The sequence below is a fragment of the Podarcis raffonei genome, chromosome 3 (assembly GCF_027172205.1).
Source record: "Podarcis raffonei isolate rPodRaf1 chromosome 3, rPodRaf1.pri, whole genome shotgun sequence".
Taxonomy (NCBI): Eukaryota; Metazoa; Chordata; class Lepidosauria; order Squamata; family Lacertidae; genus Podarcis; species Podarcis raffonei.
The window spans coordinates 100,393,534-100,516,026 of NC_070604.1; the positions used below are offsets into that span (position 1 = coordinate 100,393,534).

General features: G+C 42.3%; 4 protein-coding genes across 5 annotated transcripts; 2 read left to right on the forward strand and 2 right to left on the reverse strand.

Annotated features, from left to right (window-relative positions):
- Window positions 1–33,091: 33,091 nt before the first annotated feature.
- Window positions 33,092–34,757, forward strand: LOC128411184 (uncharacterized protein K02A2.6-like; the record flags this gene model as incomplete). Its single annotated transcript, XM_053383291.1, has 1 exon — window positions 33,092–34,757. A coding segment is annotated over exon 1 (1,614 nt), but the record flags the coding sequence as incomplete, so codon positions are not given.
- A 1,980-nt stretch (window positions 34,758–36,737) lies between these two features.
- On the forward strand, window positions 36,738–92,759 carry UBR2 (ubiquitin protein ligase E3 component n-recognin 2). Of its 2 annotated transcripts, none has more exons than XM_053383293.1 (47): window positions 36,738–37,022; window positions 42,097–42,356; window positions 43,732–43,810; window positions 46,324–46,437; window positions 46,998–47,128; window positions 48,026–48,164; window positions 50,207–50,269; window positions 51,461–51,581; window positions 52,182–52,289; window positions 53,465–53,553; window positions 54,961–55,059; window positions 56,597–56,760; window positions 56,848–56,947; window positions 57,217–57,345; window positions 58,871–59,054; window positions 60,368–60,429; window positions 61,524–61,634; window positions 62,542–62,607; window positions 63,378–63,500; window positions 64,006–64,069; window positions 64,997–65,121; window positions 65,793–65,845; window positions 66,866–66,968; window positions 68,229–68,277; window positions 68,956–69,110; window positions 69,225–69,327; window positions 71,030–71,139; window positions 71,233–71,313; window positions 71,919–72,100; window positions 72,591–72,790; window positions 73,297–73,390; window positions 74,477–74,638; window positions 78,024–78,121; window positions 78,357–78,435; window positions 79,386–79,534; window positions 79,637–79,692; window positions 79,983–80,079; window positions 81,180–81,247; window positions 81,620–81,755; window positions 82,044–82,131; window positions 83,146–83,276; window positions 84,297–84,405; window positions 85,020–85,076; window positions 85,986–86,063; window positions 86,780–86,950; window positions 88,387–88,488; window positions 90,462–92,759. In XM_053383293.1, exons 1-47 carry the CDS (start codon window positions 36,885–36,887, stop codon window positions 90,601–90,603), a joined length of 5,322 nt encoding a protein of 1,773 aa, XP_053239268.1. In that variant the 5' UTR covers window positions 36,738–36,884; the 3' UTR covers window positions 90,604–92,759. The 2 variants fall into 2 exon arrangements, with proteins under 2 accessions (XP_053239268.1, XP_053239267.1); XM_053383292.1 differs by lacking the exon at window positions 54,961–55,059 and adding an exon at window positions 55,129–55,227 and having other exon boundaries at window positions 36,739–37,022.
- Window positions 92,760–98,348: 5,589 nt separating this feature from the next.
- PRPH2 (peripherin 2) lies at window positions 98,349–116,257 on the reverse strand. Its single transcript, XM_053383294.1, has 3 exons — window positions 113,879–116,257; window positions 105,882–106,128; window positions 98,349–100,176 (listed from the first exon to the last, which is right to left on the reverse strand). The coding sequence occupies exons 1-3, from the start codon at window positions 114,457–114,459 to the stop codon at window positions 99,943–99,945; spliced, it is 1,062 nt and encodes a 353-aa protein (XP_053239269.1). The 5' UTR covers window positions 114,460–116,257; the 3' UTR covers window positions 98,349–99,942.
- Window positions 116,258–118,181: 1,924 nt separating this feature from the next.
- TBCC (tubulin folding cofactor C) lies at window positions 118,182–120,809 on the reverse strand. The gene has a single exon (XM_053383297.1). It carries the CDS (start codon window positions 120,588–120,590, stop codon window positions 119,583–119,585), a length of 1,008 nt encoding a protein of 335 aa, XP_053239272.1. The 5' UTR covers window positions 120,591–120,809; the 3' UTR covers window positions 118,182–119,582.
- Window positions 120,810–122,493: the final 1,684 nt, after the last annotated feature.

Genomic DNA, 122,493 nt, shown 5'->3' on the forward strand with positions numbered 1-122,493 from the left:
TTAAAAAAAATTACAATTTTATTACTTTGCTATAACTGGAAATCTTAGATCCCTTTCTGGAGGGATTTTGCATATTAGTTAAGTTTGAAGCAAAACCAAGCCAATCCTTTTTTTAAAACCTTCATCACTCAAAAACAACTTTTTTGAGATAGCGCTGCTTTTGTACTTTTCTCGTATATTTTTGGTATTCAGCCAAAACATGGGATGTCAAGACTTCAGAGGTGACAAAATAGAACAGTGCTTTCTTTTCTATGTCATTAGCAGCTATGTACCACAATATTTATTTTGCTTCCCTATCTTTTCTGCAGTTTGAAGTAAACTTTTAGACCCACCTCCAGAAGGGAGAGCTGGGTGGTATGAACTTGGGACTCCAACTCCCATCAGCCCCAGTTAAAATTACCAAAAAATCATATTAAGAGAAACTACATACAGAAATGCATATAATAATTTGCATGTGGATTTTTTAAAAGAAAATGCACAAAATGCATTTTGTGCGGGGGGGGGATTAATATTGGCAGAATGACAGATCCTTCCATCCCTACTCAGTATAAAGGCAGCTTAAGTTCACCACATTTCATTTTTACCTACAACACTCAAACTATGCCTCACATCTCTTAATACAGCATTTCACACCTACTCTAGTGAGCTGTCCTACTTTAGTTCTGTGTTGCCAAGTACAGATGCCCTTACTTTACCAAAATAAAACCCTGGTGCAAGTAAAAGCCTATGAGTTCATTTCTCCTTTCCCGATAACAACCTTTGGAATTCCTTCCCCTCCAAGCTATAATACTGATTATTTTTTATGAGTTGATTTGAATCTAAATAGCAAATCATTAATCAGCTTGGGGAGTCTTAGTCAATAGTAGCTTACGATGCCACAACTGCAAAGGGTAACTTCCTAACTTTCATTTTAGTTATTAGCCATTGGACTTACAAACTGAACACTTTGGCTAAACAACAAACCACCAAATTTATTTTATATGCCCACCCACCCGTTCCAAAAAGGGTGTTCAATCTTGCCAGTAATTATTGCAAGGGAAATGTACACTCTATATAGAAAAACATCAGATCAATCAGAAGTAAACCAAAGTGGAATATATGCAGCAAAAGTCAGAGAGTCTAATTGCGTAACTGGCTTTCCTTTTACAGTCAACAGTCAGTATACATGTGGAGACTGGCAAAATCCCAGCCACTGTTCAACTAGAATGGAGCACTCTGCTGTTGTCCACGCACATTTTAAGTTTTTGTGTTCCACCACAAAACTCTGCCTCTCATCATACATAACTTTAAACAGAAACTTCCCTTCGTTAAAACACCGCATAATGAAAATTCCCAACAGCACCAGGGTGGAAAACAAGATTGTAGCAGCAGAACTGCACATCATCTGCAGCATAATCTTAAACATTCGAATAGACACTTCAAATGCTCACCAGAACACTGAAGTCTTCACCTCGCTCCTGATATCCAGAGCAGGGCCTGACAAACTTCCCTCAGGAGGTAGTTTCACAACTTCTCTCAAGATTTGCATTCACTTATGCCAAACAGCCTGACAACAAACAGCCCTAGTAATACAAGTTAGTGATGCCTTCAATTCTTAAGTAGAGGCTGCACCTGCAACTTTAAAACCTTTTTGTGTGAATGTTGGCTGAGGTGTTTCAAGGTCCCACATCAGACAAAGCAATAAGGAAGCCGGCAAGAATTTTGAAAATAACTACCCTAAGGGGACCATCAATCGCATATGTTATCTCAGTTTGGAGCCTTCTGACAACCTCTTGTGTATCGCTGTGTTTAATACCCTTTGCCTCACTATCCACCACCAACAATGTGTGGTGGAATTTTCCCCCAGTGATTTATTTTCCCCCATAGAAAATCTTCTGTTTCCTAAGTTCATGACTATGAACGGGTGCCAACTGCAAATACAACGCTAGACAAGCTTAGCAGTTTCAAAGTTTTTAGCTTTGATTACTAAATGCAAGTAAAATCATAGCTGTCAACTCTTCCCTTTTCTTGCGAGGAATCCTATTCGCAATAAGGGAATTTCCCTTTAAAAAAGGGAAACATTGACAGCTATGAGTAAAATAGAAATGCTAACTTTTTTGTTACTTGTTGAAGACAAACCAAACCATCAGTGAACACTCAACATAAACATACCTATAACCATCTGTATTACAGAGCAAGTACATCATAAAGATGCTAAATGAAATCCCTCTCTAAGACATCACAAAATTTTCTGATGCAAAATGATTTTTTTCCAAGGCAGCTTACCCTAACGTACAGAGGGAAATTTTCCAATTCAAAATTTTCCAGAAAAACCCACAATACTTCAACTCGCCAAGAGTTGCTGCCAAGCTCTTGGAGTTTTAGTATCAGTACAAGCTAATTTTGTTCATTTAATTTATAAATTCCTAGAAAACATCCCAAAGTGATTCAAAAATGTGTCTGTTTGTAAAACACACTGTTTCTAATCCAATGCAGATGAAAGAGGACAAAAATCTTCACTTTAAAGGTTTTTTGGAAAAGGACAATCTTCAATATACACCAAAAGACAACAGAGATGGCACTTGTTTGATACACAATTGAAGGGAATTCCAAGAGGTAGATGCCACAACACTAAAGGTCCAATTTCTGCATCAAATGGAATGGACCTCCTGATGAAATGGTATCTGCAGGGCATAGTGACTGGGTATAGAAGGGGAGAGATGATTGTTTAGGTATCCTGCATTGGGTGTTGTACACCAAAATCAGCACCTCCAACTTAGTCCAGTAGAGGACTGACAGCCAGTACAAGACTCTCAGCACTATGTAACATGGAGGTGATATTTGGCCCTTGCACTGAGCAGTTGAGCCACTCAATTTTGCACTTGGTGCATCTTCCAGACCAACCTCAGGGGTATCCCTACACAAAGCGCATTTCAGTAGACCAAGATGGAAGTTACCAGGGCATGGAATAACAATGCACACATTCAGCTATGAGTCAATGTCATAAACCAAGTAACATATGCGCACCTTTCCAATGTGGCCACACGCAGCATAGAAACAGGGGTGGAAAACGCAAACAGCAGGTAAGAACATATGAACTGCCCATGGTACCTTAGACCAGGCATAGGCAAACTCGGCCCTCCAGATGTTTTGGGACTACAACTCCCATCATCCCTAGCTAACAGGACCAGTGGTCAAGGATGATGGGAATTGAAGTCTCAAAACATCTGGAGGGCCGAGTTTGCCTATGCCTGCCTTAGACTAAGGGTCTATGCAGAGAAGGGTTGGCAAACCAAATGTGGCCCTCTGGACTTCTCTATCTGGCCCTTGACACTTTCTCCAAGCCACACCTCCTCTCCCCAGGCCACACCCCTCTCTGGCCTTGATTGTTTTTCCCTGCCTAGATTGTGTCCTTCAACCCTTGGTGTTTGCCTCTTGCTTGCCTGAATGGAGAATTGGAGATAGGAGTGCCCTCTACATGAAAGCAAAATTTAGAGTCACTGCTCTGCCTGCTTTTGCCTCTGGCTCCACCTACAATTGGCATGTTGCCCTGAGAAGGTTGCTCAGAATAGAATGTCAAAAAAAAAAAAAAGGTTTCCCAATCCTGACGCAGAGCACTGATCCAGCATGAACGATCCATATATTCGTGCCTGCCCACATTCTTCTACATTCCACATTGCAGACTTCCTCAAACGCACACACGTAGTCGCATTCTCAAGTGCTTAGCATGCTACAACGAAGCAGCAAACTATGTTTAACTTGTGACGCTACATGACATGCCCCTAGCATTCATGTTCCTGACTTCCAGTTTTGTGGCAAATTATAGGTTGCCATTACATCTGAACTAAGCAAAAACTATGGGGTGTTTTTTTAAAAAAATCAAAAACAATCATCATCACTATCACATTTAGATTCCACCTTTCCTCCACAAAGTTCAAGGTGAAGCACATGATTCTTCCTCTCCCCATCCAAGCTGGTGGACAGGCCATCACTATATCTTACAAGCAGACAAAAATACTGAATTTTTTACAAGACATAAAGTCATAAAATTGTAGCGTTTGAAGGCACCGTGAGGATCATCTAGTATTACAGCTGTCAATGCAGCTGTCACAATATGGGGATCGATCTTGCACATGCCAATGCGAACTCCACAAATACAGTTCTTTAAAGACACTCTCTTGAGAATTATATCTAGATAAAATCATTTTTGTTAAGGCTGAAATCCTAACCCCACTTCTTGAATTCAATAGCGCTTGTTTCTGACTATACATTTTTGGATTCCACTACAAACTTTTTCCTCATCTAATTAGCTCCTTTACTATTGATTTTCTTAGTATAATGAGGTCTCTTGGGTAAATGTATGTTAAATGTCATTATATGGTGTATATTTCTTACATATTTTTAAAGCACGTAACACTACAATGGTACCTCGGGTTACAAACAGCTCGGATTACAAACACTTCGGGTTACAGACTCCGCTAACCTGGAAGTAGTACCTCGGGTTAAGAACTTTACCTCAGGATGAGAACGGAAATCGGGCGGCGGCGGGAAGCCCCATTAGCTAAGTGGTACCTCAGGTTAAGAACAGACATCCGGAACAAAGGTACCACTATATGGCACAATGAAGGAATACTGTAGACCTAGCCTGAGAAGCAACCCCCAATACAGCATCATGCAAGACTTTGTAGGCCAGGGATGGGGAATCTGTAAGCCTCTTGATGTTGCTGGACTACAACGCCCATCATCCTTGACCACTGCCCGTGCGGACTAGGGCTGATGGGAGCTGGGAGTCTAACAACATCAAGAGGGGCAACTGGTTCCCCAATGCAAGCTATCTAGCATAGCCTGCTTCATGCAGGAAATCCAAAGCAACAGCTAGAGGAGCAAGGACAATTGCAGACCTCAGAGTACACCAAGGTGGCTGGGGAAGGCACACTGCAGAGAACCCTACCCTGCCACTACCCAGAGAAGGAAGAGACCTTAAGAGATCGGAAACCTAGGCCCAAGCTAACAAAATGAATTTCAATAGGGACAAATGAAAGGTTTTGCACTTGGGCAGGAAGAACCAGATGCACCAACGTAAGATGGGGGCACCTGGCTTACTGGAAGCACATGTGAAAAGGACATTGGGGTCTTAGTGGACTCCAAGCTTAACTTGAGTCAACAGTGTGATGCAACCACAAAAAAAGCCAATGCTATTCTTGGCTGCATCAACAGATGTCTATAATCTTTGACAGGCTTCCTCAACCTCGGCCCTCCAGATGTTTTGGGCCTACAACTCCCATGATCCCTAGCTAGCAGGACCAGTGGTCAGGGATGGTGGGAATTGTAGTCTCAAAACATCTGGAGGGCCAAGGTTGAGGAAGCCTGATCTTTGAGAATTCTTGGAGACAGGTGAGGTCCCCGCAGACTAGAAGTGGGCTAAAAAATTAGGGGGGTTGGACTGGATGACCCTTGTGGTCCCTTTCCATCACTACAATTCCATAATTCTACCCAGTTGGGAACATAGGAAATTGCCATACTGAGTCAGTCCATTGGTCCATCTAGCTCCATACTGTCTAATTTGACTGGCAATAGCTCTCCAGGGTTTCAACCCTATCTGGAGATACACAAGATTTAAGATGGCGTATTCTGCATGCACGGCAGATGCTCTGCTACTGAGCTGCAGGCTTCCATTCCTCTTAGGACATGTATTCCCTACCCCTGACCATCTTTGCTGCCCTCAGTGAACTCATTCCAATTGGTCAACACCAGTGGTTCCTAAAATGAATGATACCACCCCTAGTAGAGTGCGGTGGGATGACCTAGAGGTGTAAATGACTCTCAGACTTTTGAAAGCTGGTATCACTGGACCAAGCTCATCACTTTTGCTGAACTGATTATGCTAAATAGTTTTGATTGGATTTTGAATAAATGTGCAATTAAGTGAATTTTATTTTGTTATTATCTTCCTTAGTGGGTCCCACAAACCTTTTTACAGGGTAAGGTGGGGGGCACTGGAGATGCGTTTATGGAACCAATGGGGTGGTGGCCCCCCAAAATTTGGGAATCACTGGTCTACACCTGGATGTGGTGCCCAGAACAGAACACAGGACTCACAATGTCTTCTAATCTTTTCAGCTACAGAACAAGTGAATGTGGATGCCACCCACAACCTGCCTTATTTCAAAGCGAATTAAAATTGCAGAGATGTGCTGAAAAACTACAGTGAACGATTCATTTTGTCAGACACACATGGATCTCACAAAATCAAGCGCATCGTTCAGTTTTGCTTTAAATGCAAAATTGAGGGTTTACAAGCAAATGCCTTTGAAATGCACAGTGTCATTGCTATTATTTTATGTATAAGCTTTTCTTATCATAAACCAGAGACGTATGCTGAGGGGAGACAAAACAACATACAGATAATTCTTCATGAAAACACCACAAACACGGAAAATAAAAAAGCATTAACTTTTGCACAGAAAAAGCTTTCTCCAAAAAGGGGAAAATCTAGTTCTGCATATATAGGACCTGCATGTGTCATAAGAAGGCTAGGGAATGAAGCAGCCACATCCTTTGCTTACAGTGTGGTTGTGTGCAATGCACAGCAAACACAGTGCCAATGAGACCCCATCCACCATCTTTATCTGCCCAGAGGCATATCTGAGCCATGCTGAGCACACTAAGCATTTTAAGCACTAAGCATGTTAAGTACCCTGCAGTGCCCCTAACGTCTGGTGCTAACACAACACAATGCCTGGGTGTATTACTGAAAACATTTTCCCCTGAAAACTCAACAATTAAATGAATTTCAAACCAACCAAGTGGCTGGCAATCCATTCCCACACAAGGAAGTGTGTCAAACATTCAGGTCCTTCAAAGTCTTGGAAGCTTGAGAGAGGCTACTTGGTGGTATCTCCTACACATTCCACCACGTTTGTCTTAAATCTTTACAGAACCTAGAAAGAAGTACACGAGTTGAGGTGGTTTCCAATATGCATACCACCAACAGTCAAATAAACAGTTTGTTTAATCAGCTAAACAACATTTAATAAACTTAAAAGGTATCACAGATCAATCACGCAAAACATATTCTTTTAGCAAGCATTGATCATTGTTGCTAGAAGTACTTACGCAAAGGAGAAAATGCCACTTTTAATCTATTAAAAACTCAACTGATTTATCGACTTCCTTTGATCAGATAAGCGCCCTAGATTCCAGTGGTTCAATTCCAAAGAAACAGGTGCAGAAACAGATATTTCTAGAAGCAACGCTCTGTCTCCTAAACTCAAGCCTGTGAGACACTGCACATGCTCAGGGACACTCTTACAGTGGTACCTCGGGTTAAGTACTTATTTCGTTCCAGAGGTCCGTACTTAACCTGAAACTGTTCTTAACCTGAAGCACCACTTTAGCTAATGGGGCCTCCCACTGCCGCCGGAGCACGATTTCTGTTCTCATCCTGAAGCAAAGTTCTTAACCTGAGGTACTATTTCTGGGTTAGCAGAATCTGTAACCTGAAGTGTATGTAACCTGAAGCGTATGTAACCCGAGGTACCACTGTAGTAAGAAAGCTTTTAAGGGTTCACAGTGCTTCAAGCGCACATTCTCAATAACTATCTCAATATTATGATTGTTTATGAACAGTGCTTATGAAGTATTATCATCACTGTATTGCAAACGTGGAGACGGACAGAAAAACAGCAGCTTACCCAACGGGGTGGCTGAGAGATAGGAGCTTAGCTTAGGCCATACAACAAGTTTGTGGGTAAGCTACCATTTGAACCAAAAACTTCCTGCTCATAACTCACTCTTTGCTATCAGTGGTACAGCAGCTCTCATCGTTATTTAATTTATTTTTACATTTACAACCGACCATTTCCTCTGAAGACCTCGAGGTGGCATACATGATTCTCCTCATTTTATGTTCGCCTTTCATAGTGGACGGGGGATTTGAACCTTGGTCTCCCAAGTCCTAGTCCAACACTCTAACCACTACACTACACCACCACACTTATTACTTCTCACACTCATACATACACACTCTTTCCAAAGAGGAGTAGTACACGGATCAAAGCATGGTGAAGCCTGGCATTTTTCTTACATCCACCCATGCACACAAAAGCAGACCACCCAAAAAGGTGTAGTTGGGCTCATACCTCAGCTGTTGACATCAACACCTTACATTTAAAACAACCTTATACCCTCTTTGACACTAAAGGAAAATTGGGGGCTGTATATCCTTAACAAACTATAGTTTCTAGGACACTTTCCCGGGACTCTGATTTATATAGCAACCCTGAACATGTTCAGAACATATACCTTCACCAACTTCCAAATCGCTTCCCAGCCTGATTCAAAATGCTGATTTTGACATACATGTTTGGGACATGAATAACGCCCCCCCCCGTATGCACCTGTACCCATGCCCCAAGACCTTTCTCCAAGCGCCCTCTCAAAGAGAGGCTACAAAGCGGCTGGACCACTGTGTCTGGCGGCGACAGAGAAACATGCAGATCAGAGAAGAGACACATTGCATCTGAACTAATGCTTACCATACATTATGTGAACAAACCTTGCAATTCCTCTACAACTAAACAGTCAGAGCTTGTACTTTTTGCATTTATTATTATTATTAATTAGTTAAATCTGTATACCACTCTATACCCAAAATGCTAAGGGCAGTTACAACATAAAATCACAATATAAAATCACAAAATACATAATAAAAGCAACCCAATAAACAACCTATAGTGGTACCTCAGGTTAAATACTTAATTCGTTCCGGAGTTCCGTTGTTAACCTGAAACTGTTCTTAACCTGAAACACCAGCACAGTTTCTGTTCTCATCCTGAAGCAAAGTTCTTAACCCGAGGTAATATTTCTGGGTTAGCAGAGTCTGTAACCTGAAGCGTATGTAACCTGAAGTGTATGTAACCCGAGGTACCACTGTATTTCCCACTACCTTTTAAAAGGGCATTGGGTGTCAATCAGCCAAAGGCCTTATTAACGAGAAATGTTTACATCTGGCACCTAAAGGTGTATAACGAAAGCGTCAGCAGAACCTCCCTAGGAAGAGCATTGCTTAAACGGGGAGCCACTACAGAAAAGGCCTGTTCTTGTGTTGCCACCCTCCGGACCTCTCATGGAGGAGGCACACGACGAAGGGCCTCAGAAGATGATCTCAGGGTCTGGGTAGGTTCATATGGAAAGCATTTCGTTTCTGTCTAAAACTCGATGCTTAAAATGTCACTCCTAAAAAAAAAAATGCCCCACCCCAATCACTGGTGCACATGTCTAACTTACCCTGACGATTCATGCAGCTGATGGAAATAGACTAGTTCCACCAAGACTCAGGCCAGGATGAGGAACCTACCAGGGCCACATTCCCTTCCAGGCTTCCTTTCAGTAGTCCAGAAGCAAAAATGGAAGTGGCAACAAACACAAGTTCTACCTCCTTGGTACAGTAGGCTAGTTTCTCTACACCCAAATCTAGCTTCCATTCAGGCCAGTATGAGGCAGGAGTTGAAGGACATAATATTCCAGCCACGCAAAAATATCTTTGTTTCCGACCTCTGGTTCAGGCCATAATAAATATGTTAGTCTTTAAGGTTAGTCTTGAAGGTGCCACAAGAGAGTGGGTTGGTCTTGGTCTTCTAAAAGTGGAGATCTAGCTCCACGCTCCAATCCTAAACACACTAAGCAGTTAAGTCCTATTGATCACAGTGGGACTAACTTCTGAGCAGGGATGCAGGTTTGCTGTTGACCACGATGCTCCACCAGCATTTTGGTGAACACTGCAGATTATATCACATTAAAAAACTACTAAGCTGGCAAGAGATTCCAAACCAATTAGGCACATGGTTTCCCCCACATTAATATACTTTAATCTCATAGCCAAGAACCACATTCACACTATACATCTGGAAACCTACAAACTGACTCTGGAGAATTTTAAACCAGGGTTGACATATGATTAAAGACACCTTAGACGATTAATTGAATAATTTAAAAAACTGCTTATGAATTAAAACAAAAGAAAAACAGGCATATTTTGCTTTTAAGCTTAATGCTCATAGTCACAATTCAGGGATGAATATGCAAGAAAAGGACAAGTGGCTCTTCTAACATGGAGCCCAGTTGCCTACAATTTCATACATATTTGTTTTAAAAATAATTAAACATTCTATTTAAAATAAACTGCTACCAGGTTAACGCGGACAACTTTTGTGGGTGGTCAAAGGGTATTTTTTTAAACTGACTAATCAATGAAAAGTTGCAGATCTCATTTTAACCTCTTGGGTGAAGCATGTGAATCCTGCATTAACCCAAATTACACAAGCAGATATGGATTCTGTTCATGCAACGCTCTCGGAGTCAGACTCTGGAAACAAGGAAAATATATATGGTCTCAGGACCGGCCTTGCATATTCCCCTTCTCCGGTTGCTATATTTTTATATGAAACACAACCGCAACACACAACCGTATTCATTTATGGGTTTTTTCAGGCACTGACTCATCTCTGTTTAAAAAAAAAAATGCATCCATCTTACTTTAAGTGCCTCTTTCCTTTTGATGAATGCTAAGCGAACGCTACGGGGAAAGAAAGCATGGGTGTACGGGCTTAGGGAGTGGCCAAGATGCAAATCTCTCGCTTTCTAATTTCCCACCGACTGGAAGCAGGTAGGTAAGGCAGCGTGTGCGATCCGCCGTTGCCAGATCCTCGCATATGGTTGCCAGATCCTCTTGCCACACCGCGGGCAGCTCCCTGTACACGCACTCGATTTAAAAGATCACGCTGCCCTCTTCCCGCCCCACCCCCCGCAGTGCGAGGACTCGCCTCGATCCGATTTAAAAAAACACTCACGGCCTTGCACCTTACTTAAGGACGCACGCAGCCAGGGGGACATTTAGTTATAATAAAATAATAATCATAATAATAGCCAGGCTTAATGATCTCCTTCTTCTCTCTCTCCTCCTGCTGGGATATCTTGCAGGAAGGAGCAGGAGGCAGGGAGGGCCTCGCCCACTCAGTCCTACATACCGAAAGTGAGTGAACTTACAAACTTAAAAAGAAAAAAGAAAAAGTTGAGTTTGCAAGCTCCGTGCAAGAATGGATGTTGTTAAGCGTTTTGCCTACCTGGTGCAAGTCTGCAACAAGTGCATGCAGGGTCCGTGTGGGCGCAGTTTTTAATACATATAATGGATCTATATTGTGCAGCGACGGGGCAATTGCAATTTTAATTTATTACTGAGCTGCTATTTACTCGGGTCCTACTTTGCTTACAGTACAAGCTCTTGCTGTAAACAAATATCGCTCCGCCAGGAAATATATACTTGCATATCTACACGCAACCCCGCCGCCTCCGCCCCCTCTTCTCCCCCCCCCCCCGTGCAATGCACCCTCCTCCCCTCCGCGACTGTACAGGGGGGAGACGGAGAGAGAGGTGGAAATAACTAATCTTCGCTCTTTCCCAAGCCCACGCCAGGAGGAGAAGCTCAAGGGAGCTGGACTTACCTTGTGCATGAAATTCCTTGCATGCCACTTTAGGGTGGGGGCTCTGCCCCCCCTCTCTCTTAATCTCTGGTGCAAAATCCCCGTGTCAGCAAAACGCTGTCAAATTATTTTCGTGCAAAAGGGGGGGGAGAGAAAGCAGAAGCAAAAAGGGGAGGCGGCTAGGAGAGAAAATCGAATCACTCCGCCGAGATGGGTCTGGTCCTGAGTTTGCAAACCAGGAAGTAAGGTGTCAGTGGCGGCAGTTAGTAGCAGAGCGCGGAGCCCTTCGCCGGGGTCTCCTGTCTTAAGGAGTGACCTGCGGGCTGGGAGCAAACTCCGGCAATTTAGCGGCGTGTCTTCCTGGGGTTTTCAGTAGGGAGGGTGTTTTCTCTCTCTCTCTTTTTTTTGCACTGCCCCACTCGTTTCCCTTTTCTAAGGGCTGCAGTTCCCATGCAGCAGGTACGGAGGACAAACCCACCTCCCCATGCGCTGCTGCCTGTCCGAGCTGTCGGCGGCGCCCCGGGCCAGCTTCCCGGGTGGCGAGCAGCAATTGCACTCGGGGGCCAGGAGATTCCCGGTGACGCTCCAGGCTCGGGGTGTGCAAACATACACACACACACCCTGCGTGCATGGCGCGCCGTTTCCTCGTTCCCTGCTTCGTAACTCGGATCTTTCTTGAATCCGAGCAGAGTTGGGCGGAGGGCGGGTTCCATTTCTGCAAAGGAGCCGAGGAGGAAGAGGGTGCGTTTGAAACACATCCTGGAGTAGGCATGCGGCCCGATCCGACGCGTGTTTGCTCGGAAATGAAGCCTGCAGTATTTATCGGGGCTTATAAGACTGTGCCCCCCCCGCAAAACAAACACACCCGAAGCCCTATATATGGATGTCTTGACTGTAATCCTGGCAGCAAGCCCCATTCACACGGGGACTCGCGAGGAAACGTCCACAGGATCGCGCTGCAAGAAAGCGCCCTGGGGAGTTTGGCTTTGTGCCCGCCCCCTCCCTGGTCGGGGAGACGCAGGAAGACAGTGCCGCTTCGCAGCAGGGTGTGGGCTCCTCGTACTGTACGCTTCCCCGCCGCCCTCCCACCCCTAACGCCATGACTGCAAAACGTGGGGAGGTGGGTGGGGGGGACTCCTCCTGGGAGCGCCCCCCACTGGCTTGTGATTGGCGCAGCGCTCCGACGTGAGCCCGCGGGCGGTGCTCTCTCCCCGCCTCCCTTCCCCAGCACTTCTCAGAAAAGAAACTTGCAGTATTCGTCGCAGTCAGATGCCTCTCCATTTTCATTTTTTTATTTGGCAAGCCGTCGCGGGTTAAAAAGAGCGCTTGTATGCGCAAGACGTTTATTACTGCCTAAGGTTGCCAGCGTCTTCTTTCCCCCCTGTTTAAGGCGCCTGTGCCTTTTGCAGCAGAGTGGCAAGCAGCGTGTTTTTTTTTAATGGGGGAGGGGGAGCTTTGCCTATACGTATTGACATCAGCATGCTGGGGAAGGCTTAGTTCTTAGTTGTCAAGCCTGCCGTTAACGGCACAGGAGCCAAGCTGCGAGGGGAAGTTGGCAACCTTGCATGACTTAGCCGCCGTTGGGTGTGCTTCTGGATAGTAACTTAGATCTGAGTTCCATGTTTGCGTGTTCATTACTTCATGATCTTCCTGTTTGAATGAACCTTTGCAGGTATAAGCTCAGCTCAGATAGCATCAAATGCAATACGTTACAGGGGACTTGATTTGCTACATCCAGCACATTCATAAAACGTCCACCATTAAACTGTAAACGTAGCACTAGTAGTATATTTGTGATGAAAGATCCAAGGAAGTGTTTGAATCCTTTCCCTGCCAGCATGCCTGAAGGTGTCAGATCCGGAATGAGTTGTGTGACCAGTTTTGATGCAAGGAAGAAGGAGTTGGGTAGAGTGAGCTAAACGAATGCAATGTCACTGTTTGGTGGCAGGAGTGGGATCCATCACTAAAAATTGCAGGGTGAGGGGTCCTCTCTCCCTAAATAGGCGCACTCATAGCTGTCAACCATCCCTTATTTGGTGGGAAACTCCCTTATCCCAGCGCCATGTCCCGCTGCTGACCCTTATTGATGATGTCCCTTAAATTTCCCGGGTTTCAAAGGAAGCAGCTCCTCTCCCTCCCTCCCTGCCGGCCAGGGAGGAGGGAGGCTCCAACTGTGTTGCTTGGCTGTGTTGCTCACCCAATAAGGAGTCTAAGAATGACTGGGGGATGGAGCTTGCATGCCTTGTGCCGTTCAAATCGGCCACATTGCCTGGGGACTCGCCTTTGCTCAGCGCTTCCCAGCGGAGAGGTGACGGTGGTTTCCTTGCTGCATCCCCTTTGCCGGGTTGCTGCGCTGTGGGAACCACCGCTTGAGGCTTTGTTTGGCTGCTGGCTGGGCTTTCTGCCTTTGGCTCAGAAGTTGAACATACCTGTTCCCGGAAAATCCCTTATTTGGCTGCTGATCCCTTATTTTTGAGGCTGCTGGTCCCTTATTTTCAAATCTGTAAGTTGACAGCTATGGGCGCACTCATGTTCAGTCAGCCATTTCCTCCAAGTGGAGTAAGGCCACCCCCACCCCCCAACCCAACTGATGCTCAGCTTTCCAGGGCTACTTAGCTTGGACAATCTGGTGGAGGGCTTGCCTCATTCTTTTTCATTGTACATACTTCTGAAAACTTCTGATGCTTTCCTCTTGTGGGCTCATTTTGGCTCCCCTTCAGTCAGCAACCCAGTGAAAGGGAGGGTTGTTTTTTATCCCAAACCTTGCTCTGGATAATCATCTCAAGAATCGCTGTTATTATTGATCTAAAACATTTTTAAGTTCGCTCTTGAGCCAAAAAAGCTCCTGGCGTGTTTACACAAAAGAAAAGAGATATGGAATCAAGTCTTACTGAGTTAATTAGGGCTTTCTTGCAGGTAAGTAGGTAGAAGATTGCAACCTTGGTCTCATAGCAGCCCTGTGAAATAGGTCAGTCTGACGTGCTCAAAACCACAACATGATCTCATTTGAAGGCTATTTCACTCATACAAAAACTAAGCAGGGTTTTGTCAGCAAGCAGACTCTGGTAGGTGTACCCGTGTGATCTACACCTTTGCCGCATTCACACTACAGGGGGCCCAGGTGGGAATTCAAACCTGGCTTGTATCCAGAGCCAACATGGAAGCTAATACGGTGGTACCTTGGGTTACAGACGCTTCAGGTTACAGATGCTTTAGGTTACAGACTCCACTAACCCAGAAATAGTACCTCGGGTTAAGAACTTTGCTTCGGGATGAGAACAGAAATCGCACAGCGGCAGCGGGAGGCCCCATTAGCTAAAGTGGTACCTCAGGTTAAGAATAGTTTCGGGATAAGAACTGACCTCCAGAACGAATTAAGTTCTTAACCTGAGGTACCACTGTTATCCATGCAGCCTGGTCCCACCCCTAGCACCCCTGCGTGCTCAGCCCCAGACCTTCCCAGGGGGCTTCTACCTATGTTTGCTTGAACACAAGTAGAAGCTTCCATGCAATTGGGAGACCCACTTCATAAGGCTCCCTGCCTAGCACTGCAACAGAGAGGGCAGGGCCAGCATGCAGCTGCTGGGGCGTGGGGCTTGAAACATGTGAGGGGAAATCTTGTATAGGTGTGAGGGCTGTGGCCTTCATTCCCTACTATCAGGTTCCCAGAAGCAGCTGGCTGGTTACTATTGGAAACAGGGAAGTGGATTAAGTAGATCTCGAACTGAAAAGCTAGTATCTCTTGATCATGTTCTCAATTTTGTTGAATTAATGAACCTAAGTAGTTTGGGTTGGATCTTGAATGAATGCACAATTAATTGTTAATGTTTTTAATTTTATTGTGCATTATCTTCTTTAGTGGGCTGTGCAAACCGCTATTCTGGGGCTGGGGAAACCCAGCCAGATGGGCAGGGTATAAATAATAAATTACAGTCGTACCTTGGAAGTCGAACGCCTTGCAAGTCGAATGTTTTGGCTCCCAAACGCCGCAAACCTGGAAGTGAGTGTTCTGGTTTGCAAACGTTCTTTGGAACCTGAACATCTGACACGGAGCTTCCTGCAGCCAATTGGAAGCTGCACCTTGGTTTCCAAATGTTTTGGAAATCAACCAAGGGGGTTGGTGACATGAAAAACTTTGGGAACTACTGGAGTAGACACTAAGTGTAGGATTTCAATGAAGCTTCACTTAAACTTCTCTCAGTTGTGTTGCTGTTGTTAATCAAATATGTATACCACCCTTTATCTGAAGATCCCAGGGTGGTGCATGACAGGAAAAATACAAAATGAGAACATAAAATATGTAATAAAACAGAAACAAACCAATACCCCCCCCAAACACATTTGGAATGTTCATCGGCCAAATGCCTGGTTGAAGAGAAAAATCACCTGGCGCCAGGTAAGCTTCCCTGAGGAGAGTATTCCGCAAGCAGGAAGCCACCTCAGAAAAGACCTATTCTTGTGTTGCCACTCTCTGCACCTCTTGTGGAAGAAGCACACAAAGAAGGGCCTCAGGTGATGACTGAAGGATCTGGGTTGGTCCATATGGAAAGTAGCGTTCCTTGAGGTATTTCAGTCCTGAGCTGTTTAAGGCTTTATAGGTCAAAAGCAGCACTTTTTTGGGGGGGACAGCACTTTGAATTGGGCTCAGAAACTAATCGGCAGCCAGTGCAGTCAGGCCAGATTCGGTGTTATATGCTCAACTGGTCTTAACCCCGGTGAGCAGCAGGGCTGCCGAATTTTACACCAGCTGAAGTTTCTGAACTGTCTTCAGAGGTAGCTTTATGTTTGATGTGTTGCAGTAATCCAACCTAGAGATTGCTGCCCTATAATGAGAGGTGTTCCAATGAATCATGTAGAGGAGCAAAGTTTGTTTAATCCTGACTAAAATCAATTCATTTGGGGACATCACCATCTAAAGAATAAGGTTGGGGAACAACATCATCTTCATTAGTATGAGAAGTATTCCTAATCTGCTCTTTATTGAATATTTTCAACCCCAGAGCAGGGAAGAGTAAAGCAAAGTAATAAAGATAATGTCAAGGGCCACATTCCTTTCTAGGCAACCACTTGAGGGCCACCTGGCAAGGGTAGGGAGAGCATTAAATGCGAATTTTTACCTTTTTGTGCAGTAGGCTTGCTTCTTCACTCCTTTCCATCCATCCAGGCTAGTTGGTTGTTGGCTTCCATCTGTCTCGGGAGACAACAGAGGAGTGCGCTCAGACAAGCAGGAAGTATTATCAGAGTTCAAGGACGCATTACTACTTGGAAAGATACCAAGTGGGGGCTGGAAAGGGGTGTAGCGGAGGAGGAAGCAGATAGAGAGGCCTCGAGGGCCCCCACCCGACCGCTTAAGAAAGATGTTCACAGGTTAAGTTAAATTAAGATAAAATGAATGCTGAAAATAAATTTTGAGGGTTTGCTGGAGACACGTTCAGCCCCAGGCATATTATGAAAGAATATAATGCAGCAACATAGTTTGAAGAGTATGCAGGTGACCTTGTTGACAGTTTCCCTATATTTAGAGGGATGTTGATAACTATTGCATGCTCTGTCCTTGGAGGATTGAAAAGGCAGAATTGGTGCGGATTAAGTGTGGGATGTGGACGAACAGCCCTCTTCCTTTGAGCACTGTCTTCAATGGATACACCGCCCTTGCTAGAGCTCATCATCATGTTAACACTGGGACTTCTCCCTGCAGCTTACTATCTTGCATTATGGTTGTTTTTATTATAAAATGTGATTTCTTTCAGCATTTTAAATGCAGGGCCTCTGGGATGCTTGCTGGCTGAAAAGCACTAGGACATGTGATACACCTTCCTGTTTAACATTGCAATGCCTAAAAACATTTGCCTCGTTTTTTTAAATCTTGAGGCCAAATTTGTAGCCTACTACTACTATTTATTTATACCCCACCCATCTTGCTGGGTTTCCCCAGGCACTCTGGGCGGCTCCCAACAGAATATTTAAAACACGATAAAACATCAAACATTAAAAGCTTCCCTAAACAGGGCTGCCTTCAGATGTCTTCTAAAAGTCCGATAGTTGTTTATTTCTTTGACATCTGATGCGAGAGCGTTCCAGAGGGCGGGCACCACTACCAAGAAGGCCCTCTGTCTGGTTCCCTGTAGCTTCACTTGTCGCAGTTAGGGAACCGCCAGAAGGCCCTCGGAGCTGGACCTCAGTGTCCGGGCTGAATGATGGGGGTGGAGACACTCCTTCAGGTATACAGTGGACGCTCGGGTTGCGAATGTGATCTGTGCGGGAGGCACGTTCGTAACCCACGTCTGCACATGCACGGGTTGCGACTCGGCACTTCTGCGCATGTGCAAACGCTGAAACCGGGAAGTAACCCATTCTGGTACTTCCGGGTTTCGGCGGTCCGTAACCTGAAAAAACGCAACCTGAAGCCTCTGTAAACTGAGGTATGGCTGTACTGGGCCAAGGCCGTTTAGAGCTTTAAAGGTCAGCACCAACACTTTGAATTGTGCTCGAAAAGGTACCAGGGACCAATGTAGGTCTTTCAGGACCGGTATTATATGATCTCAGTTGCCACTCCCAGTCCCCAGTCTAGCTTTTCTTCCATCATGGAATCTAGGGATTCCAGGAGTCTCCTGTTCAGACTCTGAACAAACATGTAGGAAGCTGCCTTTCCCTGAGTCAGATCCTTCCTCCATCTAGCTCAGTGTACACTGACAGGCAGCAACTCTCTAGGGTTAAAGACATGAGTCTCCCAGCCCTACCTGGGAATTGTGAACTTGGAACCTTCTGCATGCAAAGCAGATAATCTACCCACTGAGCTGCTGCCTTTCCCAAGCAGTCCAGACTTGCTCAGCTTCAACAAGGTGACTGTGTCACATATCCTCATGTCAAAACATGGAATTGCCCCAATCAGATAGGAGAAAAAAATCCATGTATAAAGTAACAGGCAAGTGCAGATGCTCCCATTCATTGTAGCCCTTAACCTGTTTTTCTCTCCAGGTGTTCCCCTATCCCCGCCCCAGCAGAGGTTCTGATACCAGAAGCATCTCTGACCACAGACTGATTAAAATCTCTAGTTAGCTGCCTCTCCACATATTCAAGGCACTGTACAAAGGCACTAAAACAAAACCATTGCAATAAGGCTTTCACGAAAGAACAGAACGGCAGAAAACAAGTAAAGCAACCGGCTGAACTGAAGGCCAAAGAGATGTTTTGCACCCTCTCTGGAAAGTCAAGAGAGGAGTCCATTCCACAGCCTCTAGGCAGGTGTGCAGTGTCCCTGCTTCTCACTGCAGTTATCCTTACAGCAACCCTGCGGAGGCTAGTCTAACATTTTGCAGCCACACCAAAGAATTCTTAGCTCTCATCGAATTGAACCAGAGATTCAAAAAAGGACTGAAGCTGATTAGTTGAAACAGAAAGTTGCTTGGACAGCTGGGCTGATGGGATATAAGCCAAGCGTTGGGGGAAATTTGGCTTTTGTTCCTGGCTGGGTTTTTTCAACAGGATCCTCTGCATTCCCCTTCTATGTGACAGGGTAGTTGTCTGTTTCAATACATACATGAAGCTGACTCTGTCATGCCTACTTTGTCCCTCATCTCAGCTCCTGCTTGTGAATGAAATAAATATATTTGCAAAGTGTAAAAATAAAATTTAAAAAATCATCTGGAGTGTCACGGAAGATGCATAATTTTGCTTTAGTTTTTACGGGCAGAATGGATCTAGCATTGAAGAGCCTTCATTTTGAAAAATGCACAGTCACGTTAACCATACTTCTGTGCGAAAGTTCACAGGCTAAGAGATTATAAGGGGGGGGGGGATATATCCCTCCCATTGTGTTTGAAGCTTCGTGTGCGGTGAGATAGCATAGGATCAAGGTCACCAGAGGCTTTTGTTTGCAAGGAGCTGGGACGACAGGCAGGGAGAGAATTAGTGCCTATAATGGGCACACGTACCAATTCTGATGTAACTATTTGCAGTTAAAACCCACAAGGGAAGTGGTTGCATAAACAGGGTAAAGTATTTCTGTATGGCTGTGCGGTTCACTGTTCTTTTCTTGGAGGTTTGGTTTTCTAAAGTGAGTCTTTGTACTGTTAGTAGATTGACTCACAAAACCACCTCTTCTACGTCTATCCAAGATAATATCGGCAAGCTTTGATGACAATTTTGAATCATCAGGGTCCTAGCGGCCTCACAGGACTAAGAACTCACAAAGGCAACTGCAAGCTGGAAGAAAAATGGTCCAATGAGTCATCATTGAGAATGGTCAAATGGTCACAACGGTGTCTGGTGTCTCTTGGAGACTGGCAGGGCGGAAAGCAGGAAGACCAAAAGTAGGTGGAGCCAGTAGCAGCCAATAACAAGCAGAGCCAACGAATTCTATTTTTGTCCTCTCTGGTGACTTCCACAAGGGGCAACATTGAGAACATGGATGAGGATGCTAACAGGTAATGCTACCCCCTGGACTGGTGGTAAGTCAGATGAAGGCAGGTGGTAGCTGGCTACGGGCAGACTGAGGTTGGGTCTCCGTTGGGATATAAATTTAATGGATAATAAAATAATAATATTGGAGCAGTGTCTCATTTGCCCAAGTGAACCAGCCTCTACAAAGGGTATCTATGATGAGGAGAATGTAATACTTATTTTTGCATGGGTTTAGTAGACAACACTGGCTGAGTGTGTTGCTGTGCTCTGCCGTTCTCTTGCCTACCGGTTATTTATTTACTTGTTTCTTTTACCTTTCCTCCACCTGTGGTTGGACATACCCTCAGTCTGGTTTTTGCCACAGGGTGGAATGGTAATACTCTGTGGGACTCGTTGTGAGTCATTTGTCAAGGAGGGACCAATTCCTAGTGAGCTTTGGGTCAAATGTGGCTATTGCACTCTGCAGGGGTGGACGACCGATTGGGATGGTCTGCCCTTGGAGCATAGAAGCCAGCTCCTAGGGGCCAATGTCCCTCCGGCCCCAAGTAGATGAGCATGGCCATTCAATGGTGTGTGTGTGCAGTGTCATGTGATCAATTATGTGTGGCAGGGGCTTAGCTGCCCCCCCAATATATTTTATTCAAGTTGGCACCCCTGTCTTGGAGATTTATGGACACAAAAATCATCACTGATTTTTGCAGTATGCTGAAGTCACACCTTGGTCTTTGATGCTTGAGATATATATCTTAGGGCCCACTCTAACTGTGACTGTAATTTGTTTTAAACTGTTTTAAATACTGTATTTTGTATTCAATAATCTATTTCAGGTCTTTGCTGCTCAATGACCAAAGCAACAGTAAATGTACTGTATAAGGAATTTGTTCCCATTTATTTAGCTCAAGGTCAGTGGGACTATTGTCGACCTAAATCCACTGAGAGAAAATAAGTCCCTGACATCGGAACAAAACAACATAATAATCTTCCATCCCATTATTGGAATTCTTATCGGCTTTGCTGCTTATTGTCTTGTATTATGGCTGTTTTTACTGCAGTTGTGATTTCTTTCAGTACTTGGTGGGCCTCGTAGTCTTAGGTAAACCATTATTGCTCAGCCATAAATGCCCATCTGCAATACAAAGGTGATTATATTAGTCTCTGCCATACAAGGCTATTATGACGAACTTTTATAGAAAAGAGCTACAAAATAGAGATAATAAATATGACCACCCTACTCTCAACAGGAGAATTAGAAATTACTAAATGCTATCACTGTCAAGGATAATGTGCAGCAGCGTTAGCATCTTAAATAACTGTGTTTTCTTCATTGGTATTATGGAAGACCGTTCCAGCTAAGCCTGCAATACTTTGGTTATTGTAGGGTTGCTGTATTTCAAACAGTGAGAATCCGGACAGAAAAGTTGTTGAGCTTTTTTGGCAAATCCACAATTAAAAAGAAAATACTATTTTAAAGGAAAATTACAATTTTCACCCGGACACTGCTTCCAACAGCAGTATTCTAGATGTACCCAGGAAATTATGGACATATGACAACCCTACCAATGGTATTATTATTATTATTATTATTATTATTATTATTATTATTGCCATTTCATGTTAAGATAGACTACTTTCTATAGATTGCTTTGCTTTCTAACTTTCACATTCCACAAAAGAAACAGGCCTGGCATCCTTCAGCAGTTACCAGGGCCTTCTGTTGACACCTGCCCTGGGCTCCCTTTTTAAAAACTCCATTACAGATCTCAGGAAAGCACCAAGCACCTGGGTCTAGCCCCTATTTTAATTTCTGGCAATGCCCCTACATAATATTGATTGGGGCATTGCGGAAAATTAACATGGAAGTTACACCTAGCCTCCTGGTGCTGTTCTGGAGAATTTCTGCTTCTGGTCATCTCCAGCAAGGCCAACAAATGAAAGAGAAAACTCAGCAGAATTCACTTTGTCCAAAGCCCAGCCTTGCATGGAAACAGAAGTAGTTGCGGTGAAAACTGATTTTTAAAATGCTAGACGTAAGCATAAGCGCCATTGTGGTGGAGTGGCTAGGCTTAGATACGGGAAATCTAAGTTTAGGGGGCAATTCAAAGTGTTGATGCTGACCTTTAAAGCTCTAAACGGCCTTGGTCCAGTATATCTGAAGGAGCGTCTCCACCCTCATCGTTCTTCCCGGACACTGAGGTCCAGCGCTGAGGGCCTTCTGGTGGTTCCCTCACTGCGAGAAGCCAAGTTACAGGGAACCAGGCAGAGGGTCTTCTCGGTAGTGGCACCCGCCCTGTGGAACGCCCTCCCACCAGATGTCAAAGAGAACAACTACAGTGGTACCTCGGGTTAAGTACTTAATTCGTTCCGGAGGTCCGTTCTTAACCTGAAACTGTTCTTAACCTGAAGCACCTCTTTAGCTAATGGGGCCTCCTGCTGCTGCCGTGCCGCCGGAGCACAATTTCTGTTCTCATCCTGAAGCAAAGTTCTTAACCCGAGGTACTATTTCTGGGTTAGCAGAGTCTGTAACTCGAAGCGTATGGAACCCGAAGCGTATGTAACCTGAGGTACCACTGTACCAGACTTTTAGAAGACATCTGAAGGCAGCCTTGTTTAGGGAAGCTTTTAATGTTTGATGCATTACTGTATTTTAATATTTTGTTGGAAGCCGCCCAGAGTGGCTGGGGAGGCCTGGCCAGATGGGCGGGGTATAAATAAATTATTATTATTATTATTATTATTATTATTATTATCATCATCATCATCATCATCATCGTCTTCAGCCCACTTACCTAGGAGTAAGCCCTATTGAATTCAATAGGGGTTACTTTGGAGTAGACATATTTAGGATTGCACATTTTCCTATGAAGCTCACTGGGGTGGCTATGGGTGACCTTCCTCAAACGCTTGTTGGGTTCCTAAAGTTTTGCGATGAAACAATGGTTGTCTCTGATGTAGGCAAGCACAATAGCAGGCATATAGGGACTTTCTGGACATTGTTTGGCTCCTCATCCCAGTTTCCAACAACCCCAGCCGATGGTTATTGGTGAGAGATGATGGGAGTTACAGTTTAGCGACATCTGGATGGTCAAAGCTCTGCACTACAGGATGAAAATCCTTATTAAAATATTTTCACACTTGGATAACTTTTGTTATTTATTGCTTATTCGTTTTAATCGGTGGAAAGAAGTAATGGAACAGATAGGCAAGATAGCCAGTCCTTCAGGTGTTGGACTTGAGAGTAGAAAGACTCAGAATCAAGTCTCCGCCATAAAGCTCAGTGGGTGAGCTTGACCTGTCAATGTCACGTGTGTCCAAATTCAAATGGTTATGAGGCTATAGCAGGGCAGGGGGAGACCATATACATGGTTGTGTATATACAAGGGAGGGATGGCATAAACATGTGAACTAATCAGAATTAGAAAATACGTAAGTCTCATAAGACCAACGCTTGGCATGCCCAACTGTTCAGAAAGCAAACGGTTACATAGATAGCTCATGAAAGTTTATGCCATAACAAATCTGATACAGGTAGGTAGCCGTGTTGGTCTGCCGTAGTCGGAAAAAAATTAAAAAATTCCTTCCAGTAGCACCTTAAAGATGGTGCATGCACACGAAAGCTCATACCAATAACAAACTGAGTTGGCCTCTAAGGTGCTACTGGAAGGAATTTTTAAAAATCTCATACAGTGTGATCCTACACAGGTCTACGCAGAACAGGGCTGGGCTAGGATGTTTTGCTGTTTGAGGCAGAACACCCTGGCACCGTCTGAAGTGATTGTCTCACCTCGCCTCACGTATGGGCTGGCCCTGACTTAGAAGTAAGTCCCTGGTAAGTGCAGTGCATATAATAGTAGGCACCCCCAAACTCGGCCCTCCAGATGTTTTGGGACTACAACTCCCATCATCCCTAGCTAACAGGACCAGTGGTCAGGGACGATGGGAACTGTAGTCCCAAAACATCTGGAGGGCCGAGTTTGGGCATGCCTGGCATATAGGATTTAAGCCCTAAGGACTCAGCTACGTTGACAAAGAAAAAATGATTTACATGAGTTGTTTATGCATTCTAACACTGTGACACCAGATGGTGCTGTGGAGTTCAGTTTTTGCTTACCCGATTTCTCATACAAAGTTTGTAACACATTTAACTGAAACACATCTAGCCCTAGTCTGAATGGTGCCACAAAGCACTGGCTTGTTGTTGTTTTTTAGCTGTAGTAGTTGCTGATTAACACAGCAACCGCCTTGAAATTTGTGACCATGAAATACAACCATGTTTTATCTCCTTTAGATATATTTTTGGTTTTTGTTTACCACAGTTTGTACCACTGCCAGAACAAAAAAGCAGATAGGAAAGGGTAAAGCAGTTCTTTGATGGTATCAGTAAGCAGGAAAGAGACTAGATTTTTTTTAGCTGCTGTTTACAGCAACTATTTTGACTGACATCTGGTATAATAAATCAGCTTCTATTTGTGCTTTATTTGGAAATCTAAAATAGATTATTGTGAGTGCTTTCCTCTTACATTCATCACAATAATACGTTTTGAACATGTTATAAACATGCAACACCAGATGGCGCCAGAGAGCAAAAAGGAGGTTATAAGGATTTTTACACAGGCTTTTTTTTCTTGTAACGATTTCATTTCTGACTTATTTATAGCGTCTTTAACCTGTGTCTAGATCCACCCACAGACTGTTTGTATTCAAACCATAGCTGTCAAGTGTCCCTTATTTGAAGGGACAGTCCCTTATTCCAGCGCCATGTCCCGCTGCTGTCCCTTATTGATGGATGTCCCTTAAATGATGTCCCTTAAATTTCAAAGGAAGCAGCTCCTCTCCCTCCCTCCCTGCCGGCCAGGGAGGAGGGAGGCTCCAACTGTGTTGCTTGGCTGTGTTGCTCACCCAATAAGAAGTCTAAGAATGACTGGGGGGTGGAGCTTGCATGCCTTGTGTGTGGCTAGTTAATGCAAGCTGAGGGGTTTTTTGAATGCTGGACGCCATTTTGTTGCACGTGCTGTCGCAAACTTTGCAGTGCAAAGCCAGGCCGCGGAGCCATCTTAAGTTGAGGCTGCATAGGCCTTGTGGTGCATGTGATTCAGATTCTATTCAGTTGAACCTCTGGCTACAAAGTTAGTTGGACAGTGTTCTCGAAGCTACCAGCATGAGTTTGACCAGACTGCAGGAGGACAGGAAGACTGGAGTGCCTGGAACAGGTGAGGTTGCAGGTCCCTTATTTTGGCTGCTGGTCCCTTATTTTCAAGGCTGCTGGTCCCTTATTTTCAAAGCTGTAAGTTAACAGCTATGATTCAAACTATCGAAGGTCTAGATTTTGGAATCAATTCCAGTCTGAAGGCATTAAGTAATGGAGTCTTAAAAAAAACAAAACAAAAACATGAGAACATCACGTAAGAATTATTAAATAATTTGAACTAAGTACAGTATGCCACAGATTAACATTGTTACAGTAAGCATAGGGGATTGGCTCCAGAGTGCTCCAGCTAGCAGAAGAAAGGGAGGCAATTTTTACCAGTTTCTCCCACAGTCCTTCAAGACCCCCTGAAAATCTGCTTCGGAGGGTTGGGGAACCTTCTGGAACAATGTGAGGTGGGATGCAACATGGCAGGATATAACTAGAGGAAAAGGGAATTCTCTGAAATCCTGCCTTTTTGTGTTATGAAATTATGTTGACTATTGGTTTAAGTTAAAAGGTAAAGGACCCCTGGGCGGTTAAGTCCAGTCAAAGGCAACTTGGGGGTTGCGGTGCTCATCTTGCTTTCACGCCAAGAGAGCCGGCGTTTGTCCACAGACAGCTTTCCGGGTCACGTGGCCAGCATGACTAAACCGCTTCTGTCACAACGGGACACTGTGATGGAAACCAGAGTGCATGCAAACGCTGTTTATCTTCCCGCCGCAGTGGTACCTATTTATCTACTTTCACTGGCATGCTTTCAAACTGCTATTTGGCAGGAGATGGGACAAAGCAACGGGAGCTCACCCCGTCGCATGGATTTGAACCACCGACCTTCTGATCGGCAGTGGTTTAGACCACAGTGCCACCAGCTCACCCAATTGGTTTAAATAGTGGGTCACATTGTAGGTCGATAGAATCACATCATTTGAAAAGCGAAGTATGCAGTATGCCTCTGAATGCTGGGAATCCTAAGAGGAGAGAATGATGCTCTGCTCAGATCCTGTTTGAAGGCTTCCTATAGTCATCTGGTTGGCCACTATGAGAGCAGGGTACTGGACTAGATAGGCCATTCACCCAAACCTCCAGGCTCTTCTTATATTCAGTTCAGTGTCCTCCAGATATCTTGACATTTGTATCCAATCCACCTGTAATATGATTTGTAAACAGGTGTTTTAAAAAAAATTCTCCCCAACAGGATTTGACTTCTCAGAAATGTAACATTGTCATACATGTATTTTCAAATTGGTATACTGATTAACTTAAAAAAAAATAAGTGGGGGGAATTCATCTTATAGAATCACCAATCTAGAAAACAAATAATCAGCAACATGAAGGTAACTGCAGCTGAGGTGCTTCGCTTGACTTTGCAGTTTACAAACTGAAATGTTTGGAGCGAAGGAAGTCTTCCAGCTAACATAATTGTTTTGGACAAAGATTCTGACCCTTTTTAGTAATAACTGTGTGAGTTTCACTGCGGTCTCTGAAGGCACAGGGATGATGGAATGCATGTTTGCCACTGGGCTTAGACGTGAAGGAAACGTGAGTCGTGTTTAGGGAAGCTTTTAATGGTTGATGCATTACTGTATTTTAATATTTTGTTGGAAGCCGCCCAGAGTGGCTGAGGAAGCCCAGCCAGATGGGCGGGGTATAAATAATAAATTATTATTATTATTATTATTATTATTATTATTATTATTATTCATACGACTCACAGGTGCGAATCCATGGTGCAAGATCCTGCCAGCTCTCCATGCAGTTTCAGTTTCTTCTCCGTCTTCTTCTCCTTCTCACTTAATGATAAATAATGATAAATAATTTATCATAATGTAGCAGTATGGTCAAAGGCGACTAATCATTACTTATGTAAAAAAAAAAGAAGCATATGGGTTTGAATAGAGACCATTTTTTATTTTTAAATTTGCTTTTGCCTTTCCAAATAGTGATGAGTGCACCTTAAGTAGCTCTTTAATTACCTCTAATCACTTTGGATTAGAGAGTGGGATAATTACAGAATGTTTAAAGTCAATTTTACTTTAAAAAAATAATAACCCATTGATAAAGATAACAAGGCAGGGTACAGAAGATAAAATAAAATGAACCAAGCATATAATAAAATAAGCACTTATGTGCTATAAATAAATAATTAATATTAACCAAATAAGGCAGCTAAAAACAGCCATCAATTAAATATAATACAGGAACTCAACGTCATGAAACTGTAAGATTGTGCCACAAAATAAAATCTCATCCAAGCTGTCCATTTGAAACTCTAAGTTGACACAGAATGAAATAAGACAATTGGGTTGTGTGGTTAAAACAGAGTGAGGAACAATTTTTTAAAGGGCCATATTCTCCAGAATGAATGATAGAATACACAACTACCAGATCCAGTGATATTTCAGGGGAGCTTTCAGTTTTCTAGTTAAGCAAAAGTCATGAGAAAGCACCTCTATATTGTTCAGCATGTGCATGTGCTAACTGCCAAGTATGCCATGGGGCTCCTCCCATCGCAACGACATAGCTGTCAACTTACAGATTTGAAAATAAGGGACCAGCAGCCTTGAAAATAAGGGATCAGCAGCCAAAAAAAGGGATTTTCCGGGCACAGGTATGTTCAACTTCTGAGCCCCTCCGAGCCAAAGGCAGAAAGCCCAGCCAGCAGCCAAACAAAGCCTCAAGCGGTGGTTCCCACAGCGCAGCAACCCAGCAAAGGGGATGCAGCAAGGAAAACCACCGTCACCTCTCTGCTGGGAAGCGCTGAGCAAAAGCGAATCCCCAGGCAATGCCGCCGATTTGATTGGCACAAGGCATGCAAGCTCCATCCCCTAGTCGTTCTTAGACTCCTTATTGGGTGAGCAATGCAGCCAAGCAACACAGTTGGAGCCTCCCTCCTCCCTGGCTAGCAGGGAGGGAGGGAGAGGAGCTGCTTCCTTTGAAACCCGGGAAATTTAAGGGACATCATCAGTAAGGGACAGCAGCGGGACATGGCGCTGGGATAAGGGAGTTTCCCGCCAAATAAGGGACGGTTGACAGCTATGCGCGACGAGGAACTGGAACTCACAACAGGTTTTGCCAAAGGCTTTTATTTTCAGGTTAGAGTGGTACATAAGGCAGTCACAGATTGCAAGGGTCAGCAACTACATGAGAGATCAAAAGTATGGATAAATCATTCAATCAAAGAGCGACATACCCCCTGCACTCCTTCCTTTTGAAAGACTAGGCAGGCATTAGCACAGCAAGCTACTGCATTACTGAGAGTGGGACACCCTCCTAGTGAGTTGGCTGGGTGAGGTAGTTAACAATACAAAGTTTTCCGTCAATTGCCCAGACAGGCATTCTGTTAATCAAGAATGGGGAACCTTTGGCCTTCCAGATGTTGCTATTGACACAACCAGTATGGCCAATGGTCAGGGATGCTGGGAGTTGTAGTCCAACAACACCTAGAGGGCCACAGGTTTCCTGTCCATGCTGTACACAATAGGTAAAACAAGCAATTTTCTTTGCTGTCCGTTTTCCCACCACTGGTTCTCTACAGTGCAGAATCTATGGCATAAAGAGAAGTTTTAAGGGGTTTCCCGCCCACCTCCGCACAGGAAGGGTCATTTATTCTTACACACTTTGTCCAAAAAATAAAAATTGTGCCCAGCCACTCTGGGCGCTTACAGCACAAAAAATTGCAAAACATCACACACGAAAAATATCTGGATACAGGGCTGCCTTCAGACGTCTTCTAAAAGTCAGATCGTTGTTTATTTCCTTGATATCTGATGGGAGGGCGTTCCAGACAGCAGGCGCTAAGGTTTATGACGTAGGAAAATAAAGGTACACATTCTAAATAGTCCAAAAAAAGAAGAGTATGTCAGGAGGGGGCACTTCCTTGAGCACCCAAAATGCTCGATAGGAGTCCTATTCAGGGGCGCTGACTTGGGTCCCACATTATGGGTGCCTAGCGGAACGCATAACATAACATGACATCATGACGTCACATCGCACCGTGACGTCATGGCGTTATGTTATATGTGCCACAGCAGCGCCTGGGAGCCCCAGAAGTCAAGTCGGAGGCCCCACAAGGCCTTGGATGTTACCTGTGAGGCCTTGGGTGCAACTTCCGGTGAGGCATCTGATCAAGATTTGTATTTTAAAATGAGCTTAAAAAATATATATTTGTAAATGTTTGTATCTCTCATGCCAGGCAGAAACCATACTCTGGCAGCTGTTTATCTTCTTGATCAAGGGCCCCCCTGATCTATAGCAGTGCCTCAGGGTTGTAAAAGGAAATTACAGGCTAGGAGCAAAAGGTCACACTGACCATACAAATTACAGAATAATCAAGTTACAAAACACAATTAAGAGTTGGTAAATAGTAAGAATTATTGTGCCTCCCATTAGAGACTTGAGCCACATTTTCATAAGGTTAAAAGGGCAAATAGAAACAGCAGCTAGACTAGGCAAAGCAGCTCTCTGAAACTGCTTTGAATCTTTAGAGAATTTAGAATTTAGCTTAGCTTTTACTAAGTTCCCTTTCTTCTAAAAAACTATATATGTTATGAAATATATTGGCTTAAATGTAATTATGCAAAGGATTTAGAAAGTAAGAAATGTTAGATTCTTATTTCATAGAATCATAGAATCATAAAGTTGGAAGAGACCACAAGGGCCATCGAGTCCAAACCCCTGCCGAGCAGGAAACACCCTCAGAGCACTCCTGACATATGGTTGTCAGTCTCTGCTTAAAGACCTCCAAAGATGGAGATCTTTCATAGATGGTGTGTGAGGAGATGAACCCAAGATCTCTGTTTAAGATAAAATTAGAACCATTAGCCATCTGTTTTGCAGGGAATAGGGCAAGAGGGGCCAAAGGTTATCTGGTAATTAAGGTGCCTGGTCGAGGTAAATGTAAGATATATGACTACTTATTTGCCATTTATAAATAGAATAAAATATAGCTCTCTGTCTCCCATAAAAGGTAATAGGAAATGGGTGTATCTTTTATGATTGGTTCTAGCAAACAGCCAATAGGAATTTCAACCAGGCTGATTGGACAGAGGCAGCCAAAGGGAGGAGAAAGGGGGCTGGATTGAGGAAATATAAGTGCTGGCCATAATGGCAGGAGGGCAGGCCAGAGCTTTGGTAACCATATACCACTGTGTCTCTCATTTATTTGTCTGACATATAAATTATTATTTTAATTTCTCTATTGCTGCGTTGAATATTTCATTCCAGCTAAGCGTTAACCACAAGCAGGGTGCTACACCGGGGCTTTGTGAGACCCCGGAAATTGTGTTGGAGGCCCCACAGTGCGAGTGCCGGGCACCCGCAACAATTTTTTGTGGGTTCCCTGCCCCTCAGGACCCCCTATAGTTGGCACCAGTGGACCTATTTATAGTTCATTCTCTTCTAGAGAATAATTTCAAAGCTTGCCCTGCCCATATTAGCTTCTGTAGTATATGTTGTGTATTGAGTCAAAGGATTTTATATCTGTATTATTATTGTCTGTATTTGCATTAGGGTAAAGTAACTGCCTTTTGGTTCCAGAGGGTACAGCTACTATTGGTTCATTTAAGCTGCTGTATTTGGATCCTCTGTCTTATTGGTTTCCTCCAAAAGGCAGGACTGTGATTGCCTGATATTGTTCCCTCCAAAATGTATCCCTTCTAGCTAGTTCCCTGTCCCTATAAATGTAGCTCTCCCCTCCTCAGTTCTCAGTCTTGTCTGCTTTAATAAAGAAGTGTTACTACAGAACTGTCTCCAGCATATTATGTCAAGAGAGCTGAAATCACAAACCCCACGTCACAACAACTGGCGACGAAGGTGGGATCCGGAATGCTGAGGAGCGGTTAAACGCAGCCCTGCCTCAGAGTCCGGATTGCAGCTAAGAACAAGACTCACTGGCCAGCTGAGAAGACGACCCTGCCCACAGGACAATGGAGAGTCCAAGGGTATTGGAGCCCTTCCAGCCATCAGAGCCCCACACGTGGGAAGACTACGTCGAACGCTTCGAGTTCTTCGCAGTGGCTCAAGGGATCACCGATGCCAGCAAAAGAAGGGCCACATTCCTGAGCTACTGTGGGCCTGAGACCTTCAAGCTGGCCAAGGCATTGCTTGCTCCAGCGAAGCTAAGTGAGACACCTCTCAAAGATATTCTTGCCTGCCTGACATGCCATTTGGCGCCTACTGAGACCAAGATGGCCCGGCGGTTGGAGTTTCATAAGAGGCAGCAGCGTGCTGGGGAGTCTGTATCTGCATTCCTAGCTGAACTGCGGAAGCTCGCTCAGCACTGCAACTTCCAAGATCTGGAAGAGACTCTCCTGGATCGGTTTATCGGTGGTCTGAGCAGCAAGAAAGCCAGAAGACGCATCGTGGCTAAAGAAGAGGTTACCCTTGCTTCAGCCTTGAAGGAGGCCACCGCCACGGAGAATTATGAAAGAGAGGAGCTTGATGCCAGTCGCAAGGCCCCTAAGCCACAGATAGAAGTTGCGCATGCCATGGACGAGCTAGAGGCTACTCCGAGCCAAAGCCCAGTCCGTGGGGTCGAGTCAGTGCGTCAGGCCTGCACAGTGCACAAAGATCACCGAGGCAGGTGCCCTGGTTGTGGCGGAAACCATGAGCGGAAGAGTTGTCGTTTCCGGGATGCTATGTGCTGGACGTGCGGGAAGACAGGTCACATCGCCAGGGTCTGTAGATCGGCGGCGTTGGGAGCGACAGGAGCACCTAGACTGGAGCATCGCAGACCGTCCACGGCAAACCATGTTCTAAAGGACTGCCACTACGTAACGGAGATCAACGGGAGGGTCGTGCAGTTTCCAGCGCAAGGCAAGGCACACGTCAAGGTGAAGATTGAGGGTCAGCTGTGCGACATGGAGGTGGACTCCGGATCTGGATTCACTATCGTGTCGGACCAGACCGCGAGGACATTCTTCCCCAGGGGTAAGTTGCCCCCTCTGGAGCCCTTCCCGGCAACTTTGCAGTCATACTCAGCGGGCCGCATCCATGTCATGGGAATGTGTGCCGTGAGAGTACAGTTCCGGGACAAACAGGCGGTACTCAAACTGGTGATTGCGAAGGGCAGTCGCCCCAGTCTCCTGGGCACTGACTGGTTCCCCGCCCTGGGACTGAGTATATCAGGGCTTAATTCAATCCAAACCTGCCCTGAGATGAGCGAGGCATTATGCAAAGAATTTGCTGGTCTCTTTAATGGAAAACTGGGTTGTTATAAAGGGCCCCCAGTTGACTTCGAATTGGACCCTGGGGTGGCCCCAATCCGACTCAAACCAAGGCGAGTGCCATTTGCACTGCAACCCAAGATCGAAGTAGAGCTGGATAAATTGGTCAAGCAGGGAGTTCTCTCACCCGTGGACTCTGCTAAGTGGGAGACTCCAATCGTCACGCCCCTTAAAGCAAATGGGGAAGTCAGGATCTGTGCAGATTACAAATGTACTATCAATAAGGCACTCAGGGGAAACTCATACCCCATTCCAGTCGTATCACATCTGTTGGCTAAACTGGCTGGGGGCAAGGTGTTCGCCAAAATTGACCTGGCACAAGCTTACCAACAGCTGCCAGTAACCCCACAATCAGCGGAAGCACAGACTATTGTCACACATAAAGGGGCGTTCAGAGTTAACAGATTATAATTTGGAGTTTGTGTGGCCCCAGGGACTTTTCAAGGGCTCATGGAACGCCTGTTAAGAGGTCTGCCGGGGGTCTTGCCATTTTTTGATGACGTTTTGATTGCTGGAAAAGACCCACAGGAACTGGTTGCGTGTGTCCGTGCAGTGTTGCTCAAGTTCAAGGAGGTGGGGTTGCAACTGAAAAAGGAAAAATGCAGTTTTGGGGTGCCAACTGTGGATTTCTTGGGGTTTAAAATTGATGCATCAGACATCCACCCCACAGATGCTAAGATTAAGGCCATCATCGAGGCACCACGACCACAGAACAAGACGGAGTTGCAGTCATTCCTGGGACTTATTAACTTTTATCATTCGTTCTTACCCCAGAAAGCTTCGGTAGCTGAACCATTACATAGACTGTTGCAAAAAAAGAATGTGTGGCGATGGGGGCAGGGGCAGCAGAAGGCTTTTGACTCCTTGCGAGGAATGCTGAGTAGCAGGAGCGTCCTTGCTCATTATGATGAGTCGAAGCCGCTGGTCCTGGCATGTGATGCCTCTCAATACGGCCTGGGGGCGGTGCTGAGTCATAGGGAACCGGATGGGTCGGAAAAGCCCATCTCTTTCTATTCCCGTACGTTGTCGCCCACGGAGCGCAACTATGCTCAAATTGACAAAGAGGCGCTTGCAATTGTGGCAGGAATCAAAAAGTTCCATGATTATGTGTATGGTCGCCATTTCTCCATTGAAACGGACCACAAACCACTGTTAGGGTTGTTCAACCCGAACAAACAAACGCCACAAATTCTCTCCCCCCGAATGTTGCGTTGGTCTATATTCCTGAACGGGTTCCAGTACACCTTGACCCATGTGCCGGGGAAATGGTTGTGCCACGCTGATGCGCTGAGTCGATTGCCTCTTCCTGGCGGGAGCAATGAGGATCCTGCTCCAGCGGAGCACATAATGATGCTGGAAACACTTCCGGGGGCTCCTGTAACGGCTACTGATATAGCTGAGAAAACGAGGAAAGATGCTGTTCTCTCCCGTGTGCTCACTTGGGTGGGGAGGGGGTGGCCAGGTGGTCCGCATGAAGACAAATTCAGGCCTTATGCGACAAGGCAGCACGAGTTGTCCATGCATAAGGGTTGTCTCCTGTGGGGAGATAGGGTGATCATCCCAGCACCACTGAGAAACAGGGTTCTTGAGACGCTTCACATGGGACACCCGGGAATGGTCAGGATGAAGTCGCTAGCCCGATGCTATGTGTGGTGGCCTGGAATGGACCAGAACATAGAACAATGGGTACGAACATGCAAGGCATGCCAAGAGGTGCGGCCAGAAGTGGCCAGAGCACCAGTTCACTGGTGGGAGCAGTCCAGATCTCCCTGGAGCCGGCTGCACTTAGATTTTGCTGGGCCATTCCAGGGGAAGGTCTTTTTGGTTATCGTCGATGCATATTCCAAATGGTTAGAAGTGGCGATGGTCCCTAGCATGGCATCAGCTGCCGTAATCAAGGTGTTGAGGCAGCTGTTTGCAACCCACGGGTTACCTGAGACCATTGTATCAGATAATGGGGCAGCTTTTGTATCCCAAGAATTCAGGGCATTCTTGGCTGATAACTTCATAAGAGGGGTCACATCCGCGCCCTTTCACCCATCCTCCAATGGGCAGGCTGAGCGCATGGTAAGAACAGCCAAAGAATCCATTGCGCGCTTAATGGAGGGTAACTGGTCAGCTCGCATCGCGCGAATGTTATTTTTGCAGCATGCGACGCCGTGTACTGCGACGGGCAAGTCGCCAGCTGAGCTGCTCTTGGGTAGAAGACTGGTAACGGTGCTGGATTATGTCCACCCCGATAAAATGCCAAACCGTAATTCAAGAGCAACCCCCCAGGCTGAGACTGACACAACAAGGTATCTCGCCCCTGAAGATCTGGTCTGGGTGAGGAACTATTCACGAGGTTCGCGGTGGGTGGCTGGTGTGGTCACCCGGACTAGTGGACCTGTGTCCTATTATGTGACCTTGGAAAATGGGCAAGTTTGGAAGAGACATATAGATCAGCTGAGGCGCCGGGCGCTCAGCAGGGAGGGGTCAGATAATTCATCCCTGGATAACGACGCAGAGCTGCAAGACCAGAGTGAAAATGGCCCAGAGGTGCAGTCACCAGGGGCTTCAGCAAATGAACCAGGGTCCGCTAGTCCTCAGGATGACGAGGTACAGGTAGGGGACCCTGCGATGTCTGGGACTCCATCTGTTCCTGATGAAACCCCTATAGCACCCCCCCTACCACAGGTAACATCCAATCCAGAACCGGCAACACCTGTTGTCAGGAGATCAAGTAGAAGTTGTAGGACCCCACAGTACCTGAGAGATTACGTCTGCGGTGCTCACTAGGGGGGGAGGGGTGTTGTGTATTGAGTCAAAGGATTTTATATCTGTATTATTATTGTCTGTATTTGCATTAGGGTAAAGTAACTGCCTTTTGGTTCCAGAGGGTACAGCTACTATTGGTTCATTTAAGCTGCTGTATTTGGATCCTCTGTCTTATTGGTTTCCTCCAAAAGGCAGGACTGTGATTGCCTGATATTGTTCCCTCCAAAATGTATCCCTTCTAGTTAGTTCCCTGTCCCTATAAATGTAGCTCTCCCCTCCTCAGTTCTCAGTCTTGTCTGCTTTAATAAAGAAGTGTTACTACAGAACTGTCTCCAGCATATTATGTCAAGAGAGCTGAAATCACAAACCCCACGTCACAACAGTATACATACTTCCATACCATATAGATATTTGAAATCCCACAAGCACCTCTGCCCTGTCAGTTAAAATAAAACAATAATGCAACTCAGTTGATTTTGAGTGCCATAAGAGGAAGGTAAATTGCAGCAATTTACTGCCCTTTTGTGGCACTCAAAATCAGCTATCAGAGTTGGCTTTCTCACTCTGCCTAATGGTAGAGCTGGCCTGGGGTACAGAAAGGAATGTGTTGTTCTTACTGATTTGCTTGGCTATCTCCATTTGTTCTGATAGCTGTGTGTGTTCCTCTATTGTTTATTTTTATTGGGGGGTTTTTTAAGGTATATTGTTAGCCAACATGAGGCCATTCAACAGAAAAGCAGGATAGAAATGTTTTAGTAAATCAATCAATAGACGCCCCATTGATTCCGGTGGGGTTATTCCAACGTTGTGCTTAGAAACAGACCTTTAGACTTTTCTGACAGAAATAAAAAATGTATCAGACTGTCTTGAGACATTTGTCTTTTCTTTCTTTACAAAAGACAGATAACTCTTTATCAGTCATTGCAAGTTTAAATTGCCTCCGGTATTAATATATTTTGCATGCATATGCACGCAGTTTCAGAGACTAAAACTTTCAGTCTGCTGTGTATATGTAATGCACACACACATAAAAACATACATATTTGTACACTGCTGCTCCCTACAGGACAAAGTGTTAAACAAGCCTCTCCCGTTCTCATCCACTACGTTTTAAATATTTTTATTTTATTTTATAATTACTAGAAATACCAAACTGGGTAAGCTTATGGGTGTGATACAAGCTAAGTCTTGCAAAATGACTGGAGCTTCATTTATAGTTGTCTGTGTTCAATCTAGCAGATAAATACTGGAAACAAGAACAAGTACTAACGCTGGATGAACGGATAGTTTTAATAATCCTATTTTTATCTCGACGAGCAAATTCCGTTGTGGTACCTTCCATGCACCGCGCTGAAATCCCAGCGATGTGCACGCTAAAGAGCGCCCAAACCCACTCTGTACATGCTCAATGGCATGCTCAAACATTTACTACTAGTCACGCTTGGGCTGAGCCAACAAAGCCCTTGGGGAGCCTAAGCTTTGCACAAATTAAGCCAAATTGAGCCGCCTTCCTTGTTTACTAGCCAATAGCAAGCTGGGCAGCTGCGCCCACAACAAACAGGCTCGGCAGATCACAGCAGGTGGGGACGCTTCGCCCCTCCGAAGGGCTCCCCCCCCCGCCGCCCCTCTGCTTCAGAACTACAACTCCCAGGATGCCTCGCGGGACCCTGAAATGGCGTCCCTTCCGCCCGGGAAGGGAAGGCAGAGCAGGGCCCGGGCCGCCTAGGGAGAGGCGGGGTTGGCCTCGGAACGGAAGCGGGTTTCCCTGGCAGGCAGACTGGCAGGCAGGTACTACAGGTCAGGCCGGCCGGCCGGGCCCGGTTCCGGGTGCCACTGACTTGGCGACGGAGGAGGCGGATGAGGAGGAGGGGGAGGAGGAGGAGCAGCAGCAGCAGCAGCAGCGCGGGAGGAGAGAAGATGGCGGCGGACCGGGAGACCGAGGTCCCGGCTATTGACAGGAGCTTGCTGGAGTGCTCCGCTGAGGAGACTGCCCTGGTGAGAGGCCTCGGGGGGAAGGGACGCCGAGGGAGGGGAGACCGAGGCGCTTGGCCGGCCGGCCCGGGGGCGGGCGTCCGACCTGGGCATTATGAGGCCCGGCAAGGCTGACAGGTGTGTGGGTTGGGACGAGGATAGGAGGAGGGAGGCTGTGAGGGGATGCTCGGGGCTGAGGGCGGAGAAAGAGGCGAGGGGCCGGAGAGGGTGGGTTGGGGTTTTTTTTTGGGGGGGGGAGGTTAGAGTTTGGGGGGGTGGGCAGACACTCGCTCCCCAGCGATGGGGGTGGGGGGAGCCACGTCCAGTGAAGGGGACACGCAGGTTGACACGCAAAAGAAGAAGAAGGGAGTTGAGAAGACAAAGCTCGGCGAACAAAAAAAGAAAGGGGGTGTTGCGCGTGACAAAAGGTTTTATTGCCTAGCGGGGAAGGCGGGAGGGTCTTCGCTGCTTGGCGTCGGAGAAACGGCGAGGGGGGGAGGGGGAAAGCAAGTTTCTCAAACAAATAAAAATGGTCTGCGAAGTTAGGCAAGGAGTTGTGCCGCAGTGCTACTACCGAGCATGAATCGAGAGAGCCCTGGGGTTGATTCCCCCCCCCCTGATGCTAGAGAGAGCACCGCGGCGGGTCTTCGGGGTCGGGGGGAAAGGGTCGTGTGAAAGACCCCGACAGGTTGTCGCGGCGAAAGGGGGCAAGAGAGGTGACCCCTCTGCAAGCAGGTTCGGTTGCATGCTGCCCCCGACTTAGCAGAGAAACGAGTCCGTGGTAAGTTGCGGACTTCGTTCGAGGGAGCACAAGTCAGCGGGGTGAACCAAACTGCGATCTGAAGTGCGCTCCTTTTTTATTTTATTGTTTATTTTTTTGAGGGGGCTGCTTTTTCTTCTCCAAGGCTATTGGGAATGGATTCCTTCCTGCAATAAATTTTGGGATTGATCTCTTCGACTTGTATTTAATTTGTAAACAGAGCTTCTGGTACCAGTCATAAATAGGCAATAGTGGTTGACATTAAAATATTGCATATTCTGTGGCTTTGCACTTCCCCTCCTCATCTCTAAGTTTAAAGTCATCATGGGAAATGGCAGGTGTTCTCCCATCTAAACCACTTCATCACAAGCCTCTGTGTCTGTAGCGTTGCTGAGGGTATAATTGAAGAGTCTTAAGGGCAGGTCACTTCTATCTCTGGGGAATATTCTTTTTGGTTGCCCCTTAAACAGAACTCGTGTCTTTTTTAAAATAGCTCTGAAATTGTTCATCTGAGCCATCTTTTAGTTCATATGAGCAGTTCTGGGAAGCAGAGAACAATTCCTTCCAGTGAAATAAGTTGCCAGACTTTAAAACTTTTAACACTCCAGTAATACATGAGCAGCCTAGTAAAAATTTGCAGTTCCCTGCAAGGTTGGAGAATGTATAGTTTGATGGAGTGTCATGGTGTAACTTTCTATAGATGGATATGGAGTTATGTTTTGACATCATTCTGTTCCTTTTGTGTGTTTTATAAAATATAAGATGAATTAGATGTCTAACAGCCTGTTCATTTTAGCACCTCATATGACCAGAATTCTCTTATAACATGATAATATTTATTAATTTTATAACTGAGCTGCTGACTTCTTTTACCAAGTAAAAAACTTTCCCCCCGGGACTGAATTTTAGCTTTTTTTGTTGAAGCCTTGCTACCTTTTCATAGTACCCTCTTGACTCCCAGAAATGTATTATCATAATTGTTGTTACTTTATGTTTATATGTTAAGCTCAATAAATTCACAATTGAGCTCAGTAGCATCCTGTGTAATTGATAATCTTTATATTTAGACATCTTGAATCTAGTGCTTGCAGATTTGGTTCTTCCCATACCCACAACCGTTTGCAGGATTGGCACATAGAATTGTGGAATTGGAATCTGTTGCCCATTGTGGGGCTTTTAGCAATATGGAGTGTTTTATAGTCCTCATAGTAGCTATCAGTAACATGTTAAATAAAAGTTTTTAATTATTTAATAGATTGGTATAGAAAATTGAATCTTGTTTGTATGTGAAGCTCTCTTTTTCTTCTGTGGAGATTTGAAATTTTGTAGGGAACTTGTGGTAACATACAGTTGCCTTTTCTTTTTCTGTGAAAAAACAGTACTGTATGTTCTTATCTTTTGTATCTTGCACCCTTTTGTCAAACAAAGGAAAGTATATCTTGTACAGTAGAAGGCAAACTTGTAGCCGAGACACTCCTGTGTAGTCACCAAAGGCGTCTAATATTAAGTTGTGTTTAACTTTTCTAATGTTATCACAAACTATGCTTATGGAATTGTTAAAATTAAATGTTTTATATCTTTTAAAAATATATATTTTATGTGACTAGTTTATTATGATTAAATGTTCTCTGAGCATACTGTACATAGAGTTAAAACCTAGAAAGAATATAATTACAAGGTGGCTTCAATTTTTATTTGAAATTATAAATTATTTGCGTTTGAAAAATACAAGTGTTTTATCTTATAGGATTTTTGCAGATACAATATGTTTAAATATCATCAATAAACATTATTATGGCAGTAATCCTTTTGAAATAAATAGTAAGAACTAATAGATACATTTTATAATAGATAATTTTCTGGTGTTGTAAAAGCAGTAGGTGGTTCACTTGTTTTCAGCCCACTGATTAGTGATGACAAAAATAGCATTTTTAACCATTAATGGCATTGACAACCTTATTTACATATTCTGTGTATTTACTGTAAATGATACTTTAAATCTGTTTCATTTAAGGTTGTTTCTTAATCAAAGTGATTGTTTTTAAAAAATCTAAAATCAATGGAAGATCAAGTTGTTGAAAGTGAATAACACTGTTGGGTGTTGAGGTTAACAATAATTGCACTGCTGCATTTTTAGTTGTGCTCTTATGTTAGTTTTTCCGCTAAGAGGAATTAGAAAGTGGACAAGGTTCTACCAAGAAGACATTGGCTTGGATTCAGTTTAGCACTAAGTAGCAAATATTAACAATTGCGCTGTTACTTGGCACTATATTAGATGAAAGCCATGATTCAGATTGTCTAATTCAGACTCTTTAATTCAGATTCTTTAATTCTGGCTAAAATAATTTACATGCAAAAGTTGATAATTTTGTATCATTCCAGCCTGACCTATCCACAAGCACATATATACAAATTATATGGCAACTCCTTGGCTTCTGCTTTGAGTTCACTTAAAAGTGCTATACAACTTCATCAGTAAATAAATAAATCAGATGATCTCATTGACGTATCAAGCTTTTCAAGCTAGGGTTTTCCCCCTTATAATTAATTTGTGTACTTTATGAATAATAATAATAATAATAATAATAATAATAATACATTTTAATTTATACCTCACCCTCCCCGGCCAGAACCGGGTTCTGCATTCTGAATAGGTTATCAAGTCGAAATATTTCCAGAAAATAACTGAAGTATTGGATGGAGCTGTGAAAACTCATGTTCTTTATTATTAATTATATTTGTTAGTTTCTTTATGCAAAGAAAGTCCCACAGCTAGATAAAATACAAACAGATAAAATCAAATAGAAACCAGAATGTTTAAAATGACATACAGTATAAAATTCCTAAAATGCTCATCCAGCATTACAATAAAAAGGACGAGTCCTGCCCCCTTCCATTGCCAAAAATGAGCCCCAAAGAAGAAGCTAGTTTTGCTACCAGCATGTCTAAATATTAGGTTAAAGTTTGGAAATGGCAAGTTTCACTCTGTATAATGTTTGGTAATTCCAGGATGAAAGTAATAGGAATTGCCCATCACCTTTCTGCCCTGGGCTTGTGAAGTTTGAGCAGAATTTGGATGGCTTCTGCTAAGAAAGAGATGCAAGACTAGCTGGATCTTGTCTTGATCCAGCAAAACAATTCTTACGCTCTCTTTGTTAAGGCTCAATGGTGGGTGTACCAAATTATTTCATTCGTTTACCGCTGAAAAATACCAGAGCTAATCAGGAAGAGCTTTAAGGATAACTTTTATGCATTTCTGTCAGAAGACAGTTGGATCCTTCCTGCATTGGTATGGTTGCTTGTTGGGGAATACTCCCTTGAACCTCCTCCCCTATTTCAGGTTGAGCACAGTTGTGCGGTGCCACTTAACATTTTTTTCCCTCATGCAGGCACAGCATAAATGTCAAGCGTGGCAAGTGAGGTTACTTCAGGCCAGGCATACTGAAGTTGAATCACTTTGTGTTCCTGGCATGCCTTGAAAACCCACTTGCTTATTCTTTGTTTTTTAATGACTGTAGTTTTAAATAAAAGCAGTGATATAATGGGCTTTGAAGCCATGTCTTCTGATTAACACTTTAAAAAAAAAATCTTTCAAAGGCTTCCATTCCTTCACCTTGGCTCTCTTCCACTCCACCCCATACTAAATGTAACACCGTCAGCAGAATTCCATTGAAGAAAACTTTAAAAGCAGTAAAACTTTTAGAATAAACAGGATTAATACTACAGATTATGAAACTGTGCGACAAAAAGAACTTCATTGACTTCTTGTGGCTGTTGCCAAATGCAGGTTTTTTCCTGGGCAGCGCTCTTATCCAAAATGAGGTTGTTTACAAAGGTTTATGGGTTTATTTGTATGTAGTCGCACCTTACTTTGAAAGGTTTTTGAAACTACCAGTTTTGAGGCAACAGCCACTTTTCAAAGGGTCCTCCAGCTAGTTGTGCAGTATGACTTTAGACTTGTATTTATTGTACATCTCTGTGTACGTATTGCCGCATGGTTGAAACTTGCAGCTTTTAAAAGGAAAAAAGTTGACAACTGATTGGTCATGGATGTGCTCTTGGATATGCTCAAAGTATCTCTCTGGACTGTAGACATTAAAATTGACTGAATTTTATACTGATAGTTGTAGAGATGTTATACTGCATAGGAAAGTTCTACCACCACTGTAGTATTTTCTTAAAGAAATATGCTGGAAAGCTATGGAATATTTTTTAATTTGAGATGTTTGCTGATGGCCTGAATGGGTTGGGTATTGTCTCTCATCGTGTGACAGAGGCAGGAGAGCAAAGAACTCTGGGAGGCGGTGCTAATGTGTATTAACTTTTCCCCCCTTATAGAAATGGCTGCAAACACCTGATCTTCCGAAAGAAATATACAAGCACCTTGCCTACTATGTACCCAAAATTTACTGTAGGGGTCCTAATCCAGCCCCACAAAGCGAAGATTTGCTTGCGCAACAGGTTTTGCTGGGACCAATGGAATGGTACCTATGCGGTGAAGACCCTGCATTTGGCTTTCAGAAACTTGAGCAATCCAACAAACCTTCACATCTTTGTGGTCGGGTATTTAAAGTTGGCGAGCCTACATACTCTTGCAGGTAACTAGTCACTTCTTTTAAACTGTCAAGCCCCTTAACAGTTGAATGATTTGAGCTCTATTTATTTATTTATTTATTTAAAACATTTTTAATACCACCACTCATTAAAAAATTGAGGGCAGTTTACAATAAAAGCAATCCAGTAAATCCAGTGAAAGCAGGTTCCCTGCCCAGGAACTGTCGTAGATGGCATACCAGTTGAAGTTGAAGAAAGGCAGCTACATGCTGCAGATGGTTGGGGCTGCGTGGGAGGTGGTGTAGGAGGTTGTAACTAGATGCAGGATTTTGGCAAAAAAACGCCTCCTCCCCTTTTTCCGTTAGGTCCCAACTAGATCAGGCTACATACTCACGAGGGCACAATTTGATACCCTTCTTATATCTGATCTCTGGTTCCAAAGAACAGCAAAAACCCAACCTGTTTGGGTTATTTGTGGCTGCCATTTAGTACTTTTTAATTCTTTGGTTTCTGGGCAGGTAGTGGTTTTGAACTGCAGTTTTTGTTCCTCCGTAGTTTTAGTCCTCATAGTTTCAAGTGTCATGAATCTTTGGAATTTCAGCAGCTCTTTCTCAAAATTGGGTGTCAGGATTGCAGAAGTTGTGGTGGGTTGTCCATACTTAAACACTATTTCCCCTCTCTCCCTCTCACATAAATGAGTAGGCTTGGGTCCCAACATACATACAGAACTTCCAGATTTAGCAACTTGTCAGCCTCCCCAGAGAAATATAGGGTTGTGTTCAACTAAATTTTACTGAAGAGTAGGTTCATATAAATTAATGAACACAACTAAGTTGGGGCCATTAATTTGAATGGGTCTACTGTGGGGGGACTTCAACATAGCACTATGGGAGTTGTTCCATCAGTGCAAACATTTCAGTTTGTCAGAAGGAACAATCTCCCCTCTCCTCCCAATCACACACTGTTATAGCAGTTCTCCTCTAAGCCACCCATAATGAGCACCATTATAAATTTTACCGTAATCCTTATATCTGTAGTTTTAAAAAAGCAATTGGAAAGACACATGCACATGCAGAAACATGACTTTTCACCACGGGTATAGGGCTGTATATGAATTCAATAAATAATGATAACAACAACAACATCATAATATAATATAATATAATATAATATAATATAATATAATATAATATAATATAATTAATTTCCATCTGCATAGAAGGTCCTAGGTTGTGTCCAATATACATTACAGTCTTTTTCTCAAGCAGTTGACAGTGCAATCCTATACAGATCTTCTCAGAAGTGTCCTATTGAATTCAGTGGAGCTTGTTTTTAGTTAAATATGTATAGAAATTCATCCTAAACATTGTGTAGTTGGCCCTTTTATTAACATGTTTTTCTACTCTCTTTTTTTGTCAGAGATTGTGCTGTTGATCCAACTTGCGTGCTTTGCATGGAATGTTTCCTGGGAAGTGTTCACAGAGAGCATCGATACAGGGTTAGTAAGCCTATGTGTGATTTTAGTGATGTTTCATTCAGTATCAAATTTGTGACTTGGTCAAATCAAATGAGTGTATATTTTATCACACTCCCCCCCCCTTTACCTTTACCTTTTCCTCTCCTCCCTCTCTCTTCCTCTGCTCCCCAATGCAAATGTAGCATTACAAAAGCTATGAAATTCAGTATGTAGGCAGTACTCCCACTTGCCTAGGCAGCCCTGATGTTTTCACACAGATCAGTACTTTGAGTAACATTAAATGTTGCGGCTTTCAGAAACTAAAAGTTTGACTTTGAAGTTCATTTCCTTAGATTATAGGTGTAGGTGTAGGTAGAGGGGCTTAATGAGAGTAATCACAGACAATAAATGAATGCGTCAACCAGTTATGACACAGCAGCTGCCTTATGCTCACAAATAACTCAGCACTGTTATTTAAAAGAAGAAAACAGCATCTCCAGTATATCCATTTATCACTGAACATATGACGCACTAAAGGCTGAAATTAACAAATAAATAGGTATTTTGGCTGCAATCCTATGGTCCCAGACAGGGCATCCTAGGAACCATAGGAAGTTTCAGTTCCCCCTGTGAGGGTGGAGGCAGTGATCCAAACTCATGGGAGATCTGACCTAGTTTGCCCCCCTCCAAGCTGTCACAGGAACCTCTACAGCCCTATCTTACCAACTTTGAGCTCTGAAACCAGTAGATGCTACAGAGATGGGTCAGTGTTCGCACTTCCTTGATACCCCTTCTTCCTTGATACACACACCCCAAAAGCAGAGGGAATTAATATGACAGCCCTGGAGCCGGCTCATGTTCCTTCCTACTGGAAACAATAGGAGATAAATCATTCTTGAAAAAACAGAAAGGGGACAGGTGAAATGGTTCTTCTCCCTCTTAGCCTGAGGCCATGTGCCCAGTAGGGCTCTGGATTTGGTGGTTTGTTGATCTTCAGTCCCCGTCCCCCCCCCCCGGCCCAACTTTTGGATTTCCTTCCCCTTTACAGAAATTATCAGGGGTCTGCAAATGTTAATTCCTACTAATCAGCTGTGATCAGTTTTGATGGCACAACAATACAGATACGTTGTGTATGTTATCATGTTTGTTTTTCTAAGAATGGTTTATGCCCTTTCCCATGCCCCAGGGCAGCTTACAACAAAGTCAAATGAGGTTAAAAAACACACACTATGAAACAACACAAGTCCTTAAAACACCACACCACTGATAGTCTGAAGTTATGTAGTTCAGTCTTTGTATACTGTAGGTTGCATTATTATTATTTACTTTGAACCTGAAATTAATCCCATAGCTTTCGTCAGGCATTTTACCCCTTTCAGATTTTGCTTCTCTACACTGCCATCCCATAATATGCTTCATACAAGTTCACATATTAAACATAATAAATTGCAGACTTAAAGTAAGGGAAAGGCTTCACTCTCCATTCCCCTGGCCTTATCTTTAAGATGGATCTGTTCTTGCTCTGATTGCTTAACATAGATTATAGACTCATAGAATCAGCATTGGAAGGGATCCCAAGGATCATCTAGTCCAACCTGCTGCAATGCAGGAATCCTGCCCACAGCCGACCCGAGGTTGACTTGAACTACCAACCTACTGGTTAACAGCCAGATGCACTGTCTCATTAGAACAACTGCTAACTGAAGAAGAATGAGATAGTCCTTATCTTGTTATCGCCTAATTCACTTGCTGGAGCAGGGAGAAACTTCCTGTAATTTCTTTGGGAAGTGCATTTCTTGAAGTATGTAAGTTAGCAGAACTAATAATCATAAGGCCAACCAGTCAGTATTTTCCATAATCTAAACTAAAATTGGAACTGGAATAAGTGAGTCATGCAGTAAACTCAAGTGATTCTTGTTCTTTTATTCTATACAATAATTCCTATAATGTACGATTCCAAGATCATGTCTGCTGATTTGTCTGTATGACCTCATATTTTAGTACAATAGTAGGATCTTCTCCTGTAGGCATTTTATCACGAGTAGAGGCTTGAGCTGGAACAGAATCTATTGAATCCTTGTTCATAAAAAAGCAGGCAGGACAGACCTGGAGAATACGCCCTGCTTAGCTCTAAAAGCAAGGAGAATTCTGCTTGCTATAGCTCATATCATTGATTTACCCTTAGTTTGAAAGGTAATAATGACTTTCCTTCCCCTCTGCCCTTTCATAAGACTTGCTGATCCTTTGGCACTGGGAGCAGCCAGCTGTCAGGGCTATTACTGGAAGATGGAGCCTTATTCTGGTGGTGAGCCCAAAGGACATTCCTGTAGTCTCTGCTCCATTGAGTATAGGATTTGTTATACAAAACTTTAAAGCAGCCATTTAACTTAACATCACAAGGATTGGAAAACCACCATGAATCTCTAAATTGTCTCTCAGGTCTTCTTCACTGTGTCCCAGATTGCCAATCCGTTCTGGATAGAGAGTTTACCAGCCTGGTTTTCATTTATGAAGCATACTTTCTTCTTCATATTTATTTTAAAATAATGCTGTAGATGACAACATCTGGTGGAGGAGGTTTCTGTGACTGTGGCGATACTGAAGCTTGGAAAGAAGGTCCATACTGCCAGAAGCATGAACATAACACTTCAGAAACAGAAGAAGAGGAGGTAAGGATACACAGGTTTTGGAAATTAATTTGTGCTGTTGCTCAGGTAACTCCGATTTGGACAGAGAACAAAATTTGAGAGCTCACTCTCTGGCCTAACTCTAGGCCCAGCCACGCCACCCAAATGACATCTTTGCTTCCTCCTGTACAAAGCAGGAGAGAATACATCAAGATTGTTATTTCAGTCAGGTGTGCTTTCTTATGTTTTCTGTATTTAAGTATCTTGTTCTTCACTTCAGGAGCTTTTAACACTAAAATGATTTTTCTAGTCTTTCTAGCAGCCAGATCTCATAGACTAGGGCAAGCGTAGGCAAACTCGGCCCTCCAGATGTTTTGAAACTACAATTCCCATCATCCCTGACCACTGGTCCTGTTAGCTAGAGATGATGGGAGTTGTAGTCCCAAAACATCTGGCGGGCCAAGTTTGCCTATGCCTATGCCTGGACTAGGGTATAAGAATTTTCAAATAATTAACTTCTGTGTTAAGCTTCTTTTAGCTGTAGGGGAAACGTTAGAAATTATTACCTTGATGTTAACACTTTCCTCCTTTTTTCATTTTAGGATCCTCTTGTGCATTTGACAGAAGATATGATAGCAAAAGTTTACAATATTTTTGCTATCATGTTTCAGTATGCTGTAGATATTTTAACATGGGAAAAAGAAAACGATTTACCACCTGGTTTAGAGACAGTGTAAGTAAAATTGCTGTTTGAACTTCCAAGACTGGCACAGTTTTTAATGGAAAAATGTTAGCTGCATCTTAATTCATAAATGAGATTGTGTGCCGCCTAAAAAGAGTTGCCAATGGTTTAGTCCCGTTGAAATAAGTGTGAAACACATTTACATCACATCAGTTTCAGCGGGTCTTCAATGTGATCAGTTTTCTATGGATCGCACTCAGTGGATATATCTTATTTGAGAGTAAATGCTATTGTGCTCAGTGGGATATAGCTTTAACTAAACATGCTTAAAATAGCTGTTCCTTGAGGCTAAAAGGGAAATGTTTTTAATACACTTCTCTAAAGAATTATATTGATTTTTTCTTATTGAAAAGTCTGTTCTCTCTCCCTCTCCTCCTTTATTTACCAAAGAAATTAGTGGTTGGGGTTTTTTTGTAGAATAATGCTTCTTGCCAATAGTATCTAATGCAATTTGGCACCACTATAGTAAGCTAATGTCATTGAAAATAGGATCCAGCATATCCCGTAGGATAATATAATAACTTGGATCCAGAGAACATAAAACAAAACTCCACCTGTGCAGTAGGATGTTCCTCACTATAACTCCCTCTGCCCCTCCCCAAGTTGCTCCTGAAGCTTGGTAGTCCCTGCGGGATGGTCCACAGAGGGTCAGTTGGATTGGGAAATTAGAAGAATTTGGCAAGGCTGTCATGTACAAGCAGAAGTAGTTTTCCACTCACGCAAGGCACGGTAGTAAAATTAATCACAAGAGCCCTCTGTCTTCCTATTGCTGATTCAGTATGTTTCCTTAATAGAGATTCCAGTAAATAGAAGTATTGAAATGCTAGAGAAAATACCTTGATTGATTTAAATTAATTATATTCCTTATTTGTAATACTGTCTTTACAGTGAGAAGACGGATACTTACTTCTGCATGCTTTTTAATGATGAAGTTCACACATACGAACAGGTTATTTACACTCTTCAAAAAGCTGTCAATTGCACACAAAAGGAAGCCATTGGTTTCGCAACAACTGTAGACAGAGATGTAAGTAAGCTCTTTAGACTTCCATTGAAACATTGGGTAAAAATGATTAAGCTTGGTCAGTTTAAGAGGATTTAGGCCTGTAGTTCCTTCCATATTTCCTTCCTGCTAGCTGATCAACCATTTACCTTATTTGGAGGAATAGAAGGAGCTAGGCCATTTCCAAAGCAACACTGGAGCATAGTTCATTAGTTCATTCCTTGATTATACTTGCTGCAATTGGCCCTCTTGGCAGGAGCATACTTGATAACAGACAGTTTTGCTCCCCCACCTCCACTTTGCAAATCATGCTGTGAGAGTTGGGACACTTCCTTCCTGGATGCCTTCCCAGCCTGAGATTCTTTGGCAATGCTTTAGCAAGTTAACTTCACAGTGAGTCTCTGGGAAAGCACTTTTTAAAATCTGAGAAAACCTCCTCTCTTCTTACGCCATCCACCAAGAAAACATATTTTAGCCAGTCTTTTCTAATGTAACTTAGAGGCAAAACTTGTAAAAAACGAAGTGAGGCTCTCCAATCTTTGTAGTATTGAATATTTTACAAGCAACATGCGCACTCTGAGGCTGAAAGTTCGTTATGGTGGGTGTGTGGCTGCTGCTGAAATCTGAAAATAATAATAATAATAAAAGACCAGCCAGAGGGAAAGCACTAGCACAGGACACAAAAAAGGGCAAATCTCAAAATTATGCACAAGAATCAGTGAGTTTATTGCTCACCAATGTGCTTTGGATCAATAAACTCTTTCTTAAGGGTTATTCAACCATTTCCCTCTCATGCAATAATCAGTGCATGTAAGATGGCTTAATCAGGTTTTGGTTTTTTTTGAAGGGTGGGAGAAAACACACCCTATGGCTGTATCTTAATTATGTCCCTGCATTCACAGAGGCTCTTGGCTCCAATGAAAACCTCCTCTCTCTCCCTTCCAGTTATGGAAGCCTCTGCTAGAGTGTAATTTAGGATAAGTATTTAACACATGAAACTCAACTAAAACCAAAATGGGCCTCAGTCTAATTCAGGGGCAGGAAACTGGATTTGCCTATCTATAGCCCTGGTTAGCCTTAACCACCCAGAGTGATGTGATATCATAACGCGTATGCTTCTCTTTCTCTCTCTTAAAAAAACCCCTTTTATTTATTTGTTTCTTTAAATAAATCCCAGCTCAAAACATAATTTAAGGTACCGTATTTTTCGCTCTATAAGACACACCTAGTTTTAGAGGGGGAGAACAAGAAAAAAAAATTCTCCTCTCTGCACAGTGCCCCTTCCGTTTCTCCTCCCGCTTCGCTGAAGGGGCGCTGCGCAGCTCTCCCTCTCTGCACAGCGCCCCTTCAACAAAGCAGCAGGAGAAGCGGAGCCCCTTCCATTTCTCCTCCCGCTTCACTGAAGGGGCGCTGCGCAGAGAGTGAAAGCTGCGCAGCGCCTCTCCAGCAAAGCGAAGCCAGGAGAGCAAGAGGGATCGGTGCACACTGATCCCTCTTGCTCTCCTGGCTTCAGGGATAGCCGCCCGAAGCCTCTGGAGCACAGCGAGAACTCCCGCTGCGCTCCGGAGGCTTTGCCTTGCTTTCGCTGAAGCCATGGAGCCTGCATGCACTCCATCAGGCGCACACACATTTCCCCTTACTTTTTAGGAGGGGAAAAGTGTGTCTTATAGAGCAAAAAATATGGTATATAGTTATCATAAGATTGTGAATCTTTCAGAATTGCTGAGGAATTTAATAGTTTTGTTTGCTTTTTCATAGGTGATATTTGCTATATCAGCAATAAATGCAATTTACATGATAAACATATGTGAAGCATATATACATACTGCTTACTTAAACTGAACATATGACATTTTAATTTATGTTAAATATATTTAACACAAGCTTAATTGTGTTAATATGTGCTATTTAGCAGAAGTCATTGTTGGTATAGGGTTGATTTAATTCAAGCAGTCTTATTCAAGGGTTAGAAATGTAGGTGACTTCAACGTGCAATCAAAACATATTATTTAAAGTTTTAGTTATATCTTTAATTAGCTGTTAATAGCCATGTAACTGTTTAACAGGGACGCAGGTCAGTTCGCTATGGAGACTTTCAGTACTGTGACCAAGCCAAATCAGTGATAGTGGTAAGTGACATTGCTTCATTTCCCTTAACTGAATGGTATCTATCCTTACTTCATTATAATCAATTCACTGTTATAGCATATCTGCCCATTAACATTTTAAAACTGTATGTGACATTTTAAGAATGTTAAGGAAATGTTAAATGTCTCTGATGGAAGTGGCAGCATGCCTTGTAAGTCACTTGCTTGATGGTTCTATCATTCTTCAAAAACTGAAAAATGGCACATTCTACTTTAAAATTGTGGTAACCTCCAGATTAGATTACTGCAATGTATTGTACATGGAGTTGCCTTTGAAGACTGGAAACTAAATATAATTCAGATTATAATTGCTGGACTGTTAAGTGGGTATTGGATATTGGGATGACCGCTCACAAGTGCTTAAAGTGTTGAATTGGCTCCCAGTCTTATTTCCAGGCAAAATTCAAAGTGCTGATGTTTTCCTTCAAATTGCTATACTGTTTGTGAGTAAAGATGCATAGGATTGAAAGGGAAAATGTATATTTTCAGCTCAAGTCTTCCCTATGATTCTGGGGGTCTAATGAAGAAATCCAGTCCAACATGTATGACTCATGCTAAGAAGCAAAGTTCAGCAGATACATCTACTGGATCAAAAAATGTGTATTCAAAAGAGCGTAGCCATAATGTTTCTCTGCAGTCATCACTGAATTACATGCACAATGTCCAAACTAGACTGGGACCGGCATTGTGGTGAATAGATACTTGGCACTTTTGGCCTTGACTATGTCATTTAATTGCATAATGGGATTGAAGACTGAAATCTGTTGTTGGGAAAGAAGCCTTGAACTCATGGCCTCCCCATGCCTCTCAGAAAAATGATGTGCTCTCCATCTGCAGTTACAGATAGTTGGAAGCCCTTTGCTGTAGTCATATCTGTCAGAGCCAGAAAGGGTAAGGGAAGTTGAACCTACATGTGGTGATGGACTAATTTCAATTGTTCCTAAGGCTGTTTGCCTTCAGTATTAGAAACAGAATTCAAGTTTTACCATTCTTGCATTACAAAATGTAGCCATATGGTACGAGATATTGGGAAAGCTTGTAAAAACCATGAAAATCCAGTTGCCTGGGATTGTTCTATGTCTTAACTGTACGAACTTGAAAAGAAAAGTGCTGTGTTTGGAGCAAAACCTGTTAATGGCTTCTCTTTTCCCTGCCCTTTTTCCTTTCCTTAAGAGAAGTACCAGTCGCCAGACTAAGCCGCTGAAGGTTCAAGTTATGCATTCATCTATTGTTGCCCATCAGAGTTTTGGTTTGAAGCTTCTAACGTGGCTTGGCAATATTATTGGATATTCAGGTACTGAAATTTGACACACTTATGATATAGCTGAAAGAGAAAAGTCATGATTGAAAAGCAGAAAATTCCTCTTTCTAGGGACAGAATGATAGACTGACATGGTCTTGTGGACATGGTGCAAACATAACAAAAATATGTGTGTTCAGACTTATTGATCCAGTTTACTTAAAGCATGAGGGCGAAGCTACTTGTGATGCGGAAAGTCCCTGAAAGAATCTCCCAACATTCTTTTCCTTTCCACAAATCAGCCACAAGGGCACCCGAAGTAGGGAGAGTTTTATATTTCTCCCATGCCATTTCCTGACTGCAAGTCATCACTATCCCTGAGCAATTTCAGTTCCCACTTGTCTGCTTTCTAAATATGATTCTCCTCTAATGACCTTACATCACTTAATCTTTCTATGTTGGAGACAGCCTATTCTGCAAGAACATGCATATCTGTAGTACATACAAAATAAAGATGAATGCCTTCTATTTTAAGAATGTGCATGTTGGGGATTTAAATGTCTTACGTACAACTGAGTTTTATGCACAAAACGGATGATTAAAGGAAATCAGTTAATCCTTTTGGTTCTCGTATTACTGTTTCTCCTTAATTAGATGGCCTTCGAAGAATATTGTGTCAAGTTGGCTTACAGGAGGGACCAGAAGGAGAAAACTCTTCTCTTGTGGATAAACTGATGCTGTCCGATTCTAAACTCTGGAAAGGTGGGCTATTCCTTCTTGTTTTAAGAATCTACCTGCACCACAGTCCGGTTGCTGGGAACGCATCTTCTTTCACACAGCTAGAGCAGCCTAGATAAATCAGAGCAAAAAGTAGCTGTGATGAGAGGGATGGGCACAGACTTTAGGTACTCAGATACGAAATTCATATATCTTAGTTTACTCCTGGTTTACTGCAGTCTTGGTGGAAGGCACTGTCAAGAGGAAAGTGCTGCTCAGGATATCATAAGAAGCAAGGCTAGAAGTAGTGAGGCATTGATCTCTGCCAAGCTCAGATCTAAGCCAAACAAGCACCTACACCTCCAAATTTCTGGAGCAGCAGAGATGTAGACTGTGGGTGCTTCTTAATGCTATGCCACGTCTTGCTATGCTTCCTGTGCTGTGCTGTGCAAGGCTTCCCCCTTTTGGACACCTTCACACATGGCTGGTGTAAGATGCTGCTGCTGCATAACAACAAAAACAATACATTGTTTGATTGATTATTATTTATACCCCGCCCATCTGGCTGGGTTTCACCAACCACTCTGGGCGGCTCCCAACAGAATATTAAAAACAAGATAAATTGTTATCTTGATATCTGAAGAAGTGTACATGCACACGAAAGCTTATACCAAGAACAAACTTAGTTGGTCTCTAAGGTGCTACTGGACAATTTTTTATATATTTTTAAATATATTTCGACTGCGTCAGACCAACACGGCTACCTATCTGAATCTAAAAGCAAGATAAAACATCAATCCTTAAAAACAGGGCTGCCTTCAGATGTCTTCTAGAAGTCAGATAGTTGTTTATTTCCTTGACATCTGAAGGGAGGGCGTTCCGCAAGGCAGTTGCCACTACCGAGAAGGCCCTCTGCCTGGTTCCCTGTAACCTCACTTTTCGCAGTGAGGGAACCACCAGAAGGCCCTTGGAGCTGCTTTTTTTGGTAAAACAAGTCTTTTAAGGCTGCAGTCCTAAACACACTTAATAAGGAGTGAGCCCCACTCAAGTTGTTAGGACACCTTATCTTCATGACAACTTAACAAAATGATTTAACTATTTCAGTCTCTGCATCAGCACATTGTCAAAATTTGATGATTGCTCTAAAGTTATTTGGATGGTGCTATCATATAATAGTACTCCACATTGATATGTATCTTTCTTTTTTTAAACAACAACAGGAGCTAGAAGTGTGTACCATCAGTTATTCATGAGCAGCCTACTTATGGATTTGAAGTACAAGAAGCTCTTTGCTATCCGATTTGCAAGGGTGAGTAACTTTCTTAATGAAAATTACTTTAGAATGCAAAGTGTGACTTTTCAGGTATTATTATTATTATTATTATTATTATTATTATTATTATTATTTATTACTTACACCCTGCCCACCTGGCTGGGTTTCCCAACAGCTCCCAACAGAAAATTAAAAGCACAATAACACGTCAAACACTAAAAACTTCCCTAAACAGGACTGCCTTCAGATGTCTTCTAAAAGTCAGATAGTTGTTTATTTCTTGACATCTGATGGGAGGGTGTTTCACAGGGTGGGCGCCACTACCAAGAAGGCCTCCTGCCTGGTTCTCTGTAACCTCAATTCTCACAGGAAGGGAACCGCCAGAAGGCCCTCACTGCTGGACCTCAGTGTCTGGGCTGAACGATGGGGGTGGAGACGCTGCTTCAGGTATACTGGGATGAGGCTTTTAGGGTTTTAAAGGTCAGCACCACATAGTGGAACACATAGATTGCTACACTAAATCAGGCATGGCCAAACTTGGCCCTCCAGCTGTTTTGGGACTACAACTGCCATCATCCCTAGCTAACAGGACCAGTGGTCAGAGATGATGGGAACTGTAGTCCCAAAACAGCTGGAGGGCCAAGTTTTGCCATGCCTGCAATAAATAGTAACAACCTGGTGCCAAAGGCTCCTTATGCATTTTGGAGTTCTGGGTTGTACATGGTATTCCTACATGCAAAAGGACTGCCTGATAACTTGATGTTTGGGAAGATCTGCATGTACTGTTTAGATGCGTGCACAAAGCTGGCCTCAATATTAAAGTCAATGTGGAAGCTTTGGATCACAGCCTAAATGTGGAAATGTATACTCCTATGTGATTTGAATGGCACATGTTACCACTTTTGCTGGATGTGCCCAACAATCCAAATAAAAAAGCAGTTAACCAAGGTTAAACCAGGCGTAATGGTGAACTCTGGCTTAATACAAGCCGGAATCATTGTGCTGAAACTGGCAAATGGCTTGGGGAGGGAGGAGCTCTCATTCCTCGCTAACTGTGGTTTATGAATCCTGAAAGATCGTCTGAAGAGGGCTGTTGTGTTGTGGAATGAAGTCAGGCGTCATTTTCGAATAACTTGGAGTAGTCAACCATGTAATCTGAAAAATAAGAATTATTCTTAAATATGACCTCTAAATATTGGCTTAAACCCAATAGCATTTCCTTATGACGACTTCTAACTGACTTCCTTTTGCTTGACACAAGTAACTGTTGCTATAAATGTGCTTATTAATGGTCTGGTAAATTGTGATGATACTGCAAGTTTGTTTGCACTGCTTCTGCACAAATGCAGTTTTTACTACAAAATCTTCCCATCACCAGCTTTAAATTTAGTTAGAACATCTGGTCAGTGCAGATTAGAGGTGAATTTCCCCCTTGTTGTTTAGAATTATCGGCAGCTGCAGAGAGATTTTATGGAGGATGATCACGAGCGGCCAGTGTCGGTGACTGCTCTCTCTGTTCAGCTCTTCACTGTGCCTACTCTGGTGAGTAGTGGTTCCTTTTTTAAACTGATAGTTGGCACCCTTTGCCTTTTTTGCCTCCTTCTTTAATAGAATTATGAGCGATTGCAGAATGATTATGTGAAAGATGACCACGACAGAGAGTACTCAATTGCTGACCTTTCGGTACAGATATTCACAGTGCCTTCACTTGTAAGTACTTAAATGCTGACTGAAACTCTCTTTGCCCCAACTCCCACTCAGATCTAACATTAATAATTTGTTATTGTTTTATACACAGGTAATCAGTCTTGCATAGTTTCATGGATAAAATACAGATCTCTACCCACAAGGAGATTACAGTCCAAAATAGGAAATGGAGGAAAGAACAGAGGAGAGGGAAAAGATATTCCCTACTAGTACTTCTGTGATAGTATTAGATCACAAGACTCATTCATGTTAAATTAGTAACTAGAGTATAATAGTTTTATAGATGAATTCCTATCCCCAGAGGATCTGTGCTTTAAGGAATGGGCAAGACATTAGGTTGGTGCTTTAGTATACTTTTAATTCATACAAATTTTATTCGGTTGAGAACTTCAGTGACAGGTATGGCTGCAACAGTTTCTCCTTTTAGTAATGTACCGAGCAATCAGAAATATTGACATAATGAATGAATATACATGAAACATGCTTGTGTTGGAGGCATTTGGCAATAATAGGGAATATGATCTGACACGCTTTGAGACACATGTTAATGTCCTTTTTATATTTCAACTCTGTATCTCAGTCCAGTGAGGAGGTGGAATTGAATGAGGCAAAATTAGTTGTGCAAAGATCTCTGTATACCTGTAGGGCTCCAGTGCTATGCTTTTGAAATTGGATTAGGGTTACAGTGCCATAGAAATAGCATAATTATGGGTGTAGCTATTTAAGGTGACTGCTTGAAAATTTCCAGTGAAGATTATAAAGTGCTGAACATAGTATGAAGAAAATGTACTCCTTTTAATGAGAAAAGTACCAAATTATTGCTGTTAACTGATTCAGATGTGTTAGACTGAATAAATATGGGTAATGTTTTGATGTAAGGTTAAAGTCAACAGTTTATTTTGGCTCAGTTACCGAAACATTTTTTTTCTCGGAAAAGATCCTTCGTACATCTTGGCTGAGATGTAAATAGATTGTTATATTGCCCAAATTGGGTACTTTTTTACAGATCTGATTAAAACCAAGTGATGAAAAGCAGTTTATAGAGATTTAGAACAAAAAAATCATGCCAATTAGTACTTTTATGACTCATGAGCGATAGACAAAGCCTTGTCAGTCATTAAAAGTACAATTCCTAGGTATAGACATGGAGTTGTAACTCTTTATTTTATCTTTCAAGGATGAGAGGATTCTTAGGTGATCTCCCACCTAGTAACTGGCTTTCCTGCCCAGACTGCTTTTGCTACAGAAATAGGACTACCATATATACAAATAAAAACCATACACCTGAGCATTCTTCGGTTAGTTGAGTCTCTTATCTCTGTCATTAGCAGACACGATTGAAACAAACCTTTAAATATCTATTTTGACATAGGCTCGAATGTTAATAATAGAGGAAAACCTCATGACTACTATCATCTCAACATTTATGGACCACTTAAGACATCGAGATATACAGGGCAGATTTCAGTTTGAACGGTACACTGCGCTACAGGCTTTCAAATTCAGGCGAGTCCAAAGCCTGATTCTGGATTTAAAGTGAGTGCTTTATACCTAATCAGACAAAAATATTTTTACATAGATAGCCCAAAATCAGATTGAAAACTTATTTCTGCTGTACTTCAGGTACGTGTTGATAAGCAAACCAGTTGAGTGGTCTGATGATCTGAGGCAAAAATTTCTAGATGGTTTTGACGTCTTCTTGGAGTTGCTGAAGTGTATGCAGGTAGGTGATTTCTTCTTCTTAAGGTACTTATATTTATCTAGGAGTAACAAATGAGGTGGTATAGGTGACTCTTCATATTACTGTTAAAATATTGCTAAGCTTTGGAGATCTATTTTTTACAGTTGCCCCAATTTCAGTAGAGCTAAATATTTCTACAGTTCCCTCTGTAGGCAATCACTAGGCAAGATTTGCTGAGTCTCAGCACTGACCCTACCCTGTTGCTTTGATGCTTCTCTTCTAAATGATTTGGCTTTTTCCTATTTCTGAAGGGCATGGATCCAATAACCCGCCAAGTTGGGCAGCATATCGAAATGGAACCAGAGTGGGAAGCGGCATTCACGTTGCAGATGAAATTAACCCATGTCATCTCAATGATGCAGGACTGGTGTGCTTTAGATGTAAGTTGTATTTCCTTCAGATGTGTTCATATTAATCTGAATGAATAAAATAGCTACATTTTCTTAATGTTCTCATATATAAACAAACAACATGGTGTGCATCAGTGAAACCAAACTGCTTTAACCATTGGGATCTCCAACGTTGTGCACGTTTTTCAGGTAATCATTATTGGAATAAACTAGATTGTAGACTTCGTGTTGCAAAAGGAACTGAGGATTGGACTAGTACTTTATATCTTAAGGGGTAGAAGGAAGGGGGATATATATAAACATGAGAAGAATTATCTGTTGCCATCTTGGTTTGAACCATTTTTTCCCATGTCCTTAATCTAAAAAGGAGGACTGATCATAACATGCCCATAATTTTGCAGCTTCTCCTGTGAATAAGAAATGATAAAATACTTTGAATCTAGTTGCCTTTCTCTTTGGTCAGGACTTCCCACGCTCCACCTGACAAGATGAGGGCATAGGTGGCAAATACCCATATCTTGCAGATAATTCCCCTTTTTGGGCTCAGAGCCCAACACTTCAAGGATAACATCAAAGCAAGCCAATTAGCTTATATCAAAGCAAGTGAAAATAAACATATATGATCTCATTGCTGCAACCACTACCAATTAATTGTGGGGTTATCTTGACTACCAAGATGGCGTCTGCAGAGCTTCTGGAACAGTTCACCTTTGGTTCAACACAATTACTTTTTTTTAAAGTGCACTGAGTATTGGTGTAAAGATGCATGCTAATGAAAGCTTTAATTTTAAGATCTATTTAGGACCTTTCTTTTCTCACTCTTTAGACTGAAGATTCTCTGAGTGGCTAATAATAGTTTAAATACTGAATAACTGAACTGTAACAACAGAAATAAACAGAGCAGCTGAAGTATCTCAGAACCAAGCCATACAATTTTCAAAGCATAAAAATTGAAATGGCCTGGGGGAATAAAAAAGAGAGCATTCCAAAGTTAGGTTACCACAACAGAAAGGATTCTGTCTCGGGTTGCCACCTTCCTTAGCTCCTGTGGGTGGGGAACATGAAGAAGGGCTTCTGAGGAGGATCTTAATATAAATTGCCCTAGTCCAAAACCATTAAGGGTTTTAAATTGGTGGTATGGAAAGGAAAATTGATAAAATACAAGATTCCCTTCTGCAAGCAAAACGCCTCTTTCACATGTGGAAAGGCTTCTTTTAAACTTAGTGGAAGAGCATTTTATGCATGAAATGAACTGAAATACACAGATGATTTTCTGCTTGCACTGGTTTACACAATACCCCATGTTTGAAATGTAGTTCCATAATCCCTTTGCTTACTATTACACAGCTCCAGATACCTTTTCATGTAACGTCTTCACAGAATTATTCTGAGTAAACTCATTCCACACATCATACTTTTTTGTATTCAACCAAATAAACTGGGGCTAGGTTTTATCTTGGTACATCCTTAACGTGTATATTTTAATAATAAATAATGCTGTAACTTTATGTAGATGAGCCGTGCTTTCTTTGAATAGATTCAATCTTTTTTATAGGAGAAAGTGCTTATTGAAGCATATAAGAAAAGTTTGACCACATTGATGCAATGCCACAGCGGTTTTACTGATGGAGAGCAACCGATTGACCTCAACATGTGTGGACACTCAGTTGAGACTATCAGATACTGTGTTTCTCAGGAAAAAGTTAGCATTCATCTCCCTGTTTCTCGTTTACTTGCAGGTAAGGACTACATATTTGGTTGGTTTTGTGCTGGATTGTTTTTAAAGCAGTTTATACAAGCTCACTCAAAGATTAGATATTTTCCTAAACTTTTGTTTGTTTGCTGACTCCTGTCATCATGATTTCTCCATAGTCATATGAACTCTAGACCCCTGCTTTATTTATTTTTTTATGTGCACTACAAGATTATGATATAAACCTGCAATCTGCATGAAACAACTTCATATTTGTGGATATTGCCAAACTCAACTATCACTAATATCTGCACAAGGTTACTTTTCATTTGGTGCATATTATCTTTGGAAATGAACCAGATCATGACAAATAAGTTAACTTGTATTATACCATTGGATTTCTTTGTTTGTTTGTTTCATTAATTAACAGGACTTGTATACTGCTCAACCATCAAAGCCTCTAACCAGTTTATATAAAATATAGATTAAAGATACTGATAAAACCAGATGTTAGATATAAACTGACCTAAAAAATTCAATAATATAAATAAAGTATGACACACACATATACAGTTACATAGTAAAAGATGTCAAATTCTCAAATGTCAAAAGTTTTTAGCATAGGGTTGCCATTCATCCGGAATTTCCCAGACATAGCTGGAATACAGCAATTGGAAGCAGTGTCTGGGCGGAAATTGCTGGGAAATCCGGACATATGGCAACCCGTGTCGGAAGTCTAGATTTTGGCGAATTTTCTTAAAAATAGCTCAAAAACATCATTTTTGTCCAGATTTCCACTTTTTGAAATATGGCAACTCTATTTTAGCAGGCAGCAAAAACAGAACAGTGAAGTTGCCTGCCCTGTATCAATGGGCAGGGGGCTCCAGAATGTAGGTTCTGCCACACTGAGATTGATTTCTTTCATGTGTGGAATAAGCATTTTATGACACATGTAAGAGGCTGTTAAGTTTATGACCCAACAGGCTCCATTGGTCTCCAAAGGTGGGCAATCCAAATGGGCTCACTTACAATAGCCTGACAATGACAAGGGGTTATCCCTGCATTAAATATTATTATCTGAAGTATAGCACAAAGGCTTCCATTTGAGCAACAGTGCTTTCCCTCTCCCCCTTTTGGCTCTGTGGGGCTTGCAAGACCCTCCAGAACAACTTGTGGTAGGAAGAGGGTGGGGTGACCACTGCAGAGCGTGACTTTGAAGTCCTAGATATCAGAGTTAGAAACTGCATTTCCTAGTAAAGCTCTAGTTCTTTTCAGCTTTGCTTGACAACCTCAGTAGGTCCCAGAGTGGCAAAAATTGCAAAAAATATTCTTCCCTTTTTTTGTCTTTCGTCAATATAGGTTTGCATGTGCTTCTGAGCAAAAGTGAAGTGGCATACAAATTTCCAGAACAGCTTCCAATGGTGAGTGATATTTAGATAAATATCTGAGGTTCAGATTTTAAAAATAAATAAAATTGCTTTGAGTACAAAAAAGAAGTGTTGCTGGTAATGGTGAAGAAACGGAGCAGTGTTTGAGAAAAGTTGCTTTAGCTGTTGGTTAAATACTTACTTCCAGAACCACAACTGCCAGAATGCCTTTGGAGTAGCCTAGCATTCAGTGCACTGGTGGAGGGTTATATGGAGATCAGAATTGTTATTTGGGAGACTGGAGTGATCTACGGCAAACAGTAGGTAAGGCCTGGTGAAGCGAGATAGTGTTAAAGCATGTTTTGTTGCCTTAAGATCCCAAGGATACAGTGAATATATATATGAATAAACTGCGCCTCTGGAGCAGTTTATAGGGTGGTATCAGCGAGTGATACCCTCCAGAGAGCTGGAGGGGATGACTATGACTGTGTTTGCACATAACACAAAACCAGGGGTAGTCAACATGGTTCCTTCCTGGTGTTGCTGAACTCCTCTTCCTGTCAACTCTCATCCTTGACCCATATTAGCTGTTGTTGATGGACGTTGTAGTCCAACAGCATGTGGAGGTCCACAGGTTTAGTGCTATATGTCTGAGCTGGTATAAGCTCAAGCTAGGCCTGTACTCTCATACTCCCGCTTCCATTTGGATGACTGGGAGGATAAATTCTGCAGTGTTCAGTTTCTTCTAAGCTCTGTTTGTGATTGTGTGTGACCCAGAGATTGCAGTTCGTAATAAAATTTTGAATTTGGCTTGTTGGGAAAATAATTTGTCACAATCTCTGGTTCATTTGAAATGACAAGCCATCCCTGCATTGCGGGGGCGGGGGGGGGGGGGGAGGTTGCACCAGATGAGCCTTCGGGTCCAACTCTTCAATTCTATGATTCTAAGATTAGGGAGAAATGAAGCTAAATGGTGCAAATGGTGCCCTCCTGGCCACTTGTTTTGTACAAACTGGTTCAGAACACCTGCAGTTTTTTTCAAGAGGTAGAATGGGCTGTCTTTCTATTTATAAATATACTTCAGGGCCCTCACCAAACATGATGAATGTCTGAAGCTTTTTCTCTTGGGTTATGTTCACTTAATGCAGAGTGAACTCAGTCCACCTATGCTAATAGAACATCCCCTGCGATGTCTCGTTCTGTGTGCTCAAGTACATGCTGGGATGTGGAGGCGGAATGGGTTCTCACTTGTTAACCAAGTAAGTATCGAACATTTATTTGCCCCTCTTTCTGTATATCTCTGAGAGTCACGGGGCAATTTGAGATACTATTGCATAAGGAGTTAATTGTCCTAGATCAGTAGCTCACAGCATAGAGATAAAGACATGGGGGGGGGACTGTGTGCTTCCATTTTTTTCCTGGGTCTTCAAATATTTCTGTCCTTGTTTGGTTGCTAAACATGTTTACCAAGAAGCAAGTCAATCTGAACTCGTGATTTCTTGTTCCACCCTGTATGTACAGTGAACAAGAAAGTTAAAGTTCTATGTTCCTGTAAACTGTCATGCAAGATCTGTTTATGTATATAAACATTGCAAATAGATATAATCATTTTTCATCCTAAGGGTGTTTTTTTTTAAAGTAGTAAAATACTAAATAAGCTGCAGGCAACTTATGCTAGACCCACAAGTTCCTGATCAGCAAGTTGGGAATGCAGCAAACATTGGCATGCCCAGACGTGATTTCTGGTATCTGTGCGTGCGCAGATGCGATTTCCGGCGCCGCTCAGCGAGTTGCCGCACTGCACCGGTTTAGCGCAGCACGCGGGGGACTTGCCAAGTGGGCGGCTCGGTTCAGGGGTGGCTTTTGGGCTGGTAAAACGGTCTTTGTGGGCCGCATCCAGCCCATGGGCCACACGTTGCCGACCCCTGCTTTAAACCATGGCTTGTATCTACAGTAATTACAAGATGAGATTTACGAAAATTTGAAGTAAACCCAGCAGAAGTTCTCCTCCCAGCTGTGTGGCAGAAGGAGAGGGGAGGTTAGGGTGAGCAGGAAAGGCTTTATTCAGGTTCATTCTGGTTATGCAAATCTCTTTCTGATCTGTATCTTGTATTTCATATGAATTACCTATTCTGTTATGAAAAACTTATCTTTGCTCCTCCACAGATATACTACTATCATAATGTGAAATGCAGAAGAGAGATGTTTGACAAAGATATAGTAATGCTTCAGGTAACATTAATGTCATTTTGATGTATGTGTGCTCTTTCCTGTTGCCTGAATATAGTTGTTTAAAGGACCCTGAGACGTCACTACTCTGATTGCTTTCTTTAGAAAGGTGGTTTCTTAGGCTGCTTTCTCTTATTTTCATATTTGTTTTGAGATGTTTAAAAAATAATTTATTATTTAGGTTCTGTTTCGGTGGCTGCAGGATCCCCAGTATCGTAGTGTTTTATGCCTAGATGCATATTTTGTTTCTCTACTTGGTTTCAAACTCAGTGTGTCCTGAACCTGAGGCTTGATGCTTCAGTAAAAATCCTCACATACCTGTATGTAAGAGGTGTATGGTTTTCTGCGACTTCTCTTGCTTGCACCTACATCTAAAATCCATTTGCACACTTTGGAGAAGTCTCTCATTGTATTTTCAGCTAAGGGAGCTGCCATGTTTGGGTTATGAACGTATTGTATATGAAAAAATTATAAACAGAACCAGTAATAAGCGAAACTACAAAATTTTGAAAAGGCATCTGTCAATGTTGCTACTTATTCTTAAAATGGACAAAAATAAAAAGGGCTGTTTTGTTAAATCCTGTGTTGCTTCCTAGGCAAAGTCTAATGAAGATTTGCGTTCATAAATTAAGGAATATTTCCAGCATTGCATAGTTTGTCGCACTATAGTATCCATGTTTCCAAAACAAGCATGGAACGCTTATTTTTAAAAGGCAGAAACATTTCTTATTTTCACCTAGTCAGTGTAATAAATACATTTAAAATTTCATTAGACAGGTGCATCCATGATGGATCCAAATCACTTCCTGATGATTATGCTGAGTCGCTTTGAACTTTATCAGATATTTAGTACTCCGGATTATGGCAAAAGATTCAGTTCTGAAAACTCCAATAAGGTAAGCTATGAGCTGTTGAAAGTTATGCATCATTTAAAAAAAAATGCTGCAAATGGATTACTGTACATTAGACTTATTTTATAATAAGAAATCTATAGCATATTTGTAAAAGTTTTCCTCATACAATGACTGCATTCACCCGTAATGCTATACTGTGGTTTGTTAAACAAACTGCAAGTTCTGCTATAGACAAGCAAACCAGCTGTGACTGGTTTCTCCAAAGCTTGGTTTGTTTTCCATCTCTTCTTGCCTCGTGCTTCTATAGCTTGACACACGTCTGGAGTGGTATAACCAAGTGAAGTTTGGTTAAGCAAGACTGTTCCATTCAGACATAGAATCAAACCATGGTTCGTATGGTTTTGTGTCATGCTTACCAGAAAATGAACCATGGTTAGTCTGCTGGCCTGGGTTTGGATGTTCAGACGAACTATACTTTGCCTATACAGTCACGGCTGAACGTTCTGTGTAAACTAGGCCACTGAATATATTTTTCCTTTTCTTTCAGGATGTGGTTCAACAAAATAATACACTTATTGAAGAAATGTTGTACCTAATTATAATTATTGTTGGTAAGTTTGTTGTCTATTTCAGTTTATGTGTTATGGATTGAATGGGTTTGGAAACCAGGAGTGTGCACTGACCACAAAATAATGGTTTGGATCCCAATTCAGCACTTCAGAAATCAGTTTGCCTTAACCTGAATCAATTTGTAGCTGGCCAGTTCAGCTAAGTTCCACCTGAGACCTGCTCCATTCCTCTGCTGTTCACTAGTGGGAAATGAAAAAATGCCTTTAACTTCTTTCTTTTTGACAGAACTAGGTGAAATTTACAGGCACCCTCCAGAGAATATGATACCCACTGTATTACAGAAAATAAGTTTAGGAGCTTTCATGTTGGGTACTATAAAAAAAAATATTTTGAAAATGTATTAACTGTTTTTGGGTGGAATTGAAAGAAATTTGTAGACACGTCACCCATTTAGAAGGCAAATATTATGCCAAACTTCAGAAGCTCAGCTGAAGGGGTAGCCATTACAGTTTTAGAGTATGCAAAAAACCCCACACCCCTAACTTAACCTTCCCTAGTGGTTTGTGGGCAATTGCTCTAAAAATTGGAGACTCAGGGGAAGTGTCCTTTGGTAAGATGAATGTCAAATTGGAGACAACTAGGTCCAAGGACTTCTGTGCTAGGCATCTTTTTAAAAGTTGATTTGGCAATTGGTGTTCTTCACCGCTCTGGTGTTTGCTCTCTCATCAGCCCACCCTGTCAGTATGGTAAGCTTAGATACATTGCTTTTAACTTCAGCAAGCCCTTGTCTGCAGCATTTTTCAATGTCTGGATCGCCATGGCATACCAGCCGTGCTTTCTTTTCTTCTGTGTATAATCTGCATAGTGGCTTAATGTGTCTTTATCTAGCCAGGCAGAAAACATAACATATGAATGGTTAATAACAGGAATTGATCCCTGTTTGCTGTAATTATGGATTTATTTTGCAGGAGAGAGATTTATCCCTGGTGTTGGACAAGTCACTGCTACAGATGAAATCAAGAGGGAGATCATCCATCAACTGAGCATCAGGCCCATGGCACACAGTGAATTAGTAAAAGCATTGCCTGAAGATGTGAGAATCACTAAAAATACATTCAATGCAGTGGGTGAAAGAACTTTTGGAATTGTGATTGGCTTCTGTGGAGACGGGAAGAGAGGTTCAGTTTTCATGGCAGGCGTAGAGAAAATTGTTCCTATGGGACACAGTGTCTTTCTAGCCAATAGGCTTTTGTGTTCTTCTTTGACTCTTTCCTATAATTTAATGCTGCCTAGAAATCTGTCAATACCATATGTTAAACTTTCTTAGCAACTTGAAGTCATTTTGCTGCCGTTGGGAGTGAAGACGTGGTGAGAGAGCTTGCAGTACTGTGAGGGGAAAATGGATGTTTGGTGAGGGGTGTGTGCAGAAGCATGGCTAGAGCTAGTCGTCAAATTGTTTTGTATCTGCATTGCTGCATCCTAACGGGGTAATATATATAGCGGTGAGCTATGGCCGCTGTGGAAGGTCAAACAACAGGAAAGTGGCCAACCGCTTTCTGCCAAGAGCAGAAATTGTGGTATCCCACCACATTTGCAAGTTAGGATAGAGAGCATGATCCTGAGATAGGACCAAAGTATCCTTTCAGATTTTTAAATTTTGATGGTGATTATAGATATACCAGTGTTCTAGTGGAAATATTTGGGAAGTAGTTGCTAGTCATAGGCATATCCAGTGATTTTCTGTTCCTTTTTAAAATTATGCAGGAGAACAAGGAGACTGGAATGGAAAGTGTGATCGAAGCAGTTGCCTGTTTCAAGTAATGTCCTTTCTGCAATTGTCTTTCTAAATGTGTAAAATAACAACAAAGCATAGCCTTCTTGTTTGTTTTTTCAGTTTCTTCATAATGAGTTACCAGGATGGGTTACACAATTTAAAAATACATCATCATGCAACAGATTGCTTAAGGCTATTCTTAACTGCATTCATAAGACAGTAAATGCTTTGAATGAACAGTTTGCAACATACATACTGGCAAATCTGACAAGGTGTATAGGAACACTGTTTGCCAAAAGTAGTTGTTGACAAACAAACCCTTCTTTTTTTAAAAAAAAATGTATATACAAATTTGTGAAAGAAGGGTAACATCCAACATAGCCAGAGATACCATCCCACCTCAGGGTTTCTCCTTCTGGCAGGTTGGGGTTTCCCTTGAACATATTTTGGGGGTGAATGAAGGCTGGAGAAGGGAGAGGAGAAACCAACAGCAGAAGCAGATTTTAATTATACAAGCAAGTGGGCATCACTGGATTTTGCTTAAAAAAAATACATACAAAAAAACTTCAAAAGGGTGTGCCATGTTAGCCTTTTGCAGGAAAAATTAAAATTAAAAGCTAACCAATTAATTATGGTCTAAACTTTTGTGCATTAAAATCCATGTCATCAGATGTACTATTCTTCTGATGAAGTGGACCTCTAACCCTCAAAGGTTTCTGCCATAATAAGTTTGTTCATTTTTAAGATGCTACAGGACTCTTTGTTATATAGAAGGAAATAAAAAGCAATAAGGAAGGAAGGAAGGAGTACTGTAAAGGGAAACAATAGCTGTCTCTCTTCCTGCCTACACACCTACCAGAAAGAAACTGTATATGAATCCCTTAAGAGAGTACTACTGGTGCTTCTAGTGCAGTAGTTAAAAGGATAAAACAAGGCCTGAATAGGCTAGTATCCCTCGTTCTTGAGTTTTCAAAGGGCTTGCTATTTCATATACATGGAACCTTTTTAGAAGCAATGTTCAGTTATTAAGGTGTGAATTCTAAGTGTTCTGTTTGTGTTTTAGGAAACCAGGACTAACAGGCAGAGGATTGTATGAGCTGAAACCAGAATGTGCTAAATACTTCAATTTATATTTCTATCATTTTTCAAGGGCAGAGCAATCCAAGGTAACAATGAAATATAAATAAATTGTATTTTCAAGGGCAGAGCGATCCAAGGTAACAATGAAATATAAATAAATTGTAACATTCTCTGCCTGAGCTTTTCAACCAGCTGTATTGCCCTCTTTCTTATTCAATTCCTCCTCTTTCAATTCCCCCCAACCTGAACTCAAGATGCTAACACTCTATCCTAACTGCACTGTTCGTACAGTAAAGGGAGTGCTCTCTGCAGCCACTGCAGGAAGAAACACACTAAAATTATGCAGAGACTTCTCTGCTGCTAAGTAGCCTCAGGTCCTTTCATTTTGCATTAAATTCCAAAATATAAGTTTACAGCAATAAATCAAACTTAATGAAATTCCTAACTTGTAACGTTGACTGGAAGGTCTCATTTTCAGAACTAGAGATCTTCCGTCAAAGGTTTGAATGGGTTGCTCAAATCAGTATGCAGAATTCAGCTTCGTTGCCCACTTAAGTCTCTGGTCTCAAGCCTTTGAAGGTTCCTCATTTGTCTACCTGTTGCTTGCCATCAGCACATAACAGTTCCTTTGCCTATGTGAAGCTTTTGCCCAGTCCTCCTTTGTTTTTCTTATTGCCCCTTCCATCCCATTTCCTTCAGACTTCTGCATTTAACTGGAAAAGGGAATTGAAAATATAAAGGTGTGGGTTGGAAAACCTAGCCCATACAAGCACTTTGAGATTCCTGTTGATCCATCTGATATGACCAAATAATCTGCTATTGTTTGATCTGCCAGTGGCCTGGCATTGAGTTTTTGCTGAACCACATTTCTGTTACCAGGAAAACATTGAAAGTAATACTGGGAAATATCAAAAAATAAAGCTTCTTGCATTACCTAAAGCGACTTCTTGGAATTCATGCCAGGCAACAAAATGTAAAAACCCAGAAGTAAACAGGAATTGTGTTTTGGCTGAACCACATTTCTGTTACCAGGAAAACCTTGAAAGTAATACTGGGAAATATCAGAAGATAAAGCTTCTTGCATTACCTAAAGCTACTTCTTGGAATTCATGCCGGGCAACAAAATGTAAAAACCCAGATGTAAACAGGCCTGCTACGAAAATAAACAAAACTGCTAACAAATCAGTCTTTTATAACAATGAAGCCTGAGTCAGAGTAGCACTCAATGTAATGCAGAAAAATAGAAGAGGAAAGTAAATGGCAGTGTCAGTTAATTTTGCAGAAATAATATTGTTGCCTTCAGCGTTTGGAAAATTTAAAATATACATATTTCTTTTTTTTATAAGGCGGAGGAAGCCCAAAGGAAAATAAGGCGACAAAACCGGGAAGATACAGGTACCTGTCTTGCTAGTGTATGAGGGTATCCTCAGTTGTCTCTGCTTTTTAAAATGTCATCAAAAATCAAGTTGGCACTGAGCTTGATTCAGGATTTAAGAAATTTGCAACAATGTGTACATTCTTGCAAAAAAAAAAAAGTTTGAAATTTTCTTCCTGCTTGTAGGATTATAGAAAATGAAGGCTATGGAAAGACTTCCCTTGAGATTTGCAAAAACAAATACTGCACATCAGAATGGTGTGGCTGCTCCTTCATACTTGGATCCTTTGCTGTCCAGTATTGTTTGGATAGTTGAAATGCCATGAAGTTCCTGTGTTAGTTCCACCAGCCCTTATAAGAAATGGAGAGGTGACATGGAAACATTGCATGTGATCTGTGCCGCATGATTTCATTCATCGGCAGTTCTTAGGAACAGCATAGGATCCAGATATGGGAGAATGACAACAGAACTGCTTTGATTCTCTAAGATCAGGAAATAGGTTGCAGTCTTATACCCACTTACCTGAGAGTAAACCCCACTAAACTCAGTGAGTAGATGTTCTTGAAAGAACAAAAACTCCCGATGTCTTTTTGTCATCTTGAAAGGCTCCATGACATATTCTTAAATATTTCATACACATTTCAAAGTTCGCTGCAGCAGGGCTATACCATATTTCATTCATTTATTTCTATTTCAGCTCTCCCACCTCCTGTTCTACCTCCATTCTGCCCTCTGTTTGAAAGCCTGATCAATATTCTGCAGTGTGACGTCATGTTGTGCATTATGAGGACGATACTGCAATGGGCAGTAGAGCATAATGGCTATGCCTGGTCGGAGTCCATGCTTCAAAGGGTGTGTTTCAGCTTTAAACTCCAGCTGTTGTTAATTCACTTATAAATATTAGCAAATTGTATCAAAAGCTTTTTCTAGAAATATAAACTCTAAGCATGTTAATTTTTTGCTTAGGTTCTGCACTTGACTGGAATGGCCCTTCAAGAAGAAAAACAACACATTGAGAATGCTGATGAAGATAATGTAATAACATTTACTTTCAGTCAGAAGATCTCAAGTAGGTTGATAGTTGTATACGCATTGCAAACTTTGATTTTTCCCATAGTACCTCTGTTTATGCTCTTCTAAAATAACTGCATGTGAAAAGCTATTTATTAAACATGATACTGGAACTAACTTCAATGCTGCATTTATTTAAGAAAATACATACTTACTATTTCACTAGTAAAAAAGTGAACAAGAATAATATGTCTGTTTTTTCATGTGTTGTGACAGAAGCATTGGCTGTGTTTGTATGCAACAATGAGCCAGATTTTCTGGCTTATCATGGTTTTCTGTTCATGAACAGTGGGCTCCTGTGGGCTGCCCAATTGCTTCACTTGTCCCCTGATGTGAGCAAGGTAAACAAACCAGAGTTTTCCATTTCATCCAAACTGGGATGTAATGCCAGGCAACCTTGAATCATGGTTTGTTGGCCTGCTGATTGTAATTTGCTAGGGAACAACAAACCATTATTTCCTCTGGCATAATGGGAAGCCAAGGCTTCCGGGTTTGTTTATCTTGCTCTTATAGGAAGAAATGAAGCAGGAATGATCAGGCCACAGGCACCAACAAGCCACTCATTGACAGCAAACCACAATATTATGCAAATAGGGCCCTTATGTTTATTACCATCCTTAATTTGCCATTCTGCCAGTTTGACATCAAAGGCAACTTGCAGGTACCAGACCTGTAAAACTAAAACACAAGAATAAAATTATACAAAACACAGCATCTTATTGTATACAGTGGTACCTTGGTTTACGAACTTAATCGATTCCGGAAGTCCATTCTTAAACCAAAACCATTCTTAAACTGAGGCATGCTTTCTGTAATGCAGCCTCCCGCTGCTGGTGCCCTTCCACCGTTCGGATACTGTTCTTAGACCAAGGTAAAGTTCTCAAACCAAGACACTATTTCCGGTTTTGTGGAGTTTGTAAACCAAATCATTCTTAAGCTGGACTGTTCTTAAACCAAGGTATCACTGTATATGAATTCTTATTTCCTTTTGGGTAAAATTTAGTGTAATGTGAGCAGAAAATCTGTTTAGGAAGGATCCCTATCCTTCCAGAGCAAATTTGGAGGGCACATGGGAGGCGAGGGAAGGTGAAGTCCCATTGTGTAAGAGGAAATCCATTCTGCTCACAAATGGACAAATTTGGATACACCCCTTTGTCTTTATGCCCAAGGGGTGCTTTACACACTGTTGGTTTTTAATAAGGAAACCTATTTTTTGTATGCTTCTGATAAATGTGGCACTGTATTTGACTCAGGCACATAAATCAGGAAACAGATTGTCTGTGGCTCCCTGTGTAAAATGTACATTTGCCTCTGTGTAATGTTTGGACACTGTTCTCGAAGCTATGAACATGAGTTTGACCACGCTGCGGGAGGCAGTGGAAGACAGGAGTGCCTGGCATGCTCTAGTCCATGGGGTCACGAAGAGTCGGACACGACTAAACAACAATGTTTGAAATGGTCTTCAGTTCCTCTTCTCTAATAATAATTTAAACTATTGATAAATTTCGCAATTCAGTGGGGGAAGCTTGAATGAAGGGGGAAATGCACCACTTTGCTGGGATAGGATTTAAAAACAACATGTATCCTGTAAGTAAATACAGTTCCGCTATACTGAATTTAAGCTAACACAATGGAGTCAAACAAATAGAGCAAATGTGTATAGTAATAGTGTTGTTTCCTCTTACCTTTGTTTGAAACAGGGCCTGGTGAGACACCCCGCAATTCCCCAAGTATATTAGCAATGCTAGAAACTTTGCAAAATGCACCGCACCTGGAAGTCCACAAGGATATGATCAGATGGATACTAAAGGTAAATTGTGCTCCATCTTTTCTACATCTTTATGGGTAACAGAGGAATGTTACAATATTTAAATTGCAAACAATATGAATTTCCTCGTTCCAGACTTTTAATGCTGTTAAGAAGCTCAGAGAGAGATCTTCTGCAAGTCCTGTATCGGAGACAGAGGGAAATATTATGGAAGAGGTAAAAATAAAACCATTGAGTACTTAACCTAGTATTGACCATTCATTAAATACACATATCTTAATGGGCAGATTTAGGGGAATTTGTAGTGGGGGGAGGAGTTTATGTTACCCATGTTGATGGGGAACCTGTGCCCTAAGGGCCTAAATCGGCAGTAGTAGTCAGTGGGGCAACTGTTGCCTAGCAGGAGGGAAAGAGGGAGGGAAAGGTCAGCTTGGTGTATACGCACCAGTGGAGCCATTCCGATACTCCTGGTGCATTAACACCACACCAACCTTGCCACTGCCTTGCCTCTACACCTCCTGATAAGCAGAAGCAACACAGGCAACAGGGTCAGATGAACACCACCACCCTGCCAACTGTAACTGCTAGTTAGGCCTGGCACAGATACATATTTGGCTCATGAGGCCATTTCTCATAAACCACATCCACGTATCCCACAGTTGGCATAATATTTGATGTCAGGTGTGGGGCAAGTACAGAAAATTTGGCTTATTTTGCGCTGGGGTTTTTTTTAATGTCAAGACACTCGTAAATTGTGGAATCTGTGCATAAACGAAGATCAGTTAAAATCTGCTGTGTTTGTTAACGTAACAACTTTGTAGAGCACACGAGATAAAGAAAAGGCCGAGAGAAAGAGAAAAGCCGAGATTGCCAGACTGCGCAGAGAGAAGATCATGGCACAGATGTCTGAGATGCAGCGACACTTCATTGATGAGAACAAAGAGCTCTTCCAGCAGACTATGGATGAACTTGAAACTTCTACCTCCAGAGTGCATGATAATAGGTAAGATGAAAGGGACAAGCAGTGTCTCTCCCTTTGTAGTAGACACTTCACTTTGTCATTGTGCAATGGCATTTTCACTCCAGCCAGTGTTCTTAAGCTTGGATCCTAAGAGTGTCATGTGCAAACAGAAGAGTTTCCAATCCAGTGGAGGATGCTGCTGGAAGAAGGACAGGAGAGGAGGGAGCCCTTAAACATCCACAATGACTTCTACCAAAATAATATGGGATGTGCTTATGTATGCTTTGTGCTTTGAATTCTGGCACATCTAAACACTTTCAAAAGTGCTGCTTTTAACTGTGACGCTATGGAGAGCTCCTTAGATTTTTTGATTTTTTTAAAGTAGGACTCTTCTTAAAGTTTTCTTAAGACATATGCTGCATCATATCCAAATTAAAATGTTTGCATTGGCAGCTGCATACAATGAACTGAACTATTGCCTTAGTTTGGAAAACATTCCAGTGAAATACTTACTAATATCATTTGATTCTAGTCCTTCAGTTTCAGATACCAAGCTTACAGCTTTGGGTCCTGAGCAAACTAAAGTGACTGCACAGAGGCAAGTTGTTACCTGTATCTTATGCCAAGAAGAACAGGAGGTTAAGGTGGATAACAGAGCCATGGTGCTGGCAGCATTTGTTCAAAGATCGACAGTCTTGTCTAAAAACAGAAGTAAAGTGATTCCAGATCCTGGTAAGTAGAGGCAATATTGTGATACTGGATATCCATCTATGTCGTTGTGTGTGATTTCGGTAGGTCTCCTAGATTGGAATAATAACTAGGAAGATTCCGTTCAACGTATGTATTTATATACTGTAGTTTTAATTCTATTAATGTTTAATTGTTTTTAATGGATGTTTTTTCTATGCTTTTGGTGATTCTTGCTTTTATCTGTAAGCCACCTTCAGCCACATCAGGGGAAAAGACAGTGTGTAAATAAATATATCATCATCATCATCAAATATTTAGAATCACCCTGGTTCTAGCTTAATGCAGAGGCCTTGGGCCACCAGGATTTTCCCAGTGGCTGAGTCTAGTGCATGTGTATTAGCCATGAGCTACATGGGAAATAAATTTTAAATAATTCTTTGATTTAAGATGTTAATTCCTTAATAATGTAAAAGTATTTTCAAAATCGATGTGAGTAAAATTTGCAGTTTTTCCTTCTAACGTTTTTCTTAAAATGTCTTTACATGCAGAAAAATATGATCCATTGTTCATGCACCCGGACCTGTCCTGTGGAACATACACTGGTAGCTGTGGACACATTATGCATGCCCACTGCTGGCAAAGGTAACTTTCATTTTAAACCTTTAAGAGATGTCAATTTAGCACAGTTTTCCTCTGTGGTCTGATGCACTTGACTAAGTATTCATGTACAGCCACTAGAAGTAATTCATGATGTCCCTGCCTGAGAAGTTGATCCCCCTTTTGATCATCTTCGAGTCCATGGCTGCATGTTACAGGCCTCATAACGTTTTGGCTCTACGTATAGTGCATATCTGCAGACTGATCAGAAGGTCAGGTGAAGATTAGGGTCACTTTGGGCAGCAGACTGCCTACCTGTTAATGGGGCAGAGAAGAATTTTGAGACAGTGGTTTTATTTTGTAACAAATCTCTAACAGGAACAAAGCTTAGGAGCAAGACTTGGATGAAGGGAAGAAAAGGAAACTGACTGACCAATCCGAGAGCAAATAAAAGCATTTTACCTATAACCACCCCTACACCAGAAGAATGTTTAAATTTTCTTCGTACAAAAAAGTTTCTGTAGTGAACTCCATTTTGTCTCTATATATTTTAACATTTTGAAGACAAATGTAAAGTATGGCTGAGAGAACACTACATCTTTTTTAAAAATGCTGCAACTTCACTGTTCATTAGCCCAAAATAAATTGAGTTGCTGCAGTCTTGCATAAGAAAAATTAAATTAGGTAAAGAACATTTGCACTCCATGTCTCACTATTTCCTTTATTCCTCTAACCTTGGTGAAAGGAAACTCGTGTGTTTTATCATCATTCTTCCCAAGTATGCATGCATTTCCCAAGCATATACTAATGTTAGGTTATGTATGCCCAGCTGTTTTTGACCTTGCTCGTTGAGCTTATTTCTAAAGACGTGCCCAAATGGAAAGGTTTCATCGCAGTGAATTCCCATTTTGAGACATGCTTCCTGCTGGTGATACTATTCTTGTATTGAAGTGTCCCATAATTGAGAGGTTCTGTGTGCTGCATTTGGCTGGCCAGTACTGCAAACCTTCTAACAAGGACTTGACACTCTGGAGAAGATGTCTTTTGTGTTGATGAAGGCAGCAAAGTAGCGTTCAGTGGTATCTTGTGGAATTCATTTTGCAAAGCTTTAACTTACGCTTCTCCCCAAAGGTATTTTGACGCCGTACAAGCAAAAGAGCAAAGGCGACAACAAAGATTACGTGTGCACACAAGTTACGATGTAGAAAATGGTGAATTCCTTTGTCCCCTTTGTGAATGTTTAAGCAACACGGTCATCCCTCTACTTCCTCCCCCAAGGAGTTTGTTTAACAGGTCAGTTACCCTTTCTTAGCTACTCTGTTGGTTTGATTAAAAAAACCTAGTACTTCTTTCCTGAAGGATGGGGGGACCACCCAGAACTGATTTTGAGGATTGGTCCCAAGAGCTGCAGGAAAGGGGGGGCGTAATAGAGGGGGAAATCACCTCTGTTAGTGGATGCCGCTTGTTTGTTCAAAAGATCTGGTGCAAGGGCACAAATTGGATGCAACTCTGGAGAGTTTATTGTTTTTGTCTGTGTTATAGTAGCCTTGTATTTTTAACTTATTACCTTCTGGGCTGTGTTACATTTTAACGTGTAGTGGGAGAAAACAGACTGTATTGATTGCAGACTAGATGGGTAGATTGAAGCCTGCTGACACATTCGGGTTCAAGAGTTTTATGATGAAGTGCTGCTGCAGTTGTCAGAACTATTAAGCCATGAAGTTGTATCTGCCAGCAGAATACTTCTGCTCCAACAACTGGACTTCCCCTTCCTTTCCTCTTCCCAGGATTCCCCACTCCATGCACTCTCAAAACCTGCCCCAGAGGGTTGGGGAAGACTGTGAAGCAGATCCTGGCAACACACAGCGACTGCAGCAGGGAGGAGTGGGAGGAGAAGTCCCATTGCATTAGCACAACTCCCTTTTCACATTTTTAGGATACAACCATACATATTTAGAAGCCTATTTTATTTTAAAAGCATTTTATCTTAATGTTTTAAAAATGTTGTCCATTAAGGGCAACATTAATGCTTTATGTTGTCACAGATTACTGAGATATCTCTTAACATACGTAGTCCTAATGTATGACTGGTGCTCTGTTGTAAAAGTTGTGCATGCTTTCAGCTTGTTTTGGTTTGCCCTAGCAAAAGCTGCAAAAGATTGGCAAAGCAAAGTCGCACGTGGCAAAACCTTAGCGCTGATAGGTAAACATCAGTAATCATATGCTTAATAGGTCAGAGAGCTGCATTAAAAGATTTGCTGTGCCAGAGTAGAATCCGTCACACTCGCCCTCTAATCCTCATGACATAGTTGTTGTTTTTCTTCTTATGTTGAATGCTGGATTCTGCATTGTGGCCACAGGAAATGACAAATACTTTTGGAGAAATTGAGACTAAGTCTCCTGAGGAAACAGCTCTTAACATAATCCATTTGATTTCTGATAGCAATTGTGGCGATCACATAGGATCCCCAGATGTTTAACGGCCTATTGATCCCTGTGCCACCACTGTGCTCGCTTCTCGGCTGCCACCAACCCATTACTCTCTGGTAAAACACTGAGTCCAGACAGTTGTTAAAAGTGAACCAAAAAACAAGTTTATTTTACAAACATTAACAAGTTTATGGTTTCTCAGATAATATTCCTGTCAGTATCTTAACTTTAGTTTCTTTACCAGCCTATACCTTCCTAATACCTTCTGCCTGATTATCTCAACTGTTTGACTGACTCCTCTTAACAAATTCTCTCACTCTCTCACACCAAACTAGCCCAAGCCACAGACTTATCTTCTCTGTCTCTTCTAACTCCAGACTGTCTTCTCAACCACCCTAACTCTAAATCTCTCTCCAAAAAAACCCTCTGTGCTTAAACCTTATACACAGTTAACTCTGCTCCTTGGGTTCTCATTGGTTAGTCATTTTACAATTAGTTAACCCTTTCCTTATGAACCCAGTATGATGTCACACACCTAGGAGGGCAAACACCACAGTAATCCATTGTGTTTGCTGCCTCTAAGTCTGAGATACAACATGTTTAACATCTAGTAGTGGTGGTTCAGAGAAAAAACAAAATGTATTAGATTCAGACCTGCTGTGACTTGGATCTAGCAGATACACTCACTGGAGAAAGGAGAGGAGCATTTTATTTTATTTTTGCTATTCCCTTTCCTGCACCACCTTCCATCTTGTTCCATAGTATGGGACCCATCTGCAGGAAGCATGGGGGTCTTCAGGGCAAAGGGGGAATTGGCAAAAATCAACCTCTCTTTCTCTCTTCTGCCCATGGAAACATCCCTTTAGCAGACTTCTTCTTCGTGCAACTATAGATCCAACCCAAGATATTTATAAATGCTAGTATTAATTTATACAAGTATATGAAAGCCTGGAGTATCTTTGGTCGTTTCACAGAATCATAGTTGGAAGGGACCCAAAGGATCTTCTACTCCAACCCTCTCCAATGCAGGAATGTCAGCTAAACCACCCGTGGCTGATGGCCAGCCAACCTGTGCTTATAAACCTCCAAGGAAGGAAAGTCCACAACCTCCTGAGAGAGTCTGTTGCATCGGCAAGTTCTTCCTGATGTTTAGTCAGAATCTCCTTTCTTGTAACTTGAATACTCCATTGATTCGGGTCCTACCCTCCAGAGCAGGAGAAAACAAGCTTGCTCAGTCTCCTCTTCTCGAGGCTAAAAACATACCCAATTCCATCAGCTGTTTCTCATAATGCTTGGTTTCCTACCACTGGTTGCATTGCTGGATCTTAGGATTGTGTCTCTTGTTCACCCTCTAGCAGAGTTAGGTAAGAGCATGATAGAAAAACAATTCAGGAAACTGACTTTGGTAGGGAATGGGATGGAAGTGCATTGCCCCTCTCTTCCTGTCCAAGAGTTCTAGAATTGGTGAAGAAATCACCCGTGCTGCACAAGGCCTGCATTCCTGATAGAATAGAATCATAGAATCATAGAGTTGGAAGAGACCACAAGGGCCATCGAGTCCAACCCCCTGCTAAGCAGGAAACACCATCAGAGCACTCCTGACATATGGTTGTCAAGCCTCTGCTTAAAGACCTCCAAAGAAGGAGACTCCACCACACTCCTTGGCAGCAAATTCCACTGTCAAACAGCTCTTACTGTCAGGAAGTTCTTCCTAATGTTTAGGTGGAATCTTCTTTCTTGTAGTTTGGATCCATTGCTCCGTGTCCGCTTCTCTGGAGCAGCAGAAAACAACCTTTCTCCCTCCTCTATGTGACATCCTTTTATATATTTGAACATGGCTATCATATCACCCCTTAACCTCCTCTTCTCCAGGCTAAACATGCCCAGCTCCCTTAGCCGTTCCTATTAAGGCATCGTTTCCAGGCCTTTGACCATTTTGGTTGCCCTCCTCTGGACACGTTCCAGTTTGTCAGTGTCCTTCTTGAACTGTGGTGCCCAGAACTGGACACAGTACTCCAGGTGAGGTCTGACCAGAGCAGAATACAGTGGCACTATTACTTCCCTTGATCTAGATGCTATACTCCTATTGATGCAGCCCAGAATTGCATTGGCTTTTTTAGCTGCCGCGTCACACTGTTGGCTCATGTCAAGTTTGTGGTCAACCAAGATGTTGGACCTGGGGGATTGTTGTATCGTTTATGTAAAAATATGACTTGAAAACACATATGTATATGTTTGTTCTTGACAGGTTAGATTTTTCAAGTCAACAAAATCTTGCTCAGTGGATAAGAACAATATCTCAGCAAATCAAAGCATTGCATATGCTTCGAGATCAGGAGAGTGCTAGTAAGTGAATTCTTCTTACATTATCACACTTCTCAGGAAAAGGTGGTGAAAAATAGTGTGTTTGCTGTTCAGGTTCAAGGGATTTTTCCTTTTGGGTATCTAATTGGCAATGAGACTGTTCTGATGGTCTCTCTGTTGGCAAGAGTGCTTTTTTCTACAGTTTGTAGAGTGCAGACATCATGAACAATAGTATTAACATGCCAGTAAAGTAATGTATCATTTGCTTACCTTTCAGATAAACCCTCTTGTAGTAGCTCAGAAAAAATGGATGAACTGCAACTGCCTGAAGGGTTTAGACCAGAGTTCCAACCAAAGTATGTATCTGTTTATTAATAATGAACTTCAAATTGTCCTGCTACCAATTTAAATACAGTTTGTTCAGCACTAGCAGGCCAGGGGCATGTAAGAACTCTTTTATAAGCTACAAGACAAAATATACACATTTTGGCATTTTTAATTATAAAACGCATGTGGTGTTCATAACATTTACAGAAGCCAAATGGATATGATGTGAGTTTCTTGACTTGTCTTTTATTTTAGGATGAGCAACTGTGGTTGAAAAAAAAGCAAAACATCCAGACACTGGGTGATATCCAGTGTTAGTCATACTCAGAGTAGATTATTTTATTTTCAGTGGGTATATTCTGTGTATGACTGACATGGGATATCACCCAATGTTGTGTGTATGCAGAAGGAGACTCAGTTCAAAATCCTGATACTTAGATTTGAAATAAATCTAAATATTGATTTAAGTTCAGGCAAAAAAATAGTGTGCAGTGGAGAGTGATAAAAGCACTCTGGAATACTTTGCAAAGGTTTTCAGTTGGTTGGAAACCTAGGTCCAACAACTGAGGATAAGTTATCATTAAGGATGTTTAGTTTTACCTTACATAAAGCTAACAACAACAACAAAAATTAGCAAAAAGAGCATAGCCAAGATTACTCCAGATTATAAATTAATTGTCCTCATCCCTTTCGGCACAACAGTATCACCAAATCAATGGACTTTTGCAGTATTTATTCACAGAAGTGAATACAGTGAGCAAAAGGTGTTCTGAAAAATGCGGTTTAAAACCTTCCTAAACTATGAGATCCAAATAAACAAGGATGACAGATAATGTAAAGGGCACATTAGCTGGGACAGACTCTGTGTCTAGGGCATGCTTGGTCTTTTAGACTAGGAATGTATTCCAGCCAACGTGTAGCTTCTCAAAATCATGCTTTAAACCTGTAGTTAATAGTATGTGTTCTTCACATATTTAAGGAATCCGTATTCTGAAAGCATTAAGGAAATGCTGAAAACATTTGGCACTGCAACATACAAAGTGGGCCTGAAGGTTCACCCCAATGAAGACGATCTACGTGTACCTATAATGTGCTGGGGCAGTTGTGCATATACAATACAAACAATAGGTAACAAATTTACCATTCGTTAAAATGTCGGAGCTCAGGGGAGCAAGATCCATTTAGGTGTTCTGCTACTCTCACTTAACTTATTATTTTTGCCCTCCACAGAACGGATTTTAGCAGATGAAGAGAAACCATTATTTGGACACTTATCTTGCAGACAGGTACGATGTGCCGACCAGCTAAGGCTAAAGCACTGAGGGATAAGTAGAGATAGTGAAGTGATAACTTTAACTTACTTTGGGTCCCCTGTAGTTTTAGAAAAATAGCCATCTATTACAAAATAATCACCTATTATAGATTATTAATATGTGTCACCTCCACAATTTCAGCAAAGCAAGGAATTTTCCAAAGGGCTTAATTTTCATTAAACAGCGTGAAGGAATGAGGTTTGCTTTTGTCTGCTCCTTTGTTTGCCGTACTTGCTTGCAACTGTGGTTATGTCCTCTTCCAGGATGACTGCCTTACTTCGTTGACTAGATTTGCAGCTGCACACTGGGCAGTTTCTTCGCTCTCGGCAGTACAGGGTCACTTTGGCAGGCTTTTATCATGTAAGTTCAAGTTCACGATAATTCTTCTCAATTTCAGAATTATGACAGAGCAACCAAACTTGAAGAAAAGCTTGTGCGTTCTTAAATAACATTTTGGATCCATAGTTATGAAATTCTACTCAATATTGATCCAGAGTAGATTCCAGTGTATAGTTAGCAGAGTAAAAACTTAAACTCGTTGCAAGAGTCCCAAAAAGTAGACCAGAGGCAATTATATTTCATCCAGCAGAGCTTTACTGCTACTGAAGGCAAATGAGCTTAATGGTCACAAATCCAATACATTCAGGATTGGCACTGTCCATAAGAAATCCAGTTGCAGCAGACTTAACTTAAACTTACAATAACTTATAATAAGTGTAAAGCTTAACGCTATATACAGAACACCACACCAGAAGGAAGAGAGAAAGAGAAAGGGAAGCCCAGGCTCCTTCTGGCCTTACTTTATAAAAGTGAATTCTGCTTACATTATCACACTTCTCAGCATGACCCTTGACAGAAGAGATAACAAAACCAGTTTAAGCCATCTGTACTCAGTTTCTCTGAAGGAATAACCCAAACGTCATGAACCTTCTGTTTGTTTCTTTCACACAGAGAAGCTTCCAGAACCCTCTTGAATTAATTAGAATAGGAAAGATCTCTACACATCAGATCAATACTTTCTGCACTAAGAAATGCAAACTGACAAGTTAGGCTTCCCCTCAATCAGCATGTTGCTGATTTAAATTGCATCAGACCATTAGTCCACCTAGCCAAGGACAGTGTCTAACCCACCTGGCTGATAGTCTTCCAAGTGGATGTGCTGTGTCTTCCTGAGACAAAGCATTATTGTCCATAGCTGAGTGTTTCTTCATGGTAACTGTGGTCCATATTTTGAAAGTTTCATCCACCGAAGGTAATACTGGGGACTCGAGTAATAGCCATTGATTTCTGAGTGTGACTTAGGTGTATTATCACCCACTAAATCTACTTCAGACTCAGCAATGCTACTCTGAAGCTCAGGTGCCATTACATAGGTTAGAAAACAGTCTACAGTTTCAGAAATTAAATGTAGAATAATAAAATTCTGACATCAGTAACCATTTTGTATTTTAAATATCCAGCGCTGGTGCCTAATGAAAAAAGTGGGAATCTTGCTTGCATTCTTGATATTGACATGTTTCATTTATTGGTAAGTACCTTTATAAATTCTGACAGTGCTGCAATCCCATATGCCATATATCATTAGCTTAACTTTTGGAAAGAAAGTCCGGCGCACTGGAAATAATGTCTAGCAAAATATTTTTATGAAATATAGCAGAAAAGAAAGGTTGCAGGTCAGAGTCCCGCAACAGGAAGTAAATACTTGATGTATGAGTGACTTTTCCTTTGGTTTACTGAAGTAGTGGCTCAGTAGTTAACATTCAAGGTCAGCCCTGTTTGTTGCTTTATGTAAGGATGCTGAAAAGATGGCATTGCGGGATTTGGCTAAGCAGACGTAAATGGGGAGTGGATGAGAGAATTCAATCGTTCTGTCTCTTACAGATTTTCCCCTTGTCTACAGGTGTGCTTGGTGCTCTCTTTCCCTGCTGTACACAGTCAGGATTTTTCAGGAGTTAGTCTTGGTACTGGAGATATTCATATCTTCCACCTTGTTACTATGGCACATATTGTACAAATAATGCTTACCTCATCCACAGGTAATGTGTTCTGTTTAAAGTTATGCTGATTTGTGCATGAAGGGAAACTAGAGAAGGGAAGAGAAATAATTATGGCTTCCTGGGCAAAATAATGGTTAACCGTGATGCAGGTGTATATTGTGATAGCTGCAGTTATGCTTTATGAAACGAAAAGCATTGCTCCAGTGCAACTTTTTGTTAATGCTGCTATGTTCTTGGTATATAGATTTAGCAAGTTTTCAAATTGCACAAGCATCCACAACTGTGGTCACTACAATTAGGTTTAGACTTACTTTGTTCACTTTTCAGAAGAAAATGGCATGGACCAAGAAAATCCTACTGGTGAAGAAGAAGCAGTTCTTGCTTTGCATAAATGTCTTGGCCGGTATGCAGGAAGGTAAAATCATAATTTTTGGTGCAGCCTTTCCATACATTGTTCTACTTCACTTGCCTTCTCCAAGCTTAATATACAGTGGTACCTCGGGTTAAGTACTTAATTTGTTCTGGAGGTCTGTACTTAACCTGAAAGTGTTCTTAACCTGAAGCACCACTTTAGCTAATGGGGCCTCCCGCTGCCACCGCACCGCCAGAGCATGATTTGTGTTTTCATCCTGAAGCAAAGTTCTTAACCTGAAGCACTATTTCTGGGTTAGCGGAGTCTGTAACCTGAAGTGTATGTAACCCGAGGTACTACTGTATGTGGAAGCTCATTTCTTACTCTTCAGAGGTGGAGCCACATGGAGAAAACTCTCTGCTGACTATTTCAGATAAGCTCTGATGAGCAGGCAGTCTTTCAGGTGTTCTGGTCTTTCAGGTGTTCTGGTTTAGGGCTTGAAAGAACCCAATGTGGGGCACAAACCCATGACCCCGAGATGAAGAGTCTCATGTTCTACCGAATGAGCTCAGGGCTAGCTCAGTGACAAGCTACTGCTTTACATGTATAATGTAGATGGGGCCTTAGTTACTGTGGGGTTGTTAAAGATGTGGGGTTAGCCCTGGGACTGAATAGTGTTTTGACTTCGAATCTACTTTAAAAAACAATGAAGTCAGAAGATTTGGGGTGGAATCCAATTGGTGCCCTTGCACTCTTTTCACCCAGTGAAAGCTTTCACTAATGGAAAATAAAGGAATATTATTATTATATTGCTGATTTTCCTGTATCACCTCGACTCCACAGCACCCCTAAAACAGCTCTACAGAATTTGGAGACATTCCAGAACAGGGCCCTGCTATCCCATCCGCTGGATAAATAGTCATTCTGTGAACACAAGGGCACCAGTTGGATCACACCCATTATTTCCCTGCCTGGGCACTTAATTGATGAAATGCAAAATCAATTAAATGTTTGTGGCATTTTGTGTAACTTTTAAGATTGATTTCACAAAAATTCTATATCTGTTTTTATTCTTAGTGCCTTCAAAGAAATGTCCTCTGGATGGCATCTATGGAGAAGTATAAAAGCTGGGATCATGCCTTTTCTGAGGTGCTCTGCTATGTTCTTCCACTATTTAAATGGTGTTCCAGTACCACCAGAACTGCAAGGTATAAAATCAGTTAGCCACTTTGAAGCAATAATGTGAATGGCTGATGAAGTGTAATTTTAAACACTAAAGAATGAATTGCAGCTTTGTATATTCAGTATTATAACTAATTTGTCTTGAAAATGGAAGTGAGGTGTAATGTGATTTTATAGACAGTGCAGTAGTGGATAATTAAATTTTAGATAGCTTACATTTGTGAACAAAATATGCATTAAATAAGGAACAAAAATGAAAAACAATAACCTTGCAGAATTACCATACCAGGTGTAAAGAGCTAAATATAAACTAAAGTGGCCCAAATCCAGAGAACATTAATTGTGCTTAAGTGCCATTAAAATAAATAGCTTGTCATGACTAAATTTATGTCCCATTAATTTCAAGGGGACTTCAGTTGGGCTTTGCATGTGGGCCTATTAGTTTTCCCTTGGTTGTTACTATATTTCGCTAATTCAGTTAATCTCATTGGAAATATGGGTTCTTTTACCTGCACACCTTACAGTGTGATACATATCCTCTACCAACAATCCCCTTGCACATTCTACATAGGGCAGACAGGTCAGCTTCTGCACAGAGACTCTACGCAAACCATTGGCGGGAATTTTCAACATCACAGAATAGTCTGTAACCAACCTTAAGGTGATCATGCTGGAAAAGGGGAACTTCAAAAGGAAACTGCAATATGAAACCGCTGAATCACAACAATGTATATACCTGTAACTCAGGATGTCATTTAATGCATCTCTTTGAGGTCCCCCCCTCCAGCTGTATATAAATTTTATGAAATAAATAAAAGCATCTAGCGAAGCAAACTGTAGTCCATGAAAGCTTATTCCCTCTTAAATGTTAGTCTATTGCAGCACAAAACATAACTTTTTTTGTGGAACCTTAAAGACTGCAAAATGGCTACATCTCTGGAAATTATACACATGTGTACATGTGTGTTTGGGGAGTTCCTTACAGATGATTGATTCATCTAACCATCATCATAATATATCTTTCTTTTTTCTCTCTCCCATTGCAGTCAGTGGGGCAAACCAGTTTGAACATTTATGTAGCTATCTCTCTTTGCCAAACAACCTCGTTTGCCTTTTTCAAGAAAACAGCAAAATTACAGATACGCTAGTTGAAAGGTAGGAATGATATTTATTATTTCAATTTAAATAAATGTACAGTGGAAAAACACCTTTTTTTTGTAGAGCGTTTATATCAGATGACAGAACTAGCAGTGTGTGCATTTGGAGACAGTCTGATCATTAAACATTATAAATCACTGTGCCAGCAGACAACATGCTTATTTAAAATAGTGCAGTACACATTTGCATTGTCCTGTGCTGTTACAGGCAAATGTGAGTATTTTGCATCACACAGCTATAAGGATTGGTACTACCTGATTGCATTGGAGTATAGTTCCCAAATGCAAGATCCTGGAGTGGAGATAGCTATCATTCTACTGGTGGCATACAGCTGTTGCAAGATTTTGTGATGGGATTGCAATAGACAGCCTATACCACAGTAGATCTCCTCCCCACCCCCAAAAAATATGTGAAATCTGATTCTGCTGTTGGAATGCTGAAAGCTGTTTTTGAGAAATTTCACAGTATTAAGAGTATTTAAATTACAACGGGTTTGATCCAGAGATGCTCTTTCGCAAATGGAAATTCTGGATGCAGGATCTGGAATATGTACTTCTCAGTTGGCTCCTACAAGAATGAACCCTAACCTCCCCCCCCCTTTCCATTAACAGCTGGTGTAATAATGATGAGGTAAAAAGATACCTGCAAGGTCAGAGACAAGCCATAAGGTAAGTAAGAGAAAACCAACAGGAGGGAAAGATTCAGGGGTGTGTAAGACACGCTGCTCACGCCTGTTTTATCTGTGAATGGGGCAGATTTGCAAGCGGTGGCTCCGCCACATCCCTTTTGGCCTTTAGTTGGAGTTTGTTCATAGGCTGTGTGGGTACCCCATCCTCCCCCTACCCTGCTTCTTACATTGTAGGTCCAGTTAGCCTAATTAGCTGTTTTCTTAAAAGGGAGTGTATAAATCCATGATGGAGTTTCTAGTGATAGAGTAAGGGGATTGCATACAGCGATGCTGTCCTTGAAAGAAGCCTACCAATGTGGGAACATGGTTGAATGAGCAGACAAGTATCAATCCCATTGCGGCTTCCCTCTTCCTAAGAGTTACCATACCTTCCTATTGCTCTTTTTTACTGCTTACCTCTCCTCAGCTTGCATGCCTCTGTCTGCTATCTCATTTACATCTTTCCAGTGTTTTTGTTGCCTGTCCTGATGCAGGTAATGACAGGTTGAAATTGAAGCCCGATTGAAATAAGGCCAGGTCATTCATTTCTGCCAAGCATGTTTGTATGTGGGTAGCCACCACCTTCTCAAGCCCCTTGCCCAGGAAGGAGATATTTGTGACTGGGCAGTAGTTGTCACATACCCTTGGGTCTAGGGAAAGTAGTCATCTGGCGTGGCTGCATCACTGCCTCCTTCAGAGCAGCAGGAACTGCCCCCTCCCACAAAAAGGCAAGGGTCACCCAAGCTGATCTCACTAAGCTTGTAGTTAAAGGTCTTTCAGTAATAAAAAAGTCAATACTACATTATAGCTTAACAGTGAATCCAAATGTACAGTAATAGATCAAACTGTTTACATACCGAAGCCAAGTTTGAAATGTATTAATGTGTATTATTGGTTCGTTTCATTTTAGCTACCCGCGAGAATCTAACAAATTAATAGACCTTCCCGATGATTACAGTAGCCTCATCAATCAAGCTTCTAACTTTTCGTAAGTCTTATGCAATTCCTTATGACCACCTTGATTTTTATTGAAATAATTCTGAAACCAGGCTGCAGCTCAGCGACAGGGTATATAACCTTTGCAGTCCATGGCATCTTCAGTTGAAGGGGGTCTTAAAGTTTTGAAAAAGTTTATTAAAACTTTCATGAATGCTTTGTTCAGCTCCTCACTTTCTGTACCCTTAAAAATACTAAACACATTCTACAAGTTTTTTAAACTTTCAAAATATAGGCTTGGGCCCAAATGTGCTCTCCATGGGCAAAAGGGGATTTCTCGATTTAGTGTGAAAGAGGTATCAAATAGTGCTTTATCTTCTGCTCTTGCTTATGTGAGGTGCATTGTTGCTTAGCTCCTCCCCTCTCCATGAGCAAAAAGGCATTTTGGCTCACAAAAGGCATCTCCCTGTGCCCCAACTCCAGTCTTTTCCCATTCTTCCTCCCTGTTGCATCCTGTCCTGTTTCAGAGGCTCTTCCATACTCAAGGATCAGCTTTTGGGAGGGAGGGGAAAGTGATGACAGCAGGAAGCAGCTAGGAGAAGGGAGTTAGAAAATCTCATTGCCTGAGTGAAGTTCCACTCACCCTTCTTTGGATCCAAGACATGAACTAAATGGAGGATATTATAATAGTCACAGTGAAACTTACCCTAGTAGATAAGATAGCGTGATATTAAATATAATTGTCACATCTTTTTGTTTCTTACAAAGGTGTCCGAAGTCAGGTGGTGATAAAAGTAGAGCACCAACGTTGTGCCTTGTATGTGGGACCATGTTGTGTTCTCAGAGCTACTGTTGTCAAACAGAGTTGGAAGGAGAAGACGTAGGAGCCTGTACTGCACATACGTTTATCTGTGGCTCTGGAGTAGGAATTTTTCTCAGGTAAGAGGGTGGTTGCGCTTGAATAGTTCTAATGGACAGTCACACCTCTCCCACAGCAAGAGAAGACTTAAGTTGTAGGATTTGTTTTTAATAATAATAAGGTAATATATTAAATATATCCCGCCCATCTGCCTGGGTTTCCCCAGCCACTCTGGGGGGCTCCTAACAGAGTATTATAATTAATAATAATAAAACCAATGAAATATCAAACATAAAAAACTTTCCTAAACAGGGCTGCCTTCAGATGTCTTCTAAAAGTCAGATAGTTGTTTATTTCCTTGACATCTGATGGGAGGGCGTTCCACAGGGCGGGCGCCACTACCGAGAAGGCCCTCTGCTTGGTTCCCTGTAACTTGGCTTCTCACAATGAGGGAACCACGAGAAGGCCCTCAGCGCTGGACCTAGTGTCCGGGCAGAACGATGGGGGTGAAGATGCTCCTTCAGGTATACTTGGCCAAGGCCATTTCGGGCTTTAAAGGTCAGCACCAACACTTTGAATTGTGCTTGGAAACATACTGGGAGCCAATGTAGGTCTTTCAGGACCGGTGTAGTAGTAGTAATAATTTATTTGTATCCCACCCTCTCTGGCCGAGGCTGGGCTCAGAGTGGATAACATCATAAAAACAACACAATAGGCATAAAAACAGACATCAGTTAATTAAAATACATCTTAAAATTAATTCAGACAAGTTAAAATCTGGGCAGGTGGCAATTATCAGGTTGGAATTGAGAGAGGTTGATACTTGCCAGGGCCAACTGTTTCCACTGATCATACACCTCCTTCAGGCTTGTTTTATACAAAGGAAAGTAAATCAAACTGCATCCTGCCCAAAGGCCTGGCGGAACAGCTCCGTCTTGCAGGCCCTGCGGAAAGATGTCCAATCCCGCAGGGCCCTGGTCTCTTGTGGGAAAGCGTTCCACCAGGCTGGGGCCACAGCCGAAAGGCCCTGGCTCTAGTCAAAGCCAGTCTAATTTCCCTGGGTCCCTGGATCTTCAAGGTGTTGTTAGCAGTTGTTATGTGGTCTTGGCGGCCGCTCCCAGTCACCAGTCTAGCTGCCGCATTCTGGATTAGTTGCAGTTTCTGTGTCACCTTCAAAGGTAGCCCCATGTAGAGCACATTGCAGTAGTCCAAGTGGGAGATAACCAGAGCATGCACCACTCTGGTGACACAGTGCGCAGGCAGGTATGGTCCCAGCTGGTGTACCAGTTGGAGCTGGTAGGCAGCTGCCCTGGACACAGAATTGACCTGCGCATTCACTCTGCACTCATCTCACGCAGCTGCTCATTGAGGAGGCACAGGCTGTGGTTCTGTGAAAATGCCTCATTTCTTCTGCTTGTGATGAACTTTAACCTCTAATTGCTGGTGGGACTATTGATTTAAGAGACATATGGAGTTAACATTAACCAGGACGTCCTCTTTTGTGTGATCTTTTCAGAGTACGGGAGTGTCAAGTGCTATTCTTAGCTGGAAAAACAAAGGGCTGCTTCTATGCTCCTCCTTACCTTGATGACTATGGAGAAACGGATCAGGGACTCAGGTAGCTTTCCGTATTCTGTGTTGTATTTGTTTTGTTTGTTTCCAAAAAACAAAACAAACAACCTATGTTGCCAGAACTAAGGAAAAGCATCGTAATGGTGAACTGCATGAAACCATCAATAGAGTTATATTAATAATAATAATAATAATAAAATTTATTTATATCCCGCCCTCCCCAGCCGAAGCCGGGCTCAGGGCGGCTAACAACACTAAAATAGTGCAACATTATAAAAACATTATAAAAATTAATTAAAATCAAAATTGATGGCAACCATAAACTAAAGTTTTGTAAAGATTGCCAAAGGAGGGAGTCAGGCTGCGCCCTGACCAAAGGCCTGGTGGAACAGCTCTGTCTTGCAGGCCCTGCGGAAAGATGTCAAGTCCTGCAGGGCCCTTGTCTCTTGTGACAGAGCGTTCCACCAGGTTGGAGCCGCAGCCGAAAAAGCCCTGGCTCTAGTTGAGGCCAGCCTAACCTCTCGGTGGCCTGGAACCTTCAAGATGTTTTTATTTGAAGACCGTAAGTTCCTCTGTGGGCCATACCAGGAGAGGCGGTCCCGTAGGTTTCAAAGTTAATCGCAGTTCTGTGAAATAGACCCATTTGACAAAAATAGACTTCCATGAGGTCATTTAAATTGTTACTAGTTAATAAGGATGGCCACTGTTGCCGTGGCTTCTAGATAACAGGTGCATATGGAAATATAATTTCTAGAGTTGAATCCGGTAGTGTGAAGTCACTGCAAGTTTTGAACAAAAAGTTAATCAGTGAATCCTGTTGCAGGATGCCCTTCAAACTGAAGCTTGAGGGCACTGCTTAATGTGCAGATGTTGTTAATATCACATGGGAGCATCATGGAAACCCTACGCTGGCTAAACTCTACAGCAAGGGTAGCCAACATGGTGCCCTCCAGATGTTGTTGGACTACAGTTCCCATGATCCACGGCCATTGACCATACTGGCTGGGGCTGGTGCAAGCTTCAATCTACCCGTGCTCTACATTATTATTATTATTATTATTATTATTATTATTATTATTATATGTACCAGAACCTTTTGTCTTATGGTGCCAGCCTCGTGGAAACTGGGCAAGTCTTATTTGGTGTTTGGCCCCCTGCATGTGTCTTTTGGGGAATAACAAAAGTCTGGGGAAGCATAGATTTCACCAAGGATTAAGTACCAATTGCATATGAGCAGCTAATTGGAATTAGGAAAAAAGCATCAATCTCTGCCTGCCTCATCTAGTTAGGATAAAGAAGACTTAACATTCTATATACCATGTCTCAAGTATTCAAACTGCTTCATGTACGTTCTCTAATTCAGGTGCGGACAGACCTCTGGCTTGTGGGATCTACTTTGGGGTTTGTTTTGTTTTTTTGAAACCCCAAGATCCACCAGCCAGAGCCAAGTGCAAAAGACATACACTTAAATATTTCTGGGCCCTTCTGATCACTCAGAGATCTACCTTTTGCTGACCCCTGAACTAAGTAATCTTTACAATCAGCCTTGTAAGGTCGAGCAATACTTCAGATGGTCATGGGCATATGAGGGAATAGACGATAACCCAAGGTGTCAGCAAGGTGATGCTTAATGGATGTGGATATGATGAGGAATGCCTGGCTGGTGACTTGCATTTCTGGCCTCTTAGTGACATCAACTTTCAGCATGTGTCCAGGCCATTGGGAGGAGGTGAGCTTTACTGAGCTTTGCTGTTATGAGCCTTTTTCTCCGATAGCTTTTAGTCACCTGCTTCCATACAGTGCTGCTGCTGGTGGTTTTCATTATTATTTTTTTAAAAATATGTTTATTTTTCTTGGATTTATTGTTTGCCTAATTGTTTCAGCCCTGAGACCAGGGCATGCTTATAAACGTTGCAGACAAATGGTTTTATTTATTTATGTTTACATGCAAGATAGCATTTGGAACTTGGGTTATTTCATGTTCTTATAGTTGGTTTTTCATGGACTTTTCTACCCTAGACGAGGGAATCCTTTACATCTGTGCAGAGAGCGATTTAAAAAGATCCAAAAACTTTGGCAGCAACACAGCATTACGGAGGAAATAGGACACGCACAAGAAGCAAATCAAACGTTAGTAGGAATCGACTGGCAACATTTATAACTAATTCCTTTCTGAAGACTGAAACTTCATGGTCATCCTTTTATAATCCAGCAAAATTTGTCAGCCGGAAGGAGGAATAGGAAACAAAGGATTGAAGTAATAAAGAGAAGAGTCTAGTTCTTTTATTGACTTTTCCATGTTTGTATATTTCCTGGTTTCCATAACCATGTAAACTTTTCTGTTTAGCAGATTTGATCAATAGTATTATTTGCACTGCTTCTTTCATACACAACCTTTTGATTTCTATAACTTGGGCTACTGAATTTAACATTTCTATTACAAAAGTAGCCATCTCCTTGGAGTATGAAACTTTTTGAATAAGAGGAGGAAAAGCTGCTGAAATGGCAACTTAGCACAATGTTGAAGTGGTGTGTTCACCCTTTTGTAGTAAATCTGAGCCATTTTGCATTTTAGTACTTAAAACTTGTAATGGAATGAAATAGGGGTGCAAAAAAATGTAGCAATGGGTTTATCTATAGGAGTGCAGAAGAACACTCATTGTATCTAAAATGACTTTGTAATCTGAAGCCTTGAAGGGCTATTTTGCCTTTGTCTTTCTTCTTCTTAAAAGAGAACACTTTAATAAGGAAAACTAACTTAAAGATCTTCTTTTTTTGAACTATTGCACTCTTTAGAATTATTGTGTGGATTGTGATATTGACATAGTGGGCAAGAACCGAACACTGTTGTCCATGCTGTGATTGATAACCTCCTATGTTTAGAAGGTTGACATTCTGCTTAGTTGATTTGAGATATTGAGTAACATCACCCATCAGAGAAGTCATGCGAAAATTAATTTGATGTCAGATTGAATAGGAAGAGAATAAGAATTTTATTTCATTTCATTTACATTTGTTGATTACCAGCCTTCAAGGTTCAGGATCCTTTCCCCTTTTTAAAGTTCCAAGATAAAAACATAGAAGGCAAAGTGAGAACCAAGGACAGCCCCCCTCCCACCACATGAATTTCCTTTAATTTGCACCGCCATCTACATCTATTTGTACTTGGCTGGCGTTCTGTAAAGAAGTTTGTCTATAGTATATTTTGTAGGTATATTGAAATAACTGCACAGATTTTGCACATGGGTGCCTGAAGGCAGTGAATTTTCTAAATATACATTGGGGCCTCAAAAAAACCATATAAAATAACATTATACTTTCTCTAGAGGTTTCATTCTCTCTGTCCCTTCCAAATAGCATCCTTTTAAAATAAATAGCTATAATCTGTAATCTTAGTTAGTTCTGATAACTCTTGGGATTTTTCCTGGCTTTCATCTTCAGTTCAGAGATGGCATCCCATGAACAGCCAATATACTAGCAATTAGTCTAAGTTTGTTTTTTTTCAGTGATCTAACGCATCAAATAGTGTTTACAGCAGTCTTCTATAGGCTCAGAATAGTTGCAATGAATACATAGGACACAAATTCAAAGCTATACCAGTTCAGCTCCCTTTTCTTAGGGAGAATAACTTTTGACAGGACAGGCGTCCATCTGATCAGTCTTCCTACACGTGTTTGCTAGTAGTTCCTGAGCCTCTCCTTCTTTGCTGAGTGTTGTGTAACTAGCAAGAAAATATTCAGTCTTCATTTTCCCTTTGATTAGGTTGTGAATAAAGCTATTTGCTGTGCATGTTACACTTAATGTACTAGTTCTGCTCTGATACTGTTTCTTTGGGATTTTAAAAAAACAAACTTGCTTTAAGAGGCATTTAGTAACAATGCATTTAGATTCTCAGTCTCCCCTGCTCCCCTTTTATGGGTGCATAAAACAGAAAAATAGGATCTGCTGCCATTTAACTGACAAGTTTCTATGTAAAGTAAATATTGAGAGAATAAGGTCTTTTCCCCTCAGGTACTCTAGTCCAAGATGGCAGTCAAATGGGTTGATGGAATTATGACTATATGACATAGGAAAAGTGTATAAATTTATCCTGGATTTTGTAGGATTGCTCATCCTTCAACAACCCATTTTCTTCTCTGACTTTTTTTCCTTTTGCATGTATTTATGTTCATTGTAGAAATGTTTATATAACAAGCTTTCAGTATCAGGGAATTAATACCTGTAATAACTTTCATATCTGTGGACAACTTGTAAAAATTCAAATGTATCATATGTATAAAAAGTATAAAAATAAATGCTTTAGGTGTTGACATTCGATTGATGTGTAAACCTGTTGATTTATTTATTTTTTAAGGTGTGCCGAATGTTTTGAGTTACTAGCTTTTGTGTTTTAAGATTAATAGCCTGGATCAGCAACATCTCTTTCTGCATTCAAACATCTGAGTTCAAGCATCTTGTCACCATTTTAGTAAATTAGTATTACACAGCAAAGCACAGAAGAAAGCCTCCACACAATGCAGGACTACTTCTCAGGAGAAGTGAAGACTCCTTTCCCAAGATCATTAAAGGGTCTGGAAACCAAGCCTTATGAGGAATGCTTGAAGGAGCTGGGTTGTTTAACAAGCAGTGTTAAAAATGAGTCGTGACTTAGTTCCCAGTTCAAGGGGGCAAGTGCACCTGAGTGGTGACTTAACCCATTGTTTTAAGTACATCTTGCTTATCACACTGGGAAGGGGGTGGGGTTAGGAAAAGAAGCAAAAACAAAACAAAACCCCACAAGGTACGAAAATGAGAATTTTATCCAAAATCCTTCATGCTGGCAATTCAGATGTATAGAAGTTCATTATTATTATTTTGGCTCATGTCCTTAAAACAGGACTTGTTTCAACAATACATTGACCTTCTATATATCTACTTCTGTATATCTGAATTTCCCTTATGGAAGACTGCAGTTTTCCACAAAAATAAATCATTCTCTTTTCCCTACTCCATGCTCTTCACTCCTTTCCCCTCCCATCTTACCACACGCAATTATTTTTATTCTTGAAAATGCAAACTCTAAAACCAACAAATAACAGTACGGTCAAAACTGGAAGGGTAACCTTGAGTCTGGACTTGAAAATAGATCTCTGCATCGCCTAACCTGTCGCCTTGCTGGAAACAAACTTATCCAGGCATTTATCTCTCAGTGGGGAGCTAGTTAGCATGTGACATTGTTCTATTTCTCTGGCCTTATCTCTTAATCAATTAACCTCTAATGCTCTTCTTTTTAAAGAGCATTTTAAAAATACCACATTACCTCTAAATTTATTTAGCTGAGGTCGGCGTTAGCTTTAGCATAAGCAAAGTTAACAATAATATTTTTTCCCTTTCTCTGAAATGCTTAAAAAAAAAATTCTACTCGCATCATTGTAAACTCTGCCAGTTACCAGTTCAGCAGAGGTTATCCTTAGCCTGAGGAGCCTGATATAGCCATCTCCTGCTCCTGCTAAGCGGCACATGCTCACAGAAGCCATCACTGTCCAGCATTACGTGTGCAGGATAGAGGAGTGCATGGTGGCTAATCTTATAAAATGTATTAAGGTTACTTAGAAACGATTAGCTCTGGAGCAGCTGTGTGTATACTTTTCTCCCTCTTAGGATGTTTCGCCAAGTGTTCTGTGTCTTGGAGGAACGGGGGAATTTTAAAGTAACACTCGCATTTCTAAACTTGAGCAGAAAAGATGGGCTGTTGTAACTTCCTTGTAAATTCAGTTGGGTGTATTAGGCATTTATAGAACATGTAACATAACTGCACACCAGCCCAACAGCCCTGTGTTGTTCCCAAGGTGGCTACATGAGAGCCACATGTCTGAATGAACATTTTTGTCTCTGGATTTTGGATATTTTTCGCTTGATCTCAAATGAGCCAGCAACCTTGAGACCCTTCTGCTGTAAATAAGTTACACAATGCACTTTATTAGTCTGAGGATTAATGATTACATGCCTTCAAGGAAGCCCAGATCTTGAATCAGTGTCTGAGGCAGTAATGGACTGGATGGGGAACCAACAAATTGAAACTGAATCCAAATAAAGCAGATGTGCTGAGGGAGGATGGTTCCTGGGTTCAGCAGTTAGTGAAATGGCCTGTTCTGAACAGAATCACACTTTCCTTAAAGGAGGAGAGGTGCACTTTGGTGATGAATATGGTTCCAGTAGTATCCCCCAAAGCCCCAACTCAGCAGCCAGCAGCAGCAGCAGCTATGCTTCGCTTTGGCTGATGCACTAACTTTCCTGGATAGGGGTAGCCTGGCCATAGTTTTCCATACTGTAATGCACTCGACATGAAAGTCGTTTTTAAAGCAGTACAAAACACAGTGGTCCAAGTCTTATGGGAGCAGCAGGGAACTCACATACTACCATTTTAAAACAGCTGCACTGGTTACCAATTGTCTTCCCATTCCTGCTTAAGGTGCTTATTCTGACATTTAAATTTTTGAACTCTCTGGGACCAAAATACCTTGTCGCATACCACCCGGCCCAATATTTAAGATTAGCCAAAGAAGCCCACGTGGTGGTCCTGATCAGCAATATGGAGACCATTTGGGCATCTCCAAGGCACTGAAACAATCTCCTTGCTGAGTTGCTCCTTGCCTTGCCTTTATCCTTTATTTTAGAAGGAAGGTGAACAAGTACCTCTTTTGCCAACGAAGAGGTGAAGTCGGTCCACAGTTAGTTTTGTAGTGTGCACCTGTAGTTTTGTTTCTGTTGCTATTTTAGTTCATGTTGTGCTTGTTATAGAATATATAGGGATTTGTTGTTCATTGTCCTGTGAATTTTTCCTGAAGGGTGGTATAGAAATACAGGACGGAATCCAATGCAGCGCTCAGGGGAAGATTCCATCAGCACAAAGATCTCCGTTTCTGTGCACGAGAACATTCTCTCCACTCTTCCTTCTGCAAGTCCCCTAAATCAGTTCTAGGGGTTCCCCCACACTTCTGGGGCAGATTTGGGGAATGGGGGGCATGTGTGAGGGGAGTAGAAATTTGACAGTCCCGCTGACCAAGTGGAAATCCCTGCACTGATGGAACTCATTAGTAGAATACCTCCCAAATGTTCTGTCCCATCTTCCTTCCATCAAGAAACACCAAGCAGTATTAGAGGACTCCCATTGCAGGACTCACCAAACTCAGAGGTGCTTAACTATTACCGTATTTTTTGCTCTATAAGACTAACTTTTTCCCTCCTAAAAAGTAAGGGGTCATCCAAACCATCTGGAGGGTACCAAATTGGTGAAGGCTGATCATAAATTTGCCACTCCTCCCCCAGCCCCGGTTGCCGTTCTGTCAAGTGTGCATTTGTGGGGGAGCGAGTTTTGTCACTACTTAATATGTCAAATGGCCCTTAAGCTGAAAAAAAGCGGAGCAAATGTTTCCTTTCTAGAGCGTTGGACAGTGAATTACAAATCCTTACAGCAAAAAACTATTTACAAAGAAACAAAATCCACATAATACCTTAAAATATATATAAGGTATACACTCTTAAAATATAGATAATTTTAATATCTACATTCACATTTGCAAAAATAGCACCTACAAACATATGATAAATGGCATTTACAATATCACAGAACCTCTTTCTTGATAGGATAAATATATATTACAAATTAATAAAAAACAGCCATGTCAAAAGACCCACAGGAACTGGAATATCTTATCTTGCATGATAGTGCATTTTTTGTTTCATTTCTCAACCACCAATTCCTTCCTTCCTTCTTAATGAGTAACCTTCACCACTAGGTTGGATTGCTGCTAAAGGGGTGTGGCAGCCAAGTCAGTTGGGTGTCAGTTCCAATTTTTTGCTTGTTCTAAAGGAATCTGCTCAACCTAGTGGTGGAGATTATCCACCTTCAGCAAAAGAAGAAAAAGCATTCAGAAGAACAGATCCCTCCCATTTCTGTAAAAACAACAAAAATGTCTATGTTGTGTCCTGTGTCCTTACTAGGAATGGGTGAATCTTTCAGTGTTGGTTTCTCCCAGTATCTTATTATCACAGTCTCTTATTATTCCAATCTTAAGTTTCATTTTCCACATTTCCACATCTGTTTGAAAATCCTTTCTTTAAAAAAAAAATCCTCATGAATATTCACACACAATTTAAGTGCAAATTTTGTGTGCAATTTTGATGAATATATACATTCTTGCAGTGCATTTTTTGTAACATGCATTTTTGTAAGTTATTTTCACGAATACTGTATGCCTATTTTCATGCACAATTCCCCCTAAAACATGCATTTTTTAACACATTTCTTGGCTGGAGAACTTCACTGCAAAATTTACATAAGTACAAATTTTATAAAATGGTTGTGTTTCTATTTGTGTATTGTTTCAGAAAGTATGAATTAGGTAGGTACACTTTTCAATGTGACTTCAAATGAAATCGTTCCCCGTCGCTAGTCCTTAAACAAAAACTGATTCTATAACCTAATATAATACAATATAATGAGGTAACTCTTGAGATTAGCTGTGAAATGTGGTGATTTTGTAAGTGAACCCATATATTCTGATATCACAGTAAATAATGTGTTAAATAAAAACCCCCACACAAATTAGAGGGATATAACCCAACTCTGTATGAAGTGATGGCTGCAGTCAAATACTTCTAGGGTTGCAATAAGCTTAGGTGCAATACAATAAACTCTTTGGAACTTTTCATGACTACTACCCATATGTCAGATACAGAGCATAGCACACTAAAATCTCCCTGGAGAGCATTTTGAAATTTTCATAATTAAACTCATTTCCAGCTGCCTGTTCTTTGAAAAATGTCTCATGTTGACCTAACTAGCACCATTATAGATCTATATACAACAGATTTTGTATATTTAGCTTTAGTTACTGTATTCCCTAATCTTCAGTTGTTTTGTTGCTTACTGGTTCTGCCATCCATATTTCACTGCTTCAAAAACTGTGTTTCAAAAGCTGAAGTGCAGAATTATTTTAAGAGGTTCGTACTAAGGTTCATGATAATGTTCTAAACGTTTGTCTGCAAATATCAAGAATGGATTTGGAAACTGGGAATATGCTGAATTTAACTTCATTTGGAAAAAGAGTAAAAACTGTACACGCGACCTCGCTGATGATGAACCTGTGTGCGACAATGGCATACTACTAAAACCACACACACACACACACACACACACACCAATTTGCCTAGAATTTCATGAAGGTTACCACTGAACCCTTCCTTTTGTCCTCTTCTGGAACCTAAACAGTCAGCAAACCCTTAATCATTACCAAGTTCTTCTTCGTCTTCTTCTTCTTCTTCTTCTTCTTCTTCTTCTTCTTCGTCTTCGTCTTCGTCTTCGTCTTCATAATAATATGAATAATATTGTCCTTGTACAACCTGTGTACAAATTAAATGAGCCCCCCTCCCCCAACACTCAATCTCTTATCAAACAACACACCACCTCACAAGTCAATTTCACTGTTATTTTTCGTTCTTCTTCTTCTTTTTGATACCTGCTGCTAAAAACCATGGCTGTACTCCCGTCATGACTTAAGGATACTACTGTAACCTACTCCTTGTTGACATTCCCCACTTGCTGTATCTCTCCCGTATGATTCCTTTACATTGGTGCTCCTTTCTCTGTGATCACATCACTCCTGTGCTTCAGTTTCTACCCTGGCCTCCTTTTTCACTTCAGTCTCATGGTCCTTATTTCAGAGGTCTCCCCCTTCTGCGGCTTGTGGCCATACCTAGCAGAGGTCAGCTTCTCTTAGGGCCCCTTGCACTCTCTCTTGTCAAGTGTCCATGCACACAGAAGATCCCCCATTGGTCCTCAACATGTCCAGTTAAAAGGAGCACAGATAACAAAAGCTGGGAAAGGCCTTAGAGAGCTGTCGCCAGCACCAGCCTAGATGGCCTGACTTGGGCTAAGGCAGCTTCATATGCTATCTATGCATTCTTCTGCAAGTCCCTCCTGGCCTTCTCTTTTTCCAGAACGACCTTCCTTGAACTACCTTACCCCACAAGTTCACACACATGTACACTACTCAAAATCTCTTCTCAATCACCCATCCCTTTCTTCTGTCACTTACTGAAGATGGTCAAGTCTTTTGGACAAAGTACCAGGTCCAACTGTGTTTGTTCACAGCACCTAGGAATCTGCTGAAGCTAGCTAACTGCTTTTTGCTTTCACTCAGGAAAGGCTTGCCTGGCAAATACATGTATGTACAAATAATTAAAGAAAACTTCATATAGAACAAAGATAAAAATCTCTTTACGCAGCAAGCTCTTTCCAATGCTTCATTCCAGCTTCTAAAATTTAAAAAGTATTTGCTATCTGATCACCACTTTTAGAGTAACAGTAAAAGTAATATACAGTCATGCAGAAAAATGTGTTTGGATTCACAGTGCACTGAGCCAACAAGGTCATTGAGCCAATGATGTCTTCCGTAAGCTGCAGAAAATCCAACTTTTTCTGCATTGGTTCCAATTTGTTGAATAAAAATGTTGAACTTGCTTCGATTATTAGCTTGTGCCTATTAATAGGAGGGGGAAAGGCTCACACCCAAGTGCTGATTTGCGGCAATATTTTTCCTTTGACAACCAAACCGCTACAAGTTGGTTGCCATGATTACTTCCCAGGAAACAGCAGAATTCTCATGTCCGATTTATTGTAGTTGGTGTGTATGTTAAAACAAAGTGAGCCTAAAACTCTGAAGTAGTTGAAATACAGAAATACCTACCAAATGAATGAATGACGTATTGGCATCACAGCACCTGAGCAATCGCTGGCAGCTTGGGCTATAGCTTATCTGCTGTTCAAACCAGTGTGATCTTATTTTTATCAAATGACAAATTGGTGTTCAGTGCACAGAAATCCAGTACAATTTTACTCTCTGTTTTTGCGCATCATGTGAACATGGCAGAAGGTAGTCCTTTCCGTAACAACTTCAAACAACACCTGCGTTTATCCAAAAAATTAGAGGCTATTATGAACTCATACCATTCTCTATGTCTTTCCATTACTTGGACAACTGAATATTCTTTTGCTTTAGCAAGAACATTCAGAGCAGTGCTTTGACTACCCCCCAGAAAAGTATACTATTGTTGTTGTTTTTACAAATATATTTGTAAACTTAAGTACAAAAATAATTAGCTTTAAACTTCCCCATTCGGTTTCCGGTGATGGGAGGCGAAACACAAGATAGTGTTGACCACTTATTCACACCGAATTTCTTATGAAATATCACTTGCCTCAAAAATAGAATTACCCTAGAAAGTATCTGCTTTAAACTTCACGTTATAGCATTTCCCATAGAGGTGGTTTTGGCTGTCTACTGTAAGGATGCTTTTATTATCCACAAAGTGCTTTATACTGTTCTCTCCGTATGTAAAAAGTGTATGTTTTGTGCATGCATATATATATATATATAGCTGCGACAGCTTGTACCTTTTAAAAAACCAAATATTCACAAATCTCAGTCTTTGGTAACAGTCTTTTTAGCCAATAAACTCAACTGACAGTTGAGACAGCTTGGGTTTTTGCGCCGTCGCCTTCTGCCCCTTCTGCGCCTGCATCCACTTGATTCATCTTACCAATATTTTTCAAATTTTCCAAGGTGGATTTGAAAGTGTCTTTCAGGCTCTTCTCCAGCACCCATCCTTCGCTCTCACATTCTGGATCTTCTGGATTGGCAATGCTCTCCAGGGAAGTATGCAACAGCCGCAACCCTATCATCACCGACATCTGGTTGGGAAACAGAATTTAAATGCCTTTATTTAAAGAATGCGTAAATCCCTTCATGTCCAAGTATGTCAAAGTGATACGCAAAAGGCCATTCAGACAACGAAACAGTATAAAATGTGCCTTTCAAAACCTGGAAACAGCCGAAATCCAGGAAGTCTTGTCTAAATAAAAAGGTTTTCAAATTGGGGTTTAAACTGGTGTAAGTAAAATGGGGGGGGGGGTCATTCCAGGACCACAGTGGGGGCAGGGTGGGGCAATGGGAGAAGGGCCTTCTGGTGGTTCCCTCACTGCGAGAAGTGAGGTTACAGGGAACCAGGCAGAGGGCCTTCTTGGTAGTGGCGCCCGCCCTGTGGAACACCTTCCCAGATGTCAAGGAAATAAACAACTATCTGACTTTTAGAAGACATCTGAAGGCAGCCCTGTTTAGGGAAGCTTTTAATGTTTGATGTTTTGTTGCTTTTTAAAAAATATTATTAATATTATGTTGGGAGCCACCCAGAGTGGCTGGGGAAACCCGGTATAAATAATAAATTATTATTATTACATATTCCAAATCTCTTTCAGCTCAGTCACATAACCTGGCAGCCCAGCAGCAGGGTAAGTCAAACACTATTTAAAAGGATTGTTTCCCCTCTGCAGTAGGCCTTCTCCTGAATGGATTTTAAAACAGGGGTAAGCTTATGCAAGTTTAACTTAAGCTGGTGTAAATTCTGCAAGTTTCCTATATTTAGGATTTCTCTGGACCCGTGACCATCCCAGATGTTGTTGGACTCCAATTCCCATCAGCCCCAGTGATACCCAACAACATCTGGAGATCCACAGGTTCCCCTTCCCTGATCTCAACCCTGGATCCAAAGAACCACAGGATGGACAGAGCAATCCTAAGTAGAGGAAGCTGGCAGAACTTACGCTGGCAAGTTCAATTGGCATGTTCCCCATCCCTGTTTAGATCCTGGAGAAAGTGTGGCATATCTGGTGCTTGAATTGTTCAACCATATGCAGGGAAGAAACATGTTTTTGCCTTTAATAACTTCCAAGTCCTGCAGCAATAATTTTACTCTAGTAGATGTTTGCAGTTATAAACTTTCTCCAAACTGGCAGAAGAAATCTCAACAGCGATTTTCAGGTGTGTTGAAAGCTTTTTGTGGGCAGGGTGGTGGTTAGTCTAGATAGCAAGCCCGGCCCAAGACATTTTGGCACCTGAGGTGGACCCGGATATGGCACCCCATGCCCCACCAGAAAAGAAGGGTTGAGGGGAGATCTACAGCATGCAGAAGAGGGGAACATAGGTGGGCCAGTCCTGCTAGATGTCACCTGAGGAGTCTCCTACAGCCCTTGCATTGTAAAATCTCAGAATGCAAGTGGTAGAAGTTCAGTGAAAATGTTATACTTCTGCCACTTGCATCAACCAGAACTCTTGACATTTTACAATCAAGTGTCTGGTTATCTGGTCAAGGACAAGAGTTGGGGACCTGTAGGCTTTCAGATGTTGTAGCATTATAACTCCCCTCAAGGGATTGTGGGAGTTGGAAGTGGCGCCTGCCCTGTGGAACACCCTCCCATCAGATGTCAAAGAGATAAACAGCTGCCTGACATTCAGAAGACATCTGAAGGGAAGTTTTTAATGTGTGACATTTTAATGTATTTTTAATCTTTGTTGGAAGCCGCCCAGAGTGGCTGGGGAAACCCAGCCAGATGGGTAGGGTACAAATAATAAATTATTATTATTATTATTATTATTATTATTATTATTATTACTATTATTATTGGAGTTTCAATTCTAGAATACCCCCACTCCTCTCCCAGACCAACTAGATTGTAAAATATAAGCATTTACATTAAGCCATGCGGCAGATTACTATTATTATTGAAGATTAAAATGTAATGGATGCGTGTTAGAGTTACCAGGTGAGGTGGGGCAGATCTATGGTTGGATTTGACCAATACAAAGCAAAATGCGAACACGAAACATTTAAAATGGCCACTCGCAGTCCAGAGTGGCCATTTTAAGAACACAGCCGGATTTGCTTGCAAGCCTGAGAGAAACCAGGTCCCTCTTGCACGTCCTGGCTGGCCTGCTTGTGTCTCCTGCAATTATGTCACCTGGCTGCAAAGCCCTCAACTTTGAATTTCAAAAATAAGAAGTGGAACCCGAGAGAATGATGCCACTTGGTAAGAGGAGTGCTTCTTGTAGTTCTATTTCAACTTCTCGTGTAGTTTTTATGTGTGTGTAGAGTGGGAAAAGAATGAAGAGCACTTTCTTCTTCTTCTTCACCCGATTCCAATGCCTTCTCCTGCTGTGTTATAAGGCTGTCAGCCATGAATATGAGCATTTTACAGTGGTGAGGTGAATGGATGAATGAGAAATAAAGTTCTGGAGAGTGTTCACTTCCCTTTTTATGCTAATAGCACAGCGCGGCGCTGTCAGGGCTGGGGGGAGGTTAACCTCATAGAACTCATCCAAACGTAATCCCCTGCTGCAAGATACTTACTATATCCTGCCAAGGACTTAAGTAGGCCAATGTCCTTTCTCCTAGGGCCAACCCTGGTGTCAGGCAGAGCTAGAGGGGGGGGCAGGGAGTTAGAGGCAGACCACTGACGGTTCTTTCTGAGTCCTGAACTGTTCCCCTCTGTCACTGTCGGCATCAATCCTCTGTAAATCCTGGAAGCTCTTTGAGGCACTTTGAGGTTTTTTGTTTTTTTAAAATGTCACTTAATGTGCATACCTAGAGATATAGGTATATAGAAACCTCTGCCTTATTTTTGGATGCCCCCATTTCTGTTCCAGTCAGTCACCCAGGTTGACCATCAGAGAGGAGGATGGCTGCTTCAGAACAATAGTGTCTGGGCAGTTAAGAAAGTTCTGAAAAGGCTTATTCTATTAGATCAGGATTTCCCAAACTTGGTTATCCAGCCATTTTTTTTTTTTGGGACTACCGTTCCCATCATCCATGACTACTGGTCCGGCTAGCTAGGGATGATGGGACTTGTAGTCCAAAAACAGCTGGAGACTCAAGTTTGGGAAACCCTGCGTTAACACAAAACTGATGCTAAAGAAGTAAACTAACCTGAGATAAATTAACAGAGTGAGGAAAAAATGTTGAGTTTGGTTCTGCTTTATCTTAGGCAGGATACGGCCCTTGACCCCAATGTGAGAATATGGTCTCAAGGCTTCAACTTACCACTGCCCCTCATCCTGAGACTAGATCTGCAATGTTCCTAGCATCTGAATCTAGCCTGTATGTTAACTCCTCCTGCCATACCACAGTCTTATCACAAATGTCCCTACTGGGATGCCCTCCTGCCACGGTGGGCTGTGACTTGAGGCCACCAGTCCACAGTGGAGTGCCTCTGTCATCTTCCACCCTGCCCATGCACAGGTAAAAGACTTGATCATGCCTGATCATCCCTATGGCAGGGATGGGGAACCTTTTTTTGCGACTGAGGACCACATTCCCTTCTGGGCATGCCAGAGTGGGTGGAGCCAGAGGCAAAAATGGGCAAAGCAATGAATGTGGTTTTCCCCCTTTGTACAGCAAACTAGCTATCCTGAATTAAAGCAAGCGTCATTATCTGAGGTCAAAGGCACACTCCGGTCAGGAAAAACACTACTGAGGGTTTTAAAAGCAACAACAACCCTGCAGTGACCACCATCAGATCACCCTTTAGCACCATCTAGCCTGATGAACCATCTAGCCTGATGAACAGGACAGATCGTGAAGCTGAGGCTCCAATACTTTGGCCACATCATGAGAAGAGAAGACTCCCTGGAAAAGACCCTGATGTTGGGAAAGATGGAGGGCACAAGGAGAAGGGGATGACAGAGGACGAGATGGTTGGACAGTGTTCTCGAAGCTACCAGCATGAGTTTGACCAAACTGCGGGAGGCAGTGGAAGACAGGAGTGCCTGGCATGCTCTGGTCCATGGAGGTCACGAAGAGTTGGACACAACTAAACGACTAAACAAGAACAAGCCTGATGAATATCTCTGGATTAACTTGAAATCTTTTGCATACTGCCCTATGAATTTGGATGTTTTCTTATGGGTTGTTGCAGCTCATTTACTTTCTGTGTTTTTCCATTGACTGCCCTTGAAATGGGTTTAAAGCAGCCTTTGCCAGCCTGGTGCACTCAATATATTTTGGACTACAACCTCCATAAGCCCAGGACAACACATCCAAGGTAGGGATGATGGGAGTTGTAGTCCAAAATGTCTAGAGGTCATCAGGTTAGCAAAGGCTGGCTTAAAGGGTTCCCTTTTCTTTTCCTGATCTAGCCTGGACAAGAAACTCTCCTTCCCTTAAACAAGTCCACGAGATCTGTAGTCTTGCCTTTTCTACCAACAAGGGGTAGCTCCCTGGAAGACCACTGCCTGGTTGACACAGCTAAATACAGACATCTAAGCTAAGAACATTGTCCTTTTTTATTTACATCATAAACTATTAAGTCAGAAGTTGAAGAAAGTTAAAAATGAAGGCAAAGAGTGTGGGCATAGCCAGGCAAGAATTGGGGGGGGGGGCAGAACTGAGCTATCTGGGACGTGATTGGTCAGTTAAGTATTTTTATTTACTTACTTGATTATGGGGGGGCAGAAAGGAAAAGAAAAAATAGGATGGGATCATAGCGTTAAAGGCCTCTCTCTCCTACTCTCAGGAAGAGTTCCTCCCTACTTCCAGAATATAACAGTAAAGCACTCAGGATGGGGCTAGCAGCAAGCCCAAAACCCGAGCTCTTTAGTACTATTGGGAATGTTTTGTGTGGGGTCAGGGGAAGATTTCCTTGTCTCCCCTCCCCTGCAGGCCCTGAACAGCATGGAGCTCAGAACAGAAGGCCCTCCTTTTATAGTGTAATGCAGACCCTCCAAGTGTACCTATATTCCAGAGGCATCCCTGATTTAGAGACGCCGTCCCAGTTTCTCATTTGATCCTGGAATGTCCAGCTTTTCCTAAAGGTAAAGGTAAAGGGACCCCTGACCATTAGGTCCAGTCGTGACCGACTCTGGAGTTGCGGCGCTCATCTCTCTTTATTGGCCAAGGGAGCCGGAGTACAGCTTCCGGGTCATGTGGCCAGCATGACTAAGCCGCTTCTGGTGAACCAGAGCAGCGCACGGAAACACTGTTTACCTTCCCGGCAGAGCGATACCTATTTATCTACTTGCACTTTGACGTGCTTTCGAACTGCTAGGTTGGCAGGAGCAGGGATCAAGCAATGGGAGCTCACCCCGTCATAGGGATTTGAACCGCCAACCTTCTGATAGGCAAGCCTTAGGCTCTGTGGTTTAACCCACAGCGCCACCCGCGTCCCTAGCTTTTCCTTAGGACGTCCCTATTTTCATTGGAGAAATGTTGGAGGGTATGGGATTATCCGACCCCCCAAGCTGTCTGAAGGCAATCCTGGGAATTATTTTTTTTAGGGAAGGTTTTTAAAAAAATGTTTAATGTTTTATGTTTTCGTATATGTTGGAAGCCACCTTGAGGGGCTGGGGCAACCCCGTAAGATGTGGGGGTATAAATAGTAAAATTATCATTATGGAATGGGACGTCCCTATTTTCATCAGGGAAATGTTGGAGGGTTTGTGTACCGCGCCATTTTGTTGTGGGTTCCCCCACTTGGTACCATCACTCGTTCTTGCTCTTCTGTGTGGAGGGCTGGCCTTTCACTGTGGTTCTATGCAAGACACCAAAACTACTATGCCGATGTATTACCTCAAAGAGCCAGACAAAGAGGACGATGACTCCCATGGAGCTCATCATGCTGCTGTAGTATTTAAGCAGAGCCTCCCTGCAGCCGCGGTTCCATAGATTGAGCTCTTCGGTTTGAAAGTCATAGCTGTAGTGAGCTGAGTTGTTAGAGACCTGGTACTGGATGCAAGGTCGTGGCGAACTCGGGTTGCAGCAGCTGAAGGGGACGCCATCCACCAAGTATCTGCCGTCCACGTTGCTTTTAATGCGGCTGTAAACAGGCAAAGCACAGCAAATTACAAATATAAACCATTTGGATCCAAATGCAGTCCTGCTGCTATTCAGTGCACTGTTTCTCGGCCACAGAGTGCCACATCCAAACTCAGGGTGTGCCTCCTGCATGCAACTTTTCCCCCAGAGTCCACATCATGTTGTTGGTATTGAAATGCCAGCCCATATTTTCCCTCCCTCGTTGAAATCTAGATCTACTCTTTCTGGGCAAAATCTGCTAAGTTAAACTCTTGTTTCCAAAGGCTCAGATGTGCTCTTTGAGCAACCTGTGCACCTGCTGGAAGCATCCTTAGACAGGTGTAGACCATTGCAATCATTGGGTAAAGTTGGGCATTCTTAACTAATAGTGCTCGTTGATTTCCGTGTGTTCAAACCTGGACCCAACCCTGCATGATCATCCTGCTTTCCCTTCCAAAATAATACCCACATCCAATAGCTCTTCGTTACCTGAAATCAGTAGTGATACCTGGAGTAGGATGAAACTGCAATGTTGGCCTCCAACACTGGTGTCACTGCTGCTTAATTGGATGGGACTGGGGTGGAGTGGGCTGTGTAGCTGCACCACTAGTGGAATGTGGCTGGCGCAACCACACACCCCTGATCTCTTTGCCGTCCTGCCCCAACCTCGCTCAGGTAAGCAGCAATGAAGCTGGGTGAGGGGGTAAGTGGTCCCACCGTATGTCCTGCTCAGAACCTTACTCTGTTCCTTCAGATGATCAGTCGAGAACAGCCCATTGTTTCCACCCACTCACCAGTTAGGGGAAAATGCCACTCAAATTCCACAACGCTTAATCAGCTAGTTTGATAATTTAATAATGGGCCAGAAGAATACTCCAATTTACTATAATCTGTGTAAACACTCATATTATGTGTTTGTGTAATATCTGGGAAGTGCCATCTCAGAAGAGGCAGTCTCCCTTTTCTCATACATGGGAGGGAAAGCCGCTTCCTACATCACATGCATGCATCATGGGAAGCAGGGATGGGAAACTCATGGTCCTCCAGATGTTGTTGGACTACAACACCCATCATGCATGAACCCTGAGCATGCTGTCTGGGCCACACTTCCCTCAAACCTGATCTCAAACCAAAGGACATCCAGAACCATCGTTTTTACTCCTGTACAAATTTAACTAATGGTTTGACTAAAACCTGATGGCTGCATCCTGAGAAGTGCTGGCAGAAGGGGGTCTTCAGAAGATGACGGCCCCACCATTTATTTTTTTTGCCACAGCAGCCTCCTGAGCTCCCTGGAAATTCCCCGATGGTTGAGGAACTTCCCAGAATTATAGTGCAACAGTGGAGAGAGGGAATTGCTGAAGATCCGGCAGAGGCACCATCCATGAGAGGGGAGAGAAATTGAGCCTGTGATATTAACCTCAATTACCTGGGAGCACACCTGACTGAATTCAATAGGAGTTGAATATTCTGAATAGATTTGATTAGATTTTTGCTGTAAGTGATTAAAAGAGAGAGAGAAATTGTGTGTGTGCATGCCTTTGTCTGCTAAAGGTGATAAGTCCTTGATAAGCTCAGTGACTCTATGAGGAGTTCAGGGTATGCATCATATTTCAGAGCGGTGGAGCTGAATGAAAGTAAATGATAAAAATACTGTCAGTGAATGTGTCCAGTGAATGTGGATAAAACATGCAACAAACCCGGGGCATGACTAATCAAATATCTTTATATTCTGAACAGTGCCCAAACTTTAGTAGAACCTTGTCAGATCCTTACCAGTAAATCCTGATGAACTCTGATGAAACTTAATTGTTTTCTTCGCAAGAAGAAAATGTACCTTCAGCTTATTTTTGGTGATCCTTGTGCTCCTCAGCATGCACCAGGGATTGGCCAACCTGGCAGGACCTCCTTCCTTCCTTATTTATTTTAAAGTAATTATCTAGCCTTCCTGGAAATAAAACTATGACGCAAAATGTGCAGGTGCCTTTCTAAGCAATTGATGTGAAATGAGATGGCCTGGCTGCTCCTGTCTGTCAGTGTTTTTAGCCTATGAGTGAAGTCAGAACAGTAATTGATAAGTTAGTTGTTTGTACACCAAGCTATAGGACTCCATGCTGTCTTAAAGAGCTGCTGTTTCCCCCTCCTCTTTTCCTGATTTTGTCTTGTTTTTCTAGACCCACGTGCTGCTCTGTTTGTTTTGCTGCCTGCCAGTCACATGAAGCAGCTGGCAGCCAGGTACAACAGAGGCTTTTTAGAAACGTGTGTGTTGGCGTAAGAGTAGGAGTGTGCCACTTGCTTTCTTTGGCCTGATGGCCACATAGAACAGAAAGCAGGCAGCTGCTTGAGAAATGTTATTAAAATGTGGGTGTGATGGAAGAAACGCAGGAATCCTCCAATTGCTGCTTTGATTTACTGCTTGCTGGCACATGGACAGGCTGCTAATTGAGAGGAGGCTCAGCTGAACATTGTGATGGTCAGGGTATGACAACCCTTTTCTTGTTTGTGCTGCATACTCCTCAGCAGGGATTGTTTCATTTTCATTTTTTTGGGGGGGGGATATCCCAGTACAGATACATCACAATGAAGATCACCTTTCCCCTGGTTGTTCCCAAGTTGTTGTTTTGAGAAGAGAGCACGGTGCAAAGGCAAAAACACTGGGTGGCATTCCAGATGCACTGAAATCAATTAATAGAACCAAGCTAGGTCCTTTAACTTCAATGGGTTTATTCTGAGTAAAAGTTAATTGACTACCACCCACTATTATCACCTTCTCTTCATACACCCTTAATTTTGAGCTTGCAGATGACATTAAGCCTCAGCCATTACAGTAGTCTACACCACTAGTTCAACTGCTGTTCTGGTGAGTTTTACTTTATTATCTGTGTATTCTCCTTGTATTTCTATTCTTTCCTATTTCATGAAGGTAAGAGGGGGGGATACTTGTTGGTCAGCATTAAGTGTCTCTTTATTTGTGATTATGGCTCAAGTTTTAATGGCTCAAGAAGAAGTATAATCATAAGCTATTCACGGCTGGCCCTACCATTAGGCAGAGTGAGGCAACTGCCTCTGGCAGCAGTTTTGGGGGTATTGTGAAAGGGCAGCAAATAGCTAGTTATTAAATTTATTATTATTGTATTCTCACTCCCAGGAAAAAGGTCCCATTAGGATTTTCTCCATCAGATGCCGCCAAAATACCTGGGCCAGGCTTGGTACTTTGCAACTTGACCAGGTAGTGATGGATGGGCACCATTGACATTTCAACCAAGGCAGCCTTGGGACAGCCCTTAATCTATTGCCAAGGGTCCCAAACATTCAAGCGTAAGAATGTGCATTGGGGAATAGGGAGGAAATGGAGGAGTTCTTGGACTTTATATATTGTACTCATGCTCTCATCTTTCCTGAATGGTACTGTGAGATGTTGAACCGATGGATTCCCATTGTGAGTGGTACAAACACAAAGGTATAGTGAAAGCCAGGTGCAGATTCGAATTTGGGAAGCACACTTTGTACAATCTTAAAGCCCCTAACTAAAGAGGAAACCCTATTGAACATAGTGGAATCTGTTTCAAGCCAAAATGGACTTAGAATTACATTATCCTACTTATGTCCCTATTTACCCGGGCAATGTCTCTGGTTAATCACTGTCCTATTTTGTCCCATTTTTGCACTTTTATCCGACTTGTTTAAAACTGTTAGTGCAACTTGCTGTGAGTATGTGCAACATCAAAACCCCTACTCCCTTGGTTCCTTATAAACCCAATTTGGACACTTCAAATAGACAACTCCCCCTTAAGTAGAACACACGGCCACCCTAGTTTTCATCTGTGAATTTGGGGAGATATTGAGGCATGGCCTCATTTCATCTGAAATAGCCCTGAATCCATTTACAGTCCCTGACATATTGCACACTTAACAGCCTAGTTGTGACCTCCGCTCTCATCATCACAAACAAAACACCCATGGTTTTCTAGGCAGCTGATACAGTTTTAAAGGGTTCGCTTCCAAACTTAAATGTGGAACTTCATTTTATTCATTTATTCTACAGTTGCCAGACTCTTTCTTAGGGGTCTGAATGTAGCCTTCTGTGAACTCCCATGAGGGTGGTGAAGAGCTTCTATGTCACCTAACTTCACCACTGGGATTGAGGGCCAAACCTGTGTCTAAGGAGGCCCAGCATTCAATATTTCTCAGCACACCCACGTTTTTAAGCACAGCATAATCTTGTTTTCCCCCTCCTGCCCTGCCTTTCTGCTATGGATGGATTAAGAGCAAGCTCACAAATCTTCAGCTAATGCTGGCAAGGGTGAACATCTCATTAGGTTCTCTCAAGTAGTTATTTATATCAAAGGGTATTTCAACTTAAACTGTCCCCACACTTTTTCAACAAGTATAACTTCTGACATAGCATGCATCAAAGTTCAGAAAATGCTAATAACAGTATTATATAGCTAGTGGCTTAAAGACAATAAAATTCTGGCCATAACCATCGCAGCCAAAGAAACAAATTTAAGAAACTCCAGGGCAACTTGCCAAAAACCAAGCAAAACAACCTCAGTATGCTATCTGAGTATAATATTTTACATTTATATATATTTGTCATCATTTAAGATAAACAGTTACAATTATTTAAATATACAATTACTTAAATGGAATTGCTTAGCCATTAGCATATAACTAATACGAACATATCCAATACAATGGTATACCTCGGGTTAAGAACTTAATTCGTTCCGGAGGTCCATTCTTAACCTGAAACTGTTCTTAACCTGAAGCACCACTTTAGCTAATGGGGCCTCCTGCTGCTGCCACGCCGCCGGAACACGATTTCTGTTCTCATCCTGAAGCAAAGTTCTTAACCCGAGGTAATGTTTCTGGGTTAGCGGAGTCTGTAACCTGAAGCGTATGTAACCCGAGGTACCACTGTACTGTATATGTAACTTCACCATCCATCTACCACTTTCACTTGTATTTAGGGACCAATTCAAAGAAAATTAGCCATGCTTAAATTCCACCGAAAGTAATGGGATTAATTTAATTGCAGTGGGCTTGTCCCATTGATTTCAGTGTGATTTAGGCCACACTTACCAAGGATCAGGCCCCTCTGACAACCAATGGGACTTACTTCCAAGTAGACATAGACTGAACTGTATTGTAACACATTAACTTTGCCTGGATTGGTACCTTAGTGCCTATCATATTCCAGGGCTCTTTTCCTCGAAGGAATTCATGTGTGTTCACTGATTGCTTTGGGAAATACCTAATTGAGTTGGAAATGAATTCCTTCCTTACTGTCATCTTATAGTATTTAATGGTGTTCCTGAGCAACACGGTACAGCATCCCAGAAAGATCCTTGTTTAATGAAAAGCTAACAAGAATTGCAGCAGCCATAAAATTCGTATAAATTCTGTTTTAATTTGTGGTTGATTCGTTAAAATTTGGAAAATCAATAAAAATGATTTGGAAAAAAGAGAAAGTATTGTGGCAGCCATGGTTTACAAAGTCTTGTCAGGCGCAATGCACAAGGCGTTTCTTCTCTAGGACTTCCATTGAAATGAATGGAGCTTGTGTGCCTAGTGAGCTATGCCCAACAATGTTAGAAAAGAAACATTAATATTTGGTTATTAAATGGAAACCAGAGTTTGATATAGGCACATAAAAGTTCACAGAAGAAAAGGGCTGTTAACTCTGGTCACTGCAGGTGAAAAAGAACCCAGCCCATTATTTTTAATGGGGCATTTCTAGGAAGCACCACAGCGAATGATGCCTTTTCACGGTTTGCAACAATAGAGGCTTCTCATGTGATGAGCTGCACTCCTCTGCCACAGGCTGGAAAGCTTAGGAGCTGGAAGAGCTTTATAAAATCCTGAATTTTTCAGCAATTCACTGATTAGCCTTTGACAACTCTTTTAATCTCCCCAGTTGCCAGAGGCCATGCTAATTTATAACCTGGGGGGTGCTTGTCTCTTTTTTTCTGCTGATTGCAGTGTATAACAGTGGGGAGAAGTGTTGCTATATCCATATATTCTGGCAGGTTGAGAGGAGTTCCCTACCAGGACAGACTTTGCTCGTGTGCTCAAGACATCGATTCCATAAAACATATTTTGCTGCACTGTGTGAAATATGAGCAAGCCAGGGCTGAACTGATATTACCCTTGCTGGTACCTTTCCCGGGAAAATCAGAGGCTCACTATGTCAGGTTCCTATTGGAAGACCGGACAAACGCTAGAACATTAGCAGTGGCAAAGTTTTTATCGGTGGTTGCCAGAACCAATGATCCCTATCTTTAAGTCTGAACAAAATGCTTGTTTAACCTGGAGGTAGACTGTCTGAATTGTGCATTGCTTTGTAACGATTTGTTGGGTCTCTGGACTGTAATAAAGATTGATTGATATATTCACATTCTATCCCTGCATGAAAGTGGTGTGGGACGGGTGACTACAACTCTCATGTTTTCCTTTAGTGCCAAACTATAACTTGAGTAAGCTTTTCTTAAAAAGGAGTGGGGGGGGGGGAGCAAACATGTGGTGCCCTGATCCACATTAAGAAGTGCAGTGAGTGGGAGGAGGAATTTAATGCCAGGAAATCCCACCAGTCTATTTACCTCCAAATGGGCTGTGTGCCGTAAATGTGCGACACTTATTTTGTGACATTCAGAAGCGCTGAAAGTACTTGCTGCTATGTTGTTGAGTTTCTTTTGCAAAATTACCTTGGCTATAATTTTACCCGGTGTGTGTTTTCCCACCAGTAAATTACCCAGACCTCTTCATAGCATGTACAGTGATTATGCGGTACTTGAAAAACATCGCTAGCAAAACATACTATCCGAAGCAAGACCCATGAAGCATCTCAATGTCCAGGCATGCTGTAAGGGAGCAACAACAAGGACTGCGAGATCTGCAAAACCATCAAAGACAATCTGCCCAGCTGGTTTGATAAAATCAACTGAGACAGGGTCTGCGTCTCTCTGAATGCATGCCCGTTTTGCACAGCCCTACGATTCCATCTGTTCAATAAGCCAAGAAAGCCAATAATAGCCACAGAGCGACTTAACAGAGGTCAAGACAAACGTTAGAGCTCAGTGCAAGCAGGAAGCTCTCCTGCACAGCCCCTGCTGAAATGAACAAGAGCCACGTTAATCGCTTCGTTTCAGTGGGGCTTGTGCTGGAGAACCTCCTTACTCCCTCTCCCGTTTAAGGGCAAAACTGGCACAATTACTTTATTACAGCACCAGGTCCGAAAGATATGAATGAACCTAGGAGATTTAATCAGCCAGCGAAGCAATATATTTGGCATCTTGAAATGCCAGTCTCCTTCCTTTGAGGGATAAAACACCCTAATTCCATGTGTTTTTTTTAGTTGAGTCTCTAGCCATTCACAATAAAACTTTTAAAACAAACCAAACTAAAAACTAAATGACCTAGAAAACATTGGGAAAACACACATTACACTGGAATGTTGAAGAATGCTTTTTGTATTGGAACATAGGAAACTGCCTTATATTGAGTCAGACCCTTCATCCATCTAGCTCCATATAGTCTACACTGACTGGCAGCTTTCTAGGGTTTTAGGCAGCGGCCTCTCCTAGCTGTACCTTGGGGTGCCAGGTATGGAACCTGGGACCTTCTGCATGCAGAGCTACAGCCCTTGCAAAGGAAGAAACACAAAAGACAAGAGGCACCAAACGGATTCAGATGACAATGACTTGAGGTTCCGATAGTAGAACTTGGAATGCAAACATGGGTTAAAGCATAAGTTATACTTAACTACTTACTCTTTCACTTCCTTTGAGCCAAAATCCAAGTATCGGTTGCTGATCCACTGAATCTCAAACCAGTCTCTAAAACCATTGTTTCCACAACATTTGAACTCAATCTGGAGCATGTCGATGGTCTTCTTCATGAAGCACCTTCCTGGAGTATCTGTATCTCGATAGAACTTCATGCCATTTTTTAGACCATGTTCTAATGTACTATCCAGAGAACCCCTCAGCAGAAAGCAAATGAGAACCACGAAGAGAATGAAGAGGTTAAAGAGCACACACAACACTAGGTACACTTTCAAGATAGGCTTCCACTTTGCAAATTTAGCAGGATCCAGAGAATCGTAACAGATCTTGCCTGCAAGACCATTGAACACAGAGGCTAGGAGACCCACCAAGATCAAGGAATTCGGCACAAAGTGGCTTTCAGAGTTGTCCATCACTTCACTTCGTTTCCTGAGCTCAATTTTCAGGAACAATCCCATAGAGAAGACAACGATCCCAGCAAACAAGGAGAACCAGTTCATGAGCCATAGTCCTTGCGCTAGTTTTACTCTTTTCTTCTGGTTGAACTTGACTTTCATCACAGCCATCTTTGGAGTGTTAGGCTCACCAAGACTTCACAAAAATTAATCCTGTTTTGGAAAAGAGGACAACTTCAGGAAGATCTGCCACCATTCAGGCCTTGAAGATTCCAAATGGCGTTGCTCTAACTGAGCCATGGTTTGGCCCCTCCATCTTGCCGATCCTGAAGGAGGAGAAACGTGGGTGGGTTTTCCAAGGGGCAAGAATCAACAAATTTCACAATAAATAAAAAAAGGATTATTGGCAAATAGCACATGCAACTATTTCTAGTGGTCCCTTCCATGCAAAGGAGAAACAGCTTCAAGGTTTCAAATGATTAAAGCTGGATCTACAATGCGTCATTCTAATACTAATCAGCGTGATCCAATTTAGAGAAATCTCTGCCAGCAGATGAGCAATGGAAATAATCCCTCATTTTACTAGTTAGTGGATTTGTGCTTTCACATGATATGTTACAGCACACTGCAGTTGAAAACCAAGTTATTTCAAGGATGTCCCATTCCTAGGCTCTTTTTGGGAGAAAAGCCGACACTCTCTGAATTCAAAACTGGATCAGAGACATTGCTATTTTTTTAGATTATGCCAAGCCAGTAAGACCATGTTGCTGCTTATCCTGTCCTGCCACTCACCTTTAATGACATCCCTCTGGTTTACGTGGGGTTTTTTTTGGTGGAATTAAGGTCACCTTTTAAGAGAACTAAAATTTTTGTTTTAGGAAGCGTGGATGACAAGTTATACCCATCCTCTAACCTTTCACAGCTGGAAGTGTTCAAAAGCATGGGAAAAACTGTCTCGATCCTCACCAAAAACAATTCCCAAAGATACTGTGAGCAGCTTATAGGCTAATCGGGCTGGGCCAACAGTGGACTAGAACTTGAGGCTTTAAGAAAGAAAACCTTTTGTGCAGTGTGACACCAGGGATGTAGTTGCCCCACAGATTAAGCAGGGAATCTCTGCTCCAACGTCACTGCTTAAGGAAGAAGACTGTCTTTTATGGACCTTGAGAATCTCGACAGGGTGTTCCGGTGGTGGAAATAGAACTCAGAATACAGTATGGCAGTAGCTGTAAAGACTCTCATTTGTGGATGAGTATGATTATGAACTGTGTGTCAGCTATAGGTAATTTCTTAGTAGCGTACATGCCAATACAAGGGAAGTCCTTATTTTCTTTATTTTCAGTGCAAGAATTTGTAAGTCATGTTGACTCTCTCATCTTTGTTCTTGCATTCATCCTAGTAGATAAGAAATACTTATCAGAAAGACGTATGTGGGCTACCAGTAGACCCTAACCCATGCTTTTGGAAATCTTTGCAATCCACCTAACATACACAAAATGAAAATGATAGGAAAATGAAAATGTAACTGTTTAAACAGCAGGAGAAAGCATCAAATTCTGTACAGCAAACTATTGCAAGAAGAACTATCCTTCTGACTGATCGCAGATCTTCATGGAAAGAGGGAGAAAACAGAAGCTGTGGAACATGCCTCTGTACAATCTAGTGGCTAATAATAACATTACCAAGAAACATAACATCAGTAGGATTTATGTGATCAACTCATGCTAAAAAGTTGGCTACAAACTTTTAAGTTCTCTTAGTACAGATATTCAATAAAAAAGATGTTTCTAAATTACAGTATTTTCCCAGTTACTGTCACGTCTTCAGATTTTTACTTCCAAAATGGAATTAGAGAGTTGGAACACCCATTTGTACATTGTGTTCTAAGCACACACAGAGAAAGGGAATAGCTGGAGGAAGGTGGTCCCAGAAGGAAAGACAGGGTAGAAAGCTTCTCCCAGGGTGGGAGACTGGAAGAAGTAGGCTCTCAGGTGGGAGCGGGGAGGGCCTACCTTCCTTTGTGTGGATAAATGATATGATATAGATGATATAAATGTGATAAAGGGCCCTCATAGTTATTTTCCCCCTCCTTTTCTCTCTCTTTCTCCCTTTTCATTTCTCTCTTCTCATTTCTTGGTTTCTTACCATTTTTGTAATTTAGATTAGTTTTAGGTTGAAAACTTTCAATTAAAACACTTTTAAAAAATACATTGTGTCCTAAGCTACATTGGTAGATTTCCAGTTATGTGTACTTTTAAAATTATTGCCTTCATTATGACAGTGAGCAAGAGAAACAGAAGTGCACCGAGCCATCTTGGTATAAAACCATACAGGAAGGAGCCCGGATAAACGATGACAAAAGCCATCACTGTAGATGCCACAGTCCCTGTTCAGTTGAACAATTATGGCTAACATTTATGGTTACTTTTAACTGATTTAACCATGTACAATGTATCCCTCTCATGCACTGTTTAGAGGTATAGGAAGTATTAAAATAAGTAACATTTTGTATGTGATATGGCTCTAGGTGGGAGCTTCCTCTTAAATGAAGGTTTAATTACAGACAACCACTTTCGCACTGGAGAGAAACATTACTATTTTTAGTGGAAAATCAACTTGCTTTTAAAAAACGAAACAAAACATGCTTTTTACATTGCCCTGACAATGGCATTGTAGCCCACCATTCTGCAAGAGGTCATTCTACCCCCACTTATAAATCTCTTAATGGAAAGTCCTTTCCCCTTCCAAAGCCATCTGCTCAGTTACTGATCAGCTTGTTTCATCAGGAAGTACTTCCTGAAGTTTAGTCTTCCTAAGTTCAAGGCATTGTCATACCTCTTTGAGCTGCCATGGTTTCCCCCAGAATCCTAAGTGCTGCGGCTTGCTGGGGGCTGCTAGAAGCCCCTGCTCTTCTTGCAGAGCTACATTTTCCAAAATTCCCTGGGGAGAGAGAGGGATTGACTGTGAAACTATTCTGGTAATGTTAGTTCTGCGAGGGGGAATTGGGGGCTCCTGACTGCCCTATGCAGCCTTACCGGGCTACAGTTCCCAGGGTGTTTGGGGGTGGGGGAAAGTCATGACTGTTCACGTTGTATAATAGTGCTTTAAATGTAGAGTGCAGATGGGACCTAAATTTTTAAAAAATCTCTACTTAAAAGGCTAGATGGAAAAGAAAGATCTTCAACAGGTCTTTTAAATGTGTTCGTGGGGAGGGGGTTATTGTGGGTTTTTTTGTTATCATGTTATGCATGTTGTGTTTTCATTTTGTATTCTTGTGTTGTAAACTGCCCTGTGATCTTCAAATGAAGGGTTGTATATAAATTTAATAATTAACAACAATAGTTCTGATGTAGGAGGCAAGGACTGGACTGCTGCTCAGCTTGCCTGTGTCAGTTGTCTAGCTACAGTGCCTTTCTAACCTATGAAAGGCCTTCTACTTGCACAACAGAGCTTTCCCTGGTTCACACATCACAGCCCTCTTTGCCCCTTCTGAAAGCTGCTTCAAGAGTCAAGGGATCTTCTGGAATGGTAGTCATTTCACAGCAGGATAAAGAAATTAGAATCATTTGGCAGGGCTGTCTTATACAAGCACATTTCTGCTCACACAATATATTCCTGGATCCAAGCTGCACAACAGGGATCAACAACACTATCCCTTCTCACCTATAATAGCTTGCTAGGGGGTGTGTGGTACTAGGAGCCATACATTCAATTAATTATTGGAATTCACAGTGCTACCAGCAGTAGAGACCTCAAGATATGCCACCTCTGGTTTCTCCCCCTGCTTGTGGGAGAGTGAGAAGTGGCCTGTGAATTATGTAACCTTCTCCCAGTGTCACAGAGATATTAAGAGGTAAAGTACCACTTGTAAAACAAAATTCACAAGAAACCAGTCACTTATGACTTTTTAATCCGAGCATCCTGTAAACACGGAAAAGCCATCAATATTTTATAAAACCAGTAAGTTCTTAACTACTTTCATATAAATACTAAAATAACACAAGGAACGGAAATGATTTTTGTTACAGTCAAACAGTAATGAAGACCAATTTTGCAGAGTTTATAGACAGGCCAACAATACTGAGCTTAAAGGCATTACCTCTAACAGTGACTAGTTTGTTTTAATCCAAGATGACATTTGCGGAAATAACATGGACAGTACATCAAGACTTTGAAATGTCCAGACCATTTCATATTTGTACAGAAACATGCAAAATGCTATATGAAGTTTCGTATGGTTACTGTCAAAGTAGTTTTCTTGCATACAGCACAATAAACGTGTGGGCACACTATAGCCAGAGTTCAGCACTTTTAATTTCACAATGATTTTTGTGGGAGAATTAAGCATGTGCTTTAGTTGTTTAATGCATGTATACATTTTTGGCTGGTCACAGACCTTTCAAAAACTTGCAGGTACAGCGTTAATTGAAACCAAAACCAATTATACGCACTTGTTCGGGATTAGAGTATTTGTCAGCTCTATGTGCAAAGGTGAGCTAAAGCTTACAAACACCGTAATTCAGCAACATGTTTTGGTGACATTTTGCAGGTGGTGCAGGTAATCCCTCAATGTCTTCTAGCAGACGAAAGTATATTCTATTATGGACATTTGAAACTGAAATGGAAGTCCATCCAAAGTTTGCTTCTGGAAATAAAGCATAATTTGAATTGTTTAAAAGGTTAGGCAGCCACTTGAAGGGATGGTTTGACACCCCTATTCTGACTTGTAGTATCTCTGTTATACATGTGCCACATTCCTAAATAAGCTTATTTGGCAGACATGTGGTATACCAATTGCTGTTAACGTTTTTTTCAGCTTTAACTACAAGTATCAATTTAGCCATTAGATAAGGTTATACTTTCCTCAACACTTGCACTGGTTCTAATGTGTTACAGAGCTGAAGCACTTCACCATCCAAAGCACTATCTTTTTTTAAACCTGCACAATGGGCAGATAACCAAGAGTACTTTAGTGGTATGGCACATCTTAGCATCTTAAAAGCGGGGGGCAGAGATGAGAAAGCACCACCATAACAGAATTTGGAGAAATATTAAGGCAGCCACAGCATAACACAGAGTGTGTGCAACAGAAGGCGTCAGCACCATTCATTAGGTAACAAGAGCCACCAGGCTGTGTTTGGCCCCTGATTATTACACTGCCTAAACCAATACCGGGAACAAGAAAAGGACATCAATCTGGTATCTCTAACTGCATCCTTTGGTAAGCCGTTTCCAGAATGCAGCAGGCACTATCTAGTCCCCTCTGCGGAGGCGAAGGGGCTACAATCACGGGTTCAATCCCAGTCCGTGATCCTCTCATTTTCGGGGATCACGCTCCAGTTCGGTGAGGGCTCGTTCCTAGCCAGCCAGTTGAAGTCGTCCACCTGGTTCCAGTTGTCCCTGCTCCTGTCAAGCCGGGAAGTCTGGAAGTCGGCGTCGATGCCCTCGTAAGTCCACGTGTAGGGCGCGAAGCGGACCTCGCTGCAGTCCTCCAGCATGGCCCGGCAGGTCACCTGCACGTAGAAGCTGCTCCGGGTGGCCAGGTGCGTGCGGAGCTGCTGGCAGGCCAGGGCCACGACGCAGCCGTCGCAGTCGTCCACCATCACCGACGTGGACACGGGCCCGCAGAGCACCGTGCAGTCCCGGCAGCCGCGCACCGACAGCGTGTTGGGGTTGCCCCGCAGCCGCACCCGGCAGCGGCTCAGCTGCGAAAGCGCCACGTCCCGCTGCAGCAGCTCGGCCGGCCCCATTTCCAACTCCAGTCCTTCGGCCCGGCTGAAGCCGCACCCGGGTTCCTCCTCCTCCTCCTCCGCCCGGCTTGGCTGACCCTCCTGCGTCGAAGGCACTGGCGGCGGCGGGGGCGCCTCCTGGGCCTCCTTCCTGAGGCCCTTCTTGAAGGCGAAGCGCTTCTTGGGCTGCAACTGGAGGCGCCGCTCGGCCAGCGCGTCCTGGAGCCTCCCCAGCGCCGCCTGCGCCTGGCGCACCTCGTAGGGGGCCAGGAAGCGCACCGAGTCCGTCAGCAGCCGCTGCAGCTCCTGCAGCCGCCGCGCCGCCTCCGACACGGCCTCGGCGTCCCGCTCCGGCTCCAGCAAGGCCTCGGCGACCGCCCGCTCCCGAGCGAAGGCGGCGGCGAAGTAGTCGCTCTGCTCCTCCCGCACCGCCAGAGACTCTTTCTCGCGGCGCCGCCGGCCGGCCTCCTCCTTCCGCTCCGCTTCCCGCTGCTGGAGCCTCTCGGGGACCTCGGGGGCGATGCCGCCGGCGGCGGCGAGAGACACCCCGTTCCTCTCAGGAGCAGCCTCCATTTTGCTTCCTCCGCCTCAGGGACCGGCTTCGAGCGCCTCGCACTAAAGGCGGCGCCGATTGGGCCCCTAAGCCCGGCCTTGCTCGCGATTGGTTGGGGAGGCCTCAAGGGGTGGGCGTGGCCAGCTTCGTTTCTTAAAGGCGCCGCGCCGGCGGTGCTAGGAAAAGTAGGCCGAGGAGGATGTAGCAATAATGAATGCTCAGCGCCCGGCGCATCCGGCTGCTCCTCAGGGAGGGTGGAAGGAGCGAAACAAAACACCGCTGGGTGTGGCCGGGGCTGGAGGAAGTCGAGCGCTCTTCGGACGGAAGAGGAGAGAGGGATTTGCGGGGAAAGGGGTCTTGAAAACTTCGGCTCCTGCTTCTTAAACGTGCAGTGTTTGCTAGTCTTTAAGGGACTCTTCGGTGTTGCAATTGCAACCAAAGAAAATTGCGTGCCTGCCCCGCTGCAAATTATTTAAGCTCCAACGAGTTATCAGGCGCTGCTGTGTTCAGAAATGGATTCTAGAGTAATACATGTTGCCGCAAAAGCACTCGAAAGGTCCATACATTTTGTAGTTCGCTCTTTGTCCGGAAACAAAAGGTTGCGTTCCCTCACGCATTTAATTATCACGTCTGAATAAAGATGCAGAGGGTTGTGGAGGAATGCAATACATTTTTTAAAAAGAAGGAAGAAGAAATAGCTGTTTTCCTTCAATATAATTAAAATACTAGGTGAGATTTTGGTGCAAATAATTCACTAGATGTCCAAAGTCCGCCCCATGGCAGCATATGTCCTGGGGTAAAATCCTAAAAAAAGCTCAGCAACTTCAATCCTAAAAACAACTCATCAAGCATCATCAAATCTGGCCCTCTTTGAAAAAAGTTTAGGCACCCCTTTAAACGATTGAAAGATGATACTGCCCTCATCCACTGGTTTTGTGTTAGAGCATATGCTTTGATGCAGAAGGTCCCATGTTCCATTTTTGGCATTTCCAGGTCCAGTAGGGGAAATCCTTTTTCTGAAACCCCAGAGAACAGCTGACAAACACTAGGCCAGCCTTGTCCAACTGCTGCCCGGCACCAATAGAACCTATAGTGCAATACACCTGAAGTGTACCAGTTTGGCAAAGACTCAGCTAGATGGACCCAAGATCTGTTGTCTTGGTACAAGACAACTCCCTAGGTTCTTAACCCATAGCAATGGGAGGTGATGGAAAGTCCCAGGAAAGTTACATAATTTTCTTAAGGTTACCAGACTTTCCACCCAAAGAATCTGGGGACACTTAAAAAAAAAAAAAGTAAAAAAAATTATATATTTTTTTTAAAAAGAAAAGAAGTAATCTCTTCTGTGGTCTCCTCTGTCGCGCGACCTTCCTCTGGGCCCTGGTCTGCTCTCTTGGAGCACTAGCTGCCTTCGAGTAGGCTCAGGTCGGGCCTGGACTCGGCCACGTGTCCTTGCCCTCCTGGTGCTCTCCTACCTCTCCTCCTCAGTGGTGGCAGCGGCGTGGCAAGGTTGGGCCTCCCCTCTTTTTTTCTCCTTCCTCTTTCTCTCTCTTCCTTATCTTTCTCCTCTCCTCCTCCTCCCTGTGTTGGCTCCGGGGTTTTACTGGCCCTGGAGCGCCGCTGGGCAGTCGGCTGCGTGGCCAGACGCTCTCGCACCTGGCTTGATTTGGGTCACAGGGGAGGGGTCAGTGGTTCCCCCAGTTGACGTGCTGGGCGTTCCCAGTTCCCCCTCAGCAGCGGTGGCAGTCTCAACAGCCCAGAGCCAGCCTGGTAGCACAGTTGGCTCTGGCTGGCTTCAGGATCTGCTCGCTGCCGTGGTGCCCGCCATTTTGCCTCTCCAGAAGTCCCCATATGATGTGTCTTGTGCCATTGAACCAATCACGCAACATTCATTGCCTACTAATAAAACTACAACACTTAAAA

Coding starts and splice junctions, on each gene's coding strand:
- UBR2 (XM_053383293.1), top strand. CDS start 36,885: ATGAGGAGGAGGGGGAGGAGGAGGAGCAGCAGCAGCAGCAGCAGCGCG. Junction 56,948..57,216: donor AGTTGCTGAAGTGTATGCAG/GTAGGTGATTTC, acceptor CTATTTCTGAAG/GGCATGGATCCAATAACCCG. Junction 63,501..64,005: donor GTTCTGAAAACTCCAATAAG/GTAAGCTATGAG, acceptor CTTTTCTTTCAG/GATGTGGTTCAACAAAATAA.
- PRPH2 (XM_053383294.1), bottom strand. CDS start 114,459: ATGGCTGTGATGAAAGTCAAGTTCAACCAGAAGAAAAGAGTAAAACTA. Junction 106,129..113,878: donor GGCTCAAAGGAAGTGAAAGA/GTAAGTAGTTAA, acceptor GCCTGTTTACAG/CCGCATTAAAAGCAACGTGG. Junction 100,177..105,881: donor TCTTTGTCTGGCTCTTTGAG/GTAATACATCGG, acceptor TTTCCCAACCAG/ATGTCGGTGATGATAGGGTT.
- TBCC (XM_053383297.1), bottom strand. CDS start 120,590: ATGGAGGCTGCTCCTGAGAGGAACGGGGTGTCTCTCGCCGCCGCCGGC.